Here is a 125,679-nt window from a genome sequence, read left to right on the forward strand (position 1 = left end):
TGTTTTTCTTTTAGTAAAGCAAGATTTTTATTTTTCACATTACATATTTTTTTGTTTCAATATAGTTACTGTTTGTTATCTTACCATTACAGGAAAGCATTTTTTTTAATATTCACATAACAAACATGATATCATGCCTATGAAACAAGTATATATATGCAGCTTTGTGTTTGAGTATAGTGGACTATAATTAGTAACATATGAATTTACGGCTTAAATTACTTAACATGGCTATGTCAACATTTAATTTTATCATATGTGTACATGTATCACTAAAATGTATAACAACGTTTTCGTGTTTAGAATACATTTTTGAATCAATCCAAATAACCAGCGGCGAAATTTTAAAATTTGTCAGAAAATTCACACTAATCATTGCTAATCTGTTCAACAGATAATCATCCTACCGCTAAACATTTTGAATTTTCTTTTATCAAATGGAACTTTCATTTGTGTTATTTTTAGCAAATGAGAGTGATATATAATTATTCTAAACATCAGCTGAACAATGTTAGAAATGTACGTTGGCATTTTAAAATTTTTTGCTCTTCCATCGCCGGGATTCTGACTCACGCTACTGAGATATTGTGACACCAAATCGAATTACACTGTATCTGACGTATTAGGCCACACGAACACAGAGGCTTCGCAATGATAAATATTTCGGTGGCCGTGTGTTACCTTTCCTCGTCAGATTTAATCTAGCGTCGTAATACAGTACATGATACATAAGTCATGAAGATAAAATGTAAGAGTTCAGCTGAATTATCAATGTATATATCTATATATATATCTATATATAAAAGTACGTCTGAAAAAGTGACTATTTTGCGACACATTTTTTATCCATCGGATCATCATCAGTGATGGTGATACAAGGCTGAACATACATTCAATCTATATATGCAATTCGTCTAAACGTCAGCCCAACAAGGATAGATCTGTAAATTTGCGGAAGGATTTTTTTGTTCCTCCCTGTCTGGGATTCGAACTCTTGCTTCTGAGATATCGGGGCACCAAATCGCCTTGCACTATGCCCTAGACCGAGACGCGCTAGACCATTCGACAATCTTAGATCTACATGAATAAAACTTTCGTAGGCTGGGTGTTATCTTTCCTCGTCAGATTTGATCCAGCGTCGTATCACAGTACATAATATATGAGACATGTAGATGAAATTTTTTAAGGATCCGCTGAATGATCTATCGTAGAGGATCTTATAAATTAACGCAGGATGCAGTCACAAAAATTATTACATTACAAGAACGTCTGAATCAGTGACAACTTTTCGACAAATTGCATCCCTCGGATTACCAGCAGTGATGGTGATACAAGGTTAAGTAATATAAGTAAATGAGTTAACAGTTCAATCTATTTAATCCGTCCATTGGGACTCTTCATCAGAACTGAATTATCATTGTTATAGGCGACGTCGCTAAGAAGGCTTGTGACATTACGGCATTGTTCGTAATTAAAAGTTATCGGGATTTAATCTTGATCTGAACGTTGTTATGAAATAACGTTTCATCTCCTTTCTAAATATTTGAAATCTTGACAGCAAACACCGCATCTAGAATCTCCGCAATATTTTATTTCAAAGCACTAACCTTTGGTTCGAATCGAGCTCTGGTTTATGTTGTCTTCAGCTGTAAATTAAGTTTCTTTCCGGTACCAATTGTTTCCTGGTTTCACTTTCATGTACATGTATAATCGGAAGGTTAAATTTAATAGTATTAAACAAGTTCGGTAAATACCTGTCGTGTGTACTAACAAATGGTGTTTTCTTTAAGTTTTCGTCCGCATCTTTTACTTTCAGAGTTCGTTATTCTTAAAGGGTCAGTTGTTTTGCTTTGCGTACTCCTCTTTCTATTAGAACCTTTGTAAACAACTGTTGTGAATAATACAGACACCCATCAACACTTAAATTTTTATTCGTGTCCTCCGTCATATGCATACAAAAATAAACACACACTGTATCTTACAGTATCATTTATTTTTGTCCAATTATTAATGAATGTGAAATAGTGAAATCATTTTTCGCTTTTAGCTGCCAGTATGGTTCAAATTTGTCAAAATAAGCTAAGAAACATCGAAAACTTTCAAGTGAATAATTCGACCTCATTGAATCCATATTCATGTAAACTTCAATTTAATTCATTGGCTATAGGTGGATAAAGCATGAATTATCCGTGTAAAGTAATTTAATGGAAAATAATGTCAACATTGAAAGGAAAACAATGGTAAATCAATTCATTGATTGATTCGATCCACAAATAAATTCATTCTGATACCGTTAAAAACGATGATAAACATATTTTTTAATCTATAATATGAAATTAAACAGAATACACAAATTCTAATTGCACGCGTTGCTTAATCTATTTATATCTATATTTATGTTTATATCGCTTATATGGTCATCTGATCTGAGGGGTTCGGGGGTTAACTCGATAGTTAAATAGATTGCGTCTAGACTAAGATACACACGAGAATAAGCTACATATCGAGGTCACTACCTGTAAACTGTTTATTTAAGACTTTCAGTAGTTTGAATGAGTGTGTTACTATCACCACAGATATATATTCAAAAAGCAGAACGTCCCTCTGGTTTAGAATTATTATTCTGACACGACGGGTGCTACTTTGGCGCAGGATCTATTATCCTTTTGGAGCACATGAGATCATCCCCAGTTTCTCATGGGGTTCGTGCTGCTCATTCTTTAGTTTCTATGGTGTGCCTTGGGTGCTATTATTTGTCTGTTTCCCTTTCTCTTCTGTTAGCCATAGCGTTGTCAGTTTATTTTCGTTCTATGAGTTTGACTGTCCCTCTGGTATCGTTCGTCCCTCTTTTACTGTATTGAATAAAATTAATAGATCTACAGATCTTCATCCTTAAGCAAACGTGAGTAAACAATGACCATAGGTTAACTGCATGCGTCTCAAACACAACATTTTCTACGAATATTTTATGCGGTGTTTGTTTAGTACCACTATATCACAAACAGGACAATTTGAAAACGTTCCTAATGCGACTAACAGTATTTCAATGAATTCTGTCAAAACTAGTTCTCTCTGCTTACATTCTTATTATAATGCTCCCTAAGATTCTGTGTAGGATTGAAAGAAATAACAACATCACTAACAATAACTAATGTTGTTAGCAATGAGTGTAATTCTTTATTCAACATCCTTGCAAAAACAAACCCTATATTTAATGAAATAATATGGATCAATCTTGCATCTACATATAGCATGTCAAGAATGGACCAATTGTAAAAAGTAATTTCAAGATAATTGTCTTAAAAGGGATCGATCGATATTGTGGTTTACTTGTATAAAGTAAATGCAATGTATTATGGATATAAATATGGCATTTTCTAGTTTGTTAATTATCACGAAATAAATCATTGCAACCAATGTCAATGCAATTAACACGAAAATCTTGTTTAAAGAACTAACCCATCAAATCGGAAAAGAACGTCAGGCTGATATCATAATAAAGAACATGAAGAAAATTACAGAAACATATGGACATTAACAGATGAAGAAAATAAATATATCCTGATATATCCTGATGGGGTTCGTGTTGTTTATTCTTTAGTTTTCTATGTTGTGTCGTGTGTACTATTGTTTTTCTGTTTGTCTTTTTTATTTTTAGCCATGGCGTTGTCAGTTTGTTTTAGATTTATGAGTTTGACTGTCCCTTTGGTATCTTTCGTCCCTCTTCTTTTACATCATAAAGGTAAATCTTTATTTCAGGCTAATGTTTATAATTTACAAAATGAAATATTCAAAATGTCCCAATAATGACGTTGATCTATATAAAAAAAGTGTGACAAGTAAATACAAAGACATATAATAAGGCCATACATTGACTTAAAATGCCAATTAAATGGTGACTTGAATGGAGAATTGTCTCATTGGCATGCATACCACATCTTCGTATATCTATATGCGAATGAAATGGAAACAAAATATATTTTGCAATACAACAGCACTATCTTAGTTCGTAGAATTGTTAAATAAAAACTGGTGGATATGTCTATACTTTCTACTTGTTTATAGAATTTATGTCCAAAACAACAAGCCTGTTTTCAAGGTTGTTTTTTTTGTTTTGTTTTAGGTGCGTGCAATAAATGTGGTTTTTTTTATTTGAGAACAAACGAATTAAATCGACACTGAATGGATTTACAATCAGCACTAATAATTGGTTGACCGATTTTATGCTTTGGATTCCCAACTCACCAGTGACATTTTTTGCGGACTTGCATCTGCAGTCCCTTGTTCAGATTTGTTATTTTCTTCATAGTGACCTATGCCTCCCGGTGCAAGTTATATTTTGTATATGTGCATGACCCTTAAAACATTAATAGCAGGATATGCTTACCCCGTAGCTCTAACTCACCTTGATAAGTGTCATTTTGGAGTTCATGTTAATCCTAGAGTTTTAATACCTTGAACAGAAATGTCTCTTTCTTCTTGATTTGCTAGGTTTTAAGGTAGATTCATGGTATATACCACCATCTTGGATTGAACAATCACAATAAAAAATCAGTCTAGTTATTTGCCTAAATCTGCAAATTTGAAGACAGATTTGCAATTTAATGGTTAGACTGTTTAATAATATAAAGAACTCTTGGCAATTTATTGTATAATCCAAAATATTTCAACAAATATCATTTTGCTTGCTTTTAGAATCATTTTTTTTCTTCAAAAGAGTCATTTAAGGGAAGATAACACTTTTAGTACAAAAAATATACTGGACAGATAGGGATTTTTTTCTTTTTACTTGTAGCCAGAAAACAAGTTCGGTGACACCATTTTTTATTTTTATTTTCTTAAAACATATTACAAAACCTATCTTTTCAGAATTTATTTCAAAATTCTATCTCATAGATTTTTGTTTATGCACACAAATGTGTTTTCCCATGAACGATCTTACCAAATTTAGGCAACTCTCAACGACTCATAGCTTGAAAAATAGCACGGTGACCCCTCCTTTTTATTATATTTTTGAAAAGAGCATATTAAAATCTTCATTCTGGCCAAGTATAAGAAAATTCTGTCTCAAAAAATATTTACTTATGATCTACCGGTACCTTAACAGAAATTCACTACTGTCACTTCTGTAGCTAACTATGTGATATGGTATTTGCTCATTGTTGAAGGCCATACGGGGGCCTATAGTTGTTAACTTCTGTGTCGGTTGGTCTCTTGTGGGGAGTTTTCTCATAGGCAATGCGACCAAATCTTCCTTTTAATATCGACATAGTCGACAGCAATTAACTGCTCTTAACTGTACTTGACTTTGGTCTAAACTATACCCAATAAGTCAAATTAGGTACTTGATAATATTGGTATAGTCGGAATCACTCCATCATTGTCAATTATGTATAAATTTTACAAAATATCAGGTTATATAGAAGTTTGTTTTATCATGTTTATAGTTTTCAAATTTAAGTATTTATTTAATAGGTACATGAAAGACAAGCGAAATTTTCATTTCGGACAAAATTCAGATAGTAAATTTTCATTTTTTTTTATTTTTTTACTTTTTCCGATCAACTTTGATTTTAAAAGATATTTACAGCCATCTCAATTATATTATACTTTTACAATATGCTAGGTTATTTAAAGTTTAGCTTAATACAGTCAAGATTATGTCGAGTCTTGTCAATGTAAATTTTTGCAAATAGTTATCAATGGTACCATGATTATAATTTAATACGCTAGACGCGCGTTTCGTCTTCATACAACCCAACAGTGACGCAAAGCGGCCTCAGACCACAATTAATTACCCTGAATGTCGTTGTCCACGAATAAAGTTCGTTGTTATTAAAGTGGTTTTTTTCTTCATTTTTGTTCTCTACCTTCTTGCTTCATTTCATAGTTTTTATAAGGTGTACATGAAAGAAGGGAGTTTAATTATTCTGTGATGGGAATTATTGATAATGTCAGTTACAAAAGGTGGATTTTAGAGTTTTCGGAACATCTCTCGATTTCTCCAATCCACGATGGATCTGTTTAGGTGTCACCTTTGGCACAACTTTTTGGAATTTTGGATCCTCAATGCTCTTCAACTTTGTTTTTGTTTGGCTTTAACCAAAGCTTTTTAGATATGAGCGTCACTGATGAGTCTTATGTAGATGAAACGCACGTATGGCGTACTAAATTGTATTCCTGGTACCATTGATAACTATTTAACCACTGGGTCGATGCCACTGCTGGTGAACGTTTCATCCCCAATAATATCGCCAGTCCAGTGGTCAGCACTTTGGTGTTGACATGAATTTCAATTATGTTGTCATTTTTATAAATTTCCTGTTTACAAAACTTTGAATTTTTCAAAAACTAAGGATTTTCTTATCCCAGGCATAGATTAACCTAGTGGTATTTAGTACAACCTTTTGGAATTTTGAATCGTCAATGCTCCTCAACTTTATACTTGTTTGGCTTTATAACCTTTTTTATATGAACGTCACTGATGAGTCTTATGTAGACGAAACGTGCCTCTGGCGTACTCAATTATTATTCTGGTACCTTTGATAACTTTTTGAATAATTTTATAACTGAAGGGATATTCCTAAAAGTTATAGATAATATGAGACTTATGCATACACCTATACTGTACATTACAATTTTGCAAATTAGCAGTGTAATTTATTTTCATTGTGGTGAACCATTATTGTATTAAGCAATGATAGGAAAACTAAATTAGGATTCAGATACCATCTGTTGCACACGAAACAAACATTCGATTAAGTTATAAGACATTATTTTTACAACTGTACAGTATTAAATTCAAGTAAACTTTCAGTTGCAGGATCCAATATTGAGGTCGTTTATAAAAGCATACTCAAAACTATTGTAAAATTGCGGTTGGAAGATGTTTAAATGTTGTCCAATAGGGCTCTTAACTGATTAGTCATGTGGTTAGAGTCGATAGTCTTCAGCATTAATGAAAGGAAAACGTCTCTTGCAGACCTTCTACATCGCTCCTGAACATCATCAATAAATATCTTCCAATCAGGTGACATTAATCATTCAATCCGACAACTCCACTCTTATTACCGAAGATTGAGATATGATTAAATAATCCGTGTCTTTTTTTCCCGGTTTACCCGGTCTTGAACTAAATAAGATTTATTGTTGTAGATACAGATGGGTGCGGTCCTAACCTTGACAAAAGTTAACTTAGAGTTAACTTGTTGACTGCTTTCTAAGTTAACTTGAGAATTTTTAAGCAGTCAAGCAAGTTAACTTCGTCGTTGGTGGACCAGACCTACGGTCTGCTTTTTTATGACTGCTGCAGACCTATCGACAAGTCTGCTCCAGACCAGACCTGTGGACAAGTCTGCTTTTGACCAGTCCTGAGGACAGGTCTGCCCCAGACCAGACCTGTGGACAAGTCTGCTTTTGACCAGTCCTGAGGACAGGTCTGCCTCAGACCAGACCTGTAGACAGGTCTGCTCCTGACCAGACCTGAGGACAGGTCTGCTTTTGACCAGACCTGTGGACAAGTCTGCTATTGACCAGACCTGAGGATAGGTCTGCTTATGACAGATTATCGTTATAAGAGTTTTCATATCAGACTTGAGCTTTAATTAAAATATGTAAACAACATTCGCATTGTTTTTCCACATATATCATTTATTATTTACTCGCTAGACTCTACTAGATATTATACAAATGCTCTCTTTTATTTGATATACATGCATTCTTATATAAATAAAAAATGGCTATACGATCACAGAGAGGTTTTTTTTATTAGAAGGCGGATAGAAAGGTTATCCAACGCATCGGAACAATATTCTTATATCACGGGATATCGGCAACATTGTCTACGTTACTTCGTTCCCCGTTGTTTACCTGTCCCTTCCTAAATTTTACTTTATGCATAAATTTATACTTGCATGGATATTTCATTGATATTCAACTTGTTTGCATTGGATTTACTATTCTATTTCCCGCAGAATATTCTAACAGAAAATGTACAGTGTCCGTAAGCATACGGTGTGGTAAAACTATCAACAATCTCGTCAAATTCGTCAGATTTATCGAGAGATTTGTCATTACCGATATTTATATGGGACGTCCTAAAATCGGTCTCATTAATTAGCGACAACAAGAATTTTAGCGACAACAAGCGTCAACAAGCGACAAGAAACTATTTAGCGACAAGAAAATATATTTTTTCTAAAACTATGTGGGTACGTCATGGTGTATATAGATTTACAAATGAAAGTGAACATATGATCAGTTTTGGTAATGCGGTCAAATAATTTTGTTGTACAAGTCAGCTGGAGGTGTCAAAACTACTGAAATTTTGTTACGTATCTATATTTTGAATAAAATGAGGACATGCTGGTTTCCTAAATTTATGCGAACAAAAATTTGTTGTTATTATATATTGCAATATTGCTATCCATTTTCATGATTGTATTATACATTAAATCCTGACATAAAAAAATGACTGATTTACTGTCCGGGTATATAGATTTTCAAATTAAAGTGCACATATGGTCAGTTTTGGTGGATGCGGTCAAATAATTTTGTTGTACAAGTCAGCTGGAGGTATCAAAACTACTGAAATTTTGTTACATATCAATATTTTGAATAAAATGAGGACAGGCTGGTATCCTAAATTTATGCGAACCAAATTTTTTTGTTATTATATTGCAATATCGCTGCATGTCCATTGTCATGATTGTATTATACATTAAATCCTGACATAAAAAATATGGCTGATTTACTATACGGGTATATAGATTTTCAAATTAAAGTGAACATATGGTCAGTTTTGGTGGATGCGGTAAAATAATTTTGTTGTACAAGTCAGCAGGAGGTATCAAAACTACTGAAATTTTGTTACGTATCAATATTTTGAATAAAATGAGGACATGCTGGAATTCTAAATTTATGTGAACAAAAAATTGTTGTTATTATATTGCAATATTGCTGTCCATTGTCATGATTGTATTATACATTGAATCCTGACATTAAAAATAAGGCTGATTTACTATGCGGGTATATAGATTTACAATTTACAGTTCACATATGGTCAGTTTTGGTAATGCGGTCAAATAATTTTGTTGTACAAGTCAACTGGAGGTATCAAAACTACTGAAATTTTGTTACGGATCAATATTTTGAATAAAATGAGGACATGCTGGTATCCTAAATTAATGCGAACCAAAATTTTTTGTTATTATAATGCAATTTTGCTGTCCATTGTCATGATTGTATTATACATTGAATCCTGACATAAAAAATATGGCTGATTTATTATGCGGGTATATAGATTTACAAATTAAAGTTCACATATGGTCAGTTTTGGTGGATGCAGTCAAACAATTTTGTTGTACAAGTCAGCTGGAGGTATCAAAACTACTGAAATTTTGTTACGTATCAATATTTTGAATAAAATGAGAACATGCTGGTATCCTTAATTTATGCAAACCAAAATTTGTTGTTATTATATTGCAATTTTGCTGTCCATTGTCATGATTGTATTATACATTGAATCCTGACATAAAAAATATGGCTGATTTACTATGCGGGTATATAGATTTACAAATTAAAGTTCACATATGGTCAGTTTTGGTGGATGCGGTCAAACAATTTTGTTGTACAAGTCAGCTGGAGGTATCAAAACTACTGCAATTTTGTTACGTATCAATATTTTGAATAAAATGAGGACATGCTGGTATCCTAAATTTATGCGAACAAAAATTCGTTGTTATTATATTGCAATATTGCTGTCCATTGTCATGATTGTATTATACATTGAATCCTGACATAAAAAATATGGCTGATTTACTATGTGGGTATATAGATTTACAAATTAAAGTGCATATATGGTAAGTTTTGGTGGATGCGGTCAAATAATTTTGTTGTACAAGTCAACTGGAGGCATCAAAACTACTGAAATTTTGTAACGTATCAGTATTTTAGGTAAAAAGAGGACATGCTGGCACCCTAAATTTAGGTGAACAAAAATTTGTTGGTATTATATTGCAATATTGCTGTCCATTGTCATGATTGTGTAATACATTGAATCCTGACATTAAAAATAAGGCTGATTTACTATGCTGGTATATAGATTTACAATTCAAAGCTCACATATGGTCAGTTTTGGTAATGTGGTCAAATAATTTTGTTGTACAAGTCAGCTGGAGGTATCAAAACTACTGAAATTTTGTTACGGATCAATATTTTGAATAAAAATGAGGACATGCTGGTATCCTAAATTTATGCGAACCAAAATTTTTTGTTATTATATTGCAATTTTGCTGTCCATTGTCATGATTGTATTATACATTGAATCCTGACATAAAAAATATGGCTGATTTATTATGCGGGTAGATAGATTTACAAATTAAAGTTCACATATGGTCAGTTTTGGTGGATGCGGTCAAACAATTTTGTTGTACAAGTCAGCTGGAGGTATCAAAACTACTGAAATTTTGTTACGTATCAATATTTTGAATAAAATGAGGACATGCTGGTATCCTTAATTTATGCGAACCAAAATTTGTTGTTATTATATTGCAATTTTGCTGTCCATTGTCATGATTGTATTATACATTGAATCCTGACATAAAAAATATGGCTGATTTACTATGCGGGTATATAGATTTACAAATTAAAGTTCACATATGGTCAGTTTTGGTGGATGCGGTCAAACAATTTTGTTGTACAAGTCAGCTGGAGGTATCAAAACTACTGAAAGTTTGTTACGTATCAATATTTTGAATAAAATGAGGACATGCTGGTATCCTAAATTTATGCAAACCAAAATTTGTTGTTATTATATTGCAATATTGCTGTCAATTGTCATGATTGTATTATACATTGATTCTGGCATAAAAAATATGGCTGATTAACTATGCGGGTATATAGATTTACAAATTAAAGTGCACATATGGTCAGTTTTGGTGGATGCGGTCAAATAATTTTGTTGTACAAGTCAACTGGAGGTATCAAAACTACTGAAATTTTGTTACGTATCAATATTTTGAATAAAATGAGGACATGCTGGTATCCTAAATTTATGCGTACAAAAATTCGTTGTTATTATATTGCAATATTGCTGTCCATTGTCATGATTGTATTATACATTGAATCCTGACATAAAAAATATGGCTGATTTACTATGCGGGTATATAGATTTACAAATTAAAGTGCATATATGGTCAGTTTTGGTGGATGCGGTCAAATAATTTTGTTGTACAAGTCAACTGGAGGCTTCAAAACTACTGAAATTTTGTAACGTATCAGTATTTTAGGTAAAAAGAGGACATGCTGGCACCCTTAATTTAGGTGAACAAAAATTCGTTGTTATTATATTGCAATATTGCTGTCCATTGTCATGATTGTATAATACATTGAATCCTGACATTAAAAATAAGGCTGATTTACTATGCTGGTATATAGATTTACAATTCAAAGCTCACATATGGTCAGTTTTGGTAATGGGGTCAAATAATTGTGTTGTACAAGTCAGCTGGAGGTATCAAAACTACTGAAATTTTGTTACGGATCAATATTTTGAATAAAATGAGGACATGCTGGTATCCTAAATTTATGCGAACCAAAATTTTTTGTTATTATATTGCAATTTTGCTGTCCATTGTCATGATTGTATTATACATTGAATCCTGACATAAAAAATATGGCTAATTTACTATGCGGGTATATAGATTTACAAATTAAAGTGCACATATGGTCTGTTTTGGTGAATGCGGTCAAACAATTTTGCTGTACAAGTCAGCTGGAGGTATCAAAACTACTGAAATTTTGTTACGTATCAATATTTTGAATAAAATGAGGACATGCTGGTATCCTAAATTTATGCAAACAAAAATTTGTTGTTATTATATTGCAACTTTGCTGTCCATTGTCATGATTGTATTATACATTGATTCTGGCATAAAAAATATGGCTGATTAACTATGCTGGTATATAGATTTACAAATTAAAGTGCATATATGGTCAGTTTTGGTGGATGCGGTCAAATAATTTTGTTGTACAAGTCAACTGGAGGCATCAAAACTACTAAAATTTTATAACGTATCAGTATTTTAAGTCAAAAGAGTACTTGCTGGCACCCTTAATTTAGGCGAACAAAAATTTGTTGTTATTATATTGCAATATTGCTGTCCATTGTCATGATTGTATTATACATTGAATCCCAACATTAAAAATAAGGCTGATTTACTATGCTGGTATATAGATTTACAATTTAAAGTTCACATATGGTCAGTTTTGGTAATGCGGTCAAATAATTTTGTTGTACAAGTCAGCTGGAGGTATCAAAACTACTGAAATTTTGTTACGTATCAATATTTTGAATAACATGAGGACATGCTGGTATCCTAAATTTATGCGAACCAAAATTTTTTGTTATTATATTGCAATTTTGCTGTCCATTGTCATGATTGTATTATACATTACATCCTGACATAAAAAATATGGCTGATTTACTATGCAGATATATATATTTACAAATTAAGGTGGCTCGGCCCTTTACCAATGCGCATATTTTAACGCATGTTTCTTACGACGAGTGCCTTGGAAACGGTCGCTTTAAGGGGTCTTCTCAAAAATAGCTTTGACGACCTTGGAACGCGGGCGTGTATGAAAGCACCCTTGACGATGTAAACAAGTGAGGCTAAACGTTCTTCAAAACAGGAAATACGAACGGTCAGAAATTCACAGTGCTTTCTTCATTTTTCGCATAAAAGTTTAAAAGGAGAAAAATATACATGATGTAAGCATAACATTAAAAAAAAGAATATATAAATACTGACAAAGTCAAATGTATGACGTCGCTTCGCTCCCAAAACGCATTCTCATCTTACACTATAAGTTATATGGTTCGCTACTGACCCCATACGGATCCATAGAGGGTTAGTAAAATCCATAGGGGGTGAGGCCGGAGGCCGAGTCCCCTATGCATTTTATTCACCCTCTATGGATCCGTAGGGGGTCAGTAGTTTATCGTATAACGAATTTATCGGACGCTGGACCTTTTCTGCGGCATTTTGTTGAAAAATAAACAACAACATTAATGGATGACGTCGCCATTAACGCGTCATGAACCCCATATGAAACTTACTAACCCCATACGGTCTCATAGGGGGTCACCACGTGACGGCGTTTAACCAATCACAACGTGATAATTCATCTGTGGTCCGATAAGGTCGCCTCTTCGGTCCGTTCGTAGCATATTTTGAATTCACTTAAATACCAGTTGAATTAAATGATGTCGTGGATATTTATTTTTGAAAATGTTTTGCCAATGACGCAATGATTAACTGTAAACAAATGATAGCGATGTAAACAACTTCATGTCATTGTACAGCTTTCAAAAAACAGGTAAACTTGTGACCCGTATCAGAGACATATATGTGTATATATTATGTCTCTGCCCGTATAGTATGGTTTAAAACATTGGGGCGGGTTTGTTATCATGATATAATCCGTTTGGCGTTTTATAACAGTTTGTTTCTGTCATAAATATATTTAAAACTTGAAATATCTTTATTTGGAGTTTATTCCCGAGTATGCGATATATTTTTCCACTGCAAAATTTTGATAATTATAGTTATACCAAAACAAATTTGAAAATGCCAATTTTCTAACAGACTTTATACTTAACATTTTCATTTAAAGATATGTTTACCTGCACGAAAATCATCTGATAATTTTTCTCGTATCACAATTCCATGATTTCCGGAACACTAGACTTAGTCCTATAATCTAAGACATCGGGACCAATGTTTTCTATTTTTATGATACTTTTCTATTACTTATTTTATGAATTGTTATTTTGTTGATTTGCAATTTTCTGTTGTATCTATCAATATGTCAACCGAGTTCATATTAAAAAAAAAAGAAATATCAGCATTAAAACTAAAATAATTGAATCAGAGCACTGAATGTTATTAAAATAGACTAATAGATCCAGCAACGATCAATCGGGCGGATCCAGCCATTTTAAAAGGGGGTTCCCAACCCAGGACAAAAAGGGGGTGTTCCAACTATATTTCCCCATTCAAAGGCATTGATCGTCCAAAAAAGGGGGGAACCCGGAACCCTCCCCCTGGATCCATCACTGTCAAAAGTAACCGGGACTGGCCTAGTATTCCGACCTTATATATCGGTCTATGATATAAGTCCTAAATACTGCATGCTTTGCGGAGAACCGCAAATTTTTTGGTTTCACCATGTCGGGATTTTGCTAGGGCATACACCCGCAGCGTGCCGGGCAGTCTCAAACACTACTAAAGACTTTATATATAAACAAAAAATCTATACTACTACTAGGTTCAGGAAAAGTTGGGATTGTAATTTAAAAGCTACGCCCTGAAGAACGCTATATTAGCCGGTGATGTTGGCAAACTTTAACTTTAATCTTGATTTTTGAAATGCTTTTTTAAAAGGTAAGCTAATAAGGAAAGTTTTTGATTCAAACAAATGATCACAAATATAGTTGAGTGATGTCAATGCGGCAAAAAAATGTGAATGACAATTTTGTTTGTGAACACTGATTTGATCTTACCGTGGCAAAGAAATGCATAACTAATCATCGATCTATGCGTGATGATAAAAGGAGATAATGTTTTTTTTATTTATAATATTGAATTTTAAATATGAACTTTGGTGGATAGTTGTTTCATTGGCAATCATACCACATCTGCTTATTTTCATATCGTATGGTTAACATAGAAATATGACTAATCTGACAGATGACCCCTTGAATATACAGGGTGTTCAAACAGCTGGATGTATACATACGAAGCCTCGTAGGGTAAAAAGGGGGAATTTCGCCTACACTTGCACCAAGCGTAATTGTCCTTCATTTTTTTTTATGGCAGTCCATATATCTAGCTCCCGTCTTACTTTGCATAACTTTCATAATTGATACTTATCTGCATGTTCTCATCCGTATTATGCTTGAAATACTTGCCAGTGATCATTCAGTATGCACAACTTTAATTTTCATTATGTGCAGTCATATAAAAAAAAACGTAATTTCTGGGACTTTTATTTGTTTGACTATGTGGTATATCAGTTTATAGTAATTGTTGAAGTCCGTACGGGGACATAATTGTTATCTTCTATGTAAATTGGTCTCTGGTGAAGAGTTGCCTCATAAACAATAACACCCCATCTTCCTATTTTTATACCCTACGCAAGGAAGTGGCGCAGGGTATAACATTTTTGACCCGTCCGTCCGTCCATCAGCCAGTCTATCAGTCCTGTTTCTTGTCATCACAACTCCTCTCAAACCGCCCAACAAAATTTCAGGAAACCTTTTTAGATAATAAGGACATACTATGCAGATGTGCATATCGACAGGAAATTATGATTCAAACTTTTTCTAGGAGTTATGCCCCTTTGAACTTTTTTGCTTCAATATACTACTGCAAGTTTGTCATCGCATCTCCTCTCAAACCGCACAATAGAATTTTATGAAACCTTTTTAGATAAGGACATACTATTTAGATATACATATTTTTTTCTAGGAGTTATGCCCCTTTGAACCTATTTGCTTCAATATACTACTGCAACAGTTTGTCACTGCATCTCCTCTCAAACCGCACAACAGAATTTCATAAAACCTTTTTAGATAATAAGGACATACCATGTAGATGTGCATATCGACAGGAAATTACGAATTATTTTTCTAGGAGATATGCCCCTTTGAACTTATTTGCTGCAGTATACTACTGCAAACAGCTTGTCATCGAAACTCCTCTGAAACCACACAACAGAATTTCATGAAACTTTGTAGATAATAAGGACATACTATTTAGATGTGCATATCGACAGGAAATTATCGTGATTTAATTTTTTTTTCTTAGTTATTTTATTTCTCTAGTGGCAATGTGGGGACTGACTGCCAAAGCGGGGCTGGCTTCAGTTATTTGCAATATAATCCACCAATGAGCCCCCACCCTATGTCGGACTGTAACAATCATCCCATCAACCAAATATTTTGAAACATATTTAGAATTCAAGAAACAGACAAGTCCATGAAAATGAGGTTAAGTTCAGATAAACCCTGCAAGACAGACATATTTGTTATTCATTTATTATTTTGTACATAAATCACCCATTAGTTTTCTCATTTTAAATGTTTTAAATTGTTCATTTGTCATTTCGAGACCTTTAAAACCAACTATGCAGAATATGTTTTACTCATTGTTGAAGTCCATATGGTGACCTACAGGTATAGTTATTTCTGTGTTATTTGGTCTGTTGTGTCTCATTTACAATCATATCACATCCTCTTATTTGATATTTTAATTTGTGATAAGACATTTAATAATCATTTTATACACCAAATATACATGAAGATGACCTATTGATTACACAATATTGACTACTACATGTACCTATTAGTATTTATTATTTTTGAGTATATGTCCCACATGCTGACGACGGACAGTCAATGGTATACCATAATATGTCATGAAAACTGGTGTTAAAAAAAAAGGCTCAACTAAATCAAATTTTTGAAACGTGATTGATTTTATTCCTCTAATATCTATGAGATCAAATTTATAAAACATCTATTAATATAATTAATTTCAATGTACTAGTATACATGTAAGCATTGTTGCCATTGATACATCATGTACATGTACAATCATTAGCTGATCAGCTCTATATTTTCTTTATTTTTATTCTCCTGCACTGTTTTATTTATAAGAGTAGACTCATATATATGATCTGTATTCATCATTGGGACAGGTAGCTAGCTATATATATAGGTGAAGTAGGTCCTTTTGATTTGATTTTTTTAAAGGATTTTGACAGCACTAAAGCATATACATGTAGTTCCAATTTATAGTTGATCTTAGCTCCTTAAGTGGATTGTGGCAACATATATTGCATATATACATGCAGAATGTTGTTCTTAAGTTTCAGCACTTTACGCATAGTTTCCGGTTGCAAGACTAGAATATGATACTGGCTTCTCATGAAATTCTGTCAGTACTTTGCCAATAGTTTCCAAGTAAAGTTGAACATTCCAAGCTCACTCCTTCCATTTGCAATGTACATGTACAAATGTACTTGCAGCCTGAAATTAAATATCAGAGTAATTCTGTCAGAAAATCAACAATTATTGACATTCAAAAGCATATAGATGTAGACTAGTTCATAATGGTAATGTGTCCATGGGACACAGATGAGCAGCCGCTTGCATATAAAGGATGAAAAGGGTGACACCACCAAAATTTGTACTTGATCTGAGTGTTGTTGTAGTAAGCATTGCATATAAGTTTCAGAACATTTGGATGAAGCAAACTTGTGTTAAAGAAAGGAACAAAATCTCAGCATTTTTTTAATTTGTAAAGGGGCATAACTCTAGAAAGTAAAAGCGACCCCACCAAAAATTCAAACTTCATGTGTGTTTGTTGGTACAATGTAGTAAGCATATATATATGCATTAATTGTGTATTAGTTTCATAACATTGGTAGAGGCAAACTGAAGTTGGAGAACAGAAACCAAATTTGGGAGGTACATGCAAGTTTGATAAGACTGACAATGCAAGGGTAACCTTAAAAGAACTAAAATGGTCTAAATTAATATGTGTTTATTTGATAATAGGTTCGTTTTCATTTATTTTGTTTTCCCTCGAGAAAACATAAAATATTTTTTTATAATTTAATTTGGTTGAATATACATGTATATCGAATTTCTGAACAGAAAATAATGAAAATGAGACACAAAAAAAATATAACCAAAAAATAAACCTGTGATAATACTGCTTCTATTGGTACCAGGATGCTTAAAATCAATCCAAAATAATTTTTTTTTGAAAAAATGTATACACCTATAGTTGTTAATGTCTGTGTCATTTTGGTCTTTTGTGGATAGTTGTCTCATTGGCAATCGTACCACATCTTCTTTTTTATATTATATACAATATATATGAACAGCTAAAAATCTCAAGTGACAAATACTTATGGCCACATTCTGTACATGTTTAACCCTGATACTTCTATTACTAGACCTTAAGACATTTTTGTATACCTAACAGAATTAGGGGGGGGGTTAATGGTAAACAAATTGTGATTGATAAAGATGAATCCTTCGTTTGCCTCCTACTGTAGGGTTTATCATTTACAAATTAGGCCAATTATATCATATTCTCAAGAAAATAAAGAAGTTAATCAAACCCCAGACCTTAATAGAGGGGTGGACAGGGGTAAGGAGACAGGGGAATGAGGGATCAGGGAAAAGGGGGTATCTTTGAAATATATTTTGTCTTGGGGCAAGGAGATGGAAGAATTGAAGTAAAAAGGGGGGGGATTTTTAGAGTAAAATGGGAAGGGAAATATAGTTGGGGTCAAGGAGTAGAAACTGTCCCGATGGAAGTTAGGGGGTACCCCACATACATATGACCCTAGTCCGAGATTTCTCTGACGTCCAACGGCTGTTTTGCCAGACAAGCTGGGGCTAATCTCGGACTAATATGAACCTAACTTGGCTACGAAATAAGTTATTAAAAATGATGATAAAAAAGACTAATTCATTGACACTAACCACTGCTAACGGTAGCGTAAAAATGACAATAGATGTCATCCCTTCCTCTTCGGCCGTTTGCACACGGATATTTTGCAAAACTGGCCAGACATGTTTACAACTTGTCTGTAAAAGGTAAAATAAACACATAAATAAGATACCAGCTATAACGATCTATAATATTAAACATGGAACAGAAATTGAGCCCGTGCAAAGGTTTCAGCCGCAGTGATTTTCAACAGTATCGAGTATTTTGAGACAACCCCCAAGTTTGTATTTTTCGTTATAAAGATAACATTTGGCTGCCTAATATATCGAAATCTATGTTTTCTTAAGTAATAACTCTACCTTCATCGTTGTATATTCGCCACAATGTCTGTTATGCATGTACATGGTCGTATTCATCAATATAGTATGCTGCTCGGCAATGGCGACCTTGAAATTCCTCTGGTCCGATAATGGCGCCAAATTAGAGGGAAGCAACTCGCGCCAGACAAAATTACCGTATTTCACCAAAATAATCAAAATTTCACATTTTGATAACAAACAGTAATACGATAACCACATTTATATTCAGCAATCGTTTATTAATATAATTACAAACATTATTTTATCAAAGCCATCAATAAAGAATTCACAATTAAGTAATTAATGGAGTGCAATGAAATTAGACCTTATGGGGTAGAGGGGTTAAACAAAAGCTCGTAACTTTTTTAAAAGCCTGGTGACCCCCATTTTATTTTACCTTAAAATGTTCGAAAAGTTCGTAGCTTTGACATATCTGTTTTAAAAAAAAATCTACCGGGGAAATTTTACGAAAAATCGATTAAACCAATATTTTTTGCCTTAAACTAAAATTAGAAAATGCAAAATTTAGACATTAATCTGAAAATAAAAGGATTTTTAAGTCAAAAACAACCAAGGGAAAGGTTTACATTTCAAATTCTAATGTTTTTTCACATAAAAATCATACTGACTTGGTTTTAAAAGTCTTTGAATTTGATGTAACGGTTATTGTTGGAAGGGTGGGCATGTTTGGAAATAGGGTCAAAATCGCACTTTTCGCTTCAATTTGAGGAGAAAACGAGCCTGGTGACCCCTTTTTTTCTTTGCATTTTTGGATTCAGCATAAAAAAATCTACAGAATATTTGAAAATAAAAAAATTCTACCGGGGGTCACTATTGGGGTGAGCCACCTTAAAGTGCAAATATGGTCAGTTTTGGTGGATGCGGTCAAATAATTTTGTTGTACAAGTCAACTGGAGGCATCAAAACTACTGAAATTTTGTTACGTATCAGTATTTTTGAGTAAAAAGAGGACATGCTGGCACACTGCATAGTTAAAGGTATAACTAACAAGGACGTATACACCTAACATCAAATATACTTCTTTTCAAAAATATACATAATATGATTGAATTTGATCTCGGAATATATGTATATTTAGTGCCTGTTATCATTGTAACCGAAATCGTTTTTATAATAGATAGATTGTCAGATCACAGATAAATTTCTGTTACGTTCTGTGCGTTACTTATTTTCAAATATTTGTATTTAATCCTGTTCATAAAACGTAAGTATTAATTTTCAAATTACTTTATTTTCGATGTTTATACTACGAAACAAAGATATTAATTTTTTTTTAAATCAACGAAGAGCAGTCCTGGTTACAAATTAAATTAGTGTTGAGCAGACCAGTCAAAAGTTAACTTGGGAACAGGTCTGGTTTTGATCGGATTTGTCCAAGCAGAAGTTAACTTTGTTGCAGGACCGGTTTCCAAGTTAACTTATGTTAACTTTATGACAGGACTGGTTCCGAAGTTAACTTATGTTAACTTATGACAGGACTGGTTCGAAGTTAACTTATATCAATAGCGGACCTGTTTCCAAGTTAACTTTTTGGCAGACATAAAAACAGTCCTAGGACCAAGTCCGCTTTTCAAGTTAACTAGATTTTGGTCCTAGGACTGGTCAGAGCAGTCCTATATTCGGTCACAGGTTAAGGGTTAGGGTTATGACTGGTTATCAAGTTAACTTGCTGTACAGGTTAGGAGTGCACCCATCTGTAAGTATGTTCAAGAAAAGGCGGTATGGATTGAAAAATCATTCTAGATACATTTACTAAGTAACGGTTTCCATAGTTTCAATAAACAATTGAATACAATGAAAATGTGAAAGTACACATTTTTATTAGTTTATACCGTGTAAAGGCTTAAACAAATACATGTAGATCAAAAACAACAACAACACAAACAAACAATAATTAAAACACAACTTTTTATGATACTACTGTGTTAGATAAAACCAACAGAGACGAGACAAATTAATAATACAATTAGTTACATATTTTGATATAACACAACGCTACGCAATGTAAAGTTCCCTGTTGTCAGCTTTTTTTTAGTTCGTGATTTTTCACTCCAACCTGCAAAAAATATAAAAAGTGAATTTGATTTCAAAAGTTTAATGTCATGGAAGATCTAGATATCAATTTTGTAAAATGTATGTACAATATTTCAGCCTAGCACTCGATCATGGAATTGGAAATGTATTGTGTGTTAACTAACAGATTTAGATACACAATAAAGGCATCTGCATAAACAATAATTTGTGGCTTCAAATATTCTCCTTTTGTGGTTTTCTCAGAAAGACCATGGTATTCGCTTCATTGTACAAGGTTTGAAAATCTCAGTCAATACATTACGCTAGTTAACAATAAACTCATCATAGATACCAGGATTAAAATTTTATAATTACGTTCGAATCAAAAAATGTTTAAAGGGCCTAATAAAGTACGAAGTTAAAGAGAATTGAGGACCAAAAATTCCTAAAAGTTTTGCCAAATACAGCTAAGGTAATCTATTTCTGAGGTAGAAAAGCCTATGTTTTTCAAAAATTCAAAATACACTGAATGGTCCTGCCACAATAGCTGCATCTAAAATATTTTGACATAGAAAATTTGTTGACCAATACGATGTGCCTGTGTCTCAAGCGTGTTATACTGAGTGTTTATTCACATTGAAGGTGGTTCATGCAAAACAGGACACGTTTGATAAGGTATATTGAAAACAATCTCTACCTAAAGAGCTTAACAGCAAGTCTATTTTGTTTTATATTTTCACTTGAAAGATGGTGTGATGGAGACGTTGTGCTTAATGTCAATGCAGACATAATATCAATACGATTAGCCTAATTTTGCTTTAGTCCAAACACATTACTGTATATCATTTAATTTATGAAATGGTAGTTTTCTGTTAGTACTTTTTCGATTACTTAAACATAAAAAAAAGACATGAAATTCTGTGATTTTATAAAGTACTTAATTATGATATGTAAGATATAAATTGTTTGATACTTAAAAAGTCCAAATAACTAATAAGGTTATCATCAGCTCAGTAGTCAGTACTTCGGTATTGACATGATTTATAACAAACCTTTCTAAAATTGTCTGTTTATGAATTTTGAAATTATAAAAAAAAACAAAGGTTTCAGCTCCCTCAGGCAAAGTTGACCTTAGATGAATTTGGCTATTTGTTTTATGTATTCTTTTGCCAAATAGCTCTTCAACTGTTTCAGTACTTATTCATCCCTCGAATTTCAAATCGTTACGTTCCTGGTGGAGGCAAATCCAGAAAAAGCTGTTCGGACGCATAGAATTATTTAACGTGTTGTTTTCATTTTTTTTTAAATAAACTTACTGCTTTTCACATATATATGAACGTTGGGTGTGACAATTTCCATCGTTCCATTTATATGGAAAGTTTTTCATCATTAGAATGCAATCTTCACCTGTGGTGTTACCAAAGTTGTCTGGTTGTCCCGGATGCCAATCGTTTAAAGTAATTATCACCTTGCTATGTATCCATATCCAAATTCCTTCGGTAACAATATCTGTCCCGCCTAGCCAGTAATCTCGAAACCAAAATTGAAATGTATATTAATAGTGAATAAATAATGAATAATTAATAATGTTTTTTTTATTAAGGAGTTTAACCTATAAAACCTTGATATGGCAAACTTTTTTAGTTAACATTTCAATTTAGAATTTATTGGCCATTTTCGCGATTTACTCCTGCCTAAAATGGAATTTAGAATCAATATATAAATATTTGAAAGGGCATAAAAATGTGGTGCACACTTTAAATTATGCGCTACGCTCATTATTCAGTGTGCACAACCATGTCAATGTTATTTATTCCTGGACAGACACATATTACAGCCCTTCCATGTGTATACTGGTTAAGCGTTTTGCTCTCTTTGTTCTACATTGGTCTGTCATTAAATATTGTTTTCGTTAAATGTATCAATTCAAGGAACAACAATAATAAAAAGAAATAGGGGTGCAAGCGTGTGATATATGCGACCTTTTATAACATTCGTAAGATCTATACTATATACTTTTCTGATATGTCTTGACTACGGTCTTAATGCAGCTCATCTGCGTAGTAGTTTTCACTTCTGCAAGCATGGAATTTTCACTTTCACAAAACGCCTACAACATGTAACACATTGTGTATCCCAAATGTATGAAAACTTTATTGGCTAATAAAAAAAATAAAAAAAGGATACTGCAAAACTCATTCAATATCGTTTATGTACTAGTATATCAACAATCTAACCACTAAATCAAACGGATCAGATATATTTATTGTGGTTAGATTTTGTTTTATGCACACGATGTTGGTCTGATGTTATAGCATATAAGAATACAACTAAAAAGACTTATATTCCAATTTTAAAAGAAGAGATTCTGTGCTCACATCGACATCAATATTAGATAAAATTAACAAAATATAGCATTAGGAAAACAAATATGAATAATCAGTTGATCTAAAATTAAAACGAAATTGGAAATGAGATATATTAACCCAAGACAATACATTTTGATAGGCAAATGCAGTTTTCTAATGCGATAAAGGCATTGCAATAGAAGAATGAACATTTGAATATTGTATTTTTGACTGACCTGCAAGTGATATTCAATGTTTTCTTTGTAAAATTATTCAAAGGTTTAATTTTCTTTAAAATTGCTGAGGTGTTTGAAGGCAGCGAGGATTTTTTTTAAATTTGTCTGTTTCAATTTTGACCCATGTTGAGGTATTTAAAGGTGGCAGAATGCAATTTTAAATGCTAGCTAAAATCTATATGTGTTTTAATCTATGATCAGAGGTACCAATTTAATCAATTAAAGATTAAATCAAATATCGTAGCAAAAGAACATAAGACTACTGTTTAGAAATGTCTTTAAATGCTTTTGTATAAGTGTTGCTTCTTTATATATTGTTAAACCTCTAAAGAAAAGTGAAATATACCAAACATGTCAAAGGTAAATTAAAATTCATACGTAGAAAAACAACTGACAATATCATGACAAAATACTAAAACTACCAAAAGACAAACAACAGCCGAGACAAAAAAATAGAGACAGAAAAACACAAACCCATCCAAAATAATGGAATTTCATGTGTTCCGAAATATTGAGCAGATGCTCCTTCATAAATGCACCTCGATAAATCACATAAAATGTTGGAGATTTGTCATTTATGAAGAATGGGCAAACGGTCTAGATTGCTATACAAATTTCGATTTAAAAATAATCTGCATACGAATATATGTATCAGATGTCAGATATCAGAATGCAATTTATTATTGCGCTATTTTCACAGTCGCATGCTTTGCAATAATAAAAACACACACTAATTTTCTTAATTTACAGTAATCAAAAACAAATCGTACCTTTGCGTCGTGCCACGTTTTAGTATCAGCACTGAAATAGTAACAGTTACTTCCTAATCTCAACCAATTTACTGGACATGTTTGATGTACTGGAAAATATTAAGATTTCTCAGTGAAGTAAATTATTACGCTCACAAACAACATGATACAATTGGGAGATATGTTCTACCTTAGGAAAAGATAACCTTAGCTGTGTTTGGCAACACTTTTAGGAATTTTGGTCCTAAATGCTCTTCAACTTCATAGTTTATTTGTTCTTTCAAACTTTTTTGGATTCGCGCGTCACTAAAGAGTTTTGTGTAGACGAAACGCGCGAAGATATAAAACTCAATCCTGGTATATATGATAAGTTGATTATTATAAAACATTTATATTTTTGGTTTAACATTGAAGACATACGTGTTATCATTGACTATCTGGGATATTTTGACATTATTGCAGTATACATCATTTTTATGGATTATTAGAAGCAAGTTTGAAGAAAAGTTATATACAAGAGGGACGAAAGATACCAAAGGGACAGTCAAACTCATAAATCTAAAACAAACTGATAACGCCATGGCTAAAAATGAAAAAAACAAACAGAAAAACAATAGTAAACATGACACAACATAGAAAACTAAAGAATAAACAACACGAACCCCACCAAAAACTAGGGGTGATCTCAGGTGCTCCGGAAGGGGTAAGCAGATCCTTCTCCACATGTGGCACCCGTCGTGTTGCCTATGTGATTACAAATCCGGTAAATAGTCTAATTCGGTAGGTCACATTCATGAAAGGGAAGGGGATTGTACTTACGACGTAAGAAACATATCCGATATCATTTGTGAAACATATGTTTATAAAGTAATGCCAGTTATTAACAAAGTGGATCGTATATAACGCCTGATAGAAATACAAATGTAAAAAATGAATAATGAAAGTTAGCTCTGGCCTTGAAGGCATAAAACTTTGCTTTGTGCTCGAGGCACACAAATCATGCTCGAAACATGAAATCCAACATTTTGATTGGTTGATTTTGGAGTACGAGCACAAAAAACTAACTCGACAGTTTTATGACTTTAAGGCCTGTAGTCAGTACCTCTGTACTTACATGATTTATTACCAACACCTTTTTAAGTATTTTTGGTCAACGTTTCCATTGCCTTCAAGTGCATGTTCAAAGTCAGAAACCTATAGTTCAGTATTGTTTTATGTTGATATCCGCCATTTATGTTTCGTTAATCGATTCAGTCTTAATCTTGAATGGCTTCTGGTGAAATATGTTTTCTTAGCGATAATTTTACCACACGCGCGGATCCAGTTAGTTTGAAATGGTGCTTGTAATTCTAATAATATCATTAATCGTTCACATGATCAAATAAATCAACAGAAAATCAATAAGTTTTTGTTTACCTGTTGTGTTCTGGAAAAGTGGATAACATATATGGCTTTGTGATTTTGGAATACATATTTCGTCCAGACTGCAGTTATGATCTTGACATACAGAGGCTAAGTTCTAAAACACACATTTCACAAATTATGTAGCATTACAATGACAAAAATAATTGACAAGCAATAACTTTGTCTTGTGTCGGTACTATTTCATCTTATTTATTTTTTAAAGTTTTATGGAAACAAGGCCAACTTGTAAAACTTTCTTTTGTTTAACATTGTAATCTTCAAACATAAAAGGCTCCGTGTTGACCGCCGTACCTTGACCTATAATGGTTAACTTTTATAAATTGTTACTTGGATGGAGAGTTGTCTCATTGGCATTAATACCACATTTTCTATATCTTTAGAACCAATAATAAAGACTAGTTTGATGATTTTCTTTTCCTGGTCTACAAATTCTTGATAAGACATGATGTGTATGTGATAGCACGTAAACATTCGTATAAAATAAATCATGCGTGTGATATAAAACATATTTGTGAAATAAAATCGTTCAAATTTACGTGATTTGTGTAGATTTCATAACAACTAAGAATTGATTCATGTGGCTTGATATCATACAATTACAGTCATACGAAATGGTTTTACGCTAGTAATTTTGGGGCTCTTTATAGCTTGTTGTTCGGTGTGAGCCAAGGCTCCGTGTTGAAGGCCGTACATTGACCTATAATGTTTTACTTTTTAAGATTGTTGTTTGGATGGAGAGTTGTCTCATTGGCACTCACACCACATCTTCCTATATCTATATACAATTTTATTGTAATAATAATAAAAGAGGGACGAACGATACCAGAGAGAGAGTCAACCTCATAGATTTGGAAATAAACTGACAACGCCATGGCTAAAAAATAAATGAGCTTTCATCGATTTATTATTTTTACATTTTAAATTCAATAACTTACGATAGTTGATATCAAGCTATAATCAATTAAAATTAGCTATTGAGCCCATTTCTCTTAAAGTCAATACCTTAATTGAGTAATTAAAAACACTCCACAACTGAACACAAGACGTTTTGAACGTTTTAGAAATGTAATAGAAAGTGACAAAATATTATTTCCAGATGAAAAGTGCAAGAGTATTGTACATTACTGATTGAGGAACATAAATGCATGTCCGTTTCCATTGAATCATCATTGACCTAACGTTAATTAAAATGATGAAGTATAGATTCATCGTGATAGATTCGCCTATACAAATAACATCTTTTTGACATCTCTTTTTATTCCACACTCAGTGCACTAATAGATCGCAACCATGAAATTCATAACGTTCAAATTCGTGTTCGTTAAAAAAAGTAAAATAACAAAAATACTAAACTCTGAAGAAAATTCAAACGAATGTCATATAGAACAACTTACTGGTGGGAAGGTCGATGCTGCAACAAAACTATCACCATAGCTATCTATTAAGAGGGCAGTACTCTCCTCTGGCTCAGCATTATTAATCTGACACGTTTTATTGTGTTGTATAAAATTTATGGATCTACAGATCTTCATCCTTGAGCAAAGCTGAGCACACAATGACCACATACTAACTGCTTGTGTCTCAAACACAACATTTCCGATGTATATTTTATGTGGTGTTTGTCTAAGTACCACGATATCACCAGCACAATAATTTGAAAACGTTCCTATAGCGATTAGCAGAATTTCGATGAATTTTGTCATAATTAATTCTCTTAGTTTAATATTCTGATGATAATGTTACCTAGTTAGTATCTTTGTACTACTGAAAGAAGTAGCAACATCACTAATGTTGTTAGCAATGAGTGTAGTTAATTATTTATCATTGTTACAAATACAAACACTTCATTTTTAAATGAATATATATTAAGATTCTGTGTTATATTGGAAGAAGTAGCAACATCACTAATGTTGTTTGCAATGAGTGTAATTAATTATTGATCATTGTTTTAAATACAAACACTTCATTTAATGAATTAATATGGATCAATCTTACATTTTACGTGCACAATCATTAGGGAATGACTGTAAAAGATATTACAGTCCTTTCTTATATAACTTCATTCTTAAATCCATTTTAAACCGGAGTAAATCATGAAAAAAACGTTGATGACGTCGCAGTCACATGATAAAATTATGTCTATGGGCTGATAAACAAAACGACGTCAGCCAATCAGAAGACAAACAAAATCATAGAAATGTCATCCGGCCTCGAGCATTTGTCTTCCAGCCCTTTAATGATGTATTCTTCTGACTTTTCAGTCTCGTTCAGTCTCGTTGAAATCTCGTTCTTGGACTATTTCCAAAACATGTGATAGAAGCGGAAAATATCAATGAATTTTAAAGATATTATAATCAAACATAAATCTGTGAAAAAATTGTGTATTTACAATGAATGGTTTTTGAGTAATCTAGTTTTTGAATTTTACGACCATTCAAGTCAGTATTTTTAGCCAAAATTTTGAGAAAATGGGTGAAGGATACAAAAATTGGTTTTACAAGAATCATGTACATCCCATATCATTTTGGTCTTTTCAAATTTCTTAGATATGTATTTTTTCAATCATTTATAACAAAAAAAGTTGAAATAATATGCATTTTGTTCTTAAAACTGGGAAAAATCGTAAACATACAAAATTGACAGCATGGTAAATTTTACTCAAAAAAGAGTCAAAATATGATAAAACTTTCTTATATAAACACCTACCTATAGTTTTTGTGAGTAACATTTTTTCAGATTGGTCCACTTCATCCTTATAGAAAGTATGAAAACAAGTTTAAATGTGGAACTGTGATTTTTTTCACGATAATAGCCAAAAAACAGGTAAAAATCGATGAGAAATGGGAAAATCATCAAAATTGGGCATTTTCAAAGGGCCGTAGCAAAAAAAAAGAAGTGCACCACCATATAATTTTTTCTTCACGAATTATTTTGTTGCAGTCTTATAAACCCAAAAATCAAGTTAAGAAAAAAAGTTTAATTCTAGAAATTTTTGGATCCTCAGAGGTGTTCTTCCTTAATACCAATACATTTTTGTTTTAAATTGTAATAAATTATTGGTCCTTCAAATATAAAACTAAAGACGTAGGAATCTTGCTTTCGAAAGGGACGTTTTGATTCTGCAATCTCCTTCAATCATTTATTTCAATTTCGACAATAACACACCAACCTCAGATGTACTGAACTTTTAAATAGATGTTTACGCATGAGCAAAATACTCTGCTAAAAAAAATTTAAAAAATTAGTGTTTTATAAATACCTATGAGTTCGTTTGTAATATAAATAAATAAATACAGAATGTTAAATAAATTTCGTATCATATTGAGATGAAGGTAATTTAAAGTTAATTAAATAAGTGTGTCTACAGCTACAAAAAGATTTATGCAATATATTGGTAAGACATCTTTTAAATAAAAAAAAAAATGTCTGCATTTAAACGGCCAAGACTATATAATTAGAATTATTAATAAAAAAACAATTACCTAAATTAAGATTCCGATGCCATTAATTACTCACGAAATCTTAATATTTTAAGAATTCTTTGTACACCAGAACAATCTTTAGTAAAAATAATCATTCAGTTGCAGTGTCCAAGCATTCATTCGTCTGCAAATAGATACTCAAAACAATTATAAAAGTGCAGTTGGAAGATATTCTAATGGTTTTCTTAGAGTTTCAATTGCGACTGCCCAAAACAGATCCTCGCCGACAGCAGTTTGATATCGTAGACTAGGACCACTGTCTAATAGGGCTCTTAGCTGATTAGTCATGTGGTTAGAGTCTATATTCCTCAGCATTATTAACAGGAACACGTCTCTTCCATATCTTCTACGTCGCTCCTGCACTACATCAACTTCCCATTGACACCATTCACTTTTCGCAAACTCATTTGATAATATTACAACAACTTTCCATGATTTTTCTAAATATTTGTTGATGTTTGCAATGATTGATTCTCATACTTCAAAATTTCTTTGATGAATACATAGCTTAATACCTTCGTCTTGTTTTACTTTCGGCAAAAACGTTTGATGCACCCAGTTTCGATCTGCGTCACAGTAAACGACAAAAGCGTGATATTCGAAATCATCTGCATTGGTAAAAGGCAAATAACCTTTCCTTCTTTTGTATTTTACTTTCCATAGGTATATATAATTCTTAATATTGGTTTAACATTTCAAAGTTATAGTTATAAAGGTTACTAATAATCATCCTGTACAAGATAGTACTATTGCCATGCTGTATAACGGATTCCAAGGTGGACACTGCATTTTAGATTCTGCATATTTTTGTAGCACCATATTGTCAAGTTCGGGAGGTTGCCGAGACCTATAACATAACGGGTACATAATCAGTTTAACATGTGTTGTCTTCATCCACTCAGTGAACCAAAGTTGATCACAAGAACATACATACGGGTTTCGACTAAGATCCAACTCGTTTAATGAATTCAGTACTTCGAACGGAAAAGTTGTTTCGTTGATTATTCTTATAAAATTGTTTGACAAGTACAGCTTTCTAAGTGAAGTCATATTACGAAAAACAGCATTTCCATCGTTCCAGCTGGACAATCTATTTGCACTTAAACTCAATGTATCCAAAGATTTTAAGTTTGGAAAGACGTTTGGGAAAGAAACGCAGACTCCTAGAAAAAAAGACTTATAACCTTAAGTTTGGTCAAAGATGAAAACATTTGTTGTATCCATATTTCGGTTTTTGGAAGACAAGACTGATCAAGGTAAAGGAATGTCAGATTTGGAGAAAGAGACAAAATAGACGTGGGAATAAAGTTCCCCAGAGCAAAATGAAAGTTTGTTTCTTGCATATTAAGATTAGACAACGATGAACTGTTGAATGCAAATTCTTCAATCTTTCTCAATGGATAACATATTTTAGACATCTGAACGGTATACTAAATAGGATTGTTTATAAATATGTTATTGTAAATTTTGCCAATTGGATTCCCATTTAGCACAAGCATTTACAATTTCGGCAAATTACCAATGAATCATCCTTAATATATTCAATGCTATTTTAACTTAGATCAAGATATGCAAGGTATTGGACGGCGCTTGTATTTCTTTTTGCTTACACACACGCAGATTGTTATTAAGATGAAGTTCTCATATAGCACCTGGTATTCCAGTCATGTCTAATCTTTCTATGAAATTTTCAGACAAAGACATATCGAACAAATTGTTCAATGGAGAAAACGTATTGCATTTTACTTCAGGAAATGTGTTACCTTTGGTTCACAGTATTGCCACATTATTTCGTGTAAAATTAGAAAACATATTTAATTGTAAATAAGATCAACTGTTATAATCAAATATCAAATCTGTCAGTTTTTCAGAGTCCTGTTTTTAGAACATCAACATTTAATCTTTTTTCATGTGAAATGTATAACTTACCTAGAAATATCAATCTAGTAAGCGAATGTGGGTGAATCAAATTGTAATTTAAAAAAAATATTTGAGAGGAATCTTTGTCAAATTATCAAAACAATGTTCACCTATGTACGTCAGGTTTGTGCCATTCATTTTAATGTCGTGTATATTTTCAGAGAATAATGAATATATAATGTAAGCCACGTCAAGTGCAAACGGTCTCATGTTTTTTTTACTGTTTAGAAGAACATTTGCAAGTTTCTGGATAGTCAATACTCTTTGAAAATTCTACAGCTAATAGCAGAACAAGTATACAACTGCAACATGTGTACACAGGCGTTTGTGGTGTATTTTCCTGCAATCTGAAGAAAAAAGGATTATTAGTTACGTAGTTCGCTAGTGACCTAATACGATATATATGGGGTCAGTAAATTCCATATGGGGTGAGAGAGAAGCTCGAATCCCCATATGGAATTTACTGACCCCATATATATCGTATTTGGTCACTAGAACACTATGTAACGAATTTATCTTACCAACTATGATAACATGAGATATTTAGAACAGTGGCCTATAAAAGTGATCAAGTCTCAATACTGTTAGTATTATAGGTCTATTCAAAACAAATGCCAACAATAACAACTTGTTAGCTTGAAATGTGTTGTATGGAATTAAGCAATCGTTCATTATCCATTCAATCGTCTGTTGAAACCTTTAAGATTTTTTTCTCACCACTGTATTGTTTGTATAAAAGGACACAACTCTACTCTAACCTAATATGGAACCTTACTAACCTAATATGGAATATACAAGGTCTCCACGCGGTTGCTCTTAACCAATTATTTTCTTCGAAATGTATAGGAGGTGAGATAAAAAATAATACTTATGTGTTACAGATGCGATACCTGAAATAAAATTCAAGTATAATCAATACTAATATGCATTTTCAACATATTGTTTAAAAGTACAATCAGGAATACATGGTTATTTGCTCAGATTAATGTGCTTAAATGATATGTATTGACGATAGACATATCTTCACGTTGAAACATAATAGATAACATTAAACATATTTATTCAAAGGTTGACTCCTAACAATTCTACTTTCAGTCAATAATTTTATTATGGCATTGCACAAGTCATGTCTTCATTAACTGTCCACGAGGTTAAAACAATAAATCCCTGTTTTTTTTTTTATTTGATTTTGTTCTCTGGTCATGATTGTTTATCATTAGTTGTGTTTTGCTTTGAACTAGCTTTCAGTAACTGCGAGTATTCTAAATAGTACTTACGTGTAAATTTGACATGTTGATACAATTGTAACGCATTTTGTGTAACACTGTACTACACATTTACTTCTTTAGTGTTGTATTACGTCTGGCTATTTTTAACATATATCACCTTTGATGAATTATTGGTATGGCAACTTCTGTTCTCTTACTGAACAGCAGAATTTTTTATTTTGTAAAGCATATTTCCGTACTTCAAGTAAACCTTACAACAAAATAATTTGTATTTATCTGTGTCTTTTACTTGGAGTTAATCCTTGGTGTTCCTTATAAAGGAAGCTCATACGGAGAGAAGATCTGTGTACGTTTTATTATTTGGTGACATTTTGTCTAACTGTATTGTTGTTTTTCTGATATGAATTCTTTATATCTCACTTTTTATTTAAGTTTTGTATTTTCAATGTATTAGATATCAAATTCATTCGTTTAGTGTATAATCACTTGTTTTTGTTAATAAGACTTTTTGTTGAGTTAAGCCTGTTAGTTGCATTTTATAGTGTGTCTTTATATGTTATGATGTTACATTAATGATTCGGATAAAAGTGAAGGTTGACGCGTATTAAAACGTTTTAACGCGGTTGTTTGCACCTGTCCTAAGTGAGAAACCTGATATTCAATTGTTGTCGTTTGTTTTTCTGATTCATAAGTTTATTTTTTTATTTAGATTATACTATTGGTTTTTCTTTTTGAATGGTTTTAAACTAAACATGTTAGGGAGCTTTATAGCTTGATGTTCGATGTAAGCCAATATTCTGTGTTGAAGGCTATACTTTAACCTTTCATGGTTTACTTTTACAAACTTCGACTTGGAAGGAGAGTTTGCAATCATCTCTTTTCTATTTGCCTAGCTGTACAATGAATGCAAATTTACAAAATCTATTGTACGGTGGATGTTTTTAATTACTTACCCCAACCTGACGACTCTTATAAAAAAGAATGGCCAACGTAGATACAAGTATCTTGTCTTATGGAGGGATAAATCCTACTTTGTAAAGAATCACTCTGATTCAAACAAAAAATTCTCTGAAACTGATATTATCAAGATGCTTGATTTCTTGATTGACAACATATTTGTTACGTTCGGAGGACGTGTTTTTCAACAGACTGTCGGCATTCCAATGGGAACAAACTGTGCCCCTCTACTCGCCGACTTGTTTCTTTATTATTATGAGGCTGACTTCATGCAGGAACTTCTTAGGAAGAAAGAAAAGAAGTTAGCAATATCCTTTAACTCTACTTTCCGCTATATAGATGATGTTCTTTCACTAAACAATTCAAAATTTGGTGACTATGTGGAACGCATCTATCCAATCGAACTAGAGATAAAGGATACTACAGATACAGTTAAGTCGGCTTCATATCTTGACTTACATCTAGAAATTGACAATGAGGGTCGGTTGAAAACAAAACTTTACGACAAAAGAGATGATGTCAGCTTTCCAATTGTGAACTTTCCATTTCTAAGTAGGAACATTCCAGCAGCACCTGCATACGGGGTATATATCTCCCAATTGATACGATATTCCCGTGTTTGTAATTCCTATCATGATTTTCTTGATAGAGGTTTGCTGCTCACAAGGAAGCTATTAAAACAAGAGTTCCAAATGGTGAAGTTGAAATCATCCCTTCGTAAATTTTACGGACGCCATCACGAGTTGGTTGACCGTTATGGAATAACCGTTTCACAAATGATATCGGATATGTTCCTCACGTCGTAACTACAATCCCCTCCCCTTTCATGAATATGACCTACCGAATTAGACTATTTACCGGATTTGTAATCACATAAGCAACACGACGGGTGCCACATGTGGAGCAGGATCTGCTTACCCTTCCGGAGCACCTGAGATCACCCCTAATTTTTGTTGGGGTTCGTGTTGTTTATTCTTTAGTTGTCTATGTTGTGTCGTATGTACTATTGTTTTTCTGTTTGTCTTTTTCATTTTTAGCCATGGCGTTGTCAGTTGGTTTTGGATTTATGAGTTTGACTGTCCCTTTGGTATCTTTCGTCCCTCTTTTATACAAATTCATATAAAGTGTTAAAAAGGTATTATCATTAACACTTTAAAGTAGTCATTTTGTTTTTTACATTCATATTAGTAACACTATCCTATTGGTAGCCTTTTGTAATTATTTTCAACTATCCAATTTTGAATCTGTTTGTTGTATCGCCATCTTCGTAAACATATCTATTTTCTTTAAGTCGCATGTGTTAAATACAATTTCAAACTTGAAATTGATCATATGATTATTTTTTACAAAAGGTACGTTGTATATAGCTATAAGTATTATAGTAGGAGATGAGATATTATGGACATAGTTGTGAAAATCGTGATACAAGCATGACATTTGGTATAAGGGTGGACTAAATAATAATTAGAAAAATTCAGCTGATGGCCATAAAAAAATCATTTTTTCAAGATGGCCACCGCTCATTTGGCAAATGGCATCTTATCTAATTGTTTACATTTCGTAGATCTTTTGAAAGATGTGTATTAGGTATAATCAAATGTAAGTTTTGATAAAACTTAAATTACAGTTCCTAAAGTAAAAAAAAAACCATTACCTACATGAAGACAAAAAGTGACTTCCGGTATCAAATGGTGGCAAAACGTGGAAAATCTCAATGTTATCATTTCTATTAACTTAACAAGAGATATAACTGACTGTGTTAAGTTCAAATGCATATATAGTTTGTTAAGAAAGACATATTGTTTATTTTATAATTGTCTGACAGTTACCAATACACAAACATGTACATGGACGGCCAGAACGGTAGCATTAGCAGTAACCAACACAGCTGAATTTCTTGCATCCACATTTAAAAAAATCATGACACGAGGATCAGCGGCCACCAACGAAGTCCGTTTTGGTTCCAATTGTCATTGCTTTTTTTTTTCTTTAAACCTGTGTTCATTACTTTGGACATGAATCTGTCGAATGCAAAAATCCGGACGAGCCCAAGCATGTCCACCTTGATATACTTCTCTTTTTATGTGCTCCAGAAGATTAAAATCGTTTAAAACCAAGCAGCGGCGTCACAATGCTATTCTGGCTACCACAGGTACATTCACTCACTACATTGTATTGATGATGATTGTGTTGGCGGAATAGCATCATAAGACCGCTGCTTCCTTGCAAACGATTTTAGTCGTGCCTTCTTAACAGCAAACAGTGATTTTTTTCTTACATGTTGCAAACAAATACTTCGATGATGTCCATTTCTGGGTCTTCGTACAAAATTCGGCAAAAACGTTGGTTACATCTGAGAATACTTCCAATGTCTGCCAAGCTGACCTCTTCCCTTTCCAATGAAATGCCTACACAGTGTCACACCTACTAAATGCATGGAATAAAGGAAAATGCACTTCACGAGGATCAAACGCAATTGCTATGACATGTACAGGAAGACATCGAAAGTCTTTATTCCTTCAAAAATATATCCACAATTTGTCCACACCTAATCTTGTGAGTACTGCAATTTCTAATACTACTACATATATGTCAGTTCTACTTAAAATAACTTTTTACAACCATTTTCAGCAGCATGCTTATCATGGGCAATCATTCGTGTATTTGCTTTTCCAAGGTCACCTTGAGTAGCATTATAATTTTCTTTAGTCGCTAAAGAAGCAAATCTGTTGTCAAGAAACAGGAACAACTCCGTGTTATTGTCATCTTTACAGAGAAAACTACTCCAAATTATTGGCGTTCTACCAGAACCAAACTCTTATTTTTTCTAGCACCAATACTTTGCCTTTTGTTTTTGTCCCAGTTTTTAAATAATTAATTTAGTAAACATCAAATCGATGTCTACTCTTTGAAACTTATCGAAGGGAGATTTTATGTAAAGTAGTATGATATAATTTGCATAATCATCAAATATGGTTGCCTCAAGTGATGGCAATAAATTAACCTTTGCTCCCCAACCAACGATAAATGCGTCATAATTTGGATCAGTTGATGCAAATCGCAGAATGTTTCAGGTATACCCATGTGTTGCGATTTAATACCACATCCTGACACAAAAAAAGCAGATTATCCTTCGTTTCACATTTGCTTCAAAGGATCGTACTGTTTGAACCCAATGTTATGTACATATCTTACCTACTTCTGAATTAAACAGTTCCTTAAAAGAGTAAATTTTGTACAAATCTGAGGACTCTTCTAGAAATGGATTGCCAAACTCGTTAATCACTTTAGACTATTTACCGGATATTTTCACATAAGCAACACGGCGGATGCCACATGTGGAGCAGGATCTGCTTACCCTTCCGGAGCACCTGAGATCACCTCTAGATTTTGGTGGGGTTTATGTTGTTTATTCTTAAGTTTTCTATGTTGTGTCATGTGTACTATTGTTTGTCTGTTGTGTTTTTCATTTTTAGCTTTGGTGTTGTCAGTTTATTTTAGATTTATGAGTTTGACTGTCCCTTTTGTATCTTTCGTCCCTCCTTTAGGAGAACCTTTAAAGTTTTTCGAAGAAATCCTTTTGTTTTTTTCGAAGAGTCTTCATGACATCGTTCATCTGTTGTAGAATGACTCAAAGCACTGAGTCATTCAAATTCATACATCAGTCTGCTGATATCTGGTCTAGCTACCATCCATCGATTTGAAGGGATCTTCAATTAAACCTATGGTACCAACATCGCCGTTCACGACTCATTATTCTGTGTTTGTTCCTTATCAATTGTAATATAAGAAATCAACTTGCTAGTCTAACGTACAGTACAAATTACCGTTTGCAAATTTTATTGTCACCTGTGGGTGATGTTCGTTAAGGGAAGCCATATCTTGGAGATGGATCGGTAACCATCGAGCATGATTTACACGATCAAGACTGGTATCATGCTTGATATGGACTGTTTGTAAAGTACGATATCTGACTCGTGAAATGAGCATACCACCGAAGGCACATGAAGTACTTAATTCATAATGTAACGCCAGAAATTAAACTGTGGTCGATTTGACTCTCTTCATTTACACCCGTGGATTACATACTTGAACGTCACAGAGTCATGAACTATATTTTCTGTGTTTACGCTTTCATAACGGCTGGCATTATCAATTCAAACAATCTATATCATGTACATGTAGTTAACTGATGCGCGTGTCCATTCCTTATTATATTTGAACAAACATGAAAGCATCTGCCATTCTAGGTGTTGCAATATCGGCGTCAGTGAGGGCACATGTCCATCCATTATCACGCAATATATCACTCAGAATTTCAAAGCAAGCCATTTTAATGAACAATCCGCCAAACATGACGATAAACTTATGTTCTCTGTACAAATCTGGCCATTCCAACTGAAATTGCTTAGCTAATACCAAAAGGTTTATTTGCAGCTATAATTGATATTTCCCGATATTTAGAAAGTTAACCACCCTTTTCACCTTATCCATCGAATGCTTGATCATTACAACTGACAGAGTGTGTTTTCAAACAGTTGCATCAAAGAAGTAACACTTTATACTCAAACAGAAGAGCCTAGATACTTAGAAGAATGAATGACGACCAAGATATGTTTAAGAAATTCAAATCCTCATGTGTTAGATGAACTACGATTTCCATCAGTGTGCCCTTGTAGTAATTCGTTCTTTATGTATAAATAGTTTGCGCATGCGCGAAATTGTTGAACGAACAATATAAATAACCATGTAAAACGTCCTTATTTTGAAGTTAAAAAGGGTTAAGTTACGAAAAAACATTTAAAAAATGCACTGAAACAAAAGAGACATTGAATGTATAGAATATGAACAATTATTTAAAAATTAAGTTTAACGCATTTGTAAATGTATACTATGTTTACTTTAAATGTACATTATGGATGATAATCAGAAGAACAGGGTATTATTAAGCCATGGTATGGCCCTAAATAGTATAGTAAAGAATACACAAAATCAAGGTGCAAAATACTTTCAGACTTTCAGATATCAATAAAAAATCAAATTTTGTCTTTCATACGTTTGAAATCTTGAAATGATACATTTAGAGAAAACTTATTAACTTAACCAACCAATTTTATATTACATATGCGTTCCTCATCAAATGAAATGTAAGGTAAATGTGAAAGCGTTAATGAGTATAATTACTAGATATATGTATGTCATATGTTTGTGCTTATCAAAATATGGTACTACATTTGCTGGAACATGATTAGTGGTTTTGACAGTGCATTAAATGCTCGTGATGTTCGTTGTTAATTTATTCTATGGTATTGTTTAGCCGGTTTTTCAGCAAATTTTGGGACTTTTTGGTTTAAAATGCTCTTAAACTGAGTTAGTTATTTTTACTGTTGTAATATTAACAACACTAATGAACCGTTCAGACAAAATACCAGTCTTAACAAGTGAGATGTTTAGCTTGCTATAAAACCAGGTTTAATCCACCATTTTCTACAAAGGATATGGTCCGAGACCACAATTATTTCGTAGTGCATATCTTTTAGAACATAAATGAAAATTAAAAAAATCCCACCTGCGCTTTCTCAATTGTATTGTAGTGTGTTGTACTACTTTTGGGACAAAATAATATCAAAATTATAAAAAATGCATCGGCACTAACTCAAAATATGGACAATTGTATATTGAGGGCGTCTTGAAATCTTTTGACAGCTTCCGAAATGCTAATTTGTAACCTTTTTCAGCTGGTCCAAATCACTACTTTCCTTTAAAATTCTAGACCCAAATATTTTTACAGTGTAATTTCACCCCCCCCCCCCCCTACTTGCAATTTGAGGCATTAAACATGGAGAAATAAATTTGGAAGGGGTATAAAAATTAATGGCAAGTAACTCACTATCAATACTAGTGACTATATTCGTGGACAACGAAAATCAAGGGACGACAATTGTGGTCTCGGACCATATGCCTGTTTCAAGTGAGGAGTATGACCCTTTGTTTTCCATTCGTGTGATGTGTGAAAGATTTTGATTTTCACATTTGAAAAAGAACTGTACGATTTGAATTTGTTGTTCGGTATTTTTCTTATTTTACTTTTAATGGATATAGATCCAAAGTTGAACAAATCTTTTTACAGTTTTCTGTTCATAGGTTTAGACCAACTAAGATCTCCTTCAGGCACAGTTGAATTTTGGTGATTTCCTTTTTTTTCATACAGCTATCAAAATATTTCTGGTCTTATTCATCTTCAAGGATTGAACTTTGAGCATTCCTGATCTATACAAATCAAGAAAAAGTCCTTCAGACGCATGACATTTATAAAGTCTTGTTTTATTTATTTATTATCATTTAGTTACAATCTAATCCGATTTAATCCAATGCTTATTCAAGTATTCCCCATATTCAAACAAGGATTTCTTACATCTGATATAACATCTTTTAACATGAAAGAAAAGCAGGAACACATCCACAGAAATGACCTTTTAGGTTGCACTTTGTGAAAACAACTGTTTCACAAACCACGCCTCTTTTTGAGAGAAAATCAAAATGCAGAGTGCAGGGAGAACAGAATTTCAGGATAAGTTTAAACACCACTAAAAAGTTCAAGACATATACATGTTAAAGATATGATGCCAAATCCATGTTTTGACCTTGAAAAAAATAGAAAGGGCTCATAAATTTAATATAGATATATATTTTTACGAAGCTGCATAGTTAAAATAGTGCAGTTTTAGCTGTTAGCAGTTTAGAGTTCCTATGTGAAAGTCCATAGTACATGTCAGCAGACGTGCAACCTTTGTTCGTGCTTGTCACTTTGCTAATGGTGCATTAGATGAACCTTAGTTTAAAGGGGAGGATAAACAATTGCTGAATATTTTTGTTATATTTGTTTTTACTTAGATAAGGAAAACATGTAACAACCAAAATAACAACAAACATGTTTCAGCGAATTACTATCTTAGATATCAAACTGTATGAGTATTAAGATGAAATCGTTCAATGTCAACACAGAAATACTATATGATTTGTTCTTGAAATGCATCAATTATGAAACACAAGGTGTCAGTTCTCCATTTGCTCTCTTTACAACGTATAAGTTTAGTTTAGTCTCTTTTGTCTAGGTATGACCTGTATTATTTGTTTTGCAAAAGTTATTACTTTAAAATGTACAAGGTCATCAATTCTATTTCGATTTTTTTTATGTTATGTAAATATACTTTGTTTGCTACTTCATATTTCCGTTTAACCGTTGTTTTTCCTATCCTTCGATTTATTTTAATTAATTGATTGACCATAAGTAACGTTTCCTCGTATATAATGTAGTTATGTTTGCTTTACCATTCCGTTTTTGAAGCTGATCATTACTGTTTGATCCGAATAATATACCGATTACATGTTAGATAACTCATTTTTTACATTGATTGCAAACTTGCAATGAATTACATATTTATAATTTCGCATTTAAAATAATCTTGGTTATTTCAGTCCTCTGACGCAATAAAATATTACATATTGAATCAAAAAACAATTCGGAATGCTTAGAAAAAGATGTAGTTTCCAACATTTTCCACTCCAATTTCCCAAAAAGCAACATTTGCCAATATAACAAAAAGAATAACTAATCAAAGAATTCAAAAAATAAACAAAAAATATTAAACTCGTGACCGAACAACACTTATAACTAACTTATGCGCTACGCGCATTAGTGATTTAACGTGTTGTTTTTTCTTTTTTCTATTTTCTTGTCATATGTTTTGAAGTGAGAGGTGTGTGAGGTCATAATGTTGATCAATTTAAAAAGAACTAAATGGAAGAATTGTTTAGATAATTTATCCATCCTCCAAAAAAAAAAAAATGAGAGTTCTTGTCATCTTTAAAAGGCTTTGGCTACTACACCATATATGCGAACAAAAATATTAATTATCTACATGTAAATGTATGGTGGTGTTGTGTCGTGGGCACACAAAGATGTTCAAGATTGTAACTTTAATTTCAATCTGAATAAAACTTCAATAAACCGATATTTTTGGAAGGGTGATAGCCCGTTTACAATTGATGAAAACATATCTTTGAATCTGTTGTTTGTTTGGTTTGTTGTCCAATTAACGTATTATCTCTACGTCGTTCATACATATTCATATCTCTAAATAGAAAGCAAAACAGAAAATCATCATATTGTTCCCTTTAACTCACATAAGTCATGAATTCTGTTTATATTATCTTATTGTCTAGATCTGCTCTTTATTAGTCGTTCCTAACAATACGTATAACTTTTGTCTACACCCATCTTTATTAACATCTCTCCAAAAAGTAGCCAAAATAACATATACCTCATGTTTTTATCTTCAAATAAATATTCATAAGCAAAGCAACAAAAAAACACTATATACATATATTTATTTTGTAATACAATTATAATATATATGCTTAGGTTGTAAGTCAAGTCAAATTTCACCGAAATCTGTGCCTAAAACTGCAAAGTTGCTGTTCAAATATATACATTGGTACGACGTCTCCCAGACATCAAACAAGACTTAAATAAACTCCAATTTCCCAGAATATGTCATCTGAATAATGTACGATGAATAAAATATATTAGAACAGATTAAGGAATAACGATATTTTAGTCGTTTCAGTTATCAACTTAACACATAAAAAACATTTCATAACATTTTGAAATATATTTTGCACGCCGGTTTTTTAATATAAAAGTAGTTTTTCATACACATAATTATGAGATGCAATCGTTTACAAGAATGTTTTAAATAATCTTATAAAAGAGCAGTTGTAAACTGTTCTAATGGTTTCCTTAAAGTCTCGATTGCAGCGGCCCAAAAAAGATCCTCGCCGACCCCAGTTTGATATCGTAGACTTGGCGCACTGTCCAATAGGGCTCTAAGCTGATTAGTCTAGTCATATGCTTAGAGTCGATAGTTTTCAACATTATTAAAAGGAACACGTCTTTTCCAAACCTTCTACGTCGCTCCTGGACAACATCAACTTTCCATTGACACCACTCACTTTTCGCAAACTCATTTGATAATACTAGAACAACTTTCCATGATTTCTCTAAATATTTGTTGATGTTTGCAGTGATCGATTCTCCTACTTCAAAATCTCTATGGTGAATACACAGCTTGATACCTTCATCTTGTTCTATTTTCGGTAAAAACGTTCGATGCACCCAGTTTCGATCTGCGTCACAGTAAACGACAAAAGCGTGATATTCAAAATCATCTGTATTTGTTATAGGGAAATAACCTTTCTTTCTATTGTATTTAACTCTCCATAGGTATATATAATTCTTAATATTTGTTTGACATTTCAAACCTATAGTTATAAAGGTTACTAGTAATAATCCTGTACAAGATAGTACTATTGTCATGCTATATAACGGATTCCACGGTGGACATTGCATTTGAGATTCAGCATATTTTTGAAACACCACATTATCAAGTTCGGAAGGCTGCCGACACCTATAATGAAGGGGGTACCCAATCAGCTTGACTTGTGTTGCTTTTATCCATTTAGTGAACCAAAGTTGATCACAAGTACATGCATATGGGTTAACACTAAGATCTAGATCTTCCAATGAATTCAGTACATCTAACGGAAAAGATGTCGAGTTGATGATTCGTATGAAGTTGTTTGATAGATAAAGTTTTCTTAACGAAACCATATTTCTAAAAATTGAATTCCCGTCATTCCAGCTAGAAAATCTGTTACCACTTAAACTCAATGTCTCTAACGATGTTAAGTGTATAAAGGTGTCTTTAGGAAGAAAGAAAAGGCTGCAGAAAGAAAGACTTAAAACCTTAAGTTTAATTAAAGGCAAAAACATGTGTTACATTATAATTTCTGATTTTGGCAGGTAACTATGGTCAAGGTAGAGGAACGATAGATTCGGAGAAACAGAAAAAATTGTCTTAGGGTTAAATTTTTCCTGATCAAAATGAAAATTTGTTTCTTGCATTCGCAAACTGGACATCGATGAACTGTTGAGTGCAAAGTCATCAATATGTTTTAAAGGATAACCTATTTTAGACAATTGCACGACATAAAGCATTGGATTGTTTATAAATATGTTATTATGAATTCGGCCAATAGGATTTCCATTCAAAAGAACCTTTGTCAATGCAGGTAAGCAAGACAATGAATCCTCCTGCATTCTACCGATGCTATTATCGCTTAGATCCAAAATTGACAAATGTCTTAGTAAGCTTTGTTTTTCTTTACCATTTGCACACATATCAGGAACTGATGAAAGCATATTATTATTCAAATGTAGGCTTGCAACAGTATTTGGTATTCCAGTCATATTGATGACTTCTATTAGATTATTGGAGAGAACCAAAAAGTATAAACTTTTCATCACAAAGAATGTTTCACATGCAATACTAGAAAATGCATTGCCCTTAATTCTAAGACTTGTCACCTCATTGCTTGAAAAATTTGAAAACAGGTCGATTGGCAGAAATGACCATTTGTTGAATTCAAATATTAGATGTTGTGTTTTTTGTTTGGCAGAGTATCCGAGTGCTCTTTTCAAAACATGAACATTTAATTTATCTTCATTTGAAATAAGAAGCGTAGAAAGAAATTTCAAGTTTTTAAACAAATTTGGATAAATGTATGAAATTAAATTATCAATCAATTGCAGTTTTTTTAGTCCAATGATTGTCAAATTATCAAAACCATTTATATCGATGTACGTCAGGTTTGTTCCATTCATTGTAACAACATGTATATTTTCCGGGAATAATGGAATATAAATTAGGTCGCGACCACTGCATACTGCTTCATGATGTTAAGATGAACATTTACACTGATCATGACAATCTATATCCCTTGCCAATATATATGGGGCCAGCAACAGAAACATGCAAACACACCTCGTGTACAAATTCATTGATGTAGTTGGTTTTCCTGCAATCATTAATATAGATTTTGCTAAAAGTAAATTAAATAATTGTTAGTAGCAAACTAAATAGTACTGTTAACTATATTCATATGCACATTCATGGCTCTACAATATGTCGATACCTGTTTTTAATGACGTCTTTATACTAAATTTATTAGGTGTTGGATGTATACTGATTTATAGTCTCATGTACATGATTGTGTTAGTGGTTGGCTTTGAACTGACTGTCGGTAACTGCAAGTACTCTCAGGTATGTACTCAGTGTATTTTTGTTGTTGAGATATATAAGTACCCGTGTAAGGCTATGTTTTTGTTCGATGTTTTTCTGGGTAAGGGCCGGGTTTGGTGCCTGCTAACATGTTTAACCACGCAACATTCTGTATTTGCCTGTTTCAAGTCAGTATTCGGTGATTCAATGGCTTTCGTTTGTTTCTGAGTTACATATATCTTTTTACATGTTTAGTTCATAAATTAGGCCGTTAATTGTTCTCGTCTGGATTGAATTACTTTTGTTAATAATTTGGGGCCTTTTATAGCTGACTGTGTGGTATGGGTTTTTTTCATGGTTGAAAGACGTATGGTGACCTATAGTTTCTTATTTCTGTGGACTCTTCTGACGTGTTGTCTCACTGCAGATCAGAGCTAATTTTCTTTTAAAAATCAAATATTAATTAGCATATTAGTTATCAAAGGTACCAGGATTATAATTTAGTACGCCAGAAGCGCGTTTCGTCTTCATTAGACTCACCAGTGACGCTCATATCAAAATATTTATAAAGCCAAACAAGTACAAAGTTGGAGACCATTGCCGTTCAATGTTTGAATACAGTGTGTAGACCTCATCAAGCATGACCTACTTGTTAATTAAAAAAAACCACAATACATTAACAAAAGCAAAATACAAGCTTACTATATTTTTTGTGAGTCAGCATTGACATTAAATGTATTACGACTGCAAATTAACAAGCAACAGAAATAGACGTCCTGGTATCATTATCTAAAAAAAATAAAATCAACAAAAAAACTGAACTCCGAGAATAATTAAAAACGGAAAGTTTATAATAAAATGTTAAAATCAAAATCTCAATTTCTTTCATAAAACGCTCCACTTTATGAAAAAAAAATGCAGAACTTTTTTAAGAACACACTTAAAGTGACACAAAATCCTATGAAAATAATTAAGAAAAATCACGTTTCGTAACTATAATAGTCATTGGCACATTCTAATATATCATGATATATTTTAAACTTAATCTCTATATGCCAGATAGTCTAGTAAAATATATGTAGGTTATTACTTGAAAAAGTTCATATTATTTTTGAAAAGTCTGCTTCTTGTTTTGATTGTGAAAGATCGTTCAACGCAATATTTGGACCGTGAATGACAAGGCGTGACCAGAGTTCGTGATAAAAAACAGCATTTGTTCCCAATTGATATACGTGTTATTGGTTAAAGTGTGCAATTCCTTTCTAAGAACATACAAAGTCATGCTCACCAGATTTTAAAGGTTGTGAACACCATGTTTTGCAGTCGTTTTACAGATATGACTACCCATAAAATTTTATATTAACGAGAATCAGATGAGACAATTTCAACTTTTCAAAAATAATAAAACTAATACAGGGCGGACAGACACCCTTAAAAAATCGCATCTCTATACCCAACAGTTAGGTTAAGGTACACCTCACAGACACATGTTTTCCGGAGACAAGTTCCTGTGTGGATAATGAATAAATGACCGGGAATTCAACCTCGCTGTAACAACTATTATATTGTTAATCAGTATACTCTAGTTTGTTGTTATACATGTACATGTATATTATATTAAAGTCGTACGAAACCTCTAATAAAAAAGGATGCATATGTTTTTTTATAACAATAAGTATAGTTTTCATGCTAAAACTTATGTACTTGATTGATGGCTTACAATTAGGCGAGAAGCTGTAAACTACGGCTTCATAATACGACAAAATATATGTATAACAGTTATATGTAATTTTTATTTTTTCTTATGTCATTCTTTTCTACTAGTATTCTCATGATAGTGCAGTGGAAGTTCTTTTGAAATAATTAGTTTTTCTAAGATATATTGGATTTGAGTAAGTAGATTTGAGTAGGCATTCAAATTTTCTCGCAATTTTTGGAAAACCTTTTTGAGATATTCTTCCGCAACGCTAACACAAATTATTGGTATCCTTGATTTAATATTGATACTATATTTGTAACGACAAACATTTTCACATCATTAATCTACATGACTGTTCCTTAAAAATGATTTACATTAATATGCATAAGCGATAAGGAATGCTATTTTTCATTTGATAATTTCCACGTAATTATACGAAATACGTCTGGTTATTAATAAAAAAAAAACGCAAGTAACGTGGGTACAAATGTCTGTGACAGTTTAATTTCCAATTTTAAAGTCCGACTTCGGGAAGATGAAATCAAAAAATCCACTAGCTACTATGCGAGAATCTGTTTCTCTAATAATTAAAAAATAAATAAATGTTGTTAAGCGAAATCTCCTTCGGTAACCTTACACATTTCACAAACTTGTCAATTTCATTAACACCAACTACTTTACAAAAAGATTATATTGGAATAAACCCCTTAAAAAGCATCTAACGTATCCGATAATCACGAGTTATATCCAGAATTGTGCATACTCCTTTCCACCGTATACCGTGGGCATTGTATGTCCACGGCTGTCCTTGGTATAGGGTGGACACCACACCCACGGCTGTCCTCGGTATAGAGTGGGAAATACGCCCACGGAAATCCACGACATAGGGTGGGCACCACGCCCACGGTGGACAACGGACGTGGACAGAGAGTGGACGGCATTGGTTTGTCCACCGTGGGCGAGTGGAAATGACAAAGTCCACCTGGACTGTAGTGTAGTACACTTTAATTTTTTTAATAACTTTTTCAAATCAACTTGGATTTGCATCAAACTATGCAGCTATCTTACATATATATCAAGCTTACTGAATCCCATTTCATTTAGGTTTTTGTTGTATTGCTGTAACATTTAAGAATTTAAGTAATCTTGGTAAAAAAAGCTAGGATTTGCAATTCGGACAAAATAGAGATAGTACACTTTAATTTTTTTAATAACTTTTTCAAATCAACTTGGATTTGCATCAAACTATGCAGCTATCTTACATATATATCAAGCTTACTATATCCCATTTCATTTAGGTTTTTGTTGTATTGCTGTAAAATTTAAGAATTAAAGTAATCTTGGTATAAAAAGCTAGGATTTGCAATTCGGACAAAATAGAGATAGTACACTTTAATTTTTTTAATAACTTTTTCAAATCAACTTGGATTTGCATCAAACTATGCAGCTATCTTACATATATACCAAGCGTACTGAATCCCATTTCATTTAGGTTTTTGTTGTATTGCTGTCAAATTTAAGAATTAAATTAATCTAGGTCAAAAAAGCTAGAATTTGCAGTTCGAACAAAATAGAGATAGTACACTTTAAGTTTTTTAATAACTTTTTCAAATCAACTTGGATTTTATTAAAATTATATAGCTACCTTGGTGATCTTACTAAATCCCAGGTTGTTATGAAGTTTTAAAATATTTATTTGTCAAATTTAATGACATTGCACTATACATGATTTAATTACATCAGTACACGTGAGTTTTACAGGTAAAAAGAAAGCCCTACTTTTCTTAAACTCGTGTATTACTTATCTAGTGAATTAAAAGCCCTGCGATTTAGATTTAACAGGATGTTGCAACTTTGAATAAACGTTATTTAGAATTTAAAACTCTCTGGTAGATGTGATCTTTTTATAAGTTTGCCCCAAGCAGAAGGTATTGCTTTATAAATCACCACAAATCAGAAGAACTATTTTAATAATTTCTAATGTTTCATCCCTTTTTGATATATTTATAAAGTGTATATCAAAATGAATAAAACATTAAAGGAATTATATAACTATTTTATATATACTTTTACCCAAATTATGAGAAAAGATATATTTCTAATATCCTAGCTTTTTGACCTAGGTTAATTAAATTCTTAAATTTGACAGAAATACACCAAACAAAATAACAACCTATGATTCAGTAAGATCAATATATTGCACAGATATTTGTAGAGTTTGATGAAAATCTAAGTTGATTTGAAAAAGTTATGAAAAAAATTAAAGTGTACCATCTCTATTTTGTCAAAACTGTAAATCCTAGCTTTTATTACCTAGATTAAATTAATTCTTAAATTTGACAGCAATACAACAAACTTTATAACAACCTGGGATTCAGTAAGATGAATACATCACCAAGGTAGCTACATATAGTTTCAATAAAATCCAAGTTGATTTGAAAAAAGTTATTAAACAAATTAAAGCGTACTATCTCTATTTTGTCCGAATTGCAAATCCCAGTTTTTTTTACCAAGATTACTTTATTTTTAAATTTTACAGCAATATAACAAAAACCTAAATGAAATGGAAATTTAGTAAGCTTGATATATATGTAAGATAGCTGCATAGTTTGATGCAAATCCAAGTTGATTTGAAAAAGTTATTAAAAAAATTAAAGTGTACTATCTCTATTTTGTCCGAATTGCAAATCCTAGCTTTTTTTTACCAAGATTACTTTAATTCTTAAATTTTACAGCAATACAACAAAAAACTAAATGAAATGGGATTCAGTAAGCTTGATATATATGTAAGATAGCTGCATAGTTTGATGAAAATCCAAGTTGATTTGAAAAAGTTAATAAAAAAATTAAAGATGCCTATCTGAATTTTTATATAATAATTTTTATTTTTACATATTGTAAAATTAAATTCTTTCATTTCACAGCAATAAATCAAACTACCTAATAAGCTTGAATTTTGTAAGATCAATATTTAATTTAGTTAGATGGGCTGATTTACACCAGTCAAAACTAAATTTGAAGGTCAAGACTAGTCGAGACAGGTCGAGACTGGTTGAGACTGAGTCGAGACTAGTCGAGATAGGTCGAGACTAGTCAAGACAGGTCGAGACAGGTCGAGCCTTGGTCAAGACCATTTTAGACTACACAAAGATCATCAAGTACTGAATCAGACTAATTAAGTAAAGTCGAGACCTAGTCGAGTACACTTAAGTACAGTTAAGTACAGTCGAGACAATGTCGAGACTAGTCGAGTAAAATGTGTGCTCGATTTTACTGGTCGAGCACAAAAACTGGTCAATTCAGACTCTGAGGAGTTTGTAGTGCAAGTCATTAATAATTCGAAAAGTTTCAATTGCCATTGTTTTCATTCTTCTGTCTTACATCTCTTTTTATAGTAAATTATCATAGAAGCTAGACAAGACATCATACACAAAACATAGTGCTCTTTCTTGCACTGTTTTCAATTGCTTTTGGAATTTTTCTGTGTGCAGAAATGCCATGCCAAAGTTGAAATTACTAAAGACTAATTATTAAAATGGTTCATTTGCACAGTTTGTTAAATAAAGTGCCTAAACGTTAGAGCATATTCATTTGATCGGATGCCTTCCTGCAAGTCTTACTTATATATAGAAAAATTCAGGACCCTAACTAATTAGATCATTGGACCCATGTTACACACTCGTGACTCTAACTACTCAGATCATTGGACCCATGCTACACAATTCAGGACCCTAACTACTCAAATCATTTGACCCATACTATACAATTCAGGACCCTTACTACTCAGATCATTGGACACATGCTACACAATTCAGGACCCTTACTACTCATATCATTGGACACATGCTATACAATTCAGGACCCTAACTACTCAGATCATTGGACCCATGCTACACAATTCAGGACCCTAACTACTCAGGTCATTCGATCCATGCTATACCATTCAGGACCCTTACTACTCAAATCATTGGACACATGCTACACAATTCAGGACCCTAACTACTCAGATCAATGGGCCCATGCTATACATTTCAGGACCCTAACTACTCAGATCATTGGGCCCATGCTACACAATTCAGGACCCTAACTACTCAGATCATTGGGTCCATGCTACACAACTCAAGACCCTAACTACTCAGATCATTTGGCCCATGCTACACAATTCAGGACCCTAACTACTCAGATCAATGGACACATGCTACACATTTCAGGACCCTCACTACTCAGATCAACGGACCCATACTATACAATCCAGGACTCTAACTACTCAGATCAATGGACCCATGCTACACAATTCAGGACCCTAAATACTCAAATCATTGGACACATGCTACACAATTCAGGACCCTTACTACTCAGATCAATGGACCCATGCTACATAATTTAGGACCCTAACTACTTACATCATTGGACACATGCTACACAATTCAGGACCCTAACTACTCAGATCAATGAACCCATGCTACACAATTCAGGACCCTACATGTAACTACTCAGATCAATGAACACATGCTACACATTTCAGGACCCTAACTACTCAGATCAACGGACCCATACTATACAATTCAGGACTCTAACTACTCAGATCAATGGACCCATGCTACACCATTCAGGACCCTAAATACTCAAATCAATGGACACATGCTACACAATTCAGGACCCTTACTACTCAGATCAATGGACCCATGCTACATAACTCAGGACCCTAACTACTTAAATCATTGGACACATGCTACACAATTCAGGACCCTAACTACTCAGATCAATGGACCCATGCTACACAATTCAGGACCCTAAATACTCAAATCAATGGACCCATGCTACACAATTCAGGACCCTAAATACTCAGATCAATGGACCCATTCTACACAATTCAGGACCCTAAATACTCAGATCAATGGACACATGCTACACAATTCAGGACCCTAACTACTCAGACCAATGGACCAATGCTACACAATTCAGGACCCTAAATACTCAAATCATTGGACACATGCTACACAATTCAGGACCCTTACTACTCAGATCAATGGACCCATGCTACACAATTCAGGACCCTTACTACTCAGATCAATGGACCCATGCTACACAATTCAGGACCCTAACTACTCAGATCAATGGACCCATGCTACACAATTCAGGACCCTTACTACTCAGATCAATGGACCCATTCTACACAATTCAGGACCCTAACTGCTTAAATCATTGGACACATGCTACACAATTCAAGACTCTAACTACTCAGATCAATGGACCCATGCTACACAAATCAGGACCCTAACTACTCAGATCAATGGACCCATGCTACACAAATCAGGACCCTAACTACTCAGATTATTCGACCCACTTAAAATCACTTATAACTATGAATATACAATAAAAGTCAAAAGTGTTGCATGATTCGACGATTTCTATATATCTCTTTCTGAAAATTTGATATCTGCCACTGAGAGCACCAATAATCCAAAAGGTCGGGTAATGTTAACAGTGTTTTCAAGATAAATTAAGTAACAAATAACAATTAATTGATTTTAGAAAAAGAGTGGTGTACGAGCCTACGAAAAATAAATGAGTTTTACAGTAAAAATCATAAATTGTACAAAAAACCTGAAATTTTCGGCCTAGTCTCTTTTTGACGATTTCTAATACCCTGTCTGACTGATGACGGTCAGAAAAATGTCCGGTCGTAAACAGTTCAGTTGGGATGAGTTGTTATATACAACCGGTTAGATAACCTACCAGGCAAGATTCTTGTTTCATGAAATTCATACTTTTTTTGCATTGTGTATCTTACTGATTGTTCATATTATGCATTCAACCCTTCGATGTATAAATGTGCATTTCTGTAATAAATAAACATAACAAATAATGTTATTTGAACCCCACGCATGTAAATGTTTGGCACTGTTTAACAATTACAGTTCGTAAGATTAATGCAAACTTTTTTTTACAGAAATCATTCCACAGTCACAATTTATTGCACGTGAACCAAAGACGACTTAAAACCCTGTTAGACTAATTTATAAGTTTTAAACGAATAAATTACATAGACATCTTACAAACAAGTTTAAGAGCCACCCACGTGAGATGCACATCGGTAAAAAATATTTTTGGAAATATGTTAATTATTTTCAGTTATGATGTATCAATTAGTTGTTGCTTAACGTCCAGTGACAATTATTTCATACATATTTAGAACGAGAAACCATTCCCAAATAGGGAGGGGTCGGAATGAAGGGCGGGAAACTTGAACCCCTTAAGAAGTCACTTAGTACTTGAAGTGTTATTTCACAAGGGCCAACCTACTTTCTCTTCACGAAGCATCGATTCTGACCGGATGTGGCAAGGTATTTATACATCTCCGCACAGCCAAACGGACGCCTCCCTTCATCACGGGTTACAGTTTCTGCCGGTGTTATATAGCCATTCTTCTCCCATGCCAGTTTTCCCCCGGGGAAAAACCTGGCATGAGCCATTTTTTCCCTTGGTAAAATTTTGGATCATTGCAGTTCTTCCCCCGCGGAAATTTGGCAATACGTATACATAATAGTCACTTTTCCCCCATGCCAATCTTTCCCCCATATGATAGATTTCATTATTTTCATATAGTCTGAAAATTAAATCCAACAGAGTTAGAATTAGATTTTTATGCTGACAAATATTTAAATGTCAATTTACATTTAAATTAATCAATTGTTCGTCAGTCTGTCTATGTGTCCACTAGTCTGTCTTTATTTTCACCAGTCTTTCTAATAGTCCCCTAGTTTATCTACATTCTCCACAGTCTGGCTATGTGTTCACAAGTCTGTCTACATGGTTACCAGTCTGTCTATGTCCACTAGTCCGTCTACATCTTCAACGGTCTGTCTATGTATCCATTAGTCTTTCTTCAACTATATATTCTGTCTACATGTCCACCAGTTCTTCTCCGTGTTCAATAGTCTATCTTCATGTTTACCAGTCAGTGTACATTTCCAACAGTCTGACAACATGTCCACCAGTCCGTATATGTGTCCATCAATCTGTCTACATGTCTACCCTACCAGCCGATCTATATTTCTACCATACTGTGCTTACTTGTCCATCAGTCCGTCTAAATTTTTAACCGTCAGTAATTGCTTTTATTGTGTTGATTGTCTGATCGTCCGAATCTTCAACATGCTGACATTTACATGCATTCTTTTGACCTAAAAATTACTACATATAGGTGTATACTCCATACTAGTACCCTCATGCTTTGAAATGCCAAACAGTTTTCGTTGGGGTTCATTATCACCCAAGGAACATTTATAATATGTTTCGCCACAACAATTCACGTTGCAGGTTTAGTTTTTCTGACAACAGGCTAGTATGACGAGTTAACTTGTATTTCAATGATGCAAGTAAAGCTTCAAAAATAATATTCTTATCTATCTCCGGTTGAAAAACTATCGTTTCATAACTATACTAAATAGACATGTTTTCGTAGTTAATGTCTGTCTCTGCGTGCTTTTTTGTATATGAACTGTAGCATTGTCTCATACATAAAAAAAAATCGTTCGTAGTTATTTCGTTATTAAAGAACAACCAGTCTGACGTCGCCGACGTTATATTACAAGGGGGAAAAATTAGCTTCCCGTGCTATTGGGAGGAAAATTTGGGCTAATCCTGGTTTTCTCCCCAACACGCTGAGGGGGGAAAGTTGGATCATGCCAATTTTTCCGGGGGGGGGGATTGGATCAATCCAGTTCCCCCCCCCCCCCCCCGGAAAATTGGCATGGGGAAGAATGGCTATAGGACCCGGAACGGGAGAAGTCCAGGTGACCATATTTCCATGCCCCAGTCAACATTGTCAACCCTTGAGATGTTCATAGTTTTGACTCAGTATTATGTGCAATAAATTGTCAGAATGCATGTTTTTCATCGGTTACCGCAGAATCCCCCCTTTTTTGAAATTAATGGCTATGGGACTTGCTAAAATCAGAGACATATATATGTCTCTGCTAAAATATATAATCTCCTTTTCTTTATGAATGAAATATTGTAATATCATCTGGTGCATGTATGTTCAATTATAATCACTTAACGGCATTTTTAAGTGGTTCAAATAAATATATATTTGTTTATTGTATTGCATTGAATGGTATTGTATTACATTCTAGATACCCGTATGTAAAAAGGACTTGTCGACAGTCGATTATGTCTGTGTGTTTACATATGAAACGAAAGTGGAAATTCATTTTAACCAAGTGAACAATTGTTTTTTAAAGGTAATTTTAATTATTTCTGATAATATATGTATTGATTATTTAGACAGTAATTTAAGTATCTTATAATCTACATTTGTGTGTTAATACACGATTTAAACTTTTTACAAGAATATCATAGGCTCTGATTGTACTGATTAATAAAAATGGGGCGTACCAAGGAGGCACCCTATGGCCGAACATTGGGTTTTATGTGCATTTCTCAGGCTTATAACTGTCGGGTTCCCTGTTTTTTTTTATGTGCCCCTCTGGCCCCCGTCCATTGTTGAAAGTCCTGGATCAGCCACTGCATGGTGAAAGGTATCATATGTTACACATATAGGCCTTCCCTTTGGGGACCTCATTCGGAAATTATAAAAAATTATTGTATTGGTATATGGCACTTGTAACACGTTAGCCTACTTTTTGATCAACTTTCTTTAAGTAATTAAACATTGCTACATGTATCTGGTCGTACAGGCCATACTTCCTTGTAATGCTCAGCGGATCCAGGGGAGGGTTCCGGGGGTTGGAACCCCTCTTCTTTTTTGGACGATCAATGCATTTGAATGGGGACATATAGTTGGACCCCCTCCCTTTGTCCTTTTAAAATGGCTGGATCCGCCCCTGTTTAAATCTGGTCGTAAGTGAATACTTCCTTGTACTTGTCCCATATCTGTTTCCTTGGTATACAAAAATAAATATGTAATAGGACCAAAGACTATTGCCAAGACTAATTTGCCAGTAGGACAACGTTTCAAGTAATTATTTTACTAACTTAAAGTTATTTTACTCAATTAATAGTAAACCAAATAGAAAAGATGGACTAATCTTAATACAATCTTTTGGTGTAAATTGCGCATATTAATTCCTTTAAAGAAATTTATTTATAAACTAGTCTAACAGGTTTTTCAATCGTCTTTGGTTACCGTCCCGTAAAATGATTTGTAATAGCTATAAGTATTCTTTCAATAGGAAGCTAACAAAGATAAATCTATTTAAAGGTCCATCTAACAAAGAAGTAAGCATAACGTCCTTATTGATTGTACACGCACAGGTATCAATGACTCTAACATTTAAAACTGATCCAGTCAGGTGAACTAGACACAGATTATTGATTTATCATGTTTATTTCCTTTCAAAGTTTGCGTGTAACCCTAAGCATCATATAAATCGTGAGTAGCATGAGAATTTTTTTTTTCGATCAAAAGGGGAGAGATTGTACGCTCTAGACGTCCCCTCATGCCTGGGTCCGCCACTGCAACTTCTTCTCTTCCGTTTTAGTTTCCGCACTCCATCATAATATAGATGAATATATGCCGTGCATGCGTGGGTAAAATTTACAATTTTATATTTACATCAAAAAATTAAAAAAAGAAATAATAACTTGTTTTTGATTTTCATGATCACTGTACATACAAGATAAAACTATTTACAAGGTGTTACATTACATGGTGTAGTATTGGTTGAGAACAGATATAGGAATCTGTTCTCTGAATTATTCAACTGTGGTACATTGGACAGCAGTAACTGGTAAAAGGTTCCATTGGACGATTGTCCTAGGATAGAATGAAAATTTATATTAGTCTTTTTTTGCCTGTATGTGCCTGAATGAGTGACTGTGAGTGTCTGATGGTATTAACAGGTTCGTGGGGTATATTGCTACTTGGTGGTGTATAATTTTAAAGAAAAATATAAGCCTTATTCTTCTTAGTTCAAGTGTTGGCCAGTTAAGATGGTTAAGCATGTTTGTCACAGAGCTGGTGTTATGATATCGATTACATATATACCTGGCTGCACGTCTTTGGACCATTTCTATTTGTGATTTTTGAAATTTTGTGTGTGGGTCCCAGATGCAGCTACCATACTCTAGCTTTGGTCTCACAAGTGAGATATAGGCCTTTTCTTTAACTGACTGCGAGCTGACTTTAAGGTTTCTTTTGATAAAATTCAGTTGTCAAGTTAGTTGCATTTGCTGTGATGTTATCATTATGTGTTTGTTAAATTTCAAATCAGTTTGTATTGTTAAGCCAAGATATTTAGTAGATGTTTCTTGCTGCAACCTCTTCTTCTTCCAGTTAAGAAACCGGATTTAAAACTGAATGTGATTGGTTCCGGCATCCGCGCGAAAAAAAAACTTATCTGACTTAAGATTTTCCGGAGAAACAACTCCTGAAACGAGTTGTATATTATGCGCACCCGTTTCGCGCCCCTGACCAAAATATGCTTCCTGTGAAAGAAAGTGTAAAACTTACGATTTTGGTAAAAACCTACTCAAAGATATACCAAGGTATTGTGAGAACACAGATATTCCAATTAAGATATAACACCAACAATACTTTATTTTATAAATATATTTAATTTTAAAACACTTTTTTCCTCGTAACTTGTTCTGTTCATGTCAGCCGCTTACGATCACAAAATGACTTTTGACCCCAATATCAGTGCCCAATATACCTAAAATATATATAGAATAATACATGGCAAAATCCGTATCGCATGCTGCATCACAACGAGAAACCAATATCAGTCCCGAGGGCCGAAGGTCCCGAGGGCTGATATTGGTCGAGTGGTGAGGGGGGATAGGAAGGGTCCTGATCCCGAAACCCCGGCTTAAAAACACGAAATCCCGAGGTCCCGAATTTAAATAAAGTAAATCCCGACGTCCCGAAATCAGAAAAAAGAATTCCTGAATCCCGAAAGTGTCAATCCCGAAATCCCGAGCTTAAAAACACGCGATCCCGGAGTCCCGATAAAGGTCCTATCCCCCCTCAGTGGTGATACGGATTTTGCCATGTATTATTCTGTTTATCATATATTATCAAGTCAGAAGCATGGAGTCAGTTTCACTAAAAAACACTTACGAGTAAGATTGATCGTGAGCCATGCACAATTCAGTATACTTACAATCATTCTTAGTCGTAAGTTTTTTTTGTGAAACTGACTCCTGTTATTTAGTGGTTATCGTTTGCTTATGTGTTACATATTTGTTTTTTTTTTTGTTAATTTTTGTCTGCATAGATTAGGCCGTTGGTTATCTCGTTTGAATCGTTTGACATTGTTATTTCGGGGCTTTTTATAACTGATGGTATGGGCTTTGCTCATGTTGAAAGCCGTAAGGTTGTTAATTTCTGTGTCATTTAGGTCTTTTGAGTGGAGAGATGTCAACCATACCACATCTTCTTATTTATAATAAATGCATTGAACAAAATGACTAAAACCACTAGACTCCTATCATTTTCTGGATTGCCCAAAGATAGATATGTTATTATTCTATTTTTTCATGATATATTCATCTTTTGTCTTAGATTAAAAATAAAATTGTAAAAGAACCCAAAGTCATCGCCTTCTATCCTCTCGGCCCCAGTTGAAAAATATCAATATGTACATCAATTTAACAATCACAGTGTACAATATGCACCAATTTACTCAATGTTGTAAATAATAATATGAAATTGAATGGTACTACTCTTTACTGCATAAAATTTATTTTACAACTAAAAGGTTTTAAAAAAAATGGACGTTTATGTAAATTTTGAAAGTCAGCAGCCAAGTTTACACATCAATAATTTCTACTCTTATAATCCTCAACTATTTTTTTGTGCTCCACGTATGTAGTAAAGACGTCCTCTCAGTACCGGAGCAAGCATTAAGTTGTTCCCTTGTCTGTCTATAAATACGTACATACATAAATTGTAGGTCCGTCCGTCTGTACGTTCCAAAATTGGTTTCCGATCTCTAACTTCAGTTTGCCTCAACCAAATGTTAAGAAACTTATACACAATGCTTATCTACACAAAACACATGGCAAATGATATAAAACTTATACACACTGTTCATTACCACAAAACACAGATAGAGTTTGAATGTTGATGGTGCCACTTTTCCAGTTCAAGAGTTATGTCCCTGCACTAAAGCAAAATTGCTGAATTGTTCGTTTCTGTTCTCTAACTTTAATTTGCTTCAACCAAATGTTAGGAAACTTATAAAACAATGCTTATTAGCACAAAACACAGACCCAGTATGAATTTTGGTGATTTATTTTTTCTGTTCTAGGGATATGCTCCTTTACAAATGAAAAAAATGCTGATATTTTGTTTCCAATCTCTAACCTGAGTTTGTCTCAAATCAATGTTATGAAATGCATATACTATGATTATTGCCACTAAACTCAGTTTAAGTTCAAATTTTAGTAGCGTCACTTTTAAAGTTCTTGAGATATGTCTCTGTATAACTTTATATATTAGCGGGGGAATCAATTGAGTCCCTATGTCAATGGACACATTCTCCATTTATTTAAGTTAAATTATTCAATCTTTGGGTGAAGAAAAAAAATACGGAAATTAATTGAAACCTATAGTCATAAATAACATTCATTATGTCTATTCATCAGATCATGCACAATTGATTTTGTTTTGAAAATAACAATAGAGAAAAAAATGAACATTGTGAAAACGAGGGGAGGGGTACATGTCATAAGGCTGTTGTTAGCAGCAAATAATATTAGATTATTATACAGTATGCAAAACTAAAAAAAATATGTATCTGCTGTCTCTCTTTTATATGAAAATACATACTTAGATATGCATAAAAATTATTTTATCTAATTTGCCATGGTTGCTAAGCAAGATATTATATCATGGATACGCTCCTGTGTAACCATGGAAACACTGAATTCAGAATTATATTAGAATTGCACATCGGCACCATAGGTACTCATAAATATCTTTTAGTTCCACGTTTCAAGCTTAAAAGTTACACTCAGTGATACTAAACAGTTTTAAATGTTCTTCAACTGTTTGCTTAAAACTAACTATGCGTTGCTAAGGAAAACTCGGGTTGATTTGACGGATTATATAGATCTATAAAAAATCAAATTGTTTTTTCATGCAAACATTGTTACTAAATATATTAATATAGGAGTCGACTTAATATGAGTTGTATGATGATATTTGAATTTTTCATTTTTTGTGTGGATATCATTGGATAAGAAAGTACTTGTGTGTGGTCACTAGGCAACATTGTGGTTGTTAGGTTGCTATTAAGAACTTTTAAAAATGAAAGACACAACAATAATAAATATTCAAGTGTTTGTTAACACATTAGCATTCATTTTAATAGATTCAGTAGTCGTTTCCTAGGGCAATTGCAATAAATTTGGATATTATAGTTCGTGTTATAAAAGCCGTTGCTAGGCAACCAAATAATCACATAAACACAAAATGTTCCACATTTTTTAAAATCACTATGCATAGACTAATGATGGATTGAATATGAAGTCATTTGAAGAGGGGGCAAAAAATGCCCCTTATCATACCTTGTCCTTTGAAATATTTTTCATACATGTAGATAAAATTAGAAATAGTTTACTCATGTTTTAAAGTATTTTTTTCAATTTTTTTCCCTCATATTTTTAAAATAATTGTCTCAAATAAAATTTTCTCCTACATGAAATAAGATTTTCGAATTTTCATTGAATAAATTATGTTTAATCATCACTCGTTTACAACGTAATGTTACGTAAACTTGGACGGACCAGAAATTACAAAGTTGGTAGTTTTATTTATATTTTTCACTTTTCAATAAACTTCAAATTAAAAAAAATTAAAAAAATAATATTTCTGAAGCCACAACTCAGGCCTGAATGGGGACTTTAACGACTTGAATGGACATCAATCTTATGGTTGGATTCATTTAAACATGTGAATTATTTATTCAATGGATTTCCTTCTTACTTTTTTAAAGTCGAGGCTAGTCATTTAATTAAAATCAACCAAGTTTTAAAGAATTATATGTTTGTAATAAAAAAAAAGAGGATCTAATCCATAACATTAACAGACATCAAAACAAGAAATTCTGTATATTTTTTTAAAATTTATTTATCTTCATAAGTAATCACTGTTTAATTGTATATCTGAATCCTATTTTGGTACTCTCGCCCAAGGTGACACTTGCTACCACAAGTAACATTTTATTTTTTACATTTGCATTTGAGTTTTATTGTAAAGTTGCTAAATATTCTAAAACAATTGTCCTCCAGCATTATGTTTATTTCCAATATCTTCAACTTCAGTGATCATAATTCAATTAACATGATTAATGTAGTACTGATCGACATGCTAAATACAAGAGATTAACAGATTTAATTAGCGTCATTTTTTTAAATAATTGAATAAAAAATATATATAAAGTTTTTATACGCCCGTTAAAATTTTGACGGGACGTATTATGGTATACAAATGTCCGGTGTCCGTCCGCCGTCCGTCTGTCCGGCGTAAACATGTCGCACCGTAACTTGAGAACGACTTATCCAAATTTCATGAAACTTAATATAGTTGTTTCTTATGATGGTCAAATGATCTGTATACTTTTTGGTGAAAATAAGATTTAAACTTTTTGAGTTACGGCACTTTATAACTAAAACAGGGGTGTGTTTTTTTCACATGTCGCACTGTATCTCAAAAACCATTCTTGATTATGACTTAAAACTTTAAACACTTCTTAGTTATATTAATCTCAATATCTGTATACTTTTTGGTGATGATTCAAAATTTCATTTTTGAGTTATTAAGTATTTTGTAAAAAAGGGGGAGGGTTTTTTTTACATGTCGTGCCATATCTCATAAACTATTTATGATTATTGCTTAAAACTTTACACATGTCTTTGTTATATTAATCTCAATATCTGTATACTTTTTGGTGATGATTCAAAATTTCATTTTTGAGTTATTAGTATTTTGTAAAAAAGGGGGAGGGTTTTTTTTTACATGTTGTGCCATATCTCAAAAACGATTTATGATTATTGCTTAAAACTTTACACACTTCTTTGTTCTATTAACCTAAAGATCTGTATACTTTTTGGTGATTATTCAAAATTTTATTTTTGAGTTATTGAGTATTTTGTAAAACAGGGGAGGGTTTTTTACATGTCGCGCCGTATCTCAAAAATAAGTTATAAATGATTATTGCTTTAAACTTTACACACTTTTTTGATATATTAATATAAAGATCTGTATACTTTTTGGTTTTGATTCAAAATTTTATTTTGGTAATATTTAGTTTTTGTAAAACAAAACAGGGTGGGGGGTTTCACATGTCCCGCCGTGTCTCTTAAACAATATATGGTTATTGCTTAAAACTTTCTCATAAACTATTCATGATTAGGCCAACCTTAAAAATATGTTTGTTTGCAGTTTTCCGACTGTACCTTCAGACTGAAGGGTCGGTAGGTAGGAAAAATATTTTATTTTATCAGCCAAAATACAGTTTAAACAAGCAGTTACATTAAACCAAGTTTCTTGTGAAGAAGAAAAAAACATTTTAAAACAACAAACACTGGACATGCTGAAAACCAACATCAAATGAACAGGTATTTTCAGATAAAAAACTTTTTAACCAAAATTGAAACTTGTGTCATTATCCAATTTATGACATAAAATATGGTATAATTATTAAATACTGGAACACTTATAAACAAGGAATGTCATTATGACTAGAACTGTTTTAAAGAAATATATTCAGACATGTTTGCTTCTTGACTAGAATGTTTTCATGAGTAGAGTATTTTCATCGGAAAAATGTAGATATTAAAGATTTATAAGACAATGTATTAAAGAGTGTATTTTTAATAAAAAAAAAATAACCATTGAATCTTCCTCAATTGAAAAAAAGGCAACTTGAAAAAAAAGTATTAAGACATTCGACTGTTTTCATATTTCTAACAATATTTAATTATGTGATAAGGTTATATTTTTGCCAGGCTTTAATGAAAACCAAAGAAATCTAAAGTTTGGGGTGAAATCCATAGCACCCCATTAAAAGTAAATGGTCTGTACTGAAATGTTTTTAATGCATAAAAAAAATTGGCAGCATAGCTCCTAAGGACATGTTTTAATTGAATTCACACAGGCCACACAGTTTGGGTATATTTAATATTGTAAGAAAGAGAGTAATTGCAATGAGTGGGGCAGCCCCCCTTATCCTAAAGGAGCATACTCATTGCAATCGAAGATAGATTTAATATAGAGAGAGTATATTTATTTTTCAAGCTAACCATTCATTTTCTCTACATCTTTGTGTAGTTAGGGTTGCTTCTTATTGATTTGGCATGATCTATATCCATTAACATTTCAAATGAGCCCATTTCTCCGTACAGGCGTGTTTACAGATATCCATGAAGATTTAAGTCAAGGAGGAGTGTTTTCGTCTTTGTCGTCTTCACAACGATTTGTAGAAAATATGCCATACTTCAAGCTGCTGTCGAATTATTTAACCACTGAAATTGGTTCCATAAAGTCAGGCTCCACAGATTCTGTACCCGATTTGTTTGAGACAGAATGGTTATCGTGTCAGTTATATGAATATCCGCTGCATCATCGTCAATGATATCATCACACATCATTACATGTGCCTGAATCTGTATAAACAGTATACTAATAAACTTTTTTGTTTGTTATTTGTCTTAAAATTGACACGAGACGACAGCGTAAAGTACTCCTCCGTTACTTCATGGATACCTGTAAACAATTTCCATGTGCTTTATCATTAAATGGTCACATGAACGCTTGATGGGAAGCTAAGAAAAACCGAACTTGAAATGCGTAATTGACCCAGACTTTAAATCATTTCCGGAAAGGACCCAAAGTTCCGGATCGCGTCAATAGAAGTATTAAAAAAAATTTCTTCAAATTTAAAGCAATAAAATTTTCACAGCCGGGAGGATTTTCAAGGGTCGGTCGGTAAACTGCAAACAAACAATATTTTAATTTAAGCCTTATTGCATAAGACTTCCACATAAGACGTCGGGCGTATCATGCGCTCATGGCGCAGCTGTTTATTATTTCAATTAAAACTTTTTTATACTAATTTGACAGTTAAGTTATATTGATCTGTTATATGCATTTGTATCTAATAAACTTGGCCAACTTCTTAATATAAATCAGACCGTACATGTACGGTCGGACACTATCGTTACATTGACTTTATAGATTGGTTGTACGCTTCAAGTATATTTCAAACAAACAACTTTGTATGAAGTATTTTCATTCACTTCCAATACTTGTTGCTCGAGAGCATACATGAAAACATTCTGACTATCAGCAAAATAAGTTTATAACTTCATTAGAACGTGATGAATATTGCCTTTAGTTCATGTTCCATCCATTTATCATGTTTATTGCATTAATTGCATTAAAAGCGTCATATTCCATTTCCAAATCACTTGTCTAAATTATTTATTTTTGAAGCGGATTAGCTACATGTATGACAAAAATCCGTATTCGTACCATAATACCAGTTAAAGTGACATGACACAAAAAATAACTCCCATTAGACAGAGCCTGTCTAATAATACAGTGACGTGACACAAAAATAACTCCCGTTAGACATCCTTGCTAATAACAGGCCTTCATGCTATTATGAATTTGTCCTAAAACTCTTACACTGAGCTATTTATGGTACTATGGTAGGTTAAAACTCTTCTTTTTTTCATTCATGACAAGTTACTTGTCACAAGTATACATATTCAGAAATGGTTCAACCGATATTTATATAAATGTGAAGAACTGAAATTGAGCTATTTTATATTTTCAGTTTAAAGATCTACTGTTCGTTTTATTTGATTCAAGTCCAGTCAATTTATTACTTAGTAAAGGTAAGTGAATATTATAGTCAAATTGTATTGGATCGTTAAGTTATTTGTTTTATCGAATGAAATTCAGAAATATATTTCAATTGTAAATGTTAAAATTCTTAAAGGGGAGATAATCAAGAGCTAGCTGGTTCATTCTAAGTAGCATTACACCAGTTCTTTTTTTTAATTCTTTTTAAACAGGATTAACTTTTTGCACTCATCTACTTTTGTTAAATAAATTGGAAACAAGAAATAACATGATATAATTTAACAAAATGAAGTGCATTTGTTAGTGAAAACTAAACAAAACATTACAATCATTACAATGTGAGTTGCTTAAAGAGTAAGAGTTTTTAAGAAGTCACTTGTGGTGTAGGAATGACAGATTGGATGTTTAATGTCAATGAGACAGCAACCATTCAATGAAAGAGGTCAACATTGTATTCAACCATTGCAAACTATCTTTAAATTAGAACTATCGCTGAGTGTGTACTTATTAATTAGCAACACAAGTGCCACATGTGGAGCACCCGAGATAACCCCAAACTGTTGAGTGTTGGTGGGTTTCCTGTTGCTCAGTCTTTAACTGTTAATTTTGTGTTTTGTGTACTGTTGTTTTTCTTTTTATTTTTTAGCCATATTTTTAGTTTGAACATCTATTATTTGTATTTATTAGATCCTTGTCCAGTCAAGTTGTTATTATAGTCAACGTGATCCTTGTCCACAACAAGTTGTTATTATAGGTAAATGTACATTATATATGTGAACTATATAGGATCATTTACTATTGAATTCAAATGTAAAATGTTCAAACTCTATAGGGGAAGATAATGTGAAATGTTCAAACTCTATAAGGGGAGATAATGAAAAATGTTCAAACTCTATAAGCACGGTAAGGGGAGATAATGTAAAATGTTCAAACTCTATAGGGGGAGATAATGTAAAATATTCAAACTCTGTAAGGGGAGATAATGTTAAATGTTCAAACTCTATAAGGGGAGATAAGGTAAAATGTTTAATATAAGGGGAGATAATGTAAAATATTTAAACTCTATAAGGGGAGATAATGTAAAATATTCAAACTCTATAAGGGGAGATAATGTAAAATATTTAAACTCTTTAAGGGGAGATAATGTAAAATATTCAAACTCTATACGGGGAGATAAGGTTAAATGTTCAAACTCTATAAGGGGAGATAATGTAAAATGTTCAAACTCTATAAGGGGAGATAATGTAAAATATTCAAACTCTATAAGGGGAGATAATGTAAAATAAACTCTATCAGGGGAGATAATGTAAAATGTCCAAACTTTAAAAAGAGAGATAAAATAAAATGTTCAAACTATAAGGGGAGATAATGTAAAATATTCAAACTCTATAAGGGGAGATAATCAACATATAGTTTTTACATTCAAAATACCACCAATGTTTTTATAGTAAACAAGACACAACGAATGTGATAACATCATTACAATGTTATTTGTCTTCAAATATAAGCATTGAACTTGTGCTATAAAAAAATAAAGTGAGATAAATATCAATGAGCAACCCAACAAAGCAAGAATTGAGATGTGCACAGGTCAATATATAGTCAACGATTAAAAAATAACCTCATATGATAAGGTCTTCATTTTGATGAAGCGGGCCATTAAATATAGGATTTATTCATTTTAACTTAAAGGAAATAATTGCACATTATACCTTTTTATCGCACCACAGGTAAATTATGACGTTGTGATTGGTTTAACGCCGTCACATGGTGACCCCCTATGGATCTGTATGGGGTTAATAAATTTCATATGGGTTCATGACGTCTGTCTATTTTTAATGGTGACCTCATCTATTGATGTTGTTGTATTTCATTGTTTATTTTTATACAAAACGCAGCAGGAAAAGTCCCATGTGCGATAAACTTGTTATATCGTATATATGGTTCACTACTTACCCCCTTCCGCCTCAGCCCCTATGGATTTTACTAACCCTCTATGGATCCGTAGGGGGTCAATAGCGAACCATATAACTTATAACTGTAAGTTTATTTTATTGAAACAGGGAGATAACACACACACATTGATATGTTTATAAGAAACATTCATAACAAGTACGAATGAAGTATTTTTTAGTCATACTTCAATTTTACATATATATTGGGCTTAAACAAGTAAATATGATTTATAGTTATTTTTCACAGATGCTTTAGATGACGACAGAACGTTACTTATAAATTAGGCTGACCTCAGAAGTACATTCATCAGTATTTATTTATTAGTATGTATTGTGTAATATATGTTTTTTTAAGAGAACAAAACAAATCAATCCATGAAGACTGTCTCGATGATCTTCACGGTGTTGTGGTATTGTGTTCACCTTTAGTGTGGGAGGTGGTGGGTTTGAACCCTGGACAGTTCAACCAAAAACTTGAAAATTAATATTTGCTGCTTCTCCAAAATGAGGTAAATCAATACAGAGTCAGAGTAAGTAGTTTTCACATATGCCATACAGCCACTTCCTGTTTTTACATCTGCCTTACAGCCACTTCCTTTTTTTCACATCTGCCATACAGTCACTTCCTGTTTTCACATCTGCCATACAGCCACTTCCTGTTTTCACATCTGCCATACAGCCACTTCCTGTTTTCACATCTGCCATACAGCCACTTCCTGTTTTCACATCTGTAATACATCCACTTCCTATTGGTTGATAGTTTGAAATTATGCAACACTTATTGTACAATGAAAATTTCTTTTTCTTGGCTTCTATCCCCAAGGGTGAAATATGGTCACTTGGTCTTCTCCCGACCGGCAGTAAAACGCTTGCTGAAGTGGGGCGTCCGTTTGGCTGTGCGGGATGTATCAAGTTCACAGTCACATCCGGTCATAAGGGGGACGTTAAATCCGATGCCTCATGTAAAGAGAGTGCCACGATCTTTGCATGTTAAGAACCCTTGCAACAACTCTTTGAGGGGTCCGTAGGTGGCCTGTTGCAAGGCAAAATTTCTGTCCCTATCCAATATACCCTCATTTTCCAGTGGCAGTCCAAATTTCCCCGACCATCATCCTAGATGGCCTCTATTACAACAACCTAACTATTGTATTTATTGTGAACTTGTTCTCGTCCTGAATATGCATGAAATATTTGCCACTGGACGTTAAGCAACCAACAATCAATCAATCAATCTTGGCTTCTATGGAAGGGAATGATTTTATATTTGATGAACAGCTTGAAAATGTTGATTTGTAGAATGTTAGCAATTTTTATGCCCCTTTTTAATGGGCATTATGTTTTTTGATCTGTGGGTCCGTCTGTTCGTCTGATCTTCCGTCCGTTGGTCCGTCTGTCCTGCTTCAAGTTTAAGTTTTTGATAAACTTGAAGTCCAATCAACTTGAAACTTAGTACACGTGTTCCTTATGATATGATCTTTCTAATTTTAATGTCAAATTAGAGATTACTCCCAGTTGACGGTCCACTGAACATAGAACATTATAATGCGGAATGGGCATTCGTGTACTTAGGACACATTCTTGTTGTTTATGCTGTGCAACTTCTTTCTGTTACCCAATAGTTTGAAATTATTCAAATTCATTGTATAAAGAAAATGTTCATGAAAGTTCATGTGATGATTAACAATGATACACGTATCCCTAGACTAAAGAATAATGATATCAACAATTACAATTTGTCCAACAGCCTTCAACAATGAGCAAAACCCATACCATATAATCATCTATAAAAAGCCTTGGTATGATAAAATGTGAAACATTTCAAAAGAAAAAACGAACAGCTTCTACAACAATAAAGGAAACACAAATATGGTACACAGCTTCTAACTACAGCCACTACGTTATAGGTCCTGGCTGTGGACAGGCACATACAGAATAAAAAAAAATGATTGAATTTAATGTGACTGGTCTAGTTGATTATTGATGATGTTTTAAGAAACTGTTACTTGATATTTTTTATGTGTTTCTTAAATGCCGACCTTTTTATAAAACCCAAATCTTGAAACTATCTCAAAATAAGGAGTTGTGGTATGATTAACAATGAAGCTATTAATCCTAGACCATAGGAAAAAGATATAAACAATTACAGGTCGTTCAACAGCCTTCCACAATAACCAAAACTCAAACCATATAATAATTAGGAGATGTGGTATGATTAACTGATTAACAATGAAGCAATTAATCCTAGACCATAGGACAAAGAAATAAACAATTACAGATCGTTCAATAGCCTTCCACAATGAGCAAAACTCATACCATATAATAATTAGGAGATGTGGTATGATTAACAATGATACAATTATTCCTAGACCATAGGACAAAGATATAAACAATTACAGGTCGTCTAATAGCCTTCAACAATGAGCAAAACCCATACCATATAATAATTAGGAGATGAAGTATGATTAACAATTATACAATTATTCCTAGACCATAAAACAAAGATATAAACAATTACAGGTCGTCCAACAGCCTTCAACAATGAGCAAAACCCATACCATATAATAATTAGAAGATGTGGTATGATTAACAATGATACAATTATTCCTAGACCAAAAGACAAAGATATAAACAATGACAAGTTGTCCTACAGCCTTCAACAATGATCAAAATCCATACCATATAATAATTAGAAGATGTGGTATGATTAACAATGATACAATTATTCCTAGACCTTAGGACAAAGATATAAACAATTACAGGTCGTTCAACAGCCTTCCACAATGAGCAAAACTCATACCATATAATAATAAGGAGTTGTGGTATGATTAACAATGATACAATTATTCCTAGACCATAGGACAAAGATATAAACAATTACAGGTCGTTCAACAGCCTTCAACAATGATCAAAATCCATACCATTTAATAATTAGGAGTTGTGGCATGATTAACAATGATACAATTATTCCTAGACCATAGGACAAAGATATAAACAATTACAGGTCGTCTAACAGCCTTCCACAATGAGCAAAACGCTTACAATATAATAATTAGGAGATGTGGTATGATTAACAATGAATCAATTAGTCCTAGACCATAGGACAAAGAAATAAACAACTACAGGTCGTTCAACAGCCTTCCATAATGAGCAAAACTCATACCATATAATAATTAGGAGATGTGGTATGATTAACAATGATACAATTATTCCTAGACCTGAGGACAAAGATATCAACAATTACAGGTCATCTAATAGCCTTCAACCATGAGCAAAACCCATACCATATAATAATTAGAAGATGTGGTATGATTAACAATGATACAATTATTCCTAGACCATAGTACAAAGAAATAAACAATTACAGGTCGTTCAACAGCCTTCAACAATGTGCAAAACCCATACCATATAATAATTAGGAGATGTGGTATGATTAACAATGATACAATTATTCCTAGACCATACGACAAAGATATAAACAATTACAGGTTGTCTAATAGCCTTCAACAATGAGCAAAACCCATACCATATAATAATTAGAAGATGTGGTATGATTAATAATGATACAATTATTCCTAGACCATAAGACAAAGATATAAACAATTACAGGTCGTCTAATAGTCTTCAACAATGAGCAAAACCCATACCATATAATAATTAGAAGATGTGGTATGATTAACAATGATACAATTATTCTTAGACCATAGGACAAAGATATAAACAATTACAGGTCGTTCAACAGCCTTCAACAATGTGCAAAACCCATACCATATAATAATTAGGAGATGTGGTATGATTAACAATGATACAATTATTCCTAGACCATAGGACAAAGATATAAACAATTACAGGTCGTTCAACAGCCTTCAACAATGATCAAAATCCATACCATATAATAATTAGGAGTTGTGGTATGATTAACAATGAAGCAATTATTCCTAGACCATAGGACAAAGATATAAACAATTACAGGTCGTCTTATAGCCTTCAACAATGAGCAAAACCCTTACAATATAATAATTAGGAGATGTGGTATGATTAACAATGAATCAATTAGTCCTAGACCATAGGACAAAGAAATAAACAATTACAGGTCGTTCAACAGCCTTCCATAATGAGCAAAACTCATACCATATAATAATTAGGAGATGTGGTATGATAAACAATGATACAATTATTCCTAGACCATAGGACAAAGATATAAACAATTACAGGTCGTCTAATAGCCTTCAACCATGAGCAAAACCCATACCATATAATAATTAGAAGGTGTGGTATGATTAACAATGATACAATTATTCCTAGACCATAGGACAAAGATATAAACAATTACAGGTCGTTCAACAGCCATCAACAATGAGCAAAACCCATACCATATAATAATTAGGAGATGTGCTATGATTAACAATGATACAATTATTCCTAGACCAAAGGACAAAGATATAAACAATTACAGGTCGTTCAACAGCCTTCAACAATGTGCAAAACCCTAACCATATAATAATTAGGAGATGTGGTATGATTAACAATGAAGCAATTATTCCTAGACCATAGGACAAAGATATAAACAATTACAGGTCGTCTAATAGCCTTCAACAATGAGCAAAACCCATACCATATAATCATCTATAAAAGCCTTGGTATGATAAAATGTGAAACATTCAAAACAAAAACGAACAACCTACTACAACAATGAAGGAAAAACAAATATGGTACACAGCTTCTAACTACAGCCACTACGTCATAGGTCCTGGCTGTGGACAGGCACATACAGAATAAAAAAAAAATGATTGAATTTAATGTGACTGGTCTAGTTGATTATTGATAATGTTTTGAGAAGCTGCAATATGATATTTAATATTGTTCTTTATGTGTGTCTTAATGCTGGTAAATAAAACTTTTGAAATTTTTAGATCTGCAAAAGTGCAGTAGATGTTCTGGTGTTCGATGGAAAAAGTCACACCCTGCTTGTAGAATACATTTGTACCTCATTTAGGTATGTGATTAGATTTTTAAGGTTTTGAGTTCAGTTCATTAACTTTAAATAGTGCAGAAAAGTTGAAATAAATGACTGTTTCAATGCTATAATATATTATTTGAATGAAATAAAAAGATAAAAATATTAAGTCAGTATTTTACCACTCATAGTGATCATGTTTCAATTGGCAATAACACAAATACCTCAATTAAAACTCAACAGTACAATGTATATATTGACTATAATTATTCTTTTCTATTTTTAGGCTATAATGGAAAGTTGGAATGATGTAAGATTTACTTAATAGTCTCCTTGTCATTTATAGTTTTGTTCCCCATTAGGCCAAATAAAAATATATGTGTGGTTCCAGTAACCCTACTGTCCCTACTTTTTGGGCTTACAAAATAGCCTACCCTAAAGATTTTATTGTCATTTTTCATTAAGCACTGTTAAAGTCAGAATGTTGCTCCCATAGACTCAATGTAAAAAAAAATCCCTGCCTACCGACCCTAACTTATTTTCAGATGTAACTGGAACCACACATACTTTTTTATTTGGCCTTAGTGTACAATTAGATACAAGTATGTGATTACTTGAGATAAAACTAGTAGAATTCTAAGTGAACTACCAAACTACTTATTCCAAAAAAAAAATACAAATTCAATACTGGGACAAAGCAAGGTGAACTCAAAAACATCTCTACTCATTACACTGGTGACACAAACAGCATTTGAATCAGTATTCAGTAACTGAACAAAACAAACAAAAATGCAGTTTAAGAAATTTAGCAAATATTTTTCAAGTATGAATGTACATGATGTAGGAGGGGATGGACAGCTTTTGAGGATGGACAGCTTTTGAGGGAGGTGGGAAAGAGGGGGAAGATTTTTAAAGTGGGAGATAGTGTATTATTTATGTAGTACCTTCAGAATCCTTGTTTATTTGTAACTCTAAGTAGGTCTATAGAGTTATTTGAAAAAAATATTGGGACAATTTTTCTACATAAAAAAAATAAAATACATAAGTTATCTCCCCTTGCCATTGTTAAGTTCATGTGAGTTGAATACGACCAATCTATTTTATGGTATAAAGAGCTGACTGATGCAACACACTTTTGTCTTGTTAGGTTACATTCTCATTGCTTTATTATATCCCACATCTACATTTATTCAGTCTACATACATTTATATATGTATCTCTTTAAGTACGTTAATAGAGAGATTTCTACTAGCTGATATGAAAAAGGATGAGAAAGTAACTAGGGGCAAAGTGAATGAAACACAACTACATGTCTTTAAAAGGCAATTAAAGGACTTATTGAATGAAAAACACAACTACATGTCTTAAAAAGGACAAAAGTAGTGGCAACTAAAGGACTAAGTGTATTACATATCTTTAAAAGGACAAAGGTCAAAGTCCAGAAAATACTACAAGAAAGAAAAATCAAGGATATGCTAAATCTAGCCCATGATTCTAAAAAAAAAATTTTTTTGAAGGTTAACAATTTTTGTCGAGCCTGTTACTTAAGTCGCAGAAAGCTCGACATAGGGATAGTGATCCGACGTCGGATAACATCTAAAAAGCTTCATATTTAGAAGGTTGAAGACCTGGATGTTTCATACTTTGTATATAAATGCCTCATGTTATGAAGTTTCCGTCAGTGACATGTCCAATGTCCTTGACCTCATTTCCATGGTTCAGTGACTACTTGAAAAAAAATATTTTTTGTAATGTTAAATTCTCTCTTATTATAAGTAATAGGATTACTATATTTGGTATGTGTGTACCTTGCAAGGTCTTCATGCCTGTTAGACAGTTTTTACTTGACCTCGACCTCATTTCATGAATCAGTGAACAAGGTTAAGTTTTGGTGATCAGGTCCATATCTCAGATACTATAAGCAATAGATCTAGTATATTCAGTGATGGAAGAACTGTAAAGTGTATATGTCCAAATGACAGGTGTCATCTGACCTGGAACTCATTTTGATGGTTCAGTGGTTACAGTAAGGTTTTTGTGTTTTGGTCTGTTTTTATGCCCCACCTATGATAGTAGAGGGGCATTATGTTTTCTGGTATGTGCCTCCGTTTGTCCGTCCGGTTAAAGTGTTTGGTCGAGATAGTTTTTGATGAAGCTGAAGTCCAATCAACTTGAAACTTAATACACATGTTTCCCATGATATGATCTTTCTAATTTTAATGCCAAATTATAGTTTTGACCCTGATTTCATGGTCCACTGAACATAGAAAATGATAGTGCAAAGTTCAGGTTAAAGTTTTTGGTCAAGGTAGTTTTTGATGAAGTTAAAGTTACATCAACTTGAAACTTAGTACACATGTTCCCTATGATATGATCTTTCTATTTTTAATTCTCAATTAAAGTTTTGACCCCAATTTCACGGTCCACTGAACATAGAAAATGATAGTGGGAGTGGGGCATCCGCGTACTATGGACACACTCTTGTTCTTATTCTGTATGCACTAGTATCATATTTGGTGTATGGAATGATTGTAAGGTGTACATGTCTAGCTGGCAGGTGTCATCTAACCCTGACCTCATTTTCATGGTTCACTGGTCAAAGTTCAGTTTTTGAGTTTTGGTCTTTTTATTTAATACTTTATGCAATATGTCAACTTTATTTGTTGTATGGAAATATTTTATGGTGTATATGTCAATCGCACAGGTTTTATTTGACCTTGACCTCATTTTCACGGTTCATTGCTCAGTGTTAAGTTTTTGTGTTTTGGTCTGATTTTCTTAAACTATAACCAATAGGTCAACTATATCTATTGTTTGGAAGAATTGTTAGCTGTACATGCCTTGACCTCATTTTCATGGTTCATTGGTCAATGTTTAGTTTTCTTGGTTAATGTTAAGTTTATGTGACAGTTATGATAAAACTTTTTATTAGGGTCCCGCCAAAGGCATTCCCCTATAGTGATCAGTCTGTCCGTCCGTCCGTCCGTCCGTCTGTCCGTCCGTCTGTCCGTCCGTCCGTCCGTCTGTCCGTCCGTCCATCTGTCCGTCCGTCCATAACACTTTGTGTCCGCTCCATATCTAGAGAACCATTATGATTTCATACTTTATACTTTACATGTTTATTATCCACCACCAGAGGGCATGTCATGATGTATGTACAACTTCCTAGGTCAAAGGTCAAGGTCAAAAACTTTGGTTTCAGTTGACAACCCTGTGTCCTGTGGTGAAGATCGTGTCCGCTCTATATCTTGAGAACCGTTATGATTTCAAAGTTTATACTTGACATGTATATGAACCAACACCAGAGGGTGTGTCATAATTTATGAACGACTGCCTAGGGCATAGTTCAAGGTCAAAAACTTTGGTTTCAGTTGACAACCCCATGTCCTATGGTAAAGATTGTGTCCGCTCTATATCTTGAGAACCGTTATCATTTCAAAGTTTATACTTGACATATACTAGTATATAAACCGACACCAAAGGGTGTGTCATAATTTATGTGCAACTTCCTAGGTCAAAGGTCAAGGTCAAAAACTTTGGTTTCAGTTGACAACCCCATGTCCTATGGTAAAGATCGTGTCCGCTCTATATCTTGAGAACCTTTATCATTTCAAAGTTTATACTTGACATGTTTATAAACCAACACCAAAGGGTGTGTCATAATTTATTTACAACTTCATAGGTCAAAGGTCAAGGTCAAAAACTTTGATTTCAGTTGACAAACCCATGTCCTATGGTAAAGATACAATTTTTTAATGCACATTATTCACAGCGGGGCCCACAGAGATGGCTCCCATCTCAATGATATCTAGTTTAGAACTATCAACATAATATCAATGATTAGTAAAGAAGGCGAGACATTTCATCGTGTGCACTCTTAGTGTTTTTCTTGATAATATAAAATGCATAAATCCCAACAATTATATGCTATTAAAAGAATTCCTCTCTGTCTGTTATTTGAAGGAAGGATACTACTGATTTATGTAGTCATTGCTAAACAGAAGAAAACATAATTATTACCTAATTTAACAGTAAGGACATTCATTTCAATATATTTTTATTACGGTTTACTTACAGAAAATTACTACAGCTGCTGGAAATAGAGATATAGAAGCCTTAAAATTATGTCTACAGAATGGTGCAGACATTGATTATCAAGATTAAATGTAATTTCTATGTTTTACTTACAGAAACTTACTACAGCTGCTATAGATGGAGATATTGAAGCCTTAAAATTATGTCTGCAGAATGGTGCAGACATCGATTATCGAGATGTAAGTAAAATATTCACATTCATAGAAAAATCATTTGAAGATACAGCCTTTTATGGTACATGAACAAAAAAAGACACAAAACTACATGTTACTTAAAATTAAAGCACAGTGAAACAGTGAAAACTACAAGTAACTTCAAAATGTTGAATATTGTACATAAACACACGACAACAATTTTCTTTAGAACTATAATAACAGAAGTATAAAAAATAAAAAAAACAAGTTGCTTCAGAACATAACAGATTGTACATAAGCAGTATAAAACAAACAAAGTTCTACAAATTACTTCAGAACAGAACAAATTGTACACCAGCAGTATAAAACACACAACTACAAAACTTCAGAACATAACAAATTGTACATAAGCAGTAAAAAAACACACAACTACAAGTTACTTCAGAACAGAACAAATTATACATAAGAAATATAAAACACACAACAACAAGTTACTTCAGAACATAACAAATTGTACATCAGAAATATAAAACACACAACTACAAGTTACTTCAGAACATAACAAATTGTACATCAGAAATATAAAACACACAACAACAAGTTACTTCAGAACATAACAAATTGTACACCAACAGTATAAAACACACAACTACAAGTTATTTCAGAACAGAACAAATTGTACATAAGAAATATAAAACACACAACTACAAGTTACTTCAGAACATAACAAATTGTACATAAGCAGTAAAAAATATTTTTATTGAAATGAATGATGATACTGAATCTACACTAATTCCTGTTGTTAATCAGACAGTTTTAACGAACAAATATTTGTAATAATCATATAAAGTGGGGTCTCATTTTGCTTGTTTTGTTCTACTGAATCCATTGATATAATTATTTTACACATTTCTTGAAAAAAAAAATTTTTTTAAGATATCAGGTTTAATGGAAGTTTTGACATTTCACAACAAAACATGTTTATTTGTTGTTTTATATACAATATAAATACAAGTGTGACTGGTCATTTTATTCAGTTTTGACCACTGATTCATGTGATATATATTTTGTTTATATTTATTACACAACATTGTCCAGTTTATCAGACAAGTTTTGATGTCAGTTGTATTATTCCAGATTATAGGAGAGACAGCATTAATGAAGGCTGCTGAGAGAGGACACCTGGAGATCTGTAGACTCCTCATTGATAGAGGATGTAAGATAGACATCACAGTATGTTATCTACTTAGTCTGATCACATTACTATTAATCTACACTAAATCATGCTGTTAATTAGACAGTTTTAATGAACAAATATTTGTAATAATTATATCAAGTGGGGTCTCATTTTACTCGTATTATTGTTCTGAATCAGAAAATATTCCTCCTTTCCATATTTCTTAAAAAAATATTTTTTTTGAAATGAATAATTATACTGAATCTACACTAATTCCTGTTGGTAATTAGACAGTTTTAATGAACAAATATTTGTAAGAATCATATAAAGTGGGGTCTCATTTTGCTTGTTTTGTTCTACTGAATCCATTGATATAATTATTTTACACATTTCTTGAAAAAAATATTTTTTTAAGATATCAGGTTAAATGGAAGTTTTGACATTTCACAACAAAACATGTTTATTTATTGTTTATATACAATATAAATACAAGTGTGACTGGTCATTTTATTCAGTTTTGACCACTGATTCATGTGATATATATTTAGTTTATATTTATTACACAACATTGTCCAGTTTATCAGACAAGTTTTGATGTCAGTTGTATTATTCCAGTTTAGAGGAGAGACAGCATTAATGTTTGCTGCCTTGGAAGGACACCTGGAGATCTGTAGACTCCTCATTGATACAGGATGTAAGATCGACATCACAGGGGTATGTTATCTACTTAGTCTGATCACATTACTATTAATCTACACAAAATCATGTTGTTAATTAGACAGTTTTAATGAACAAATATTTGTAATAGTTATATCAAGTGGGGTCTCATTTTACTCGTATTATTGTTCTGAATCAGAAAATATTACTCCTTTTCATGTTTCTTAAAAAAATTATTTTATTAAAATGATCAATTATACTGAATCTACACTAATTCCTGTTGGTAATTAGACAGTTTTAATGAACAAATATTTGTAAGAATCATATAAAGTGGGGTCTCATTTTGCTTGTTTTGTTCTACTGAATCCATTGATATAATTATTTTACACATTTCTTGAAAAAAATATTTTTTTAAGATATCAGGTTTTATGGAAGGTGTGACATTTCACAACAAAACATGTTTATTGTTTGTTTATGTAGAATATAAATACAAGTGTGACTGGTCATTTTATTCAGTTTTGACCACTGATTCATGTGATATATATTTTGTTTATATTTATTACACAACATTGTCCAGTTTATCAGACAAGTTTTGATGTCAGTTGTATTATTCCAGGAGTATAATGGATGGACAGCATTAATGTATGCTGCCATGTGGGGACACCTGGAGATCTGTAGACTCCTCATTGATAGAGGATGTAAGATCGACATCACAGATACAGTATGTTATCTACTTAGTCTGATCACATTACTATTAATCTACACAAAATTATGTTGTTAATTAAACAGTTTTAATGAACAAATATTTGTAAGAATTATATCAAGTGGGGTCTCATTTTACTCGTTTTATTGTTCTGAATCAGAAAATATTAATCCTTTTCATGTTTCTTAAATTTTTTTTTTTTATTAAAATGATCAATTATACTGAATCTACACTAATTCCTGTTGTTAATTAGACAGTTTTAATGAACAAATATTTGTAAGAATCATATAAAGTGGGGTCTCATTTTGTTTGTTTTGTTCTACTGAATCCATTGATATAATTATTTTACACATTTTTTGAAAAAAATTTTTTTTTTTTTAAATATCAGGTTTTATGGAAGTTTTGACATTTCACAACAAAACATGTTTATTTGTTGTTTATGTAGAATATAAATACAAGTGTGACTGGTCATTTTATTCAGTTTTGACCACTGATTCATGTGATATATATTTTGTTTATATTTATTACACAACATTGTCCAGTTTATCAGATAAGTTTTAATGACAGTTGTAGGATATGTTGTATATTATTGATATTGACAACAAAGTATTGTACATAATATTTACATGTTATTTGGTTATATTATAGAGTCATGGATACACAGCTTTACATTGGGCTGCTTATGGGGGATATCTACAGATCACAAGATGTCTAGTAGAACAAGGAGGTGCCAGTCCCTTGATTAAAACACGTCAGGTAATATTTTATAGTATATGACCAGTGTTCAACTATTAAGTAATGAATCACTAAAATGATGTATAAGATATGGTTGGATTCTATTTAAAGGCTATAGTTAAAAGTCATATGATTATTTGAATTGAACTTAAGAAGTTTGCTGTAATTAAAGTCTGTGTAAACAAACAAACTGTCAAACAAAACTTACACCTGTCTGTTGTCATGACAATTGTAACAAAGTTATGTGATAATATCAAAACAGTCTAAGCAATGCATTGACATTTGTTCACCATGTGTTTATATATTTAAACAGATGCGAGGTGGGCAATGACAGATAATCTTTAAGATGGGTGAAACAAACTTAAACACTACTAGACAATATTTATATGGATTCAATAAGGGGGAAAAATGCTTAATCATTTCATATTGTTGGCAGTAGGAAATTATTTAATGCAATAATTTGAAAGAGATGATCCTATGGAAATTTCTACAAATCTGTCTAGAGATAAATGTCATCTTGTCATAATTTATTTATTTCCTTATTTGAACAATCACTAAAAACTATGAAATGCTGTAAACAAAAATATATACAGATCTAGGTGTACATGGGGTATACAGATATAGGAGGATGTGGATGGGGTATACAGATATAGGAGGGTGTGGATAGGGTATACAGATATAGGAGGGTGTAAATGGGGTATACAGATATAGGAGGGTGTGGATGGGGTTTACAGATATAGGAGGGTGTGTATGGGGTTTACAGATATAGGAGGGTGTACATAGGGTATACAGATATAGGAGGATGTGGATGAGGTATACAGATATAGAAGGGTGTACATGGAATATACAGATGTAGGAGGGTGTGGATGGGGTATACAGATATCGGAGGGAGTGGATGGGGTATACAGATATCGGAGGGAGTTGATGAGGTATACAGATATAGGAGGGTGTGGATGGGGTATACAGGTATCGGAGGGTGTGGATGGAGTATACAGACATAGGAGAGTGTGGTTGGGGTATACAGATATAGGAGGATGTGGATGGGGTATAAAGATATAGGAGAGTGTGGATGGAGTATACAGATATAGGAGAGTGTGGTTGGGGTATACAGATATAGGAGGGTGTGGATGAAGTATCCAGATATAGGAAGGTGTTGGTGGGGTATACAGATATCGGAGGTTGTGGATGAGGTATACAGATATCGGAGGATGTGGATTTGGTATACAGATATAGGAGGGTGTGAATGGGGTATACATATATAGTAGGGTGTGGATGGGGTAAACAGATATAGGAGTGTGTGGATGGGGTATACAGATATAGGAGGGTAAGGATGGGCTATACATATATAGGAGGGTGTATGGGGTATACAGATATAGGAGGGTGTAAATTGGGTATATAAATATGGGATGGTGTATATTGGGTTTAGAGATATTGGAGGGTGTGGATTGTGTATACAGATATAGGAGGGTGTGGATGGGGTATACAGATATAGGATGGTGTGGATTGGGTATACAGGTATAAGAGAGTGTGGATGGGATATACAGATATAGGAGGGTGTGGAATGGGTATACAGGTATAAGAGAGTGTGGATAGGGTATACATATATAGGAGGGTATGAATGGGGTATACAGATATAGGAGGGTATGAATGCGGTATACAGATATAGGAGGATGTGGATGGGGTATACAGATATAAGAGGGCGTGGATGGGGTAAATTGATATAGGAAGTTAAGGATGGGTATAAATATAAAGGAGGGTGTGGATGGGGAATACAGATATAGGATGGTGTGGATTGGGTATACAGGTATAAGAGTGTGGATGGGATATACAGATATAGCAGGGCGTGGATTGGGTATACAGGTATAAGAGAGTGTGGATAGGGTATACATATATAGGAGGGTATGAATGGGGTATACAGATATAGGAGGGTATGAATGGGGTATACAGATATAGGAGGATGTGGATGGGGTATACAGATATAAGAGGGCGTGGATGGGGTATACAGATATAGCAGGTTCAGGCCTCTACATTAACATTTTTTCTAACTTGTCCCTTCGGACAAGTGGCAAGGAAATCAGCTTGTCCGAACTCTTAACTCACTTGTCCGAATTCATAATTAAAAATCTAACATATTGATGATTTATGCAATAATAACACTTTGGCTTTGATTGTACCTAATAAAAGGAGCATTTTGTAATGTTATATGAATACCGCATCAAAATACATTTCATTATTTCAGAATAAAAGTTTTTTTGCAAGACTGTGTTCTCTGACTCAATGTCACTATCATATGTCAATCATTAAATCATCATTTCTTCCCAAACCACTACGTTCCCCTATGGACCTATTCATTCTTTAGTAGTGGTATGGGTTAAACCAAGGACGTAAATAAACCTGGCCACCTTGAACATGTATATGAGTAAACCTTTTTAATTTATTGATGATGTTAAAACAAGCTTTTACAATTTATTTTGATTTGTATATACATTGATATATATGATCATGAAGTACATACACATTTCACTAAAAAATCTGCCTTTTTAGATTTTTTTTTTTTTTTTTCATCTTAAATTTTTATATCATAGATCTTATCAAATAAAACCTTTTTTAATGTATTGTTATGCATAAAAGCAAAATCAAATGAAACATACTTTAATTTAATATTTTAAAGTTAAGGTAAAACTCCATATGGAGGTGCTCCTAATTCAAGGAAGCTTATACTAAGATACATTAACATTGGTTTCTTTCCCCTTACTTATATCCCCCTGGTCAATGGCTGCCACCATGTTCAATACTCCAAATCAGAGACATATTATACAAGTTTTATATGTCTCTGGTTCAATCAATGAATAATAATTTCATTAAGTATGATCAATAAAACAATCATTAATATTTTTGGGAATGTATAAGTCTTGAATTTGATCTATTGTTATCTGATCTTGATTTTTCACTTGTCCCATCGGACAAGTAGTATGGTGAATCTACTTGCCCGACACCTACGTCCACTTGTCCCGGACAATCGGACAAGCGTTAATGTCGAGCCCTGCAGGTTGTGGATAGGGTAAACAGATATAGGAGGGTATGAATGGGGTATACAGATATAGGAGGGTATGAATGGGGTATACAGATATAGGAGGATGTGGATGGGGTATACAGATGTAGGAGGGTATAAATTGGGTATACAGATATAGGAGGGTATTAATGGGGTTTATGGGTCAACATTTATAATTGATTCTCCATAGGCGGTAATGATAACGTTTTCCTCCGTTGCTCAGTCCATATCGTTTACTTGAACATGTTTGATGGCTCATATCGAAGCTTATACATTTATACATGTGTGGTTAAATTTTCGGAGTGGCAAGTGAAATTACTTTTTTTGCAAATTGCTGGACCCCGGAAGATGGGAAAAATGTCACTCTTTATAAAATAATCCCAAAATTCTGATCATAAAATTCAATAAAAAAATTGTCCTTTCTAATAATTTATTTCAGGTCAAATCTACATATTTCTTTTCTCATCACATCAGCTCTATAAAACAGTTCTTATTATACGACTGCAAAAATTTTTGGTCGTATATTGATATCACGTTGGCGTCAGGGTCATCGTCGTCGTCGTCTTCCGAATACTTTTGGTGTTTCGCACTATAACTTTAGTTTAAGTAAATAGAAATGTATGAAATTTAAACACAAGGTTTATGACCATAAAAGGAAGGTTGGGATTAATTTTGGAAGTTTTGATCCCAACAGTTTAGGAATTAGGGGACAAAAAAGGGCCCAAATAAGCATTATTCTTGGTTTTTGGACAATAATGTTAGTATAAGTAAATAGAAATCATTGAAATTTAAACACAAGATTTATGATCACAAAAGGAAGGTTTGGATTGATTTTGGGAGTTGAGATCCCAACAGTTTAGGAATTAAGGGCCAAGAAGGGGCCCAAATAAGCATTTTTCTTGGTTTTTGCACCATAACTTCAGTATAAGTAAATAGAAATCTATGAAATTAAAACACAAAGTTTATGACCATAAAAGGAAGGTTGGGATTGATTTTGGGAGCTTTGGTCCCAACAGTTTAGGAATATGGGACCCAAAGGGTCCAAAATTAAACTTTGTTTGATTTCATAAAAAATTGAATAATTTGGGTTCTTTGATTTGCCAAATCTAACTGTGTATGTAGAATTTTAATTTTTGGTCCGATTTTCAAATTGTTCTACATTAAAGTCCAAAGGGTTCAAAATTAAACTAAGTTTGATTTTAACAAAAATTGAATTCTTGGGCTTCTTTGATATGCTGAATCTAAACATGTACTTAGATTTTTGATTATGGACCCAGTTTTCAAGTTGGTCCAAATCAGGATCCAAAATTATTATATTAAGTATTGTGCAATAGCAAGAAATTTTCAATTGCTCAGTATTCAGTAATAGCAAGAAATCTTCAATTGCACAGTATTGCGCAATAGCAAGAAATATTCAATTCACAGAATTGTGCAATAGCAAGTATTTTCAATTGCACAGTATTGCGCAATAGCAAGAAATATCTAATTGCACAATATTGTGCAATAGCAAGAAATTTTCAATTGGAGTTATCTTTCTTTGTCCAGAATATAGTAGTTTAATCAACTTAAATCATTGTTTTACACAACATTTTTTGCACAATATACAATGTATATTCACTTTTACTACCAACTGATAAATTAAAACAATATTTACCATTCAGTTATAACAAGCAATTATTTACATTTTAATATTTTATGATGTATTTAATTGAGTAGTTATTGTTGCAAACTCCATTAGAAATTTGAATTAAGATCAGTTTTTGAATAAGGGAAAGGGGGATGTGAAAAAAAAAATTGGGGTTAATTTTTAATTAGAATTGATTTTGGAACACGACTACACAATTAGGCATTAAAATAAGTGCTCCGTACTGAAATATGATAAATTAAAAGACTACCTCCGTTGATTTCCAAAAAAACGCGGGTAATCCCCCCGTCTACAAAGAACTGACACAAATGCATCCTAAAGCTTTTCATTGGTCGAGATTTAAATAAATGTGACCCAGAAACATATGGGCACATGACTATGTACAGGATTCCCCGTCACTCTGAGTCTTGTTTACATAAAAAAAAACTTCAAACGGAGGTCAAAATTCAACATTGTTCATACTTTTTTAGAGATATTTCGGGGCATAATTAAGCAAATTATGTCATATTTTACAGCTTTTAACCACGGAATTGATTAAGACAATGAAGGGTGATGATGTTTCCAGGATTTTGAATATATTTTACTTAAAAATGTTGATGTGTTGAAGGCTTTACACCGTCATTTGTTGATGTCTTTCATGCTGCTCAAACTCCTCGTATCACATTTTCAGTTTTTTGTCGAGCCTGCAACTTTTGTTGCAGAAAGCTCGACATAGGGATAGTGATCCGGCGGCGGCGGCTACGTTAGCTCACTTCTTAAAAGCTTTATATTTTAGAAGGTGGAAGACCTGGATGCTTCATACTTTGTATATAGATGCTTCATGTTACGAAGTTTCCGTCAGTCACATGTCCAATGTCCTTGACCTCATTTTCATGGTTCAGTGACCACTTGGAAAAAAAGTTCAATTTTTTTGTAATGTTGAATTCTCTCTTATTATAAGTAATAGGATAACTATATTTGATATGTGCGTACCTTGCAAGGTCCTTATGTCTGTCAGACAGTTTTCACTTGACCTCGACCTCATTTCATGGATCAGTGAACAAGGTTAAGTTTTGGTGGTCAAGTCCATATCTCAGATACTATAAACAATAGGGCTAGTATATTCGGTGTATGGAAGGACTGTAAGGTGTACATGTCCAACTGGCAGGTGTCATCTAACCTTGACCTCATTTTCATGGTTCAGTGGTTATAGTTAAATTTTTGTGTTTTGGTCTGTTTTTCTCATACTATATGCATTAGGTCTACTATATTTGTTGTATGGAATGATTGTAAGGTGTACATGTCTAGCGGGCAGATGTCATGTGACCTTGACCTCATTTTCATGGTTCAGTGGTCAAAGTTAAGTTTTTGAGTTTTGGTCTTTTTATCTAATACTATATGCCATAGGTCAACTATATTTGGTGTATGGAAATATTTTATGATCTTTATGTCAGTCGCCATGGTTTTATTTGACCTTGACCTCATTTTCACAGTTCATTGCACAGTGTTAAGTTTTTGTGTTTTGGTCTATTTTTCTTAAACTATAAATAATGGGTCAACTATATATGTTGTATAGAAGCATTGTTAGCTGTACATGTCTGCCTGGCATGGTTCATCTGACCTTGACCTCATTTTCATGGTTCATTGGTCTTTGTTTAGTTATCTTGGTTAATGTTAAGTTTATGTGACAGTTGTAATAAAGCTTAGCTTTATACTTAGGACTATCAACATAATATCAATGATTAGTATAGAAGGCGAGACATTTCAGCGTGTGCACTCTTGTATTTAATTATGCTGCAGTGTATAACAGATTTATGTAGTACATTGAAACTGGTTTAATCTATGAACGAATTTGTCCATAAAAATGACTTCAGTTGTCTAAAAAGTACACCCCTTTTTCCCCCAACTTTTCAAAATTTTCAATTAGTCTAAAGTTATTGTCTGAATAAAAAGCCTACACAACTGCAAAGTGTAAGCACTCAGTTAATCTTTGTTTTAAGCCATTTTTTTGGGCTAATGGCTAGCCATTCTTCGATTCTGTAAATAATCTGAAATGTTTCAACTTGTCAATTTTAAAAAGTACCAATCAACAAATATTGCCTGCCTACCACTGTGGTATGAAAATCTGATGCATCAATAATTTCCACTTGATTTTTAGTCTTTGTTTTTGTTGTTTATATAAAAAAAATGCTGAGATTAACATTCAATTGGAATGCCCAATGCCTAGTACATCCAATTCTTAATACACTGTGAGAGCTGTATGACCATTTTAAGCATTAACAAAATGCCATATCACTTCCAAGGTCTACTTTGAAAATGGAATACATATATGAATGTCTCGCTCTGTTTTTTTGCATTGATATTAATGCTTGATCCACATTTTTATTTTTTCACCAATCTACAAGAAAACAAAGTTTGGACACAGGATCTAATTGAAAGTTGAATCACAATCATACGATTCCTATATCTGTGTGCTGATTTTTCTGCAATAGAATACTTTTTCACACATTTTATTCCATTCTAAAAGCACACAATTGCAATAATTTGCAAAATCATGTGATGACATATAGGAAAAGGGTAGCAAGACATCTCATTCTTATACTACACAAGGAGCAGGATCTGTTTACTCTTCCAGAGCACCTGAGATCAATTATATGTTGTGGGTTCAAGTTGCTCAGTTTTCTTATTTCTAATTTGTATAATAGTTTAAACTTTTCATCAAAAAGTCTGAAAAAAAGAGATGTGTATCTACTGAAAAAGATTTATTTAGGTGTTACCACACTTCAAAATCTACCTGGAAGCAAAACAGTTAAAAGTCAAGTCATGATAATTGATAGGACATTTCAGAGACCTCAAGGATACCTCACTACGTCTAGCTAGGAGAAGTGAATGATTCCAAAACCTCTATGTCCTTCACACCTAATAAATCATAAAAGACCATCAAGTTGATTTTTTTTTAATCTCAAATACTACAGTACATACATCATACATGTATATGTCTGATATCAGTGACGGATCCATAATTTTTTCTAAGGGGAGGGGGGGGCTGACTGACTTAAGAGGGGCCCGCTCCAGTGATTTCCTATATAATCAACCAAATCTTCCTACTAAATAGGGGCCCTATGAATATACTAGCTTTGCATCTATGAATCTCAGGTTTTTCAATGACATTAAGTTTTATTGTATTGCAACAGCATTATTGTCTCATGTACATTTACCCCACATTATCAATATAAAATGGTTGAATGTTTCACATTGTATATTTAAAAATATAAAAATGTTTAGAAATAAAAGTTTATTAAATGGTAAATAAATACAAAGTCACAAAAATGTTAAAATGAAACATATGTAAAAAATATTTTGAATAATTTATGAGTATTCTTGTTAAAAAGTCCAAGTTAAAGTAAAATCAAGTCAAATAGTCCTCTGTTCCATACATGTAAATCCTCAAAATAAAAATCCTGCTCTTCTTATTCCTATTGTTATCTGAAAATATATAATTTGTGCAGATGATATTATCAATTGAAAATAATTTCAAATTCTCTAGAGTTGTAATATGAAATTATAATATATTTTAATTGTCTACTGATTTCTATGTGGTCCAAGAATGAGAAGGTTCACATTTAAATTGGAATTGAATATTTCTTTGAATTTCACTAATGGAAAACTAATCAGATGTGAATAATTGCCAATGAGACAACTATCCCAAAATACTCAAATGGAGTGGATATACAGGAAATTTTATGCTACACAAAAGCCTTCAAACATGAGAAAATCCCATAATGTATATACTATGATTGTTTCAGATGTTTGTTATCATTTTTAAAGGCAGTGCTTTAAGGCCTGACTTTCAAGTCATGAGGTTCATCTTTTCATACGCAATCTTTGCAGGGGGTCTTTTGGCCAGAAATAGATCCGGAAATGTTCGATTTTCTCCTCTTCTTTTTATGGTATGATATGGTTTTTGTTTCTTTCATTTACATTGGGGACTAAAGAAACGATCAGTGTGTATTGTTCGTTTTATAGAACTTGTTATTAATGTGTATTTTGCATTATAAGCAGTCAACCTGACTACAAACTATCATTATTTGTATTCCGTGTGGAAAGAGGTCGGGTCAATTTCGAGTGTTATCTGACATCTAAAGATTTTTTAATTAGTTCAGACGTTGATATAACAATAAAAAGTCGACTGAACATGATTCATATTGCATCTTCTATAATTCAAAGCGGAATTCGGTTTATGAACGAGAAACCGTAAAGCGTTTTCAATTTCGGTATTAGTTATGTATGTTGTCTACGTATTATCCTGGTTCCCGGTACTACGTTCCGGGTATTAGCTATTTGATATTTGTGATGTGTAACATTACGATCGGGTACCAGCCAATCTACGTGTGTATGTGTACATGATTTCCCGCCAAAATGACCGACTTACAGCTATGGAAAAATAGTCCATAAACGTTCCGTATAATGATATGCAAATTCATAATTAATCGGTAATTTTTTTTTATCTTTTTATAATAAATATTACAAAATGCATTCCACAAAATTGAAAATAGCATTATTTTAAGAGGATTTCTCATATTTTTTTCACTTCCGGGCGCAGTAATACGTATGTTTTGAAGAATCTCGAAGAATTTGACAAAGTGAATTGAGAAGAAAACGGATAGATATACGTCCTTGCTATCAGGTAAAACAATTTAAATGTACAGAACAAACACATTTACTTCACACAAATAGTACAGGCCTAAGCATTTTATTGTCTTATACACGACTGTAGTCTAGTTTTTAAACGACGGCGGTGACCTACAAGGTACGGGTCATACTGGGTCAAGTCTAAATATGTAAACATATCCACGTGCTATTAGGTAGAAAGCATCGTAATGCAATATCTACAATTTTTTCCTCCTTTATACATCGTTTAACCAGATATATTTCTCCTTTATACATCGTTTAACCAGATATATTTCTCTTTCAAATACACTTAAACACGGGTTGTGTGTACGTATCTTTCCTAGTGTTTTCTTGTCCTTATTAAAGTTCATTTGTTGATGAACACAGGAGTGAATGAATGCAACAATTAAATATACTGAAGACTTGGGCTGTACAATGATAGTGTACCCTACGTATATCATACTGATAATTATTCTAGCAGTAATTATGTTAATTTAGGATGTAATGACAGGAATTCATGAGCTATGCCTCAGGCTTTCTGAAAAAATATCAATGACAATGTAAACAGAAACAAAACATTGACACGAATGATGCTCTCTTCTATGTTATAGTTATTTAGGTATGTGTGTTGCACAAGTTTCAAAAAAAACTTAAGTTATAAAACTTTTTTTTCAGAGCACAAACCCACTTTAAGAGACTTGTCTACTGCCATACCCATCCATTTTCATGCACCATTTGCAAGCAAGAGACTGAATGGTTTGCAAAATTAAAAATCAGGACGGTGTCCAATTAAACCAAAAGAACTAAACTGGATGAATATTGTAGGAGAAATCTAGAGGAAAGTTTTGATTTGTGAAATTGGTTTTCCTGAAAAGTCATTCATCCTAGCCTGCAGAAAGGAACTATAACTATCCACCACCAACTGACGAGCTAATGTTGAGCTTCACATATGGAATTACTCAAATACCATCAATGTCTATGTTTTCAGCACAGATTTTACAAGTTATGACACAGCTATGCTTTTTTTATACCTGTTAAAGAGTTGTATACTAAATTTTATTTTTTAAACAATAAATATATATTGTGTCATTTAAGAACTTGTATTTTGCCAAAAGATGCATACTAGTGAATGAAAGTGGGTAGTTCATTTTGCTTTGGTATATATAATTGAATTACAATTGTTCATGTTATTGGAATGCATATAAAAATAAGGAGATGTGGTACAATGTATATACATGATATTTAGTGAGTTTATCAAGCAAAAGTGAATAAGAAATAGGTATAAGCAGTTACAGGTACTACTGTAAAAACTCAAACAATGAGAAAAACTCATACCGTAAAGAGAATTTCATATTTACAAGTAAGTTTTGTTTTTGCGTTGAATAATTTTCTTCTATTGTTTTAATTGCAAGTATGGGGGGTGGTTAAAATGCTAATGAGACAGCTGTTATGGCCACAGAGCCTTAATTGAAAACTTCTTTTTCATTCATACCGGTAGATTTTGCCTGGAGTTAAAAACATATCTGCCAACTTTTCAAAATGCACATGGGGGTTTTACGTGAAAGATGGTTCATATAGTCATACAAAACCTTCAAGGGGGCCTTCAAATGGAAGCAGGACAAGTCGCCCCTCTGGCAAATCGCCCCACTTTTAAAAAACCCGCCACAAACTGATTTATCAAATCGCCCCACATGTGACATTGGTTAAATCATATTTAATATTACTCCTGCCAACTCGCCCTACTTATAAAAAATGGTAATTATATTTAGATTAATATATATATATAATTAAAAATAAAAACTCGCACCACTTTAATGAAAACTAATCTACAAAGAATACAAACAAACCGAAAATTTATTTAATTACTTTTATTGATATACTGAAATTATAATTCTAAAAAAAAAAAAAAAATGTATTGTTGAAGAATAACTAAGTTTTGAAGCTTAGTTATTTGCATAACAATTGAAAAGAAACCTGTTAATTGTATCATAATGCAATATAAAGAATTTAAGTTATATTCAACGGGATGACATCTTTTTCCATAAGTGGGGCGAGTTGGCATCACTAAATTCATCCTGGTTAATAATATATTTAACTAGATTTCACCGATTTCCATTAGGTGGGACCAGTTGGCAGGAGTAATATTAACGGAATTTAACTTATATACAACGGGATAACATCTTTTTACATAAGTGGGGCGAGTTGGCATTACTAAATTCTTCCTGGTTAATAATATATTTATCTAGATATTATCGTTTTCTATAAGGTGGGGCGAGTTGGCAGGAGTAATATTAACAGGATTTAACACATTTCACAAGTGGGGCGATTTGGTAATCCAGGTTGGGGCAGTTTTTTTTCAAAGTGGGGCGATTTGTCGGATTCCCTTTAAATATATTCTAATGTGGTTTTTGGCTTCTTCGTGCATTAACAAGCTCATAGCCATTGTTGAATTAATTGTTTTCTTTAAAATAGTCGACAAAATTGCTCTTACAAAATCTCCATTTGGGAGCCTCGAGCTCGATGGGGGAAATACTCTGCAAATACTGACAGTGGGCAGGTATGGTCATCAAAAAAGTTGACATGTTACTATGTACATTTACCATTATGTTACTTGATGTTCTTGCTATACAACCGTACAGAGACTAGTCAATCTTTGTGAACTATTTTTTATGGGAGTCATAGAATATGCGTATACAATCAATAATTAAAAATAGTCTATTTATATTGAAAAGGAAAAGTTCTTATATGTCTAAAGAAGAGGGACGAAAGACACCAAAGGGACAGTCAAACTCATAAATTTAAAGCAAACTGACAAGGCCATGGCTAAAAATGCATTTCATGGCGAGGCACAGAAAATATACTGTAAACAGTAAACTATACATGTAGATATAGGTGAACTAGGTACAAAAGAACTCTAAATCTTAAATTCTACAAACCACCTCTGTTCTATGGAAGATAATGATATAACTGGACTAGAAATACACACAACCTGTAATTAACTGCCTTTACAGCGCTTTCGCGCTTTGATTTTGAAATTGAAATCATTCTTACTTTAATCTTAAAATATCAAAAAGATGTTTATATGATTCAACAAAAATAAAGAAATTATTTTAGACTTTTGGTGTAAATAAATAATATATTTTTAATGACTTTTATTATGTCAAAGAAGGGGGTGGGGATCTGATCCCGAACTAAAAGACATGATCTTCCGAGGTCCAGAATTTAGAAAAAAAAAAATCTCGAAAGGAAATCCTGGATCATAAAAGGGTCAATCCCGAAATCCTGAGCTTAAAAACACCCAATTCAGACGTCCCGAAAAAGGTCCTGCCCACCCTCAAGAAAAGGTAATAATCATATACAGCAACAGATGTTTGAGAAATTTTCTATTTATATTCAGCAAAAATAATAGTACTGTTGTTCACATAAACAAGGGTTTGGATGGAGAGTTCTTCATTTCTTTATCATTTAATCTTTAAGTTTATTTGTCTCTATTTTTGTTATACTTTTTGTCCATCATTTCTCTTTTCTCAATATAATAAATAAGCACATCAATGGTTCAAATAATTATGAAGTCTGGCTAGGATATTTTAATTTTATTCTGGGATGTGTATGAAGCTTCGTGTAGGAAGGCGTCCCAGAAAAAAAAATAGCCTCGTCAGACGTCATAATTATTTGGATTACATGTAGCATGTCATTTGCTCTATTCCTTATTTTATAGTCAATTTTCTCTATTCTTTGTTTCTTTAGTCATAGTTTTCCAATTCTTTATGCTTTTAGCCATAGTTCCAAGTGTCAGATTTAGGGATAGGGTTATAGGGAGTGGAATCCCCTTCTTTTTTGGGACGATCAATGCATTTGAATGGGGACATATACATGTACAAAAATGTAGTTGGAATCCTCCTTTATTCTGGGTAGGGAACCCCCTTTTCAAAATGGCTTGATCTGCCCCTGGTTCCCTATTTTGATAACCCTGTACTAAACGTAAGAAATGATGATTAGGTTTAGGATCAAATTAAACTATACTTAAATGTAGTTGTTGTGTTTTTCCTATAATTTTATTTTGTTTGTTTTTGTTTTTTGTCACACTTTTTGGTTTCAAAAATAAAATTATAAACCATGCATATCAACCTTTTTACTATTCGAGACAACCAAACAAATCAGCACAACTGCTTTACACAACCGTAATAATTTAATTAAAATTTAAATGCCAACATTCACATGCCAAAATTCAAGTTTTATTCAAAATTGAAGGCTCACGCTGAGAAAGGGGCGTTTATATTTATTTACACGTGGTCTGTGGAAATGTACTGGATTTCAGCATCGAAAAGAGGCAAGCATATAGCCATAACCCGATCTGATCAATAAATTATGTTATTGATAGTGTTCATATCTTTCTACTAACCATAAAAGTAATAATACAAGGATTTCGTGAGCTTTGAAACCTTGATCTGTTGAAAAATGGCGTCGATTTATGTGCTTCCTTTTCGCAGCCTCAGTTACAATTTGAAACGGAGTGATGGGTATTTATGCAAATATTTAGGGACTCCTATCATCATATATACTATTTTTGGTCATTTTATATTTAAATAGCCAATAGGATGTGAATGTGTCAGTTATTTTCAGAAGTGAAAAACACCCGCCATATTTTTATCTTCCAAATTATCAACGTCACTTGCCATTTTCAGATGTTTGTTTCTTGTAAAATAAAATCTCTTAACAAGAAAAAATAGCATGGTCACCTGGAAAACTTACCTTTATAACTAATTGATGATGAAATGACACAAGTTTAATTGTCTTTTATAATAAATTTCTTGAAAAATCACGCGTACACAATGTAAACAAATTACGGAGATGGTGCGATAGGGTCGCAGTCTATGTAAAAATCGCGATTGTCGCCCTTGATTCTTTGGCCGTTACGTCATATGGAAGGAGGCGCAGACCTGATCCGTGGCTTTCCCACTGTTAAAATCACAGCATCCACAATTATATGGCGGACTAATATTGTTTTTTAATTACGTCATCTGAGTTCCTCATCTCAAGGTCCATTAGGGATCCTGACCCAGATATAAAAGGCTCAGGATTGGGTATACAGATATAGGAGGGTTTAAATCGGATATACCACTATAGGAGGGTGTGTTGGGGTATACAGGTGTAGGAGGGTGTGGATTGGTTATACAGATATAGGAGGGTGTGGATTGGTTATACAGATATACAAGGGTGTGGATTGGGTAATACAGATATAGGAGGGTCTGGAGGGGATATGCAGATTAGAAAATCTTGAATGGAAGAAAAAAACATTGAAAATGGAGAGAAATGGGTGCAAAATTATAAAGATTAGAGAATAATATTTGTGTGTTGAAATATAAAGATTAGAGAATAATATTTGTGTGTTGAAATATTAAGATTTGAGAATAATAATTGTGTGTTGAAATATAAAGATTAGAGAATAATATTTGTGTGTTCAAATATAAAGGACTTGAATAATATGTCTAAAAAATTAGTACTTTTGACTTTCTTTCTCTCATTTTCAAAGAACTGTTATGTCAGGTGACTTTTCTTGTAACCATGACTTTTTCCTTCTGACCTTCCGCGATAATGTTTCTATACTTCTGTCTTTTGATGAATTCAATATTTTGTCGGAATATGAAGACCCCCCCAAAGTCCCACACCCCTTATGTAGACATAAGGATGCATTTACCAATCTTTAAACTGCAAAGATCAAATGGTTACAGATCGAGCTTTTATTCATATGCTTTATGAACAAAAGCATATACTACAACAATATAAAGATTTATCTGTATTTCAGGGTAATACTCCATATGATGTAGCAGCAACAAGACGATGGAGGCAGTATAAAGAAGTGATGGAATACTTACAGGTACATATAGTGGTAGATATGGTGTTGAATTGCAAATGCTTAACAAAAATATTTTTTGTTGAAAAATGAGCTGTAATGGCGGATACCGACTAATGACAACGAACAAATTAATGAATTCTTCAATGATGGCGATAGTTAAGACAATTTTGAGGGATTCGGTCCTGAATGTTTTTACGATATTAATCGAAACATACTTGCAAACCTGCCAATATTTGACTTTTCACCAGAGAATGACAGGGAATTCCCAGACGATCTCCAAAATGGATGGTCATGTCAGGACAGTGATGTAATGGCCACAGACCACAATTAATTCCTCTATCAGTTCTTTATAATGTTTTGCATCATTAAAAAAATTGCACCATGCACTTTTGTCAAATTTTTTGTGTGTGTAATGTATAGTCTTAGTCCAAATATATATCCAAAATTTAGAAAGATTGTAACAATCACTTTTACAAATTTAGCCAATACACATCCATACCCCTATTGACAAGTCAAGAGAGGTTCCGAAAACTGTAAATATGACCTTTTTGCACTTGGCCTAATCACTCATTCCATATCAAAATCAGTTTAAATACAACATTCAAAATTTAATTTCACCTCTCTTCTTCCATTTCCACCCAAAAAAGTCTGAGAAATGAGTCAGGAAGGGAAAGAAAAAAAATTAAGGAAAAATACACTCTATTTAAAAGGAACTATATTCGTGGACAACGAAAAGCGGGGTCATTAATTGTGGTCTTGGGCCTATTAGGGGCCTAAAACTTGACCAATTCTAATAAAAATTGACGTGTTCAAGCTTAGTATATTATAAAACAGTTTACAGAGTTTCAAAGCCATATGATACCAAATGAAAAAAATGTGGCATTTTTTATATCTGAACTTTGGGGGCTGAATTGTGGCATGGAATTGGACAATTTCAACTATCAAATTTGAGCTTCTAAAAACCAAAAGATACCAAAACTAACACTTTTTAATATCTCTATGTATAAGTAATCATCTATTTAAAGCAACAGATAGCATACTTCATGTATCAGACTTATGAAAAATGGCCAGAAGTTAATTTTATATGAGCCTGTGCCAAAAAATAGAGGTTTTCAAATCAAGTGAGGCCTTATATCAAATGTAACATTTTTCACTTACCACAATTTTCTGAAGTTGTTAAGTTATCAAAAAAACTATATCATGTTATAAATGTACTTGAAATGGAAATATAATTTTCAAATAGCATAACACATGTGGATAAAATGGTCTTTAGCAGTGTCAAGCTTATAAAAAAATTGTCAATTTAGGCCGTTCCCCACATTTGCATATTAAAAAGCATATAAATGATATGAGAGATGGAGATATGCTTCTTTTTGCTTAAATCTGTGCTTAGATATGATAAAACATGGAGCCTGGATGTAACAAGACGGTCAATTTCAACTATATATGTAGACAGTATGGTCTGAGGCAAAGTTTATTAACTTTACTGTTTAAAACCTGAATGAAATTTCAGCCTCAAAAGACCAATATTTTAACCGCTAGCTATCCAACAGAAGAAAATAAGGTAGTCTGTGAAACAGAAATGGTTAAACAACCAGTAATAAGTGTTTTTGATATAGATTCAGTGCAATCTGCTTAGGAATACAACTTTTAAGTGCATAGAACTTCACATTTCCCCTGCTGCGTATACTGACCGTTAGACTTGGACTATTAAAACAGCACATTTTGCACTCTTTTTGGGTTTATATCTACTTTTTTTTGTGTTCAGAGTTCACAAATAAGTAAAACAACTGTAATAAATACCACAAACACAAATAGATATCAGAAAAAATCTGTCAGAGAGAAATTAAGCATGCTGTTTTTGCAAAAATATTGAAAAAAGTGAAATAGCTACATTTTGGGCATTTAACCTGAAAAGTGACTTTTCCACAAAATTTCTATCAAATGAAAGTGAAAATCATTTCTTCTCATGTAGTTTGACAAATTAATACCAATAGACCATTCAGAGAAGATGTCAAAGTAAAAATTCAAAATTTGCTGAAATGCACCTCTTAGGCCACAGACCACAATTAATTCCTCTATCAGTTCTTTATAATGTTTTGCATCATTAAAAAAATTGCACCATGCACTTTTGTCAAATTTTTTGTGTGTGTAATGTATAGTCTTAGTCCAAATATATATCCAAAATTCAGAAAGATTGTAACAATCACTTTTACAAATTTAGCCAATACACATCCATACCCCTATTGACAAGTCAAGAGAGGTTCCGAAAACTGTAAATATGACCTTTTTGCACTTGGCCTAATCACTCATTCCATATCAAAATCAGTTTAAATACAACATCCAAAATTTAATTTCACCTCTCTTCTTCCATTTCCACCCAAAAAAATCTAAGAAATGAGTGAGGAAGGGAAAGAAAAAAAATTAAGGAAAAATACACTCTATTTAAAAGGAACTATATTCGTGGACAACGAAAAGCGGGGTCATTAATTGTGGTCTTGGGCCTAATCATTGCCCCGTTTACCGATGAATCTAAATTAAATAATGGTATGCAAAGTAATGAACCTTTGGATTTTTAAAAATTATTTATAAATGATGATTTTATAAATGAACTTGTATTTCAAACCAATAAATTTGCCAAGGTAAAAAACAATGACGATGAAAGTCTGAAAGTAAATAGCCGCATTAAAAAAATGACAACAGGTTACTCTAGACGAAATCTATTACTGGATTTGACGGCAGATTTCTAAACAAGCTGACCTTATTCTTAGTGAGAATAAATGCAATGCAACCTGCACAAAAGAGGTTATTGGTTTGTTGAGCCGGTATGGACTTTTGGAAAATGGTCACCATGTGTACATGGACAATTATTACGTGTCGCCAGAACTATTTACAGAACTTGGAGTATTAAATACTTATTCCTGTGGCGCATTGAGAAAAAATTGTTTGGGGGTACCCGATGCCCTGAAAAAAAACTCCAATCTGAAGCTGAACTTATGTGTTATCAATGCTTTTATTTGAACAAAAAGTATCCACCAGTAAATAAAACCAGAAAAGACATTACATTTCAGGACATCTGTAGTAAATTCTCTCATTCAGAAGGCTGTGAGTACTCCCCGACCGCAAAGTTGCATTGTGTGTACCAAAATGTTTTCAGGTGTACCATACACGCCAGAACTATTGAATAATCCTCTTTCCTGCTGGTAAAAATTCTGCTGATTCTGGATAAACCAGGGATGATTCCAGGTGTTTTCAAATGAGTCCCTTGAACATCAAATTGGGAATTTTTATTCTAATTGGGAATTTTTTAAGCATAAAATCTAAGACGAAATAACATTCTTTTCCTGAAAAACGGAAAATGTATATTATTAAGTTTAACCTGTACACTGATGTTCATGTAAGTTGTAACATTTTGAATAATTCTGGATGGGTTACTGTTATTACATGAATACCATTGAACATGATGCACTAGTCTATCATCTTAGCTATAGTTACCTAGGCCTATTACAAAAACATATATTTCAGCTAACATAAACCACTGAAAAAAATCATTCATCGGGTATTTTTATGCTCCACCTACGATAGTAGAGGGGCATTATGTTTTCTGGTCTGTGCGTCCGTTCGTTTGTCCGTCCGTCTGTTCGTTCGTTCGTCTGTTCGTTCGTTCGTTCGTCCGTCTGTCCCGCTTTAGGTTAAAGTTTTTGGTCAAGGTAGTTTTTGATGAAGTTGAAGTCCAATCAACTTGAAACTTAGTACACATGTTCCTTATGATATGATCTTTCTAATTTTAAAGCCAAATTAAACTTTTGACCCCAATTTCACGGTCCACTGAACATAGAAAATGAAAGTGCATGTTTCAGGTTAAAGTTTTTGGTCAAGGTAGTTTTTGATGAAGTTGAAGTCCAATCAACTTGAAACTTAGTACAAATGTTCCCTATGATATTATCTTTCTAATTTTAATGCCTAATTTTATTTTTTATCCAATTTCACGGTCCATTGAACATGGAAAATGATAGTGGGAGTGGGGCATCTCGTTCGTTCGTCTGTTCGTTCGTTCGTTCGTCCGTCTGTCCCGCTTCAGGTTAAAGTTTTTGGTCAAGGTAGTTTTTGATGAAGTTGAAGTCCAATCAACTTGAAACTTAGTACACATGTTCCTTATGATATGATCTTTCTAATTTTAAAGCCAAATTAAACTTTTGACCCCAATTTCACGGTCCACTGAACATAGAAAATGAAAGTGCATGTTTCAGGTTAAAGTTTTTGGTCAAGGTAGTTTTTGATGAAGTTGAAGTCCAATCAACTTGAAACTTAGTACAAATGTTCCCTATGATATTATCTTTCTAATTTTAATGCCTAATTATATTTTTTATCCAATTTCACGGTCCATTGAACATGGAAAATGATAGTGGGAGTGGGGCATCCGTGTACTTTGGACACATTCTTGTTTCAACAGCAGGTCGTCTCTATAAATTTACCTGAATTCAAATGGATTTCAAATTGAACTGGTCAATTGTCGAATTCAGAAAAGATTTTACAAAAGTTCATATACTTGATTGATAAGATATTTAAAGCATTGAACCAGTGTTCTTTAAAATTATTTGGATCATCTTCAAAACTTTTGAAATAGTTCAATAATGATGACACCGTATTTCATGAATGGTCTATCATCAGCATTATTTTCAAAAAACGCTCAAACTTTTGTCTTTTGAGGAAATAATTTCTTTTACAAAACAAGTTTTCATCATATTATATAACGGGCTCTGCTGGGCGATCTGCTTTTACGAGATCGGCGTCCATTAAACCTTATCCATCAATGTTATATCAAAATTTGAATTTGCTCTCTGCCGAGGTCTGCTTTGACACCCATTTTTATCAACCTGCTGGGAGATCTGCTTTTACAAGATCCAATACTGCCATAACATATTAATCAATTGTATTCGGCTGCTAAAATTGTTTCCCACATGTTGACATATTTAAATCGTTGTTACTAAGATGCGATTGTAAACAGCATTCTTATCCGGATTTTAAAACTTTTTGACAACAAACTATGAAAAATTATAGTTGCCTTAATCGGTGTCACAGAAACTTTTCCGGAAATATCGATTTTTATTTTATTTTCCTGAATTGGGAATTCATTTTCATGTACATTTTTTTGGGGCCGCTGGCCAATGTAAGGGCCACTCAGCGGCCCTAAACTATATAGTGGAATCATCCCTGTAAACAGTTGTAATAGTTGCTTGATCAGCAATTTTGAACATTAATTTAGTAACATTCATTGTGTTATGTTCATACTGTTTATTACAATTTAACGTGTTTTTTGTCCTTAATGAGTTTTTTTGACTCACCTGTGTAAAATACCTGCAGTATTACCTGTGACTTTTACAAGTTTTTTGCCAAATATTTTTTTTTACAAATATCTAATAATTACAAATGTTCTTGTTTTACAAAGTTTTATGTTTATTGAATTGTTGAAATATATTAAATCATACATGTCATAAAACTTTACCTTTGTATATCTTTATTTGCACCTGTACAGGTAAATAATGACTGCAGACACAAACAAACACAAAAAATGAAAAATCCAGAATCCAACAATATTTGTTCACATACAAGTAACTTTTACTGCTGTATAGTCAATATTTACAAAGATATAGCAATTTAAAGTAAATGAGTCAATTCCACAAATTATTAATATTTTATTCAGCATTGCACAATGACACAATAAAATTAATGCAGCAGTCTCAGGGTTAAACACCAAGAAGCAATAAATCCAATTTAGTTTTGGCAAAATTACCGAAGCTCATGAGTGATACGTTCTTGTTTGAGTCTCTTCTTTATTTTTCATTTCTGCTTTTCATCTTTAAAACTATAAAACTTGGTCAAGCCAAAATGATCAGCAAGACAGGTTTTGGCACACAGTTTCCATTTAACAGAAACATTCTTGTTGCATTGCATAATTTTTTTGTGGGCAAAAATGTTGGGTAAGCTATAAACAGGCTCCTTCGAGCCTATATAGTTTATTTATACCCCAAATGCTACTTAAAAGGACAATTCCATTATACGGTGGGACAGATCTATACTTGATATACCCCCACATTACATACTTCAAAAAAAGGTTATCCAAAAGTGGACGTAGAGATAATTAAGACAAACGATAACAAGTGTGAGGTCACACAATATTAGAATATTATACAGTTGGAACAATTTTCCATTCAAAGGTGCATTTGCAAATAACATGAAGTAAGTTTATGTCTTGAAGGGGATGTTCTAAATTCAAAAACAACCTGTACACTTTAAGCTATATCTCTCTATTGCTCTTAGGCCACACATTTTCCTAAAAATTTTAAAATTTGTTCAATATATTTAATATAATGTGAAACATTGTTATTATATATTATTTTTGGGGGTTGATATTTTAGAAATTTAATATTTTAGAAATTGTTCTACAAGTGACATGAGTCAAGATATATTTACAGTGTATATATTCCTCATTTTTCAGAATGTCATGTCAGAGAAATCTTCAGGTGTTACTGCTATACTAGGGATAGAAGGTATTTTTTTTTAAACTTTATATCATTATTATACACATAGTCGCTGGGCTTCCAAAACGTTGTATATGTTTTTTTGTTGTTGTTGCTAAAACCTACATTTTCACACAAACCGGCTTGATGGTAGGAAATCTCTGATGTTCCAAAATATCATACAGTTAGACCAATCAAAACATTGGAAATAAGATTAATAAATATAACAAACTATGGAGCTACATGTATACCTTTAGCACCTTTCAAATATATGTCATAGTAAGTATCACCAAATATATGATATACACGACATAGAAAGTACCACCAAATATATGAAATACACGACATAGTAAGTACCACCAAATATATGATATACATGACATACTAAGTACCACCAAATATATAGTATTCACGACATAGTAAGTACCACCAAATATATGAAATACACGACATACTAAGTACCACCAAATATATAGTATACACGACATAGTAAGTACCACCAAATATATGATATACACGACATAGTAAGTACCACCAAATATATGATATACACGACATAGTAAGTACCACCAAATATATGATATACACGACATAGTAAGTACCACCAAATATATGAAATACACGACATAGTAAGTACCACCAAATATATGATATACATGACATACTAAGTACCACCAAATATATAGTATACACGACATAGTAAGTACCACCAAATATATGAAATACACGACATACTAAGTACCACCAAATATATAGTATACACGACATAGTAAGTACCACCAAATATATGATATACACGACATAGTAAGTACCACCAAATATATGATATACACGACATAGTAAGTACCACCAAATATATGGTTTACACGACATAGTAAGTACCACTAAATATATGATATACACGAGATAGTAAGTGCCACCAAATATATGATATACACGACATAGTAAGTACAACCAAATATATGACGTCACATACACGACATAGTAAGTACCACCAAATATATGACGTCACATACACGACATAGTAAGTACCACCAAATATATGGTCTTCTTTAGAATGCTATAGTACAAGCAATGTTCTACTTTGCTAGAATTATTTCACCAAGCAAAAGGTAGCAATTGTATAGATGACACGCTGACATAAACGCTGTTAGAAATCAATAATTTTGTCTCACATGCGACTAAAGTCTAAGAATGTGAGATAGAAGGATCACACTCCAATCATGGCATGGCTCAGTGATCAAGGTTAAGTGTTCGATGTCAAGTCGGTATCTTAGATGCTATTAACAGTAGGTCAACTGCATTTGATGTATAAAATGATTGTAAGGTAAACATGTCTGTCTGGCAGTTTTCATCTGACCTTGACCTCATTATCATTGTTTATTGGTCAATCTTGAGTTGTTGTGTTAAGTCTGTTTCTCGAATCATGTACGCAATAGGTCAACTATATATGATTTATAGAATAGTTGTAAGGTAAACATGTTTGTCAGGCAGTTTTCAACTGACCTTGACCTCATTTTCATGGTTCATTGGTCAATGTTAAGTTGTGTTTTGTCTGTTTATTTGATCCTGTAAACAAAAAGTCAACTATATTTTTTATATTGGATGATTGTTAGAGGTACAAGTCTGTCTGGCATGATTTATCTGACCTTGACCTCATATTTATGGTTCTTTTATCGATGTTTTTTTCATTCTAAGGTCTGTTTCCGGGTACTATAAGCATTAAGTCATCTATATTTCATTATTTGATACAATGTATTTAAAATAAGGTATTGTGAGCAAGTCTGTCTGGCAGAGTTCATGTAAACTTTTCATGTCAGGGTGTTTTGTGCCCAATTATATATGGTGTGTGCTTTTATCATTGTGGAATGCCTTGCAGTGACCAATCGTTTCTTTTCTCCACTTATTTGAACTGGTGGATAGTTGTCTCATTGGCAATCCTACCACATCTCCTTTATTTTATATTGACCTCAATTTTCATTGTTCATTGGTTCAAGTTTAGTTTTCTTGGTTAGGTCTATTTCACAGATACTTTTAGTAAAAGGTTAACTATAAATTTTAATGGAATGATTGTAAGGCCTTACATGGCAGATATTTACTACCTACTTGCAGATACTTGATTTTTCAATATTTAGAATGAACTTAATGAACTCAAATATTTGTGTCACACATTTTTCTCAAATACTGCAAAACAGACTGACTTTATATTTGGCCAGCTGCTTGTTATTTCTGAGTTCTAATGTGTTTGCACTTTTCTGATCGTCAGACACCTACTTCTTGTTTTCCAATACTTTGAGTTAAGAGTGGAGGTATGCTCAGTCGGAAAGCATGTAGGAAGACACCCACCATTCTGAAGATGCCTTATACTGCGGGAAAATGAAATTGGTGGCAATTTATAAATTTTCTGTTTTCTGTTTCTTACTTCCTGTTGGAGTCATAAATTGATGTCTTAAGTATGTGTCTTGTTAGAAAATATAATTCAAATTGGCTCAGTGTCCTAAAACAAGTACGTTCTAAATTATGCAAATTGTCTGTTAGTTTCTTCTTCTGTTTTCAAAAATAAACTTGCATTAAATAAATTTAACAAAAATACTAAAAATAATACATATCTCAAAGTAAAAAAACACTATTTAAAATTTAAAGATCTGTCACCCCTTATGAAACCCCATTGGAACTAAATTCCAAAAGAAAGACATTTTTTGACACTGTAGTTTTTTTTGTCTCAAAAAATGGATGTCAACATGCATGTGAATAAATGTACACAACATTTAGCGTGTTTCAATCAATAATTTGAATTATAAAGTTGAGAATGAAAATGGGGAATGTGTCAAAGAGACAACAACCCGACCATAGAACCGACAACAGCAGAAGGTCACCATTAGGTCTTCAATGCAGCCAGAAACTCCTGTACCCAGAGGCGTCCTTCAGCTAGGCCCTAAACAAATATCTATACTGGTTCAGTAACAATGATCGTCATACTAAACTCCGAATAATACTTGTAAATAACAGCATATTGTGCTAAGATAATAATTATTCTAATTTGTTTGAAGTGTCAATAAAAGGACGTAACTCGTAAATTACTATTGCAACCGCTTCGTCAGAAAGTTTGACTGATTGAAGTGGCACATGCGTATTACAGTGTATTAAGTGGCACTTTGACACTGGCCAGCTCAGAAAAAGTCTCACCACATAATTTAAATTCAGCATAGCTCATAAGTTAGCTCGACAGGTCATGACAAGCTCGCGTTTGAAGGCGTCGTATTCTAATTATTAAATTTTATCAAAACATATGTTATGTTAGAACTTATAAAAATATGCAGTTGTCATTTATAGCGAACAGCATACTTTGGTTTCATTTGATATGACCTTTTTAATAAACCAACGTGTTTCAGATTAGCAGTAAATGAAAATAAATGCCCAAATATGGCAATGACATGACTTCCATTATTGTCTTAGTAATGGGGTCAAACCGGGGTCAGCTTTCCGACTGTGCATAGCACAACATTGTGTGCTTTCTTGTTTGTTTTTTTTGCCCACTTTCTCTCTTTTGAGGACTCAAGTATTTGGTTTTGTAAAAATGTTAATTGTTATCAGATCAATATTTATTATATCTTTAAATATGAAAACAATCTATTCTGAAGTGAGAAAAGATCATATTTACTTTTTGCTTTGCCTTGGCAAAGTCAAGGCGTTGATACTTGGGCCTGGTATTGGTGGTGTCAAAATTTGTTAAAAAATGTGATTAGTACAACAATAAGAAGATGTGGTATAATTGGCAACGAGAGTCATTTAAGTGTTGCCATTCATACTGTTGCTGTTGATATAGTTAATATATAGATGTGGTATGATTACCAGAAAACAAATGACGTAGAAGTTAAAACAACTACAGGTCACCTTACAGCCTTCAACAATAAGCAAAACTATACCACAAAGTTTACTGTACAAGGTCCTGAAATGACAAATGTTAAATAATTCAAAGGAGAAAACTAATGGCCTGATTAATGTACAGAAAAATCAACCAAAAAAAAAACCAAATATGTTATACAGCAATAAAGGAAAACCACTGAACTATATGCTCCTGACTTGGTGACAGGCACATGCAGAAAGATTACAAGGACACGTGGGATCTTTTTCTATATAAAGGTTTACACCGACATAATGCCGTTATGGGTCACTGTTTTTGGAATGTCAAATATCAATGGTGTGTTATTTTACGGAGGTAATACATCAAGGTGCCCACATTTATTATATGTAAATGGGTCATACAAGTTAATATTCTGTTCTGATGTCTGTAAAACAGTGTTCTGATCTGTTTATCTCTTAGTATGAATCATGGATCCCATGGGTTTAAGATAAGATGACTCATGCAAGCATGATAGCTTAAAAATGTTTATAAATGGGTTGTAATTTTCTTATGAAATGCATGAATGGGTAGGGATTTTATCATAAATCTACAAATGAAGTGGGTGTGTTAATCAAACCCCAGCCGCACGTCGGTACCCAAATGTATAGATTGACAAGAAGCAGTTGTCCTTTTTAGGTGGTTTAAATAAAAATATTCAATAAGTCAGGCAAAGGATAAATCGTGTAAGAATTAGAGAAATGTGTAAACTTAGTTTTGAAAATAGAGTGAAGTTGTAATGTTCTTCTTTATGAAAAACCTCTATACCATATGTTTATAGGTGATGTAGTTCCAACTGAAATAAAATTAATGGCTGACAAAAGATCTATTGATTTGTACCTCAAATTACTCGAGTCAGGGTCTGAGAAAAAGAGAGACATACGTTTAGTAGTAGTTGGAAAAAAAGGTGCAGGAAAGACATCATTGATAAAAAGATTGTTCTCTGAAGAGAATACAGATGTTACTAGTACAAACGGAATAGAAATCCACACAATAAAATGCAAAGCAATGTCTGATGATGGCATATGGAATAAATTAGATGGTATGAAGTAGAAGCTTAAACACAAATGTTTCTCTTTTCTTAAGAAAGTATTTATAATATTTTCGATTTTTAGTTTTCATAACTTATTATTCGGCAATGTTATTTGGTTTATTAGGGTTTTATCTATCAATCTCTAGGTTTTACAAAATCCAATTCAAGGCTACATTTCAATTAATCCAGGTCAAGAATTTTCATAAATAGTTCATCCAGTCAGAAACTATCTGAAGAAATATTTTTGGCACAAGTGCGTATCTGGTACAATAAAAATGGTACCATAAATTTTATAGGCTTTTTAAACAGTTTCAGAAAAGATGAACAAAATAACCCAAAAAATTCATTGTTACATAATTGGTACAACCACATTTGCATCAATATGCATGCGACACATGGTTTGACCCCAATCAAAATTTTAATTGTGCAATTGCTCATCATGTTCAGTTTCTTTATTCCCTTTAACCGGTAACAACTGTCGATCATTTTTTTTTCATCTTTGATATGTCAATAGCCTTCTTTACAGCTTATGTTGACGGATAATTAGGAGTTTTCAAATGGTAAAAATGTTGATACTTCATGAAAATTGTTCGCCTTTTCTATTGTTTTCTGTGGAAGTTTTGTACTACTGATATACTTTTAAATATGGTCTAAATCAATTCTGAAAGTTTCAAATGAATAGTTTATCATGTTTATGTGGATTTGGTAGCTAATGCTGTTGAACATGTGAAGACATGGATATAAAATGTGTCATGATTGTTCATGAGACAGCTTTCCAACAAAGACCAAAAGATTAGGGTGTAAACAATTACAACTCACTGTTTGCCTTCAAAATTATTTGTAAACTACACCATCTCATGATGATTCTTAATACTTGCTTTTTGGGGGATTTATTTTGATGGATAGCTGAACTTTATTTAGCAACATATTAATAATAAGGTAAGTGTAGAGTATGCATCAAGTTTTGTGGTTTTCATCAAATCTGATATATCAATATAACAACCAAATTAAGAAACCCCCTTTTCAATTGTGATAAATGTTCATGTGTATTTTTCGAAGAACTAGCTATGGGTTGAAAACAAAAATTGATGGACAACATTTATTTTGTAACTGTTCATTGCTTATTTTAATATGGGATCTTACTTAGTATTTCTTAATATTATTATAATTTTCTAATGATAGGAACCAATGAAGAAACTGAAATTCATGCAAGACTCTTGAAACAATACAAAGTAACAATTGGAGCATCAATAGCTGAAGGAACACACAAAGCTGTCAAGGAAAATACCCTCATAACCATTCTGTACAAGCGTATTGAGGAATCAAAAGAATCAGAGACAGTAACCCAGCAGCCTAAAAAAGGAAAACAGCAAGTAACTACTGAATCTCAAATTGAACCTTCAGTAACCTTGCAGCAACGAATTCAAGCGTTAGAACAGGCAAAAATGGATATTGAAGCCATGCTTAAATCTAATGTTGATTTACATGACAAAGAGGAGTATGCCACATTAATGTTATGGGATTTTGCCGGAGATGAAGAGTTTTACCACACACATCAAACGTTTTTGTCCTCAGGTGCAATTTATCTTGTTGTAACAAAACTCAATGAAGTTGACGACAAAAATGCACAAGGTAACATTTTATAGAATAAGATAAAAGAGGGACGAAAAATACCAGAGGGACAGTCTAATGAAAGGTGATTAGAAATCAAAATAATTATAGCGGCATTCGTCTTTATCACCAATATCTTCAAATAGACTGTCCTTATGAAAATTAAAACGTAAGCTCCACCCAATCAGTTGAATTAACATTGGTAATATCTTTATTTTTATTTTCCTCATATTTAGAAAGAGAAAAAAAAACGAGACATTCAAAATACCTACAATCCCCTTCCCTTTAATGAATGTGACCTACTGAATTAGACTGTGTACCGGATTTGTTATCAGGCTTAAATTAAAATATTGTTTGTTTGCAGTTTACCGACCGACCCTTGAAAATCCTCCCGACTGTGAAAATTTTATTGCTTTAAATTTGAAGAAATTTTTTTTAATACTTCTATTGACGCGATCCGGAACTTTGGGTTCTTTCCGGAAATGATTTTAAGTCTGGGTCAATTACGCATTTCAAGTTCGGTTTTTCTTAGCTTCCCATCAAGCGTTCATGTGACCATTTAATGATAAAGCACATGGAAATTGTTTACAGGTATCCATGAAGTAACGGAGGAGTACTTTACGCTGTCGTCTCGTGTCAATTTTAAGACAAATAACAAACAAAAAAGTTTATTAGTATACTGTTTATACAGATTCAGGCACATGTAATGATGTGTGATGATATCATTGACGATGATGCAGCGGATATTCATATAACTGACACGATAACCATTCTGTCTCAAACAAATCGGGTACAGAATCTGTGGAGCCTGACTTTATGGAACCAATTTCAGTGGTTAAATAATTCGACAGCAGCTTGAAGTATGGCATATTTTCTACAAATCGTTGTGAAGACGACAAAGATGAAAACACTCTTCCGTGACTTAAATCTTCATGGATATCTGTAAACACGCCTGTACGGAGAAATGGGCTCATTTGAAATGTTAATTGATATAGATCATGCCAAATCAATAAGAAGCAACCCTAACTACACAAAGATGTAGAGAAAATGAATGGTTAGCTTGAAAAATAAATATACTCTCTCTATATTAAATCTATCTTCGATTGCAATGAGTATGCTCCTTTAGGATAAGGGGGGCTGCCCCACTCATTGCAATTACTCTCTTTCTTACAATATTAAATATACCCAAACTGTGTGGCCTGTGTGAATTCAATTAAAACATGTCCTTAGGAGCTATGCTGCCAATTTTTTTTATGCATTAAAAACATTTCAGTACAGACCATTTACTTTTAATGGGGTGCTATGGATTTCACCCCAAACTTTAGATTTCTTTGGTTTTCATTAAAGCCTGGCAAAAATATAACCTTATCACATAATTAAATATTGTTAGAAATATGAAAACAGTCGAATGTCTTGATATTTTTTTTTCAAGTTGCCTTTTTTTCAATTGAGGAAGATTCAATGGTTATTTTTTTTTTATTAAAAATACACTCTTTAATACATTGTCTTATAAATCTTTAATATCTACATTTTTCCGATGAAAATACTCATGAAAACATTCTAGTCAAGAAGCATACATGTCTGAATATATTTCTTTAAAACAGTTCTAGTCATAATGACATTCCTTGTTTATAAGTGTTCCAGTATTTAATAATTATACCATATTTTATGTCATAAATTGGATAATGACATAAGTTTCAGTTTTGGTTAAAAAGTTTTTTATCTGAAAATACCTGTTCATTTGATGTTGGTTTTCAGCATGTCCAGTGTTTGTTGTTTTAAAATGTTTTTTTTCTTCTTCACAAGAAACTTGGTTTAATGTAACTGCTTGTTTAAACTGTATTTTGGCTGATAAAATAAAATATTTTTCCTACCTACCGACCCTTCAGTCTGAAGGTACAGTCGGAAAACTGCAAACAAACATATTTTTAAGGTTGGCCTCACATAATTTGACGGTGCCACATGTGGAAAGGATCTGCTTCCCTTTCCAGAGCACCTGAGATCACCTCTAATTTTTGGTGGGGTTCGTGTTGTTTATTCTTTAGTTTTCTATGTTGTCTTATGTGTACTATTGTTTGTCTGTTTGTCGTTTTCATTTTTAGCCATGGCGTTGTCAGTTTATTTTCGATTTATGAGTTTGACTGTCCCTTTGGTATCTTTCATCCCTCTTTAACATTGACAACACAGGTGCATTATTTTGATAAAAACAAGAAAAAAATGTATTAAAAAACAAGCAAACACAATATAAACAACCCTGATGAACAAAAATAAATAAGATCCAATGATGAATCAATATTTCTGGTATACAAAAAGAACTGTGTGCATTTTTTAGCAATGCAAACAAAATTTAAGTATCTTTGTCCTGGAATTCAGAAAATTTTATGAAAAACAAACACTCCTTATGTACAAAAAGGACTAGATTTAAAGGTCGATTTATGATTTCTATTAAAATAATTTAAGAAAGTTAAAGTAATTTTTATTCTTACATTATTAAAAGTTTACAAACAAACCTTTTCATTAGACCTTTGAAATAACAAATTACAAATTGTACTGCATTATTTTAGTTGAAAAGGACAGTATTGGTAACAACATTAAAGTATCTATGTTTTCTAATAATCAATAAATTTTATGAAAAATGCTCAATCATGATGAACAAAGGTACAAAACGGCCAATGGCGGTTCATAATTTATATTAGTATTACTAAAGAAATGATTGGATTTTTATTCAAAACAAACAACAGATGTAGTATATTTATCCTTATAGATAATTATATTCTATCTCTTTCTAGTGATAACAAAATATTCCGAGCATAACATTATTCTATGTATTGTTTTTTTAAACATAGTTCTGACACATTCATACAAATTTAGATATTTTTGGAAGATCTGAATTTGTCTGCATCAAAATGTTCTATTGACTCAGAAAAATGCAGCAGCAATTCAGAGTTACAAAAGCGATGTCACGTAATCATGATTTATAACCTACAATTTTTGGATATACATGTAAGCAATCCTGATATAGGATATTTAGCATGTGAATCCAGTAGAACATTTACGACGCACGAAATTGGTTTTGTTATTTTCATATCGGGATTCAGAAAGATTTAGTCAAATTTGTTTTGCATTAGACAATTACTAAAAGAATTAAGATATCTTCAGACAAATTGGGACTGTATTCAAAACTTGTTCTTCCATGAACATAATAAAGGAACAATGTACTTACTTTAGACATTTTACCTCTTAAATGACACGAACTCTTGTTTTTCTAAAAATAATTCTTTGACTATGATTTTAATAAAACAGTAATAAGTATGGTAAGTTTTATCAAAAAGTGAACAACTGAAATGTCACTTCCGGATAACTGTTATATCATGTTTTTTACTGTCAGTTTAGTATAATTTGATCAATTTAATAGATAATTGATTTTCAGATCTCATTATAGATTTTAAAAATTTCGTCAATTAAACTCAAAACAAATATTTTTCTCTTTTACTGTGTATTTGAAAGAATTTTAACAGGTTTACCTATAGCTGCATCTATATATATTGATTTACCGTTCTATTGATCTTCAGTTAGTTTTTGTCTCAATATTCATCATACCATATCTTCGACCTTGTTTTCGTTTTTGTTACAGAGAATGTGTAGAGCATTAACAAGAGTGGTCTATTTTCAAACCTAAAATATCACATGTAATTTAATATATTCTTAAAATTGCTTAAGTGATGCAATATACATATAATAAAATGTATAAGATGAATCTTTCTCCCTTAAAATAGAAAAAGTACATGTATTACATGTTCTAATAACACTGCAATGCTGGTGAAAATTTTATGTTTTTCGTTATTTCTTTGTATTGATACTTCTACAGATAATTTAACTACAATTAACTTGCAAACCTTCAGGAGACTTAAATATATGGTGATTTGAATCGTTATTCTTTTTTTTGTAGATTTATTCCAGTTATGGATTGACTCGATCCATTGCTACAGTAGACTGGAAGAGGACACGAGTAATTCTGCTGACAGCAAGACATCAGACGATCTTGATCCACCAGTTCTTATTGTTGGCACATGGAGAGATGCTGTGACCTCTGATATAGAAGAGGTATTGAAATTCTACAAATGTTACAAGCACACTTCTACTTGTTTTGTTTTAATTTTGAGACAGGCCTGTCATGTTTTACTAATAGTGTAGTGTAATCAGATCAATGGTTTGACAATATCAAATGCATTAACTCTATCTGTTTTAAGATTTGAAGTGTTCAGGAAAAGCAAATTCGTTATCACATTTTACAAATTTTGCAAAGGTTGTGTTCTTAAATTGATTTATTTAATATGATACAGTTATATGATTATCATATAGGTTTATATAGCTTCAGTATTTATTTCATATTTTCAAATATATTTTAATTGTAAAGACCAAACAAACAAACAAGCATATTTTATTGTAGATTGACGATGCATGCCGCGAAAGCATTTTCAAGCATACGGAGAATATGACAGAAGATGAACAAAGACATATAAGGCAAGAATACTTCATTTCCAACACAGAAGATGATCCCAATGTATTCCAGCAAATCCGAGAAGACATCCTTAACTTAGCCAGAAAAATGAAAACATGGAACAAAGAATATCCTTTAAAATTTATTCAACTGGAAAAACGACTTCAGGAGAAAAAGAAGGAGTTACCAATTATTTCCTTTCATGAAATTCAGCACATCTCTACTGATACACCTAATCCACTAAATGATGAGGAACTCAGATTGTTCCTGGAATTTCACCATGAGATCAGAGCTTTAGTTTATTTCAAAGATCTACCTTCTTATATTATTTTAGACACACAGTGGTTGTCTGATGCTTTTAGATGTATAGTCACAGCAAAGAAATTTACAGCTATTAGTATTAGAAATAGAACAAAATGGGATGAATTGTACAGTAGAGGCAAATTACATAACAAGGTTTTAGACGACATATTTAGCAAAAGCAAAAACATTTTTTCCAAACACAAGGATCACATCCTGAACGTTATGGAGAAATTTGATATCATTATACGTCCAAATATATCAGGAACTGAAAGAGACGCTGGTGATGACAAACCTCTCTATTACATACCTTGTATGATTAAATCAGAACCCGAGTGTGATATATACGAAATTTTTAACGTGACAGAAAACACATGTACTAAGTCTAACTGGTTATGTTATATGTTTAGGTTTCTACCACCTCATTTAATGAATCATTTAATTGCATCACTTTGCAGGAAATATAAAGTAGCAGAAGTTGTCACAAAGGCACAGAAAAAACAAATTGCTCTTTTCAGAGGCTCAGCTGTCTTTGAGTTAGAGAAAACAACAAAATTAGCAAAATTACATATAATGAAATGTCCAAACTGGATTCAAATTCAGGTTTGGCAATTTGGGAAAGAACGTGAAGGAGGTTTGTACAAATACATTGATGACTTTGTGACAGAGGAAATTGTCAAGATAATAAACACAAGGTTTAAGATGTCTAATGTGAAATTTTGGAAAAGTTGGGAATGCGGCCTCACAAAACCAGAGTCTGTGACAGGATCAAATGATTTTAGTGAGGAGCAGATTCCAGAATATTACTGTGAAAAATGTACAAGCACCCATATATTCATTGATGATTGGCAAGATCTGAACAGTAGAAGACCATGCGTAAGTTGAAAATTAGTGCAGTACCTGATTACAATGTTTTGTCCTTAACCTAATTTGTGTTGTATATGTTCACCAGAACTAAAATAATTCTCTAAGTTGCCATCTGTATTCTCAAACCCTTTTGAGTACTAGATATTTTTGTTGCTTTTTTACATGATTGACTTCTAGATAAAAAGGGGAGACATACATTTTAGTCGAAGTGTTTTGGGTTCATGTGAATTTTTCAGTTACTATAACATGTATAAGAAAGAGCGTAATCTAATTTAGAAAAACTGGAAAATAGATAGTTATCAAAGGTACCAGGATTATAATTTAGTACGCCAGACGCAAGTTTCGTCTCCATAAGACTCATCAGTGACCCTCATATCAAAATATTCATCAAGCCAAACAAGTACAAAGTTGAAGAGCATTGAGGTTTAAAAATTCCAAACAGTTGTGCCAAATATGGCTAAGATAATATATGCTTGGGATAAGAAAATCCTTAGTTTTAATAGTTTGAATAGACACAGAGGCTGCATCATTTGTCCAATATTTTTATTTGATTATCAAATTGCATGCTTAAGAGTTGCAAAAGATATCAAAGGGACGCATGAAATCATAAGACTGAAATAATCTAACAATGCACCGTAAAAAAAGAAAAAGACACAAAAGACAAACAGCAGCACACAAAACACAGCATAGAAACAAAAGACTGAGCAACATGAATCCCACCAAAAATTAATTGTAGCACAAATTTTATAGAAGTATGAATACATTTAATTTTTTTTTAAATTATTTCAGCTGCCAATTAGTTGTGAGATTAAACAAGGATCGAAGCAAAACAGAGATAGCATCAGTCATGCCACAACTACATCCTCTAAGGTAACCAGCAATTGTTTATACTATTTGATATTTTTATTTCAAATATTTCAGATAGATATCACCATAAAATGTATACAACCACTGACTTACTTACACATTCCCAATGTAAAGACCGTGTTCACATTGACCTATACTTGGTGTTGTGTTACTGTAATTCACACATAAACTATACACAATTACGTTCCTATTGATAAAACTTAGACCATGTTCACAACGAAAGCCATGTACAGAAAACATGTCTACAATTAATTAAATGTAATGTGCACTGGTTTCACATTAAATTTGTTCACATCTACACACCTTTTTTAATTGTCCGTTCATAAGATTTGTTCACACTTCTAAACTATATGTCAGTTAAATGTTCATTACGTAGAACTGAATTCAAATATTTCAGACAACTTTTCTAGCAGTAAGTGGACATTTATTTGACTTCAAGAGAAGGGGGAGCAATTTGAAAAAAAAAAAATAGTCTGGTCATACAGATGATTAAAAAACAATTATTCTAAATCCAGAGTTTCCGCATACATTATAGTGTTAAATATTTTAAAAAAATATTTGATTGCTAGCATCGAAAAAACCTGAATAAAAACGTTCGTGCGAAAAAAAATTTGAGTCGGACTAAGGCTGCTCCTTTATAAAAGCTGATTTGATAATTTGCAAGAGTTTAAAGATACTAAAGATGTCTTGATTACGCATTAGAAAAACGTAGGCTGCAGCTGCGTCCTTACAGGAAAAAAAGGTATTTTTCTCCAATGAGTATTTGGCAAAGAGAGGATGTAATGTTTTGTTTTGTATTTCTAAGTATATTTTAATGGATCTGATATACAAGACAAACAAAACAATTTACCTCACACTTTTATTAGTAATGCATTGTTGAGTGAATCGTTGTTTGAGAAAAGACAAGTAGCAACTATTTCTCTGTACCTGCAGTCTATTAGGAAAAACCTTTTCAAATGAATGATGTATTCGGCAATGATGATGTTTGAGTCTTGATAAGGGGTTGATAAAGCTACATAAAGTGTTTTTATAACAAATAATCAAGTTTAGACAAATATTTCTGTGAAGATCTTTATTAACAATAGTTAAAAATATTAATTTTATTCAAAAATTGTTTCTTTTTTTAATATACATGGTAAAATTAATGTTCTAAATGCCTAGTTTTGTGTACACTTCATCTTCACAAGGCCTACATTGACTATCGACTGCATGTAGACAAACATGATTTAAACTACATGTAAACATTGAGTGTTATCAATGGAAACGTAATTGTGTTTAGTTTATGTGCGAGTTACACTAACACAACACCGAGTTCAGGTCAATGTGAACACGGCCTTAATGTCTACATGCAGTCGATAGTCAATGTAGGGCTAGTGTGAGTTAATTGTACGAGGTACAAGGTATTAAAAACATGAGTTTTACTGTGTCTTTATTAAGATTACATCCCAGCTCCTTTGTTCTAACAAGGGTGATCTGAGCAGGATCACCCCTACCAGATCACCCCAGTTAGGGTTTCTTTGTTATGCATGCTTTCCTTTGTTCTGTAACATTTTGGCGGGAATGCCAAATCTACTATAAAACTTATAATAAATTATACGGAAAAGACTATCAAAATTCACGTAGAAAAAATCCAGTGTATATGCTGGGATTCGACCTCAAGACGTTTAGCATATTAAGCCACGACACATTCCACTACACCAGGACGACTGGATACGAACTAACAGTAATTTAACATACTTAAAGGAAGCAAGATATTTTTATAAGTGGGGCGAGTTGGCAGACTTGCATTCAGTGGGGTTTAAACCCTTTTCGTTAATAAGTGAGTTGTCAGACTGATTGTTCAATTTGATTTTACACTTTTTCAAATTGGGACAAGTCGGTAAACAAGAGTGGGGCATTTTTTTTTAAAGTGGCGATATAGTGTGGGCCGATTGGCCAGTGGGGCGAGTTGACATTATTTGATTTCTACTCATCGTGTTAGGGGGTCATTAAGGGTATACATCATATAGTAATATATCATTATATAAAGTATATTATAATGGTTATGTGGTGTTCTAAACTAGATTTTATGAATTGTAAATGGTTTTTCGTCTAATCTAAAAAAGCTGGGATGTAAAAAAGTTATCCCATTCGGACTTGGTGTGTTAGTGTTAGATCACCCTCTGGCCTCCGGCCATCGGGGTCATCTTTCACTGACATACCGCGTTCTCGTGGGATAACTATAAAAGAAACGTTGTTTGAATAAAATTGGTATTTGATTATTAATCAAGATTTTACCGAAGTATTTGTCTACGGTAGATGTATTGCTTTATTATAAAAAAATTATCATTGCTGTACACATAATTAATTCCGAATCCACAGAAATATTTGCCATGGGTCTTTTCTTATTCAACAATGCACTCATAAATGCATTACTAAACAGTGTGCAGTAAATTGTATGGTTTTGCAAGTATCTTAGATCCGGTAAAATGCACTTAGAAATAATAAAAAAATATCAATTTGCAATGTACGAACTGTTCTTTTTAAGTAAAAGTCGTAGTTGTTAAGAAGTATCTGCATGCAAAAACGAAAATATATTTCACCAAATCATCAACTCGCTGTATACACATATATCTTTTGGAATAATGTGTCTTAGCGAGTGTACGTGTATATATGCAAATTTTACTGCGTAAATAAAGACAACAGTAGTATACCGCTGTTCAAAACTCATAAATCCATGGAAAAAAAAACAAAATCGGGGTAACAAACTAAAAACCGAGGGAAACGCCTTAAATATAAGAGAACAACGACACAACACTAAGATGTAACACACACAGAAACGGACCAAACATCAGACAAAATCCCACGAGAAAAACAAATATAACATCAAAACCAAATACATGAATTTGGGATAGACAAGTACCGTGACACGTCTTATTGCAATAGAAATTACACAACAAACGACGCAACGTTAATACGTAATCGAGATATCTTAATTATCTTTGAAGTACTGCAAAACACCAAATTTGCATTCATAAGGGAGATATAATTATAATTTTATGAAGGGAGGTGGGGGAATAGGAAGAAAAATGTTGGCCTGCAGTATATTTTTTTTTGTTATATTCTCATTCCTGCCTTTCTATTTTTCATTCTATTCGGTCCTGCCTTTATTGATTAGTTTATCCTGATTATTTTTTACCTAAATTGTCAACCTGCCATTGTTTTGGCAGAGTTGATCATCCAAGCTTTTTTTACTCAAAACTCCTGTCCTGCCTTTTTTTATAATTTAAAGCTCATCCCGCCCCCTTTTTCACAGCTCCTTTACAAATCAAATGGTAATTGCTAGAAAAGTGGAATTCGATTCTATGTTATAAATAACATATACTTTACATTTGTGAACAAATCTCGTGTACATGTAATTAAACGAAGTGTTAACATGTTTACTGTATATAAACTTTTGGGGTGATCACGGCCTTAGTGATCTGTAAATATGTAAAACACGGAGAAAAAAATCAAACATAGTTAAAAAGCCCTTTTGTGATAGCACATCAACCATGTTTTTTTAAAGGATTAATCTCATCAGACTAATTGCATTATAGTTGTGAGGGTTGATCAAAGTGCTATGGCCATTGATCTGGTAATATAGTTTTAAGAAGATTATTTTGTTACATCAAATGAAGTTTTGACCCACTAATTATATAATCAATTTCTTCAAAAGTTTAAATCTAAATTTATTCAGATAATTTTTGAATCGTATGTTTAAACATTGCTTTAATTGATGATTATCAAAAATTGTATCTAAATGTTTTAGTATTGTATGTTTCTTTTTAGGCAATTTTCTTTAAGCACTAATTGGCTCACATTGAACAGTTAGCGAAAGAGGGCCCCAAACAATGACTAGTGTATAACTATTAAAATGGGAAAACCAACGGTTAAATCTATACAAAAAACGAGAAACACTTATGAACCACATCAACAAACGCATCTACTGAACATCAGAATCCTGACTTAGGACAGGTGCAAACAAAATTGATGATGATATTTTATTTTGCCACAATTTTATACTCACCTGACCAAGTGAGCTTAAAAGTGGCAAAATAAAACAGCATCATTAATGTTGTTTGTACCCTACCTGTCCTGTTCCGAAGGTTGTCCGTCGTCGATTACTTTTACAAAGCTACAGTACTGTGCCAATTTTAATTAAACATGGCAAAAAACATCATTTGGGTATCTAGTTTTAAAAATGTGTTCGATGGCCGCCATGTCTAAAAAAAACATAAGGATTAACGTAGATTTTGGCTTAGATTTATGAAACCAAAGCATTTAGAGCAAATCTGATGGGGTTGACCCCTTAAGGAGCCATTGCCCTTTATAGTAAATTTTTAACTATTTTTTGTAAATTTTTGTAGTTTTTTGCAAAATTTTTCTTCTCTGAAACTACTAAGACAAATTTAACCAAACTGGTCCATAACCATAATTATGGTATCTGGTTTAAAAACAAATGTGTTCGGTGACCTCGCCCGTAAACCAAGATGACCGACATGGCAAAAAAAGTGCATAAGGTAATTGCAGATTTTGGCTCATATCTCTGGGACTAAATAATTTTAGTAAATTTGACGACAAATAAAATCATTTGTTAGGTCAAGATCTATATGCTTTGAAATTATCAGGCCTATCAGGTAACCTGGTGTTGGGTTGCTGCCCCTGAATTGGTAATTTTAAGAAAATTTTGCGGCTTCGGTTATTACCTTGAATATTATTATAGATTGAATTAAACTGTTAACAGCAATAATGTGCAGCAAAGTAAGACCTACAAAAAAGTCAAATAATCAAAGAAGAAGTCATTGCCCTTAGTAGTCAATTTTTAACAGTTTTCTTAAATTTTGTAAATTTATGTGAAGGAGTAGGTTCAGTTAGGCCCGTTTTTGGCCACAAGATATAGCAGTTAAACAAAAATTGTTTAAATGTATACTTTTGGTTATTAATTGGAAAGTAAAATACGTCTGCTTCATAAATATGGGCTATTTTTTATATTTAATACAATGCACATATATCGGGTACTAGCATCATAAAGTCATGCTAAATTACTGAAATCTTCACAATTTTAGCATTTTAGTTTAATTTTATACGGTTTCCGTCTTAAGTGAAAGTGGCCGCATTCGTGTTCATTGTTAATATTGAAATGTAAGTTGTATTTTATGATATAACATAAAATATATAAAGGTTGTGGATGAACATGGATGCCGTCACTTTCATTTTTGACAAAAACTATCTGAAAAGTGACATTTTTCGGCATATTTGATAGATTTTTCATATTTAAGCTAGAATCGGAGTGTTTTTAATGAGTAAATCAGTTAAAATCTTTCGTTCAAACTTATTGAATCAACTGAAATAGACACTTAAGTGTTTAAAAAGTGTTTAAAATCTTTCGTCAGATGAACTTGAAAATTGAAGCCAAAATCGGTCCTTACCGACCGACTCCCTTTTACATAATATTTCCCACTGTAACTACTGGGCCAAGTTCATTATAGATAGAGATAATTGTAAGCAGCAAGAATGTTCAGTCAAGTAAGATCTACAAACACATCACTATCGCTAAACACAATTTTGTCATAAATCCATCTGTGTCCTTTTTTTATTTTGCACATAAACAAAGATGAGCGACACAGGTTCTTTAGAGCCAATAGTTTAAGTTTACTTAATCTTTTTTAAATGTTTTTTTAATACAAATGTTAATTTTATAATAGAACCATTTTGCTTGTTTAAAAATGTTCACTCTTTTAATTTTCAATGTTGTTTGCTTGTCATAAATAAAGACAACAGTAGTATACCGATGTTCAAACTCATAAATTCATGGTAAAAAAAAAAAAAAATCGGGGTAACAAACTAAAACTGAGGGAAACGCATTAAATATAAGAGAACAACGACACAACACTACAATGTAACACACACAGAAACGGACCAAGCAACAGACAAAATCCCACGAGAATAACAAATATAACATCAAAACCAAATACATGAATTTGGGATAGACAAGTACCGTGACACGTCTTATCGCAATAGAATTTACACTCAAAAATAAGAGAAAACAAACGACGCAACGTTAAAATGTTACACATATAGAAACGAACTATAATATAACAATGGCCATATTCCTGACTTGGTACAGGACATTTTTAAAGAAAACAATGGCGGGTTGAACCTGGTTTTGTGGCATGCCAAACCTCCCCTTTTATAGCCATGTGAAATATAACATTCAGACGACAACTCAACACTACAGGACTACAATATAAATAAATTGGAGAATGCAATTGACAAAGAACTTGTTCAAAAAGTTCATATCATTTGTCGACAGAAAGATCACTATCATCATGATCATCTTCCAATTCAACATTATGAAATGGGGTTTGAAGTAAGTCTGGAAAAAAGACATCTTCATTATTTTTTGAAACACCTGTACTTTATTTTGATATGATTTTCCTATTTTATATTATTTGTTTGTATTTAGCTTATGAAAACCCTTAAGCTTGTAAAGCTGTGGCTGCGAATTCGAACTTCAAACGTGGCAGATTCCTTCGACACTGATATAAAAGTTAATTAGGATTGCCAATTTTCATGCTGAAGGTCATATATCTTCCGGGTTCTTCTGCATCCTCTAACAATAAATCGTGTTCTATTGAGAATGACTGATTATAATGTATCAACCATGTTCTAGTTTTTGTGATATCAATGGTTATATAGTACCTAACCCGTCAATCAGTCAGTTCCTACGTCAGTATTTGCGTTTGTTTCCAGATTCAAATACTTTGTCATGAAATTATTGTCGATTTTAATAAGACGAAGATCTCAGATGATAATATGAGACAGGTATTATCTGTTAATTTGTCAATTATTTTCTAATTCGAACATATTTTAATTTTTAAAATGAAACCGAAATTCCAAAACGTTTCTGCAGTTGGTTTTGATGTTAAGGATTTCAGATGGGACATCATTGTAGTCATAATGTTGTTTTCAATGTAACCAATCAAAAATGCTATCATCAGGTAACGTTGATTTTTTTAATTAAAATTGTTATTGTGCTCATTCCTGTATATTGATATACTAATAAATATATATTTACTCTGTCTTAAAGTCTCATGACAAACGAGACTGGAAGAAAGACAGAGATTTCTGGGCAAATTCGGGTAAATAAAAAAGTTACAAAATAAGAAAGTTGACAATTTTAAGTATATTAGTAGATTGAAATTGATTTATTTGTTTTTAATTGATTTTTCTACTGTAATTTGGGACTTCATCCCTATTTTACATTTTAAGGTCACCACATCCATGCTGTCATTAATTTAAGTCGACCATGAACTCCAAAACTCCTGCAAAAAGGGGGGTTCCAGATGTTAAATCAAATTAGAAATACTGGATTACAATTTAATTTGTATAAATGATTAGAGGAAGATTCCTATTGTACTATTATATGCTTGGTTACTATCTATATATAGGCATGAGGGCAACCTTGACTAAACCACCTCAATAGTTTCATGTTCAGGAGGTCTAGGGTTCATTCCCCAGCCTGGTCAAATCAAATACTTTTAAATTGTATCAGCTGCTTTTCCGCTAAGCACTTGGCTTTATAAATAAGAACTAATGTTTCTGGGTATACAGATGAAATGTCTTTATGTTGACTGTTGTCATGCGAACTAGCACGTTAGCATATCTAGCTCATAGTACGTATCGGTCTAGCACAAAACATGATAAGTATTTATTTTACATTAACATAGTCTTGTCCTGAATATGCATATTAACCTGGCTAAGAAGCTATCTATCATGATCATTATGCATCATTAAAGTTACTAATAAATAGATGTTTTGACACAATCTTGTTGCCAAAAAATATACCGGAAAAGGATTATTTCTGAAAGACGAAAACACAAAGGACATTGAAAGCTTTCGCCATTTGTATGGTAGATGGAAGGGTGTCGGTATAGGTAAGCTTGCTCTCTTAAGGTTATTTTATTTTTGAATTGCAGCTGTTTTTCCGTATCAACGCTAGTAATAGAGACATTTCAAATATCCATGATGAGTCAACAGCAGCAGCCAGTTTGACAGGGGTACGTTATATCACACATCTAGCTGTGTTCTCATAATTAGTTTTATGTTTATTACTATATTGTTTTGATGAGTCAATAGCAGCAGCCGGTTTGACAGGGGTATGTTACATCACACATCTAGCTTTGTTCTCATAATTAGTTTTATGTTTATTACTATATTGTTTTGATGAGTCAATAGCAGCAGCCAGTTTGACAGGGGTATGTTACATCACACATCTAGCTTTGTTCTCATAATTAGTTTCATGTTTATTACTATAATATTGTTTTGATGAGTCAATAGCAGCAGCCAGTTTGACAGGGGTATGTTACATCACACATCTAGCTTTGTTCTCATAATTAGTTTCATGTTTATTACTATATTGTTTTGATGAGTCAATAGCAGCAGCCAGTTTGACAGGGGTACGTTATATCACATATCTAGCTGTGTTCTCCGTCGCTTGTAAATAGTTTCATGTTTATTACTATATTGTTTGGGTTGCTGTGGTTGCATTACTTAACTTATTTGACCACCTTTTTAAATGGACAATCGATTCACCAAACAAATCAATTTAGCCTTACATATGTCTTATTTTGGCATTTTACATATTTTATATCATAATTCTCTACCTAAATCTGTATTTCAGTTCACAAAAGAGGAAATCAACTTTTCAAAGATGGGAATGATAGCGCTGAATATTCTTGCTGATGTTTTATATGATCTATTGAAACCAGATAAACCACATCTACGTCCAAGGTGTGATTGTGATATAACATATTTGTACAGTGAGCACAGGAATCTCAATAAACACATTCCTAGTAATTCATGGGGTGGTCAATGGCAAAGAATTCAGACTACACACATAGCTATTGGAGATGATATTGAGCGCATTAGACTGACAAGAAACGAATTACAACATTCTAGAATATTTCATCTTGATGATAAACGTTTTAATGAATTACGTAATATACTAAGCGATCTTTTAAAACGGTTTGATCAACATAACAAACCAACAAGGCTGTATACAGACCATTTAAATGAGATTTTGGCTAAAACTATTTCTGCAGAGGAAGTGAAATCTATTAAAAATGAAATATTAGGTAAATATGCGTTAAACAGTTGGATTTCAGACCATTTTTTCAATTCCTATCTTTTTATGCACAAAGTTCATTAAGATTTTAGGACTTGTTTGTTCTAAAATATGAGTGTATGCAGACTAGTTTATATATAGATTTTCTATGTCCATGCATAAAGATTATATATTTTATATATATTATACCGTTGGTCCACCCGTTTGAATTGTTTTACACCAGTTATTTTAGGGCCATACATAGCTTGCTGTTCGATATGACCTCAGGCTCCGTGGTGAAGGCCGTACTGTGACTTATTATTATTTACTTTTTACACATTTTGACTTGGATAGAGAGTTGGCACTCATATCACATCTTCTTATTTCTATATAAAAACGTAATAAAACCGCCTGTTGACTATGACCATAACTATGGTTACATTGTCTTTTAATCACTAAAGTTTCTTTACATATTTGTCGAAATTGTTATATCTATAAAACTGATTTTTGTTAGTAGAATTTTAAAAATAATCTATTTGATCTGAGCAGTGATGGGTTTTATTTTATTTCAGGAATGGCTATTGAAGTTGAAATTGAACATCAAATCAATGTTTCAACACAATAGAGAAATAAGCTCATCTTCATATTTTGTACAACAAACAGTTATGTATGTATCTTACGAACAATACATATACTACTACAGCAACAGATTTACAGAAGACCATTGATCCTTTATGTATAGATTCGATCATCCTTAATAGAGATGTTATGCTGCTGATTAAAGTAGAGTTACAGAAAATAATTGGCAAGATAAAAAAAGAGTGGACCAAAACAGTAGAACCAATCCCTCTTACTAGAGTTGTTAAACTGATTGAAGCAGAGTTACAGAAAATAATAAACAATATTAAAAAAGAGTGGACCAAGGCGGAATGATTTGATTAAAGTTAAAAAATGGACCAATATTGGACTGTTTCAGTATTATGTTTTCAATGTTATCACATGCATGCAGCACATATTGTAATGTTTATATTGCTAATACCATATTAATTATATAAATAGAATGAATACTTGTTTACGTATATATTTATGTGTAATAATGATATCCAGAAAAAAGAATTCAGTACAGTGAGAAGATGAGACAAAACAAGAAAACAATTATGAATATTTTTTCTTTCTTTTCAATGAAAAAGATATACATGAATTATTCTAATGATTTTGTCCTTTTAGGGAATTTAGTGCAGATGATAGAATTTGTTAGTTGTGTTAAATATATTCATAATGTTTCCATATTTTGCACGACTTAATGATTCCTAGTTTTTTTATCTGTTGTAAAACAACTGTCTTTTGACTTTTAAATTTCTTTATGTTTCTGGTGATTGGGTTTCTGTTTAATTACTGTATAACAACCATCTTGGTTGATTCATAAAAGGAAATTTAAAAAGTGCAATAGGGTATTATATTTAATCTTAATTTTCCAGGTTTTGTTTGAAATATTTGACAGTTTGTATTTTGTTAAAAAAAAAATGAAAATACATGTAAGGTTATAAAAAATAGTCGGTATGGTAGTTTGAAAAAATCAAATCCATTGGCATTCAGCCATCATAGCCCTATTCACAAATAAAATTGAAGCGAAATAAGTTAATATGTAAATCCAATCTGTTGATATACCGATTACAAACATAAACAATCACTTGTGTAAAGAAAGATTCGCGGGTTTTGTGGATTTATTTATTTGTTTGCACTAACGTATAGGCAGCAACAGATATTTCACGATCCGTTTCATGATTATCTAAACGCGGTATCTGATCTTTCACGATCCGTTATGTCATTTGTTTTTTCAAATACTACCGTTTTTGCAAAATTTCTGAATGAACTGAATCAAAATTACTTCAAGAACCATTTCAAACAGTAAAATTGAACAATATGTTTAGGAAAAATGCAGTTAATGCATTAAAAATTCAAAAACAATGTTCATATTTTTTCTCTCTCTGAAGAGCACTATGCCTTTTATAGCTTTGTAAAAACGGGGTATATATTAAGCTTTGAATTTTCTCTGATACTAATTATAATATTGAACCATTTTGACAGAGAGTTTTGTTCTTTCAATATTTTTAATAAAAACTGATTACATAAGATTATTTATTGACGGACCATGTGTCGTAAGCTAGGTTCACACTGCCGATCAGATCAACTCGATGATCCCGATTGTCCAAATGTCCACGACCAAGTTCAACCAAATTCTTGATCAGGCCTGTTTACGACTTCTACCCGACTACTGTCCGACTGTACACGACCTTAACTCGACCATTCACGACTCCTTAATGACTCCTTCACGACTCCATCCCGACAACAAAATTAATACTTATTCGATAATTCCGATCAATTCACGATCTTTACACGATCTTTACTCGATTAGCTGGACCAAATCAACTATTCACGATCTCAGCCTGACCAGACCGACCTAATCGTATATGGGTGATAGGAATACTCGGGAATTGGTCGCCATGCATATTTTTAGTATAGTAACGTCCGAATTTTTTTAGACCCCGCCGCTTCAGAGAGGGCATTACGTGTTACCCTTGTCCGTCAGTACGCACGTGCGTCCCAATATTTTATATATGCTAGATGTGTATATTTATATATTTGTTTTTTTTGGTTATAATCAGTAGAAGGTCCGAGTAAAATCATACATTTAAAATCTACATGGAAATAAAGCAATTGCATTTGTGGGCGCAATGTGCATCTTCGCTGGCCAAGGGTTACAAGGGAAGTGGATCGTAGCCCTAAGCTAACGAAGATGGGGCAAGGGGGTAAGAGCTTTGAGAGACAAGTTAATAGCTGTGATGGAGCTTGTAGAGTACATAGAAGACGAACGAGAATGTGTAGACAGGAACGGGCGACGATGAATGTAGGTGAGGCAGTGGCTGACATGATACAGTTGCTGTATGGCAATAACGTGTATGCATTTTCCAAAAAAGAGGGCACAGATGTCACACATTTCCCCAAAATTTGACCCAAAGTAGAATTTCAATCCCCTGGAGTTATACCTTTTTTGAAACAGTTTACAACTTTACATATATCTATCAAGATATTCAGAGTGCATTTCTTTCTAGCCAAAGTTTGGTGAACGATGTGTGCCGTTTGTTATAGTTTTTTAAACGTTACAGAAGTAGAAACAAATGCATCGTTTGGTTAGAGGGGATTGAAATTTTGTGTAATTTTAGACAATGTTTTGAGTTATGACAAGCAAGAACACGTACAATTGATTTGATGTTAATGTTAAAGTAAGAAAGACAGAAATGCATCGTTTGAACTAACAAACGACGAACGACAAACTGTAGACGCATTTGCAGCGAGTGTAATGATAGTCTAAGTGTAAGCAAACTTACAAAAGTATG

At 32.8% G+C, this 125,679-nt stretch overlaps 2 protein-coding genes, 1 long non-coding RNA gene and 2 pseudogenes across 3 annotated transcripts; 2 read left to right on the plus strand and 3 right to left on the minus strand.

The window, feature by feature from the left end:
* Positions 1-20,959: 20,959 nt before the first annotated feature.
* LOC139497779 (C-type lectin domain family 4 member E-like) lies at positions 20,960-27,493 on the minus strand. Its single transcript, XM_071286014.1, has 6 exons — positions 27,079-27,493; positions 25,676-25,778; positions 24,281-24,369; positions 22,943-23,036; positions 22,243-22,456; positions 20,960-20,969 (listed from the first exon to the last, which is right to left on the minus strand). The coding sequence occupies exons 1-6, from the start codon at positions 27,385-27,387 to the stop codon at positions 20,960-20,962; spliced, it is 819 nt and encodes a 272-aa protein (XP_071142115.1). The 5' UTR covers positions 27,388-27,493.
* Positions 27,494-29,131: 1,638 nt separating this feature from the next.
* Positions 29,132-32,378, minus strand: LOC139497780 (toll-like receptor 3; annotated as a pseudogene).
* A 9,524-nt stretch (positions 32,379-41,902) lies between these two features.
* Positions 41,903-44,192, minus strand: LOC139498940 (toll-like receptor 13; annotated as a pseudogene).
* A 10,041-nt stretch (positions 44,193-54,233) lies between these two features.
* LOC139498939 (uncharacterized) lies at positions 54,234-75,124 on the plus strand. The gene is made up of 7 exons (XR_011658051.1): positions 54,234-54,343; positions 63,911-63,971; positions 64,627-64,693; positions 66,250-66,403; positions 70,805-70,887; positions 71,135-71,158; positions 75,039-75,124. It is a non-coding gene; the product is annotated as an uncharacterized lncRNA (long non-coding RNA).
* A 4,959-nt stretch (positions 75,125-80,083) lies between these two features.
* Positions 80,084-123,018, plus strand: LOC139497781 (uncharacterized). The gene is made up of 11 exons (XM_071286016.1): positions 80,084-80,209; positions 93,503-93,574; positions 100,053-100,104; positions 104,757-105,017; positions 106,191-106,640; positions 110,569-110,723; positions 111,070-112,296; positions 113,077-113,157; positions 121,155-121,235; positions 121,859-122,312; positions 122,854-123,018. Exons 1-11 carry the CDS (start codon positions 80,084-80,086, stop codon positions 122,904-122,906), a joined length of 3,012 nt encoding a protein of 1,003 aa, XP_071142117.1. The 3' UTR covers positions 122,907-123,018.
* Positions 123,019-125,679: the final 2,661 nt, after the last annotated feature.

Source organism: Mytilus edulis, chromosome 12, assembly GCF_963676685.1.
Source record: "Mytilus edulis chromosome 12, xbMytEdul2.2, whole genome shotgun sequence".
Classification (NCBI taxonomy): Eukaryota; Metazoa; Mollusca; class Bivalvia; order Mytilida; family Mytilidae; genus Mytilus; species Mytilus edulis.

Excerpts from the sequence above, each read along its gene's own strand:
- LOC139497779 (XM_071286014.1), bottom strand. The coding sequence starts at position 27,387 with ATGACAAAATTCATCGAAATTCTGCTAATCGCTATAGGAACGTTTTCA. Across the intron at positions 25,779-27,078 it reads CAGCATCGACCTTCCCACCA|AACTTAGCCTCTGTATGTCA; the intron begins GTAAGTTGTTCT and ends TGTGTGTTTTAG. Across the intron at positions 22,457-22,942 it reads AGTCAAGACATATCAGAAAA|ATTACTGGCTAGGCGGGACA; the intron begins GTATATAGTATA and ends TTTGGTTTCGAG.
- LOC139497781 (XM_071286016.1), top strand. The coding sequence starts at position 80,084 with ATGGGTATAAATATAAAGGAGGGTGTGGATGGGGAATACAGATATAGG. Across the intron at positions 113,158-121,154 it reads CCACAACTACATCCTCTAAG|CTGTTTTTCCGTATCAACGC; the intron begins GTAACCAGCAAT and ends TTTGAATTGCAG. Across the intron at positions 121,236-121,858 it reads CAGCAGCCAGTTTGACAGGG|TTCACAAAAGAGGAAATCAA; the intron begins GTACGTTATATC and ends TCTGTATTTCAG.